Source organism: Chenopodium album, chromosome 23 (genome assembly GCF_948465745.1).
Source record: "Chenopodium album chromosome 23, dcCheAlbu1.1, whole genome shotgun sequence".
Lineage (NCBI taxonomy): Eukaryota > Viridiplantae > Streptophyta > Magnoliopsida > Caryophyllales > Amaranthaceae > Chenopodium > Chenopodium album.
This window is the reverse complement of record NC_137856.1, coordinates 26,871,338-27,015,516: the sequence shown is the minus strand read 5'-3', so window position 1 is coordinate 27,015,516 and position 144,179 is coordinate 26,871,338. Positions and strand designations below refer to the sequence as shown.

Genomic DNA, 144,179 nt, shown 5'->3' with positions numbered 1-144,179 from the left:
TTATTATTATTACTTCGTATTAAATATACATTATTATTAAAATAATTCAATATTAAGTATTAATTTTAAGCAGAGCAGAGCAGGGCAGAGCAGAGCAGAGCAGATTGAAGCAGAGCAGAGCAGATTTCAGCAGAGCAAGGCAGAGCAGAGCAAAGTAGAGCAGATTTCTGCAGAGCAAAGCAGCTCTAAAGAACGGGGCCTAAGTGCCTTCGATATGAACGCAGACGTATCGAACGCAGACCGTCCTCGACTCATTTTTTTGGACGAAAAGTACAATGTTGGTGGTCAATCGTTGTGAAATCGGTCAAGTTTGTTGTTAAAGTGGAGTCGTGGTGGTGGACAGTCAAGGTGAGTGGTGGTATGGGTGGTGGAGCCGATGGTCATGGTGGAGCTAAGGCTTGAGTATGGTTAATGTGGGACAAAGTGAGTAGTTAGTTATGGTTGGATTATTATGTAATTTTCATAATTATAAGGGCCATGAAAGTCTTTTAATACTATAGTTTAAGTAATTTTATTGTGGCAAATAACAACTCACTATGATATTGGATCCAATTGTTCTAAAAATATAGCAATTCCTAAACAAATGGTAAAAGTCTTCTATCTGCGAACGACACAGATCACTGAATAAGATTACAAGACACATCCTGTATCGGAACACCTCGATGATGATTTTAGTCTGGATTTACGAATTTATCAACAACCAACATTGATTTTGGGAATTAGGATAATCTATACCATGATTGATGAACAATGGTGAACAAAATGAACAATGATGAACACTTTTAACTTTTTTGATTTTTAATATAATTATAAATTCATAAATTCATGAATATTATAAAAATAGGTTTTTATAATTTTGTAATTCTCAAAAAAAAAATACATGTATTAAAAAGATTACATGAATAAATACAATTTTAATACATTATAAACATAAAAAATAATTCAAATTGAAAATAATAATACTAAATACAAGCTAATAAGATTTTACCACATTAGCAAATTATGGTGTATTTTTGTTGAAGCTAATAATAGAAATAAAAAAGAAGGAAAATGAGTCAAGAAAGTGAACGACATACTCACAAACTGTTAGTAATACCTCCAACACTCTAATTCTCATGTACATATATATGGTTGAATATATAGCTTGAATATATATGACATTGTAGAATTTTCAGTGAAACAGAGGGAGTATTAATTATTTTTCTATCTTTCTATTTCTAACAATGTGCTTGGTTTGACTTTGGCCCTGGTTGGTGGTAGTGTTTGAAGTAGCGGTTAGCGTTTTGACCAGTCAAAATATTACTAGAAAAACTTTGAGAGTGTTTGACAAGGTAGAGATTTTAATAGCGGTTAGCGATAGATGTAGCGTTTAGGTAGCTTTTCTCAAACGTTAAAAATAGTAGCGTTTAGAAGTAGCGGGTAGCGTTTGACAAATTTTTATTAATTTTAAAATAATGTTTATATGAATTTTGATATATTTTGGTATTGCAACCGCTACTTTTGCCAAACATTCATACTATCAACCGTTACTTTGACAACTAACCTCTACCCACTACTAATCGACCGTTACTCGCTACCTTAACAGCTACCCGCTACCGCTACTTTTACCAAACAGGACTAGCTAATAAGTTGATAAAAATATTTCACATTTCTTAACTTATTATTTAATAAGAAGTGCCCTCCCACATTCTCTTATTAAAATATAAAACCGCGTACGACTTAATCCATATATATGGGAGGGTTATTGATCTAACCAATCGAGACATAGAGTCAACTGCATGTATCCATCTAGTTGGAGCCTAAAATGAGAAAGCTTAGCAATTGTTTAGGGTTGATAGCCAAGATGGTTATGGTTTTGTTAATCATGGTCTTTTCCTTCTCGGCCGCCTTTCCCGTCAGACAAGATGATTTGGCTAATGTTTACGTGCTTGATTACGGAGCAGGGCTTGGTGGACCATTGGCGAGTTTATTCAGAAACATAAGCATAGAGGAGGCTCAACGGTTGCAGAAGGAGACCGACGAGCAGGCTCGACAGCTGAAAAAGAGGGCCGACGAGGAGGCTCAACGGTTTAACGATCTGTTCAAAAGCCTTGGTGTAAAGGTTCCCAAGAACAGGCGACTTTTGTAGTAATCACGGTCTGGGTACATATTGTTTCCCCAATATACTTTACTGTAGCTAAACTTTATTTATTACAACAAATCATAAACTAAAAGGGTAAATTACTAAATTTCATACCTGTAATCTTTATTTTTTTTTTTTTTTCCTTTTTTTGTTCGTGTGTGATTTTTTTTTCCCCTTTTTTTTAACAAGAAAATGTGCAATGTGCAATGTGCAATGTGCAATGTGAATTTTGATTTTTGATTTTTTTTTTTTTACTCTCCTTTCTTTCTTTCTTTGAAGAATTGGAGGTGTATGTGCAATGTTATTTTGAAGAATTGGAGGGGTACGGTAAGTGCAATATGTTTTTTCCATACAATACTCTCATCCTAGGTTTAGGATATATTTTGTATTAGATTAGTACTTGTACAGTCGTACGGTGCAGGATTTAATTAGAATAAAAAAAAAAAAATCAATAACAGATTATAAAATAATGGGTATTTCTAAGCTATGCCCCTAAGGTAGTCGAGTTTTTAAGGTATACCCATGCTTTTTCAAATTTCTAAGTTGTGCCCCTCAACTCACTACCATTAATGAATGGTACCTTCCTTAGGACTTCTACGTCACCTAAAGTTAACTATAAATTTAATAAAAAGATGATAAAAGGTAAGGAAAGGATACGAGAAATAAATCATAACTACAACAACCCTAATAACGAAAACTGAAGCCACGAAATTACACTCTCAATTAACTTTTAAATACTAATAAGGGTACATTTTAGTATTGATAAGAAGCTGAAGGGCACAGCTTAAAAACTTGAAAAAACATGGGTATACCTTAGAAACTCAACTACCTTAGGGGTATAACTTAGAAAAACCCAAAAATAATTAATCACAAAATGAAGGTTTTTGAAAAGAAAAAAAAAATCATTTATATATTTTTTATCAATTGTTGTTCACACTCATATTAATTTGTTTATTTATTGAGAATAATTTTTTCCAAACTTGAATTACAAAGGACAAAAAATAGGAAATAAAAAAGGAAAAATACACTTTAATAATCCCAATTATGGGCGATTTACTTACAATAATCCCAACTACAGTTTATTCTACAATAATCCCAACTATTAAGTCAGTTTTCCTCCAGCAGTCCCAAAAACCGGTTACCTGCTAAAATGGTAAACTTTTTTTTTTGGTTTTTTAATTGCCACATGTCAGAACATGATTGGCTTAATTTTAAAAAAAAAATTAAAAAAAAAAAACAAAAATCAGCTCAGCCTAGCCCGCCACCCCCTCCTCCCTTCAGCCACGACAACCATCTCTTCATTCCCAAATCTGACCACCGAGAGATCAACCATCTCGAACCCCAGCCCCGTAGCTAACATCCGACCACCGCCTGCGATCTCGCGGAGCAATTTCTGGCGAGGTGTCGCGGATTCAAGCTCCAATCAGTTCACGGACAAGGGTTTCGATCGGGGCGATTTGGGGCTGCTGGTGGTTTCACGGGCAAGGGTTTCAGGGGTGCGGTTGGTCGTGACGCGCAAGGGTTTCACAGGTAAGGGGGTGTTGGTGGTGCGATTTAGGTGTTTCGGGGGTGCGGTTTGTGGTGCGATTTAGAGGATTCGGGGGTGTTGGTGTTGCGATTTAGGGGTTTTGGGGGTGTTGGTGGTGCAATTTAGGGGTTTCGGGGTTGTTGGTGCCCTTGGTGGTGCGATTAAGGTGGTCGGCAGGAGGTGGAGGTGGTAATTAGGGCTGGTGGTGGTGCGATTTAGGTGTTTGGCAGGAGACGGAGGTGGTGGTTAGGGCTGGAGGTGGTGTTTGGGCGGCAGGAGGTGGAGGTGGCTGCCAGATTTTTTTTTTTTTTTTGTTTTCTTTTTTTTTTTGGTATTTTTTTTAATTTTTTTTGGAACCACTCACACACTGACACGTGTCAAACAACCTACAATAATAGGTTGTTGACTTTTGTTGACCGGTTTGGGACTGCTGGAGGAAAACTAACCTAATAGTTGGGATTATTGTAGAATAAACGGTAGTTGGGATTATTGTAGGTAAATCACCCATAGTTGGGATTATTTTAGTGTATTTTTCCAATAAAAAAAAAGATGATGTTATGGATAAGAAAATCTTTATGATATCTTTAATATATTGTTAGTTGAATTATATGATTAGGATTTAGGACTCTAATTGTAACCCTTTAAATATTGATCATCAATGGAAATCACTCTAATTAAGGAGTTTTATATTATCTTAACAGATTGTTACTCGTCAAATAAAAAAGTTACATGTCATATCATATCATACCATATCATATCACTAATTTATAATGTCGGTTTTGTAGCTAGACCACAAAACAGCGACATTTGACATTTCAGTTTTTCGCCAATTGTCGCGCCACCTAGAAGATAAATAGGTGTTATTGTGACACATATGATACGAATTAAAGTAAGCGATTTTGGATAGATTTTTAAAAATAAATCTTTGTACAAAGGTTTTTTATTATGATAGAATTCTAACAATATTTCATATATAATATTGTTTTATTTATAACTTTTAATAATTCATATAATAACTAATATATAAAGCTAAACTTTTAACTAATAAGCCACGAGACAACGGCACTTGGCGTTTCAACTTTTCGCCAAGTGTTACGCCGCGTTGGATAGATTTAGGACCTGTTCACATTTACTAAATTGAGCTGAACTGAACTGAACTGAACTGATTGGAGCTGAACTAAACTGAACTGAATTGAGCTGAAATGAATATTTTATGAGAGAGGGAAATTAAGAGCTAAACTAAACTGAACTGAACTGAACTGATTGGAGCTGAACTGAACTGAACTGAACTGAACTGATTGGATCGGAGCTGAACTGAACTGAACTGAACTGAAATTAAGTAAATGTGAACAGCACCTTAGATAGATTTCGTAGGAAAAAAAAAAGTTAGTTAAAAATTCTATTTTCAATCTAATTTGGATAGAATTTTAGGATAAAATTGTTAATTTAGAGTTTTATCTTCGCTAAAATACCAATATTTCATATGTACAAACCAAATTATAATTTTATTCAAAAAAATATTAAATTATAACTATCAATAATTAGTAGTTCAAAACGTACACAGTACACCATCCGTTTACAATATATCTAATTGATACATAATATACTTTACAATCTAATATGATTTTATTACTGTATGTAGACCTATTAATTGGGTCGGATCATGAGTTATTTCTTCCATTTGGTTCACTTCATGTTACGAGTCAAGAAATGTTTAATCGTAACCCAAATTATTGAGTTCGGTTCAACCTTTCAATTTTGATTTTCTTGAAAATATAGGACAATTTTGCAATGGCTACAATAATTTTGTTGCCACTATAACTTTTAAATCATGGCCGTACACTTGTTGATATTAATTCCACGTCATTCATATTGAGTTGAGGCAGTTGACTTGACAAAAAAAAAATAAATAAAAAATAAAAAATTAAAACTGCATTACCCCCTTCCTTTCTAAACTCGGATCCTCATACGGAGTATTACATTATTAAATTACTCCATTGCTTACCATGAATTAATGGTTTTCATAGGTAACCCTATACAGCAGAAATTAAAACAATTAATTCATGGTAATCTGATCTAAATTCCACCATTGATCATTCTTCTATACCTTGCTTCCATTTTTTGTAATCTGATCTAATGCTTATATTAATCAATCTAATGTTGTTTCATCACATAAATTGAATTCTTGATGTTTGTATTATCGGAGTATATGTGTGTAAATTTATTCTCAATCTTCCATCAATGGAGGAATAGTTATACGATCATTAAATAAATTGATAGAGTTTTATTGATTTTTTTTATTAATTGGTAAAAATAGTTTTTTTTTTTATTAAAAAAAGTTATGGTTTAATAAATGACTGGATAGGATTTCCTCTAAAAAAATAAAAGGTCTAGATTAAAAGTAATACAATGGCCACAATTTTAATGTAGCCATTTATTGGTCTTCCTAAAAATATAATTTCTGTGAAAATTAATTTTTTTATCAAAATTATTATACAGAGTAAATCAAACCAAACAGGGTTTAAGTCCATTTTATTTGAAAAATCGGCAGACTACACTGCACGATTACGCATATACATAAGAAGAATAATATACCATACTGTCGCTTGGTGTAGTTTTGAGCCTTATTTCCAATATTGCTAGGGTATACAGTCATATGTACAGTAGTCACTTCTTATTTCTATATTTTTTCAAACGATCGTGCTATTAAGCTGTTTAAACCAGACAACCATCTCCTCTTTTGTACATCTTTTCCAAGTCAATCCATCCATATCCACAACTTAAAAATAATAACGCACGATACACGCTAAATAATTAAACTGAAATGAAATGATTAAAAAAATGATGATTGTGAGTTTTTAATCTAACCATCATCTATTGAACATGTTATATTGTTATGTCCAACTAACAGCCAGCTGCGCATAACAGTACAAGTAGCTAGTATATACCTCGCTGGATCGTATACTAGTATAGTAGTATATACATTTAGGAAAATTTGACAATTACCACCTTCTGTTATGTCCATTTTAGCAATTACCACCTTCTATTTTTTTTTTTGAAAATTACTACCTTCTATTTTCAAAAACATCAAAAGTTACCACCTTCTTGCCCCTCTACTACCACGTGACGTCATTTTGGGCTCGTTCTTTCCCTTTCCTCCCTATTTTCCTCACATTTCTCATTCCTAACTCGATTCTCATCCCCCCTTTCACTTCTTTTCCCCCAAACAATCAAAAACACTTCACTTCACTCCTCCAAATCAAAATTGACGAACAATTATTGGTGGTTTGGGGGAAAAAAGTGAAAGGGGAGATGAGAATCCAAATAGGAATGAGAAATGTGAGGGAAATAGGGAGGAAAGGGAAAGAATGGGCCCAAAATAACGTCATGTGGTAGTTGGGGAACAAGAAGGTGGTAACTTTTGATGTTTTTAAAAATAAAAGGTGGTAATTTTCAAAAAAAAAAAAATAGAAGGTGATAATTGCTAAAATGGACATAACAGAAGGTGGTAATTGTCAAAATTTCCATACATTTATAAGGTAAAATTTTCTGTTATTTATAAAAATAAAAACCATGTGCCTATATATAAGGGCAGGGTTATTGCTCCAATCAATGTACTTGTCGTAGCCATTAGCCAACGATACTTAATTGAAGGCTAATAAAATGAGAAAGGTAAGTAGTCATAATTGTTTGGGGTTGATGATAGTAAAGGCTATGGTTTTGTTAGTCATGCTGCTCTCCTCGTCAACCGCGTTTATTGTGAGAGAAGACGATTTGGCTAATGTATATCAGCTCGATTACGGAGCAGGGCTTGGTGGACCATTGGCAGCTTCCTCTTGGCAGCCACCCGGTCATGCAAAAAAGGCCGTAGATGGGGCAAAACAGGTCGCAGATGCGGCAAAACCTTTGAAGAAGATCGAGGAGGAGGCACAACGTTTGAAGAAGAAGGCCGATGAGGAGGAGGCTATTAAGGTTATGGTGTAAAAGTTCCTAAACACTAACATCTGATAGGACAGATCTGGCTCCATTCCTGGCACATTACATGGTGTTTAATTTATTTCGATTTGATATGCAGTGTGGATTTTTCATTAAGAAAACTAGTGTGTGAACTGCCCTTTTCATTATACTGTAAGGAGGGCTCAAGGGCTCCTATGTTATTTGATATGAAATTTTGTGAAGAATTACCTTATATATTTTAGTTTTTGTGAAAAACGAGTTATTATTGTATACTCTTGGATTACAGTACTCCATATAACATTATATAAGTTGAAATAACAAGAAGTTCATATTAAAATAACATAAATTTTATAAATCTGAAGTACCATGCACACGTTATTCCAAAAGTAGCATAGAAATTGTGGTGAAAAACTGCTTTATTATTAAAAAAAAAAATATAAGTAAGAAACTACCTTATAAATACTAGGTCTTTTAAGAAACAACCAAGCCCTATTTTATCCTTAATTTTATTAAAGTTACCCTTTTTTTTTATTATTAAAGGTACCCTTATATTTGTAAAAATTACCCTTTTACATATTAAAGTTACCCTACTTTCACCGTTAGTTAATCTTTAGGGGTAATTAATTGAAAGTTACCCAAAAGGAAAAAAATACATAAATAAATAAATAAATAATAAAAATTACTCAGATGTTCTGACATTGTCATTGATATAGTGAGGTTTATCATTCTTGTAACCCCAAATCAACCCAGAAAAGTGCAGAAACAAAACCTAATTAGTGTAGTATTATTTCTTACAATTGATATAGAATTAAAGGAAAAAACAATTAAATTGATTTTGAGTTATATATATTGACGTATATTGGGAGGAGAGAGAAAGTGGAAAGAATTATGAAATTTTCATTAAAATTTGAGAAAAAGAAGATAGAAGAGTTGGATTAATTAATATTTAAGAGTTAGTGCAAAGGTAGTGTGAAGTGTCTCAGCTTTTTTGTTAGCTGCCATTATTTGAAGAGAAGATGGATCTTGAAAGAGAAGTAGTAAGTATCTCGCCGTTTAATAATGAGGAGACCCCAGTTACTCTTCATGAGAAACGGGTTTTGTTTCTCTAGTGGCATATTTGCAATTTTTTCCAACTTTTTTGTGTTGTTGTGCTGATGAGTAGACATGCTTAGTTGGCATGAGCAGATGAGTATATGGGATGCCGTTAATGTAATCAAACATTATCAATGTTCCTCATTCTACTGTCCTCGTTCCAACACCTTCGTCCTCCATTAAAGATGTCAACCACATCTCCTTCGTGTCCTTCAGCTCACACCTCCACCATATTATTTGTGTTCCTCCATCTTTATTGTCCTTCTTTGTCTTTCAGGCGGCTTCGCCGCCGTATTAGCGAGAAACCCTAACAAAAATGGGAAAAGAAGGGCATGGTTAACCCCAAATGGCCTGGTAAGGTTTATCTTTCTACTCCATTGAACATGTTCGTGAGCTTCAAAATCTCCATTGAAAGTCTTTGAATTCAATGGATGGAAGTGAGGAAAGGGAAGAAGAAGAGCAAAGAGTGGATGCCAAAAGACCAATTTACAAATATATCAAAATTTTGCCATGAATCCAGATTTAGTTTCAAAATTAAGGGAAATAGACTTAATCCCTCGATCTTCACTTTGGGTACACTTGAATTTGGGAACAAGATGCTGATCTTCACTTGTAAGTTAACGGTGAAAGTTAACTCCGTCATCTTTTCTTTTGCACTACTTGTACAGCCGGACATAAGTAGAAACACCTCACAATATGTGAAACCACTCATACCCCCGGAAATTACTGTATTGCCCCCATGACAAACGAATGTTGTTAATCAATAGAAGAAACATCAGGGAATTACTCTTTAATAATTATATCATATCATATACTTCCTCTGTCCCTTTATTACATGTCTATTTCTCATTTTGCACGAGAATTAAGAAAGTTAAAGATTCCTTAAAACTAAAAATTGGGAGTACAAATATGCATGAGAGAGAGATAGAGAGAAAGAAAAAGTGATTGAGAATTAGAAGAGCGAAAGTATTGGGAATTGATGTAAAGTACAAAAAAGAAAAAGGAAATTGATGACAAATCATCAAAACAAGAATAATATTGGCAAAAAGTACAACCTATAAATAGAAATAGGCACATAATTTTGATCACCCCAAAAAGGAATACAGGCATGTAATAAAGGGACGGAGGGAGTAATCAATATCAATACTATATACTAAATTAATCATCAGTATTATCCCCAAATTACACGTGTCATACTCACATTAAAAATTTTCCCGCCAAAAATTCTTTTTTTCCTTTTTTTTCAAAATTATAAGATAGCTGATAAATAAATAAAAAGAGAATATACAACCTAAAAACAACCTGAAAAATTAAACAATAATAACAACTTAGATAAATAAATAAATAAATTATTTTAATCGTTAATCTATAAAATGAATTATGTATTCCCTTTAATCTATGTATTGTTCGTTTTTTACTTAAAAAAAGGATTTTCACTCAATTTTAAATTCATAACTTGTCAGAAAACTAAAATTAGAGATAAGTACTTTACATTAATGTATTTAATCTATATAAATTTGATAATATAAATAGATACTACGTATAATTTATAAAAAAGAAAAAAAAATTCTTTTCAATATCCGAGCGTTGGATCGGGCAAAAAACTAGTTAACATATAAAGCTAAACTTTTAGCCAGGTCACAAGGCAGCTACACTTGGCGTTTTAATTTTTCACCAAGTGTTAGCTACGTTGGATAAATTTAAAAAGACTTCAATCAATTTATAAGATAAAAAAATTAGTTTAGATTTCTATTTGGATATAATTTAGGATAAAATTGTTAGTTTTCCTAAAAAAAATAATTCAATAAACAGCCCGATATCGCACGGGGCACAAAACTAGTAACTAATATATAAGATAAACCTTTACCCAGGTCACGATGCAACGACACTTAGCGTGCCAACTTTTTGCCAAGTGTCGCGCCACGTTGGATAGATTTAAATAGAGTTCATAAGATAAAAAAATAGTTTAGAATTATATTTCAATAAAATTTTAGGATAAAATTGTTAGTTTAGAGTTTTATTTTCGATAAAATACAATATTTTAGATGTGCAAATTGAATTATAATTTTATTTTAAAAATTTATCAAATTATAATTCTCAAAATTATAAGAAAAATTTATTTTTTTATCATAATATTTTTTTGAGCAGAGGGAGTAGTTTAAGGTATAAAACATCCATTTATAATATATGCTAATCATTTAAAGTAATATACTTCACAATCCAATAGAATTTTATTACTATATAGATCTGCCAATTTGGGTTGGGTCATGGGTCATCTCAGACTGGGTCACTTCAGGTTACCAGTCAATAAATGTTCAACCCTTTCCCAAAGTTTAGGGTTCTCGTCAACCCAACGGGCTTGAACAATTTTATTTACTTAATTTTTTGCTAATTTTTTTTTAATGTATTAAATTAAATCTAATTGGTTTAAAATTGATTTTATCAGAATCTAATTCCAAGCCCACAAGCAAGAGAAAATCTTGTGTGTACAACCCCACAAAAAAGAAAGAAAAGGCATGTTTAGATATCAATTATTATTTTATTAAGGGCATGTTTTAATTTACTGAAAACAACTGTAATGAATTGATGATTGGGGCTGAATTGAACTGAATACAACTGAAATGAAATGTTTATGAGAGAAGGAAATTAGGAACTGAACTGATCTGATTGAAGCTTAACTGAGCTGAACTGAAGTGAAATTAACTTGAACAAAACAGGCCATCAGTGTACATTTATATGCTAAGGGCTTAATCTGATTTACTAAAGTGAACTGAATTGAATTTAGCTGAACTGAATTGTTTATGAGAGAAGCTAAGAAAATTAGGAACTGAATTGAGGTGAACTAGACTAAACTGATTGAAGCTTAACTGAGCTAAACTAAAATGAAATTAAATTGAACAAAATAGGCTCTTAGTGTACATTTATATATTAAGAGTTTGTTCTGATTTACTAAAGTGAACTAAACTGAATTTAGCTGAACTGAATTGTTTATAAGAGAAGAAAATTAGGAACTAAATTGAAGTAAACTAGAACTAAGCTGAAGAAAACAGGTCCTAAATCAATAAACCATAGTTCAGTGCTCGGTCAATATATATCTCAAGTTATTGATAGAATTTTTCCACATGTCAAATCTTAATACTTGCTCCGTTTTCTTTTACTTGCAACATTTCCCTAAAAAGGAAATGTCACATTACTTGCAACACACTATAATAGGGAAGTTACTTTAGGGAAAAACTATACTATAACCCTTATTTATAGCACATGGCCCACTAAATTACACTCCTAACAACCACTCATCCTATTTTAAAGTTTATTATATCATGTAAACCTCGCTTTCTTAATTACTGTGCTAAAGGGTGTGTTGTATCTTAAAGAAAACTGAAGAAGTACATATTATTGATACGAATCATTTTATATACGAAACATATATTTCATTTTAATGTATGATCTTTTGACTTAGCTAGGATAACATGCATTGATTTATACATAAACAATATGAGAAATAATGGTATAGTTTTATTTTAGGAAAAATTGCCCGCAATAATCCGACCTTTTGGCCGTCCGCTGAAAATAATCCCACCAATGGATTATTTTTAAATAATCCCACCTTTATACCCACTTCGCTATAAATGAAATAAAATAATAAAAAAAACGATAATAATAAAATAAAAAAATAAAAAAAACGATAATAATAAAATAAAATAAAATAAAGGAAAAATTGCCCGCAATAATAAAATAAAATAAAGGAAAAATATTATCATTTTTTTAATATTTCGAAACTAATTAGTCAATTACTTGTAATTAATGTTTTGCATCCAATTTGATTTTTCACAATTAGTCAAAATTAATAATTTTGCATCTCATATGTGTCAGAAATGTCCCTACCACGTACGGGACATGTATGGGAGATGTCCCTATCACGTTAGGGACAGATGTCGGATATGTCCCTCCCACGGATAGGACATCTGTAGGAGATGTCCATACCGCCGTGGTTAAGACATCTCCCACAGACGTCTAAAATATTTATCGGCGATAAACTAATACTATTTTCGACAACTATTTAACTAACCTCCGGCGGTGTGGTGGTGGTGATGATGGTGGGGGTATTAGTGGTGGTGGCAGTGTAGTGGTGTGGTGGTCTAAATTTGTAGTTTGAAGGTAAGTAAGGGTAATATGGTCATTAATAATGTCAGCTTGAGTATTTTTATGTTGTCAAATGGCACTTCATTATCTCATCTTTGTCGAGATTGTAACTTAAATTAATATTATTTGGATTTTTATTACTACCTTCATTTCATATTATTTGCAACGATTAGACATTTATTCACTCTACTTAACATCAAATCGTTGCAAATAATATAAAACGGAAGTAGTATTTGTAGCTCTTCTTTCGAAGTGTCATAAACTTATACCAATATTTCCCGCCAAAACGTAAACATACTCAATTTTTTTTTTTTTTTTGACAAGTAAACATACTCAATTTAGTAGCGCTAAACTGAAAATAGTATAGTGCACCCGAGTGCGGGGGGTGCACCATGCACATGGTGCACCCGGAAAGAACATTAGGCTTATTTTAAAGAACATGAGGAAAAAAAAAAGAACATACGAGTGTTTGAAAAAGAACATGCTAGTATTTGAAAAAGAACATGCATAATAGTGTTCAACACAAGAACATGTTTGTGTTTGACAAAGAACATGGCCCTCCGAAAAGAACATTAGACATATTTTAAAGAACATGGAATAAAAAGAACATGTTACTGTTTGAAAAAGAACAAGCCAGTGTTTGAAAAAGAACATGCTAGTATTTGAAAAAGAACATGCATAATAGCGTTCAACAAAAGAACATGTTTGTGTTTGACAAAGAACATGACCTCCGAAAAGAACAATAGGCATATTTTAAAGAACATGGAATTAAAAGAACATGTTAGTGTTTGAAAAAGAACAAGCTAGTGTTTGAAAAATTAACCTTGCTTTGTTATCTTCCAGTTGGCTTCAATTCATTATTATTCTTCTTTCTCCTGTAATTGTTCTTTTTTGAACAACTTGTACTTTAGCTTTAATTATTTCTTTTTTTAAAAAAAAAAAACCCAAATTCAAAAAATTAAACACTTTGTCTTTAAAATTATTGACGAAAAACAATTTGCATGTATAAAATTTATACTTACATTTTACTTGAATCCACCATTTGTTTAAGTTTGAAGGTTGAATTGTTGAAATAAGTTCAATTTTTTTCTTGGGTTTCACTTTGAAGATGAACAATTTTGCTATTTTGAAATTTTTTTGAAAAATAGAAAAAGATAAAAGAGAAAAGTTATGGAGAGAGAAAATGAGTACTTTGGAAATAATTTTTACCCAAATTCATTGAAATTCTTAAATAAAAATGATGGTGTAAAGGAGAGTAAAAATTGGCAGCAAGAAAGAGAGTGATAGGAAGAGAAAGAGGAGTGAGAAATTGCAGGAGAAGAGAGTGATGGATTTGCAGTTGCAAGAAAATAAAAACATGTTCATTTTTTACCCATGTTCTTTTAAATATACTAAATGTTCTTTTGGGTGCACCAACCACAAATTAGCGCTAAACTCGAAATTCAAAGAAAATTAGAAATAAAGCTTCTCTTAAACTTCACCTACTTCAGCTAGACATTTTCACAAACACTTGGTGGGCATCCAATTGATCCAAATCTCCCTCTCTCTCTAAAACCTCAACAATGAAGTTCAAGGCATTCCTGACAGAGAATGGAGTAACCCTTTTAGAGAGAAGATTCATCCCTGCCTTAGAAAAAATGGGAAAAATCTGCCATGTTTATCTCACCAAAGATCACACCTTCTTCCTCCACAATCTCCTCACCAATGATGGTGTTCAATCAATTGCCCAATTCAGAATCGATGCTTTGTTCTCTTGTTACAGCATTACAAGCCAAAACGAGGATCGTATCGCCTTCTCCCTCGATCTCTCTCTCCTCCTCCGCGCCCTCCGATCAGCCGCCGCAATCTCCTCCGCCGTTGATCAACTCCAAATCAAGCTTGTCAAAAAATTACCCCCAAATTCCACCAACCCAATGCCGTTTTTGACATTTGAGACTAAAGGGTATGCTTCTGCTGTGATTCAAGACATTCCGATATCGAAACCCCTTTCGAGGGCTCATGTTTTGGAGCTCCAAACTGCTTTGGATGATGCTCAGGATTTACCAAGAACCCTAGTTGGGGTTAGTGAATTGGATAGTTTGATGAATTTTGTTGAGAGGATGAAGCAATTGGGTGATGTAATGGGGGTTGAGATTGGTAAAAATGGGGAATTGGGTTTGAAGGTTTCAAGCAGTTTGGTGAATTTAGGGGCTGAATTTAAGAGATTGATGATTATTGGAGAGGATAGTGAGGAGATTAATGGTGATGGTGGGATGAATGTGTTGGTTAGTATGAAGCACTTTGTTAAGTGTTTGCAGTGTCATTTGGCTAAACCTGATTGCGCTTTCTATGGAGTTGGGTCTCAGGGTGGTTCTTTGACTGTGGTTTATCAGTTCTTCGTTCCGGGGTCGAGGCAGACCGATAAATCCATTAGCTTCCATTGTAGGCTTCCAGTGCTTGATCCTGGTTCTTGACTGCATATATAAAGCTCTTTCAGGTTTTGGCATTTCTGGTTCATCAGTGAGTCTACTAAATTCGGAATTTGTTTTTAATCCCTAAGACTAGAAATTGTTAGATGTTGCAACTTTAATATGCATAGTGTGGAATACTGGAATGTGTCTGTTAATTCTCTTGTTTATATTCAGAACTATATGTAGGAAAGTAAGAAACTCATCTTATAAAATCGTATGCATTATCATTAACTGCTCTGTTGCTTTTATTTTCCTTCCCTGTGTTTTTTAAGTGGCTTCAAATCAGGTTTCGAAGCTTGATTCTGTATCAATATCAGCTACAAGGGATCAAAGCATGTCCAATTGCCCACTTAACATATTAAAACAGTAAAACAACCTGTGAAGCATAAAAGAATTCAAAAGAATTCAAAAGAATAAAATCATGGACAATTAGTCCTATATACTATAAATTTATGGCTAAATATGGGCAAAAACTGCATTCAGAAAGTTTAAACAGAACCAGTTCTCAATCTTACTATTATTAATGCCGTTCTTTGCATTGCTTCCAATCTATCCACATTTGCATATTGTAAGTCATTATCTGAACCTTTCAGTTACTGATGAGTGGTACAATTGATGCAGAAGGATTTGATCAGTACTTGGAGGCTGTCCCATCATCCGTTTGTCCGAAGTCACTTATGTATCCTATGGTTTTTGGTTCTTCCTTCTAAGGCTGTGGCGGACTTGTAGATCTCTCTCAGTTTCTAATATACTTTTCTATTAGGTTGTGTATCTTTTATAAGAATCAGTATTTATGCAGGTTGTTTTGTAAAGCTTCAAAAAATCGAGCATGGCTCAGATTTTATCTAGTTTATAAAACATATGCCACGGATAATTCGCTGAGTATATATACATAGTGGGAGGGTACTACTAAGTACTAACTAGTACCATAGGGAGTTGTAAAAATTGTTATTCTACTAAAAAAATTGTTTGGTTTTAGGCCTGCAAATCTTTTAGATTACCTTGACACTGTTCATAGTTAATTTGATTAGAATTTATTAGTATTATAATTCTGTTAGTTCTACTTATGGAGTACTGTAGTATCTATGAAAATGAAAGCGGGAAAGTAGAATGCACGTTTAATAAATTAAACAAATATGGAGTGAAAAAAAAATTGATATAATCATATACTTCAGATTCATATCCATTATTTAAAGCTGGCCTGCTAACAGCTAATTCATTAATGTAAAATTTAATAATAATTGGAATTGTTTATATACTAATTAACCCCTTAGCTTTGCCTAAATATATGGTTGATCCAATAATCTCGCCAACTTCATTCATTCATTCATTCAACTCTATTACTACATTCATATATACATATATAGAAGTAATTGCAATAATGAGTAATTATTGTTTGGTGTTCATGATAGCCATGGTTATGGTAGCCACGCCCTTTACCTTGTCGGCAGACTCCGCACATATACGTATACCTTTAGTTGATATTTACAAGCCTACAACTCATGATTTGTTGCCCCTACTAGGCAAAGAGAGAGGGAGCGCCGAAAATGAGGTGGCAGCTCAACGTTTGAAGGAGGCTCATGGTGTAGAAGCTCTCAACAGGCGCTGACTATTGTCATCAGTGCCTGGGAGAAATTGTTGATATAGCTTAGAATTTATTTATTTTGAATGACTACAGAGTATTATTATTGTTATTATTTTGTAATTTTATTATTATTTAACGTTATTGTTGTTGTTATTATTATATTATTACTGAGTATTATTACTATTATGAAAAGAAAGTGTGCAGTAAGAAGTTCCATGGAGAGCAAATCTCCCGGCAAATTAGTCTAAAGCATAGGGATAACGGAATCAACAATGAAAGAAATTTAAGGTCACAAGACTCGTGCACAAATAATCAAGAGCAAATTGTGTAATGTCTAGAACAAATCCTAGCTTTTTATTCTTATGTTTGCTTAACTGAACGCTTGCATTGAAAGAGGCTATTTCATTTCAGTATGATATGCCAATTCAAAATTAATGAGAGTTTGAGGAGCCATTTTAATACATTCTGTGCTAACTGATAAGTAAAAGACTAAACTTAACTATATAAAAATGCATTTTCAGACAGCTTTATAATACAGTAACTAGTGTGTGACCCCGGGCTTTGCCCCGGGTGATACTTTGAATAATTTCATTTTTATATTATAAGCTTTAAAAGACTTGTTAATTAATTTAACATAGGTAAATTAGATTACAATGACAATAATAATTTATTTTGGATTTTTTTGGTTTTTATTCAACATTCTAATACATGTATGTATTTATATATAAATTTTGATTATTAAAGCATGAATTAATTCTAGCTTAGATGGTAATGCATTTGGTTTCCATTCAATGAGGTTTGGGGTTCAAATCTCTTTGTATGCATTTTTAATTAACATCATTGATGATGATGTGGCATGATGCTAAAGGCTGTTGAATGATGACGTGGCACTATACGGGTGTAAGAAAGGAAACACGTGGCACATACACAATTTTATAAACGCCTTTTAATATATAGTATAGATAGGGTTCTCACAGGAAATCATCAACACGCATCAGTGCCATTGATTAACTATGAATGTAGATCATACTTTTCCTTCCGAAATAGCTGAAAATTTCACCTATTAAGTTTTGCAAATGTGGAAAGTTCTAGTTGCTCCAAGCCTCCAAGCAAAAAACATCAGCATTATTTGACCCTTGCAACAGTAGAACTAGTTGGTACTGATCTTTAGTTGATATACTACCTCTCAACCTCTTCAGAGGTTCAGCGCTTGTCTTTTGATGATACTTGCAACAAAAAACTGCAAAGAATGTACATATAATCAGAGAAGGTTAGCTGGCAACAAATGATCAACTTGTGTAAGAAGTCAGATTAGAACACTCATTATCAAAATCACCATTCTTCATTCTGGTTTTCTGAATATGATCAAAGACGATTTGGTGATTTATGATCACTCCACAACAATAGCTACTGACGGATATCAATACCTTCAGAACGACACACATTTGCTTTATCACTCCATTGCAATAGCTACTGACAGAAATCAATGGAATGTGGATACCTTCAGTATGACGACACACCTTTGCTATTTAATGGGATTTTCAGAAAGCAGCTTCATTACCAGCAAACTCTCTCAAGAAATCTGCCACCTCCTCTACTACTCCTAGCTTCCGGAACCAATTGACCATAATTGATAAGCTTCTTTACCAATAATGATGCCGCCTTCTTTTTCTAAATGTACTAAGAACTCCATAGCTGTGTATACCTTATTCTCCTTTTCATAAGCAGAAAGCAAAAGAGCCACTCATTTATCATTAGCAATTGGGTGGGTGATGTAATCGGGGTTGATATTATATTGGTAAAAATGGGGAATTGGGTTTGAAGGTTTCAAGCAGTGTGGTTAAATTAGGGGGAGAGTATAAGAGATTGATATTGATGATTATTAGAGAGGATAGTGAGGAGATTAATGGTGATAGTGGGATGAAGCACTTTGTTTAGTGTTTGCAGTGTCATTTGGCTAAACCTGATTGTGCTTTCTAAGGAGTAGGATCTTAGGGTGGTCCTTTGACTGTTGTTTATCGGTTCTTCATTCCGGAATCGGGTCAGACCGATAAATCCAGTGCTTGATCCTGGTTCTTGAGTGCATAATAAAAACTCTTTCAGGTTTTGACATTTTCTGGTTCATCTGTAAGTATACTGAATTCGGAATCTGTTTTTAGTCCCTAAGACTACAAATTGTTGGATGTTGCAATTTTGATATATATGCATCCTGTGGAATGCGTGTGTGTTTATACTCTTTTTTTTTTTGGTGCAATGTGTGTTTATACTCTTGTTTATGTTTAGACTCGAGTTTACAAAATAAACAAGAAGAGAGTTTAGCTCTCTTTGCTAAATTAACACAAGTATCAAGCCAATTTTTTTTACAAGACGACTTCACCCGACTTCATAAACTAGGCCTATTGGAAAAATCTCTATTATGCTCTCTGTTAGGTGCATGTACGCAATGATATTTTTTTACCTCATTATGCTAATTTTGAGATATCTATCTTATAATAGTGCACCTCAATGCGTATAAGAATTTTAATATACCTTATATCTCAAGGACCAGTAGAACTATTTTGGTACCAGCTTAATGTGAATTAATACACTGTAATAGAGTACTATTAATTACCAAACGGAGTTATAAAAATTGTTATCCTAATAAAAAAAAAATTCGTTTGACTTTAGGCCTGCAAATCTTGTATTATAGAATATAATCAAACTAGTATTACATTTTGAATTTTACTAAGTAGTATTCATGAAATGAAATTGAGAAAGTAGGATGCACGTATATTAAACAAATATGGAGTGAAATAAATTGATATAATCATGTAGATTCAAGTCCATAATTTAAAAAGCTAGCCTGCTAATAATAGCTAAATAATTAATGTAAAATTTTACTTATTGATAATGATAGTTGAAATTGTTTATTTATGAATCAAACTCCCTTAGCTAGGCCTATATATATGGTTGATTCAATAATTACGCTAACTTCATTTATTCAACTCTATTACTATATTCATATATATTGCAAAAATGAGTAGGTTTTGTTTGGTGTTGATGATAGTTATAGTTATGCTAGTTACGCCCTTTACTGTACAGGCGTCGTCCTCTGCCCGTGCAATTACTGCTTCCATTCCTCGTGAAACTCGTGAATCACTGTGGCGAGGAATTAAAGAATTAAATAAGCTACACTATTGGTTGAAGTCCTTGAAGAAGAGGGGGGGTTCTGCAAAGGAGGTGGTGGCTCAACGTTTAAAAGAGGCCAAGGAGGAGGCTAAAAATTTGATGGAGGCCAAAGAGAGGGAGGCTCGTGGTTTAAAAGTTCCTAACAATAGCCGTCGACTATTGTCAACACTGCCTAGGGGAAATTATTGATAGGAAGGTACAAAGAGCTTAGAATCTATGATGTATGGTTCCATTCGAAGATGCTCTATCTCATTTTTGTTATTGTTACTACCGGAGTATTATTACAAGTTTTATTATCACTATTTTGTATTACTACAACTTTTATTATCATTATTTTGTATTACTACAAGTTTTATTATTATTTTGTATTATTATCTATATAATATTATTAAAACTTAAGGGATTAACATGTGGTAACGACATGCCTTTTTTTTTATGTCATCATGAAATTTATGACATAGCGCCACATAGATGATGACATCACATGACAACCCATATTAACATTTAGATGGACTTTTTGTGAAAAAAAAAAAAAAAAAAAAAAAAAAAAAAAAAAAAACTATACCTTATACATATCAGAATTTGTGAAAAACTGCCTTATAAAAAATTTGTTGTAAGAAACTACCTTATAAAAAGTAAATGTTGTAAGTTACTACCATGTGCTTAATTTAACAATTAAAGAAAAGAGGAATTAAAAGTTATAGGGGGGCTTATGGAGAAATTAGGTGAAAAAAGGAGAAAAATTGATTGAAAATGGATCATTAAGCGTCTCTTACTCAATGCAATAATTCGGCAAAAGGTAGTTTTTTACAATATTAATTATTTTATGAGGTAGTTTCTTACAACATCTACTGTAATAGGCAGTGTCTTACATTTTTTTAATAAGGTAGTTTTTCACAAAAAAAAAAAACTAACTACATGTGTTTGTAGCTAGCAATTGCCAAACCATTATTTTCTTATTTAAAATAAGCTACAACATCTAAGCTACAACCTTTACAGTGGTTAGCTATTTATTTTTGTAATAATTATAACAAAAACAAAATAAACATAAAACAAATACATACAAATATTAAACAAATCAATATAAGTGCATTGGGTGGAGCAAAACCTTGTAGCTCCATGGAGCTACAAGGCCGGTTTAGCCTTAGCTACAACCTTTGTAGCTCCACAATGGTGAGCATGTAGCTCCAACTATTTATAAATTGCAAGCAAGTCCTTTTACACTACCATTGTGGATGCTCTAAATACGGGCTTGTTCACTTCAGCTTAATTTCAGTTCACTTCAATTCAGTTCGGTTCAGCTCCAATCAGTTCAATTCAGCTCCTAATTTCATTCTCTTATAAAATATTCATTTCAACTCTATTCAGTTCAGCTCCTAATTTCATTCTCTTATAAAATATTCATTTCAGCTCTATTCAGTTCAGCTCCTAATTTCCTTCTCTTATAAAATATTCATTTCAGCTCTGTTCAGTTTAGTTCAATTCACCTCCAATCAGTTCAGCTCAGTTTAAGGGTCTGTTCTCTTTACGTTGAAATTCAGTTCAGTTCAGTTCAGTTCAGCTCCTAATTTCCTTCTCTTATAAAATATTCATTTCAGTTCAGTTCAGTTCAATTCAATTTAGTTCAGCTCAGTTCAGTTCAGTTCAGCTGAGTTCAATCAATGAGAACAGGTCCTAATTCAATTCAGTTCAGTAAATGTGAACAGTTATATAGTTCTTTACAAAAGTCCTTTTATTTTATTGCTTAAACTTAAGATAATGGTTCCAAGATATTATTTAAACACGAGCTAATTTTTTTTCGTTTTGTGTTTAAACATAACCCAGGGCATCGCCCGGGCTCCTAACTAATTATTGTTATTATATTATTACCAAGTATTTATATTGTTACCGAGTATTATTACTGTTACGTACATTAAGCAAGTGTGCAGTATGTATTCGCATGGAGTGTAAATCTCCCGCCAAATTAGACTAAAGCATAGAAATAACAGAAACCTAAGACTCTAAGAGAACGAATTTTAAGGCCACAAGACTCGTGCATAAATCATCAAGAGCAAATGCATGATGTCTAGAACAAATTCTAGCTTGCTATACTGAACACAAAATTTTAACTTTTTAAACAACTCTTCATTAGTATTTTCTTCTTCAGTAATAACAGACATATCTTCAAATATCGGTTCTGTCCACATATAACAACTTAGCAAGGAGCAGTACGACAGCAGCAATATATTCCTCAGTAAACTACCCCCTTGGTGTGGCCGTGTGGGTAGGTGGGGTGCAAGGATGAATATCTTAACCCTTCATCTGGCATTCAAAGAGGCTATTTGATTTTGGTGTGGCATGCCAGTTAACAATAAATGAGAGTAACACATCTGCAATACTAAAGTAAAAGACTAAAACTTAACCCAAAAAAAAAAAAGCATTTTCAGACAGCTTTATAATACTGTAATAGGGTTCTCACAGAGGACCATCAACATGCATCAGTGCCATTGATTGATAATGAATGCTGAAACTTGCTGATCTTCCAATTCCTATCAATGTAGCTGCAAATTTCACCTTTTAAGTTCAGTTACTCCAAGCAAAAAACTTCTGCATTTGGGCCTTGCAGCAGTAGAACACAGTAATGATCTTCAGTTGCTAACTTGCTATACTACCTCTCAACCTCTACAGAGGTTCAGAGCTAGGCATTTGATGATACTCGTAACAAGAAACTGCAAGGAATGCACATATAATCAGAGAAGGTAAGCTGACAACAAATGATCAACTTGTGTGACAAGTCAGATTAGAACAACCATTATAAAATTACCATTCTGCATTCAGGTTTTCTGAATGTGATCAAAGATGATTTGGTAGGTTTTTCATCACTCCACCACAATAGCGACTGGCAGGAATCAATGAAATGTGGATACCTTCAGAACATCGACACACCTTTGCTACATAATGGGGTTTTTAGAAAGTAGCTTCATTGCCAGCAAAATCTCTCAAGACATCTGCCACCTCCTCTACTACTCCTAGCTTCCGGAACCAGTCAACCAATAATTGAGAAGCTTCTTTACCAACTATGATGCCTTCTTTTTCTAAATGTATCAAGAACTCCATAGCTGTGTTTACCTTGTTCTCCTTTTCATAGGCAGCCAACAAAAGAGCCACACATTTATCATTAGGTTCTATACCAGCCTTTCTCATATTTTCAAAAACAATGCGAGCTTTTTGACTTTGACCAGACTCAACGTAGGCATTTATGAGAAGCCCACACATTTTCACGTCAGGACAAATGCCACCAACTTGGATCGTGTCAAAAACCCTCTGTGCCCCTTCAGCATCACCTTTCATGGAGTAAGTCCTCAACAATGCCTTATAAACTTCCGCACCTGCATAAATCTCTTGCTGTTCCATTTCCTTAATTAATTCTTCTCCTTTATCTGGCATACCAGCTCTGATGTAAGCCATGATCATTGAACCATATGATCTTTTATCTAATGGCTGATGGAGAAGCTTCATTTCTTCAAATGTTTCTTGAGCCAACTTGAAGTGGCCAGCTTTACTGTACATATGTATCATGGTCGTCAATATAACCTGATCACAAGTCAGACCCCTTTTACTCATCATCAAGAGCACATTTTCCGCATCTTGAAGTCGGTCATTCTTGGCATACAGATGAATTAATTTGGTATAATCACGAATGTTGGCTTCAAATGATTCATCCAAAAGTGCAAGTTCAGAAATCTAGGACCAAGTAAACAGATTTCAGTTCTACATGAGCACAAAAGATTATCAGAAAAATGCATACTTAGTCATGGACTCACATTTAGTCAATTGTAGTGCATTCTAGCTGCAAGTGTATTACAGGTACCTCCGGGAAAATGATTCTGATAGATGTTACATATCAATAACCTTTCTTGGACATACTAATTTGCTATGCTAAATAGTAAGAAGTTGGAGAATTAACTTTCTTAAGTGACTAAGTCCAAACTCAAACTCAATTAGAACATCTGTGAAGTGCATTTTCATCTTCCTAACCTTCAATCTCAGTGCAGGGCTACATTTCACACAATTAGAACATTTATAAAATAGTACACCTTTTCATCTTTCTAACTTCAATCTGCCAATGCAGGGCTATATTTAAAGGGTATCCCAAAACTGTTAGGACACCATGAATACTAAATCTGTATGAGTAACCAAATACATGATACGATGGTTTGTCAAAGAATTAGGTAGCCCAAAATTATGAGCTTGTTAAGGAGCTGTAAGTGGCAGCAACTACCATATTGGAAAGCAAAGCAAGCAGTCATCAGTAGTTCAGTACTTCAGTTATACTGGAAAGCCATAGTGCACAATTGCACATGAACAACAGCATTACTCAAAATGCAAATTTCCTTAAAATTATACAAATTCATTCTCATTACACAATTATTACCATCTAAGCAACCAACCCCCCAGCCCGCCCCGGCCCTCATTGCTTGTAGTCTAAAGTCTAATACAAATATTGGACAAAATAAAGCAGTAAATCAAGCAATTTGTATAGAAACTCAGATGAATGTTTCTCCTACCAAGACAAAATTAAGGACTCACATACTTCAAATTGGACCAACCCATCAAAATTAAACATATCCCAGATACCATAAACAAGCAAACAAACTAAAAATTCATTCAAATTCCAAAAAACATATGATGAAAATTATACCTCAATAAACAAAGGATGATCAATAAAGTTTAATTCCTTAAGAATTGCAAGCCAATCAGCTCTTCTGGGCTTCATAATTCTCACCCAAGCACCCAATAAATCAGACAAACTACCCTTTTGAGGTGAAAAACAGATAATCTGCCGCATTAAAGCAGTACATCTTTTCTCCATCTTCTTGGGTAATCTAGAAATTGCACGTTTTTGTGATTCTGTAATTTTATCTTGCTTTATTTCAATCCATCTAAATTTTGGCTGCTCTTTTGGTTCTGGGGTTACTTCTGAATTTTCTGTGATTTGTGAAGTGGAAATTGATGAATTTAATCTGGGTGTGAATTTAAGTGTTGTTAAATTTGTGGGTTTTTCTGGGAATTTGGTGTAATGTAGTAGAAGATTATCTTTGAGAGGAGTGAAAGGGTAGGAGAGCAAGTGAGAAGGAGAACAAGCCATGGGTTTTGGAAGGAATTGAATTTCCGGAGAAAATTGGAGATGAAGTGATAAACAGCAAGTGAAAATTGCCAAGGAAGGGTAAAAATGGGTATTCCCTCCATTTCACTTAAAATAAGAAAACGAGGAATCTTAGTAATTTGGAATTTGATTACAACTTTGTAATTAATGTTTTGTATTTTCTTGTTTCATTTATGGTTATTGGCTATTATTAATCGCCTATTATAAATTTTGATTGGAAAATTTGCCATGTAAGCAATCCACTAGCACATACATTAACCAATCAAAATTATTTGATTCTTTAAACACCCAATTAGATTGATTGTTCATGGATTATGAAAATTATTCACCTTATAATAATGTTAGGAAATATTCAATAAGGGTACATCATTTTGAAACGCCCAAAATAGTACTCCGATATGGGACTGACAAAATGAAAGTTTTTAAAACGCAATGTTAATGTTCATTATTGTCAAAGTGGTACTTTTGTTAATCATAAATACATGGTTTAGTTCTTCAAATAAATAAATAAATACATGGTTTAGCAATAGTATTTTGGTTTGAATTTGCCAAAACTTTTAATACTAGTATTTTGACATCAGGGGAATTTTATATTTTATTGTGTAAGAAAAGGATTCATTTAAGGATTTCGTCAAATGTCCCATGAAATTTGATCCTAAACCTCACAAATACAAGTTAGGGAGCAATGCCACTGCTCCACCACCTCAACATTATTTGATTTAAGTGGATTGGAAGAAAGGTTATGTTAAATTATCATTGATCTAGTGACAACATAATAGTAAGTACGCATTTGTATGGTAATCTAGTGGCAAGTAACAAAATACAAGCAATAAGTTCAATCCTGAAGAAAGTTAGAAAACAAAACCAATGTCACCTTTTTCTCAGGAGAAAACTCACTTCTTTTTCCAATGTACAATTTACATGGTATGCAACATAATTTAAACATGAAAACCTCACTAATTATAGCAAAAGATGTCTAATCTGTTAATCAAAGTTGAGAAGATCCACAAATTATACATCAGACTAATTCCTCATGTGGGATGAATACGAGACGGCATTTATTACATTTTTGGAGATAAAAATACATTAGAAGTGCAAAGAACCATAAGCTTTGCGTCAACCCTACAAGAAATGTCATAAAATACTACATACTTCAACGTTAGAAAATATAATAACAGTTGGATTTCGGAACCACTTAAACCTGTTTTAAGGCATGGCATCAACAGTGATCTGGTTCTCAGTGTAGATAAAAAAAAACCAGTTCATCTGCCATACCATTTGATCATCAAGTCACCGGCATGAAGAATGAGTTGTTCATAGGGCATCAACCAGCCTAATCTTTCCACAAACTGATCAAATTTCATCTTCCTTTCATCTCAAATCTCCGAAAGTTGGGAAATGCATTTTCAACAAATGAGTCCCCATGTTACCCCTTAACCCGTCCTCAACCACAAACGCCCCAGCAGTGAGTGGATAGGCAATCTAGTTTGCCAAAGTTGTAGGCACGTACATTTAGTACCACTGACTACCAGGTCCAGCTTGAGCTGCAGCTACCTTTCTAGCCAAGTACTGGGGCTTAGACTGTAGCCCATTAGACCCTTCCATAGAATCATCTTCTCCTCTGTCATTTTTGCAACCAGGATTTCTTTTTGGATACGAGGAGCTAGGTGCAGGGAATTGAGAGGCAGGTATCGATGGATTTCGCCCCGGTCGTCGATCTGTCACCTCTGCTGTTGCTGCTACCCCACAATTGTTATAACGCATAAGGTTTCCAACAACCTTCCCTGGCCTTGCAGCAGCTCCTGCAGTAGACATGAAAGGTCCAATTAAAAACTTGTACAACCCAGACAAAGGTATTGAATAGTTTTTGTCAAGTATCTAATCTTGTTTAGACACTCCAAGGAGAAACATGACAAGACTATCACTCCTTAAGCACAAGTAATAATTAGAGGGATAGCTATATCCAAGTATACTATGGCAGGTTGGTGTACATTTAAGAAAATTGCATGCTTTGCACTCTGTTTTTTATCATGTACCTGCCTTATATTTTTTTATCATGTAATTGCATAATACATTTGTGGCATAACATTTAATTGAAATTTCAGATCTCCAGCTCAACAGGACTCAAAACAAAAAATTTCAGGCTCTCTTGGATTAGGGTTATGTTGAAGAATACTCCACCGTCACCAACAATTTCCAAGTTCGTTCATGTCAAAATTTCATGTTTCTAAAGCACATGTCACCTAGGCCTAATGACGTATCCTCTGCGAACACTTAGGATAAGATTTAATATGATGTGATCACTATTGAACAAGAATAGAAGATGATTCTTACCCTGTACATTTTGAGGAACTTGTAAAGGAAGCCTGGTCATTGGAATTGCACCGTTCCTGTCCACATGTGCCTTTTCAACTTCCTTAATCCGACATTTGGAGAGATCTTCAGTGACTTCAGTAGAACCATGAACTGAGTTGTCTGAATATAATACACAGGCCCTGCATGATGAAATTTCTTTCGAATGTAAATAAAATGCGTAATATCACTAGAATTGGCATTTGAGCTGTAAAGCCATAAAACAAGAGATAAAAGCTCCATGATAGAGAGTACATACCTTGGCAAAGAAGCATGTTGCCTATCAATTGGAGGACCAGTTGAACCGTTTTTGTAGTGTTCCTCAAGGTAAGCAAACTGCTTTTTGAAGTGATCAACAGCACTACATACCAAAGTAAAAATCCCCTTTAGCAACAAGTCGTTTATTTAGCATTTGGTCAAAAATTGGACAGCCATCACCAACACATAATGAATAAAATGCTACATTTGGCTTCTGGTACAAAAGTAATACACTGGCAAAAAGAACTGCATGAATTCATTACCAGTACACCAACAGAAATGGCAACAATTTTAAACGCTGATCGACCACACAAGGCTAAATATCAATTCAACAATACCTTGGATACATGAAGTTAGTTGGCTCTGATCCATCCAAAAACTCCTTTAACATCTTTGGATGATATTCAAGAATTTCTCTGTAAATGAGCTCCCTTACATCCTCTTTTGTCATTCTGCGTCTCTCAAATTCAAACTCCATTTTTGTAACAGGCTGAGCAGAAGGCTCCCTCTCAACCTTAGCCAAACCTTTAAAATATGGATCTGCAAGGGCCTGAAGACATGCAGCAACACCAGCCTCATTAAAAGAGCACTGAAGATTTAAATCTGCATATATTATCAGCAAGATAAGACTTTCAGGCAACATACAAAGGGCAACCAACCTCTTCAGCAGAAGGACGGTCCTTAGGCTCAAAAGCAAGCATTCGTTCCAACAAACGAAGGGCAAGAGGATCAGCATTTGGAAATTTATGGGTGAAAGGAATAGGCTTTTTCTTGCGCATGCTGCTCAAGTATCGCCTAGCCTTTTCATTACGTATCTGTAAGAGGATCATCAATACAAAGGATTATGATCGAGAGCGAGAAGTTCCATCATGAAGACCAACGATATTATTGTAAATACATTGAAATGATTAATGAGCTTCGAGACAAACCCGGGCAATAGCATCAGGAGAAGGAGTTCCTAACAACTCAGTCATGAGGTCCAGTTGGTGGACCACATTCTTCCCAGGAAACAAGGGTTTCCCAGTAAGAAGCTCAGCGAAAATGCACCCAATGCTCCAGATATCAATAGCAGGTGTGTACTGTGGAAAGGTCAAATATGCAAACGTGAAAACTAGTATGAGATGACACTATGAAAGCAAAGAAAATTTTGCACTTTTCTATAAGAGATAGTTGGACAAGCTTGACAATAGAGACAAATTGAAGGTTTTCTTCTGGGAGCAAAGATAATAACAAACTTTTAGCAACAGCCAACTTCACAATGTAGCAGTGCATAAGTGGATACTGGAATAGTGTGTAGTCTCAGAATAGAAAAGAGGTGATCATATTTAGCACTTAAATTAAAGAGCATAAAGCAGGCCAGTCCGTGTAAATGACAACGTTTTGTAAATCCACATTCCCAAATGAGCAAATCTATAATAGGGTGAATGGGCGATGCAAGTTACTTAAGGTCACACTGACCTTCAGATAAGTAATGAAACAGTAAATTCTGGCTGACTCAAAAAATATTGATTCAATGGGACTCCATAATTTCTGGGTACAGTTACTTTGCAAAACAAGATTATATAAAAGTGTATGCTCTCAAAAATTATCAATTGTGGGCCTTGACTAGACTATCAGTTATCAACAAACAATGCAGAAATTCACGGCTGACTCAAGATTAAATATATAATGGACTCTATAATTAGTAAGTATGGTTAATTTATGAAATAAGATATAAATTTGTACTTCCTAAATTATTATTAGTTAAGGGCCTTCAAGTGTCTACACATGGTTTTCAGTATTTTAAGGCCATACAGCTCAAAAGTGCTTGTTTATTGCTAGACATGTTTATGAGGCTGGGTTCGGGGTAGGTTGGTCTACTCTTAATGGGTCTGGGGCGGGATGGGACATAGGTTAGTGTATAGTGGGGTGGATCGGTCAAGACGACTCGAGCCATCTAACCCGGTCTAGCCCAACCCTTTTTTTTTTCTCCTTTTTTATTTTCTTTGTATTTATATTTACGTTGCTCCTCTCTCTGTCCTCCATCACAATCACACCCACATCTTCATTTCTTCATCCTTGTTTTTTCCCTTCAAAGCGCTGCCTACCTGCCGTTCACCTCCACCTCTTCTCTAACTCTCTTAACGGTGGTGTCTTCTGAAGCATTATCCTTTGGCCTTCATTATGAAATCCGCTTCAGTGATAGCCCTGAGCGCCATTGATGAGAGCTTGTGAGTAAGAGCAAAGATTTCTCTCCAAGGGTTCTGCAGAGGTATGTATAGATGGTGGGTTCTAGTTTGGAGGAGGAGAAGAATTAAAGTGATAAAGAAGGTTTAACAGAGACTTTGGAGTTTTAGTGTTGTTGTATTAATTTTTATGTAACAGGAGCCATTAAGACACTTGATGATGTATAGAGACTTTACAAACTTAAGGGCTTGTGTCAGGCATGTAAGCACGTTTAATTCAAGGCTGGTTTTGTGCTTTTAATGAGCCCCACCCCTTTTAAGTAAGTCTAATTATTTCTATAATGTATTAGAAAATTCTGAAGGACTGATGATTATGTTGCATGTGGAGCCAATTTGTATTACTAGATACTAAATAGTATAGTTCTAAGCAGCAACACAAGAGACTATGTACATTTTTAAAAACCATATTTCATGACTAGTCTGTATATATTCTTAGACAACTGCTGATAAGGTAAAACCTTAGGCAGCAGCTACTTGGTTTCTGTGTGACTAATTCTTGCAAACAACGTGCAAATTAAGCAATGCCTGGAATTGGTGAATGTGCAGCCACCTAGCCCTAATGCCACAAATCTAGAATAAAGTAGTGAATAACTGCAGGGGGTATGTTTCACACTTATTCAAGTGATTATAGGACATAATTTTTAATTGTCTTGCCTTACCTCATTTGTGCATTGTAGGTCAGGTCTGTATTATGATTATATTTTTTTAAAGCAAATGATTAAAGTTTAAAGATTTGTGAGCCATTAATGATAAGTTTTCCAATCCAACTTTATAAGGGATTTAGGGCTATTGGCAAGTAAATGTTGGGGTCTAGGGCACAGTAGACTTTGGGAATTTGAAATATCTGTCTATTTGTATGTGTCTGAGGCCTGTATTTAAGATATATATAGCCATCTATGTACACTTTAAGATATATATAGCCATTAATGAATTGAAACTATATTTTCCTCTCCTTGCACAATTGAGCCATATATGTTCACTTATACATGAATAAATTGAATATACATAATCATTTCCTTGCACAATTGCATCATTTAATGTTCCTTGTTCTCTTCTCAGTGAGTGATGTTGAGTATAAAATCCTTGTTTTGGGCAAGTGAAAACCTATTCTAGTCTCTCAGATTAATTTAAGACCTTATTATTTTGAGTGTTGGGAGAGTGAATCCAAATAATTGAAAGAAACCCAAACTAAGAATCCATGCTACACAAATCGGACAAGTGCTTATTCCTTCTACTGCCAGTCAATATTAACATGCGCATTTCAGCCATCAAGTTGCAAGATATATGGAACATCATATACCTCCGTTAAATGTTATCTGCAACTTTGGAGTAATTTGCGGTTCACGATGCAAAATTTGATAATGGTGATTAATGTATTTTAGGGGTATGTAATTAAGGTGGAGAGAGAATGTTTGGATAATTAATCAAACACCCACTGCCACCACCAAGACCGGCCACCACCCACTGTCACCCACTGCCACCACCAAGACCAGCCAACACCACCCATTGCCACCCACTGCCACCACCAAAGACCAGCCAACACCACCCACTGCCACCACCAAGACCAGTCAACAGTCTAACACCACCGACACCGCCTTCACCAAGACCACCACCGCCACCGCCTTCACCTACCCGCGAAACCAACTCCACTACCAACCCCACGAAACCACCACCACTACCAACCCTCATGAAATTACCACCACTACCAACCCCCACAAAACCACCAACGGAAGACAAAACCCAGAAAATCCGACCCCCACGAAAATCAGAACCCGGAAAAACCCACCCCACGAAAATCAAAACCCAGAACAACCCACCCCCACGAAAATCAAAAACCAGAAATCCCACCCCCAACTTAAATCAAAACCCAGAAAAACCCACCTCCTCGAAAACAAAACCCCGATCCGACGGAAAACCGAGAAAATCCCACAAATTCATCACGAATTGAACTTCTTGAAAGCTGAAGAAAGAGAAAGAAGAACTCAAATCCATGAAACCCACTACAAATTTTTAAAGAAGTTGAAGAGTGACAAAGAAGATCTAAGAAAGATGAAGAGAGATAATGATATTGAGAGAGGAGAGAGAATATATGGGGGAAGATGAAGATGAAGATGTAGATGAATGAAGATGAAGATGAATGTAGATGACTTTGGATTTCTTGAGTTGAAGATGAAGAGTTGATGATGAAGAGTTGATGAATTAGATTGGGTTAGTTGGGGTGAAAATTGGGAGAGAAATTAGTGATTAATTAAATCTGATTATAATTAGTAAATTGTGTTTTAATTTTTTTAATGACGGTAAAATTGACATTTGACTAGTTTTTTTTTACTAAAAGAGGAAAGAAATTTTTTTGTTGCACATAATGCTTAGCGGACAAAAATGGCAAAAGTTGCAGATAACATTTAACAGAGGTAGTATTTCCATCACAGATCACCAAAGGGGAGCAATATTACTAATTGATTCATTCTTTCATCTTACAAAACTTTGTTCATCTCTATCTACGCACTACAGATACATAATAAATCATATAGGAAAGGCTTCAAATATAAATTCTGACAACCACATTAATATGCTTAATTGACCACCTTCATTTTACAAACTATCATAATTCCTGTTGGATGGCTGTGATCACATTTTTACAATGAGTATAGACTACATGCCTCAGATTCACATATTCTACATGCATGCACATGCTTAGAAGATTGGAACAGGCATATAAATGCAATGTTCCAAGTCACAGCCAAAGTTCATAGAACTCAATAAAAACCACCAGAAGAAAAACAAAAGCTTGCTAACAGAATTCCAGCATCATTCAACAAAATTTAGGATCATTTAACAAAATTAAGGATATGCTGCAATAACAATGTCAAAAGGACCAATAATCTATTTCCATGAAATGACAAAAGGGGAGAATGTTGTTACATTTGTACCTTGGAGAAGAATGATCCACACAATTCAGGAGCCCTATACCATCTTGTTGCTACATAATCCTAAAAATGCAAGAAGCAAATATTATCAGAAACTCAGACTTTATAATATCATGGTCAAAACAATTCGTTAACCAGTTAAAAAAGGAATCAGTGAATGGGAGGGTTAAAAAAAAAAAAAAAAAAAAAAAAAAAAAAAAACTAGATTCAAGGAGGTTAACATACTGTCCAAAATATTGCAGTTGGTGTGTCATTAAAGGCCACCCTTGCAAGACCAAAATCACATATTTTGAGCTTGCAGTCAGCATTTGCTAAGATATTCTTTGGTTTCAAGTCTCGATGAAAGACATTTGCTGCATGGAAGTGAGGATTTAATGAGAAGAAGAAGGAAATTATATCAACCAGGGAATTTCTAACTTTCTAGAACTTGATACATTCAACAGAAATAACATAAACAATTGCCAGATAAATACCAGTATGTATATACTTTAAGCCTCGAAGGAGCTGATACAGAAAGAATTGATAATGCTCTGGGGTCAAATCATCATTTGCTTTAATTACTTGATGCAGATCAGATTCCATCAGCTCAAACACAACATATATGTCTTTAAATTCTCTTCTTGATGGAGGCAACAGAATGTGCTTGATTTCCACAATATCTGGATGCCGCAAAAGCCGGAGAAGTTTAATCTCACGTAAGATACGAGTGGCATCCGAGACATGTTCAAATATATCATTTATCTTCTTGATCGCGACTTTCTCTCCTACATGAGTGTCATATGCAGAACAAACAACACCATAACTCCCTTTACCAATCACCTCCTCTATCTTATACCGATTACCCTCACCATATTCCGTAAAGAAGTCCACATCCACAGACGTCTGCACAAAGACATTTAGATTTTGATATTATAACCCAGTTTAATAATTTTACAAGTCACACATCGTCCTTTCTTTATTCTAATGAAAAGTTGAAATTTTTCATTTGCACATGACTATGAATCACTAACACACTGTCTACAAATATGCAAATTTCAAGATCCAAGCACAATTATTCCAAGGTATAATTGCAACCAACTGTTCCATTCTATGCAGACAACATAACAACGACAGCATAATTATGGAATTAATAGGTGATCATGAAGGCATAATCCACAACAAATATCAACTAACAACTATATCAATCCTCATTCCATATGCCAAAAGAAAAACCATTCAATTCCAACCTTAATTCAATGAAGAACTAAGAGGATTCACTAGTTTGCAAATAGCTGGAAAGCAGCAGCTTAAGGCAAAGGTGCACAATATTGGCGATAATAAATTAACATTCATGTGCACCATAAATCCTATAAAATGCAACTCAAAACCTTAAGAAACCTAAAATATAAACTAATTATAGAAACTTAACCGAAACATTACATCAAAATTTCTGTACAAATTACCTTTTTCCTTTGATCTTGTTGCATTTTGGCCAAAAAGCATTAATGGCCCCTTGATCCAAATGAATCAATATAGCAGATCGAATTGGTGGGTTGCTAGAATCAGCTCACAAAAAGGGCGCAAACCCTAGATCAGTAATGCCCTAAAAGAAGCAATATTTACCAAACAATGTAAACTTTTATCAACCTAAAAACAATTAGATTGAACCAATATAAACCCTCAATTTTCTCTCAAAACCCAACTCAAAAATCAAATCTGTAAGCTAAAACAAACCCATTTGAAGTTCTTAAAACTAAAATCAAGAAGGAAAAAACCCTAATTTCTTAGATCCAAATAGCTTCTTAAAAAAAGGCAAAGGATCAAAAGATTGATCTATAGCTAAATATACCCAACACAGAAATCGATTTGGCTAATATTAGCAAGAAATTGAAGAACTTTAACGATTCAAAATCAAATTACTCAATAAAAGATCCTTTTTTTTCTTTTAACGAATCAAGCAGAAGATGGGTAAATAAGATTTAATCTTTTTTTTTATTTCTAAAACAACTGAAGAACAACAGGAAGTTGATTGAGAATAAAAAACAAAGAAATGGGTATTAAAGATTAAATCTTTTCGATTTCTGGGTAACAGAAAAACCGAAGATTTTCTGTGTTTTTTAAGAAAAAAGGAAGTTAAAATGGGGTTTTCGCAGGTGGGTTAGATCTTTTGAGAGGAGAGAGAAAGAAAGAAAGGGTAGATTTGAAGTTCCGTGAACAGTGATGATGAATGCTGCTTCAAACAGAAGGGTAGTGGAAACTGGAAAGAGTTAGCCACAGAAATTAAAAAAAAAAAAAAAAAAAAAAAAAAAAAAAAAAAAAAAAAAAAACAGTGAGGGATTTTTGTTAATTTTAATGCAAAGAAATTAAAATTAAAAAATGAACTTAAAGTTGGATAAATAATTAGTGAGGAGTATTAAATATGCTGCAACTGTAGTCCACATAATTTGACAGAGGATAATGACAGCAGAGACATGAAAGAAAAAGTAGAAAGTTTCTTTAAATATTGTGACTTTGTGAGGGATATAAAAGGGAAGTTTTAAGTTCACAAACTCAAACATGGACAACTAGTACTATTAGAGTATTACTACGGAGTAGTATGTTTCCCTATCAAACATAAAGTGGATTACTAGTAATTTTAGTCTTTGTGCCACCTAGGCACCTTATAAATCAAAACCCAACAAATTCACCTATTTACTGTACAGAGCTGAATTGAACTAAATTAAGCTGAATTGTTTATGAGAAAAGGAAATTAGGAACTAAACTGAATTGAACAAAAATTAAGTTGAAAAAAACAGGCCCTTACTCTATCATTTTTTTTCATCCCATTTTGTATACCAGGTGTTGGTAAAAAGGTGAAAGTTGAAAGTATTAGTCGTTTTTTACCATCGGATTGCATTAACTGATTTGATTAACTTATACTATAAAAGTGTTTGGTAAATAAAATTTTTTTAAATTATTTAAGTTTGTAAAAATGATCAATATTTTATAATGGTAGGGTTGTTTGGGTTAAATGAAGATATAATTAAATTGTCATTACACCTTAAAACACTTAAATGGACTAGGAAAAACTCCTCCAAGTAACTCATTGAAAATGAGCTTACTTTTGGTGGGATGGGCTCTTTGAATCAATTTACCATCAAACACCCAAATCAACTTATAGTGTTAGGGTAGTTTTGGGTTAAATGAGTTTCATTATCCCTTACCATATAGCTTTGTGAGAAAGCGTTATTAAGGGGATTTGAGTGTTTAATTTGTAATCAATCTATACTATATACTAAAGTAATCACCAAAGGGGACACTTGGCATAATTTTGTGAAAAATTTTCCCTCCAAAATGCTCTTTTTTTTTAAAAAAAAAAAAATCTATTAATAAAATTTAAAGGATAGACATTATTAAATTCAAATTTAAAAATAAAAAAAGTGTTACATAAGTTATTTAATTTCAATTAATTCTATTTCAATTGACTATTATTATATCATACTTATAAATCCGTGCATTGCACGGGGACAAAACTAGTTAACTAATACTAAAAGCAAACCTAAAGTGACACTTGTCACGATGTCATTAAAAATTTTCCCGCCTTTTTTATTTTTTTTATTTTTTATTTTGCCAAATTTGAATGACTTCTATTTTATAATCTACTCATAATATTTATTTCCATTTAGACAACACTGTAAACCATAAAAATTCAAACCCGCAATATACAATTAAAGAGGTAGAAAAATATACGGGAACAATTATATCATTGATAATTTGTGGGGTTACAACTCTCGTAGATCTCTTGATTCCTCTCTCCTAAGGGTTAGGGTTTTGAAATTTGTTTATAGTACGGGACCTTGTCGGCTTATATTCCATACTATGGACCTACAATGTTTGGTAGTAGGGAGGAGATGGGATCTTTGTGACTTGTTCCATCTGAGCCTAATTAAACCCTAGATACGACCCTCTTTATATAGAGTGTCGTAGAGTAAAAGATAATAATCTATGAGATTCTGAAGATAAATATCTTATATTTTTTGATATTATCTCCTTATTTACATATACTGACACCTAATAATTAACAAAATTTCGGTGTCAACAAACACATTTAATCCAATAATACTCAATTAATTTTTTTTTATTATTATTTTTTTAACATATATTTATATAATAAGAATCTTTTAGTTACAAATATACTAACATAGATTAAAATCAAGTATTGAAATATATCAATATCCAAGATTAATATAATACTATCAATTTTTTTTCCTCCAACTTAAAATTTATTTTAGTTAAAAATAGAAAAAATTATTTTGGTAGCATACGTTGAAAATTATACATAACATTTATAAGAACAACTAAACAAAATCATTTTATTATATTATACTCCTCCGTTTTTTTTTACTCCGTATAAGTTATAGTTGGATTTGTACAGTTGTCAAGACACAACTTTGACCATCAATATCTTTAACTAGAGACTATTATTTTGTTACAATTATTGTTTTTGGTTAAATTATTGTTGGATTACCACCATTCTTTACAATTTTTGTTGTAAAGTTTAATTATTACCGTGCATGGGACGAGACTTAACCTAGTTGGATCACTAAAGATTAGTAATTGGGTAGCATTTGCGAGGTTAAGTGTGAGTACTTGTGAGAACAAGTGTGTGTTGACACCGGTTCAGTGTTAGGTACAGGGATTATTTAGGATTTTTTTAATGGATTAGGGAGAGTGATTTCATTAAATAATAATAGTCATTCGGCACTTACAATCATCCCTTAAGAGATCTAAATTCTCAATACAAGAATTAAACACCCCTAAACTAATGGCATCGAAGCTGAACTGCTCCTAGATAATTTTACATGTCTTTGCATTGTTCTTGACGAAACTCCATTGATGTATAGTCGCAAAAGTAATAAGACTTGATTGGTGGTCATCAAGGTCTGCCAATTTGCAAGACGAATCTTCCAAATATGCACCCCTATACTAAAAAAAACCCTTAATTCCACAAATTTGCAAGACGAATCTTCCAAATTTGTATCCTTGCACACACTAAAAACAAACAACACTAAACCCTACATGGAAGGACTGACTAAACCCTACATGGAGGGACATACTATAATCACTATAACAGGTGATATTTATTGGCTAAAAATATTAAATCAAAGAAGAATTTAGGGAATACCATCGATAAAAATCAATGGCAGCCCCTAAGTTTTATGGTGGCTAGATTTGAAGAGAGAGAACATAGAAAATTTTAGGTTTTTTTTTTGGGTGATTAGGTACATAGGGATTATTTAGATTGAGTAGATTAACACTCGTTATATATAATTGCTTTTGTTGTTCTAATGAGTTGATAAATAAGAATAATTAGATAGGGAGGATGTATGCTCTAAGTTGAACTAAGGGCGTATTCGGCACTAGCTTTTGAGTAGCTTTTAGGTTGCTTTTAGTGGTTTGACTTATTCAAACCACTATATAGGAAAAATTATGAATGTTTGGGAATGTAGTGGTGGGGGTAGAGTTTAGTAGTTGAAGGCTACACTCACAATTATCAAAAACTTTTGCATGCTCCCGGTTTACAATTATTTTATTGTACATCGAACATTTTTGCAAAAAGTGACCTTTTTTTCTTACAAAAGTGACTCTTTTTTTTAACAAAAGTAACCCTTTTTTTTCATAAAAGTGATCTGTTTTTTTCACAGAAGTAACTATTTTTCACAAAAGTGATCCTTTTTTTTACACAAAAGTGACCCTTTTTTCCACAAAAGTGACCCCATATTTTACTAAAACGAACTAATTTAATGTCCGCTGACGTCCCCGCCATATCCGTTGGTGGCAGGTTGCATCCCTGTCATAACATTTACATTAGCAACACAGTATTTGCAGTACAAAACTAGCTCCAATCATTTGATCACATTTACCAAACATAGATCAATAAGAACACACAACCACAGTTTGTTTAAATAGAAGAATTGTAACAATAAATCAATACATACAGTATGGAAAAAAAAAATCAACTGCTTTGTAAAAAACAGGAGCATTCCATCATTCCTAAAAAAAAAAAGCATAGTAGTATAGGAATTATATTCAATAATTTAATCAAGATCAGATTAGAGTTATAAATTTGCGGTTGATTTGGTGAAATTATCAATCTCCATCTTCCCCAAATCTCACCAAATCAACCAGTTAAGTGAACATTATATCTAATTATTGTAGTATCTCTTCTCACAATTAATATAGAATGAAAGAGAAAAAAGATTGAGGGTATAAAATTAATGTAGTATATCAAAATAAGGGAGGAGAGAGAAAGTGGGAGGAATTATGAAGTTTTGATTATCACCGCAGCATTGAAATTGGAGGAAAAGATAATTGAAGAGTTGGATTAATCTTTAAGATTTAGAGCAAAAGTAGTGTTGAAGTGGAGAAAGATGTCGATATCGTCAAGTATTAGTTCCTTTAGATGCCATGAACCTTAAAAGAGGAAGGAGAAGAAGTCGCCAGCAACCGCCATCAATAATCAATAATCAATAATATATACTAAAAGACACACCAGCAATGACACATGTCATTTCCTGGTGTGTCCTTAGTTTTTTTTTTTCATTTTATTTTGATGAATTTCTATTAAGGAAATAAATATTATACAAAAATAATTCCTAATCTTATACGATATAATTATTTAAATTTAAATTTAAATTATCTGACATATATTACACAAATATTTATAGTAATTAAAATAATCCCCTAATCTTATACGATATATTTACTTAAAACAAAAAAGATTTGACATATTTTAATACAAATAGCTATTAAAAAAATTATTTTTAACATAATAATTTACAATATATTCAACTATTCATTTTTTTCTTGAAAAAACATCTATAATTATGGATTAACATCCATCATTTTACTACAAGAAGGTATATAACAAATCAATGCTTATAGAAAATTAACAACACATACTCCGTATTTCTATTATCTCTCGATAATCTACATTTACAATAGTTATAATTAGTCAATGATCTATAATCTATCAATTTATACATATACTAAAATAGAGGTGCTTAATTAGTTAATTTACAAAATGACACATATCACTATTTCATTATAAATCTCACTTTTTTCCATTCTCTTATTAAAATAATTTGTGTAACATCACATTCTTAATACAAAAGTTAGAATATAATATTAAATAGACATTATAAAACTAATGAGGCTCTATTTTATTTGTTAAATTATTTACCGTATAAATCTTCTTATTAATTAACATATTTTTTCTTACACAAACTAATGGAATTTATTTTTCATTTTAAGTGTTACTCTCTCCGTCCCCTTTTGATAGTCCCTTATGGACGAATTTTAGTCCCAAAATATTCACTCCATTTGCTTTTTCCAACAACCATTAATGTAGATTTTTTACCAAAATTCCCTCCAATTTGCAACAATATTTGTGCAAATTTAAATTTTCCATGTATATTTTGTTTTCCTATGTACTTTTATTACTTTCTCTCTCTAATTTTTTGCATACTCAATGTCAATTTACATTTTCAATGTACTTTTATTATTCTTATTGTGTTTATTAATTCCTATGAATAATGCCCATAAGGGACTGTCAAAAAGGGACGGAGGGAGTATTAATTATTTTACCGTTATCGTATCTTTGATTATAATACATAATCTTTTGAATTCCGTATTTTTTATCAAAATTTGACAACAATGTCTTTATTTAATTTTTTTATTTATAAAAAGTTAATTATAATGATAAATTAATAATAATTATTGAAAAATACCGTGCATGACACGGAAACTAACCTAGTTCAATAAATAATGTAAACCAGATTTTTTGTAAAGTTTGTGCACAATTATAGAATGATACAAAGTGTATAATATAGATATGAGGAAATACTACACTATTTTAATCGTATATATTATGTAAGACTTTTTAGAATCAGGGAAATCATATTAACAAATTCATCTATTATGCATTTATGCCTAAACATTCTCTTATTTCCTTCCCATTTATATTTTTTGCTTATTATTCTTTATCTTGTGATCTTTGACAATTATATTATAACGTTATAAAGTGTTTTTTTTTTTTTTTTTTTTTTTTTTTTTTTTTTTGAGGGGAATGTTATATAGTGATTTAATAATTGTAATAATGAACTTTTATTTTCGCTACTTCCCTTCCTTCTTTTTTTTTTCTTTCTTTTTTTTTTTTTAAAAAATAATTTTCAATGTACATTATAAAGTTTACCCCATGTTAATTAGGTATTACTACACATTCAAATTAGAGAAGATGAATGTTAGTAAGTTTGGATAAGATCATATAAGATTTGAATTTTAGATAAGATAAGAACTTTTAATACTTCATCTGTTTCTTTTTAGTTGACACGTTTCTTTAGTCACTTTTGCCAATGCACTTATTCAATCATTAATATCTTTAATTATCGATAAGCAAAAATTATGAAAAGTTGATATTTTGAAAGTATATAACGTGACGAATCTAACAAGATCCCACGTGACTATATTTTTCATTACGTATAGAGCACAAAATACTGTCAAAAGGAGGTGGATAAATAGTGCTAAAGTCAAAACGTGTCAACTAAAAAGGAACGGAGATAGTATAAGGTAAGATGAAATCATAATTACAGTTTTAAATTCAAATCAAATACGATAGGGAAATAAGATTCAAGACCAACAAGATAAACTAATAAAACCAAAGTTATTTACTCCTAACATATTCCAATATACAAATTTTTGTATGCGGCTGGCCACATAGTATGGCAGGGGTTACTTGTATGGTGTTATTTTAGGTGTTACCTGTATTTTGGGGTTACTTGTATGGGTGTTACTGGTTTTGTCAGGGATTACTTGTAGGCGTTACTTGTATGGGTGTTACTGGTTTTGGTCAGGGGTTACTTGTAGGTGTTACTTGTATTATGGGGTTACTTATATGAGTGTTACCTATTTTGGTCAGTGGTTACTTGTAGGATGTTATTAGTTTGGTACGAGGTTTTGGTCTGGGGTTACTTGTAGGTGTTACTCAACCCATTCAAATAATCCATACAAGTAACCCATAAAAGTAACCTCAAAATACAAGTAACCTAGAATACAAGTAACCCTGCCGCGCCATGTGGCCTGCCGCACTGAAAAAGCTTTGATTCCAATAATACGATAATGGATAAAATATTAAAACTTGATACATTCCTATAACTAAAAAGCGTGACAATGAGATAATAGTCAATTATGTATACCCTCCATCCCCAAATGATAGTCCCTTATGACCTATTTTTAGTCCCAAATTGATAGTCCCAAATTGATAGTCCCATTTGCTTTTTTCAAGTACCATTAATATCAATTTTTTATCAAAATTTCCTCCAATTACAACAACATTTGTGCAAATTTAACTTTCCCAAGTAAATTTTGTTTTTCAATGTACTTTTATTACTTTCTCTCTCTACTATTTTACATACCCAATGTAAATTTATATTTTCAATGTAATTTTACTACTTTTATTTAAGTTTCTTAATTCCCGTGATTTTTGCCCATAAGGGACTATCATTTGGGGACGGAGGGAGTATTTCTTAGACCAATTCAGCATATCCATATGAGCTTCTTCTGCAGGTTTGACAGTAGCAGCGTCTTCAGGGTCGTATCTCATTGTCCACCCATGCACGACTTCAGGATATATCTTATAAACAACCAAGTATTATCAGATTTCTGTACAGCCAGTACAACATTAATAAAATTTCTTATCTCTTATCAAATCACAGATTTTCAAGTAAACACCCTGCAGACCAATTTAATCATATCTTCTCCAAAACAAAAGAAGTTCTAGCAGATTAATTATCGAGGGCCTAACTTACATATAGGTAGTGCCGTAGTGTACTATTTTATGACTTGATGCCTAGAATTTACAGCGTTAAACATTGCAAACTAGTTTTCAAATGGAATCGATTCATGAAACACTAGTCAATTATTGTTCCAACACCACAGCAACATAACGCATCTAAAGATAAACATCAGCCACATAGTATGTTATAGTAAAGCAAGCATTATTATTCTTTTGTAATACAGAATCTTTGAATATTTTGTCTGTCTCTAATCAAAAGTATGTTAGAAAGTGAAACATACACCACTTGAAGAGCAGACATGCTTAACATTGAAGTGTGGCAATCGACGTACCTTAGGGCGTTTAGCATTCATTGCCTCCTCAAATTGCTTCAGGAGCTAGGGTGGAGTTGCTTGGTCAAACTCAGCGCCAAGAACAGCATGACCATAAGTCCATAACATAACGTAACATTCCAAATTAAGAAAATCATTTTTTTTTTTTATATTACTATGTACCTTAAGTTTGGAGCTTCAAATCCTGCAAAGACAAATAAGAATGAAAAGAGTTCTGTTAGCTAGACATCATGATTGCCACAGAAATAACTACAGAGCGGAGTAATTTTATTTTCTAAGGCCATGTATAACAATATGATTTTCACATTAGTCACTTGACAACTACATACTATGACAATGAAAATAGTTTAAAGCTCTTAAAAAATGATCAGTTATAGATGGATTTAAAAGATGAAAATAGCAAGATTAGAATGAGAAGATCAGAGCCAGTGACATATGATTGGAGACCACCAATAACTTCAACATGCCCAATTCCACTGTTTGGGTTCAAACTTGGGGTTTCTTGCAACATTGTGACCTTATCATTTTTTTTTTTTTTTTTTTAAAAAATAATTTTTGTTTGAACTGAGTTTTGAATGAGAGCTGGATGAACTTGGCTCTTTTTGTTTTTTGATAAACGCCAAGGTAACTACGGAGTTTGTAGTTGATATTAATAGCTCTGCTATGTCATAATCTGTAGCAATTACATTCTCAACTACTAAATGACTCCTTCCCACCAAAATTTTTGTCACGTACGGATGAAGTATTCAAGAGGGTTGTGACTAGCAGCAATATGTGCTGGCAAATTTGTTTTTCTAACCACATAATTGAAAAAGAACACCTTCAAATAATAAGTTAACCAAGTATGAGCCATAACAAACACTCTGCTTACAGGTTGCATCCATTTGAGCTGCATTTGTAAGCCTAAGAGGGCTAATTAATGCCACTGTTCGCTTTGACTACTATCACCAACTCTAGATCAAGTTTACTTCCATTGTTGGCACACGACACGCTGCCAGCTCCCACAATGATCCTGCACCACCACACCAATACCTACTCCCGCTTCTCTGAAATCTGCTCCATCCGCGCATTCACTTAGGCATCCAACTTCACTACTTCAGCAAAGGACCAAGTCACATCATCTACGTATTTATCTCTATTGCTAAATTGCTAGTTTTCTTGACCAACGCACTTCTTGGCAGTAATCTTTTATAATCTCTTACAGTTAAAATATGTACTAAAAAACAGGATTACTAAAGGGATATAATAAACAACAGTCATCACATACAAATGATTATTCTTCAATATAATGTCGTAGAACATGATCAAAGAATTTGATACATCCCCATTAATTTTAACATAATAAGATATTTTACTTTATGTATTTCTTAAACCAATTCAGCATATCCTTGCGAGCTTCTTCAGCAGACTTGACAGCAGCAGCATCTTCAGGATCATATCTCACTGTCCACCCATGCGCAACTCCAGGAAATATTTTCACATATCCATCCACCTATTAAGTATAAACAACCAACTTACATAAGATTTCTGTACAACATTTAGTAAATTTCCCTTCCCGAATCACATTATTATATCTCTTCTTCGAAACAAAAGAAGTTTTAGCAAATTATTGAGCATCTAGTTTTCATTTAGATAGAATATATACTTTTTCACTAGGGAGATTGTTAGCTCAATCAAAGAGCATGCATAACATTGAAGTATGATGATCGACATACCTTAGGGCGCTTAGCATTTAAGGCTTCCTCAAACTGCTTCAGGAGCGCAGGTGGAGATACTTGGTCGAGCTCAGCCCCAAGAATAGCAATTGGTACCTTCACACCTGTCATAATTAACATATAAGATTGTAAGTACTAGGCGAATGATTAACTAGTGAACACACTTTCGGAAATAGACATGACCTTGGTTGATTAAAAAAAAAAAAATACATTTATGTGTGTTCGTACGTGTATATAAATGAGCAGGTCAGCCAGGGGGCCTCATTCGAGCAGGATCAAAATGAAGGATGATTGTGGACCTTAAATCTCCATCTTTCAAACTAAGGTACATAATATACTTCCATTGATGGAAAATCTTGACAATAATAAGTAATCCAATTTTAAAGAGTACACTACTATACTAATTTTTAACATACAAAAAGTGTAAGTACCCTAGCCACCCTTACAAAAAAAGGTAGACATTATAAACAAAGGTGCATTGCAATATAAACAAAACAAAACAAACGTTACGAATCTATCTACCTTAAGCATCCATAACTTTACCTTTGATATCATCCACAGTGACCGCTGAAGGATGTAGAAGAACGGTTGCTTGTATATATTCATCACTTTGTGCTAGTAGTGCAGCCACTTTGCCTAAATCGAGCAAATGATTGAAACTTATAATACGAATAAAAGGCAAATGAGTGGTAGTACATGTTAGCATGACTTAACACATCTAGTAGTTACAAAAACATTAGTCAAATATATAGAGAAAAAGAATGAAACCTTACCTCCCCAACAGAAACCAGCTGCTCCTATCTTACATATACCTTTCTGCTTCAAAGACTCAATTACCGGCTTTGCCTCTTCGTATCCTTTGTCCTTCAAGAAATGAATTCATATGCATACATAGATATCAAATCCATAAACAGTTACATACAAACTTAATGTCATTCATTCTAACCCGCGTAGATAACAAACACAAATTAAACTTACTGCGCCATGGTCTTTGATCCAAACTTGTACAGGTCTGTCAGGGTTATCAGGATTGTAGGGATCTCCATGGAAAAAATCAGGGACAACTACGTAATAACCAGCTGCAGCAACTTTGTCTGCGAGTTTCCTGTACGTAGTAGTACAGTACATTGTTGAAATCAGTGTTTAATTGTGCAAATAGCACAAAATAAGAAACAATAGTAAATTACCATCAATTATATCAATATTCTGCAAAGGGGGATAACAAAAACTCTCTTATTGAAATTGTTCAAAAGAATGACACAAGAAGAAATTGTCCATAGTAGATTGACACTAAGAAACACGGGGCTATATACGAATACACCAGTCGTATAGAAGTTTTACCAAGGTCAATTATAAAGAATATTACCAAACAAAATTTGACTCACTTGGTAAACGACATACCTTAGATACTTAGATTTATAGTTCAAATCCTACCAAGTGAGAGGTGGGAGTCCCCTTAAAGCCTTAACTAATCTCCGTATATTAAGTATGTACCCCGTAAAAAGTGGACCAAATAAACTGTAAGGCTTGAGAATGGATAGATTCTCTTTACCTTATAGTAGAATAGTATTGTTTCGATCATTAGCGACACATACTTTTCTCCCAATTCCGTCCTAAACAAAACAAAACTAAACTGAACTAAACTAACTTTAAGTACAGGTATATTGTTAGTTAGTGTGCCACTTTAGGAGTATCTTTTTCCTAAATTTGTCTTTAATTTAGCTAACCTTTTTTAAAATGAAATAACTGAGAATAAGATACGGGGTGTAACACGAAACGAGCACAAAATTCCTAAATTTTAAATAATTAAGTTAAACAAAATTCTTTTCCTAGCAATCTTTGGATTAGCATCTTGTCATAGCAATTGAATCTTAATTATTATTGCACTCTTTAATACCTTAAGATTGGAGCTTCATATCCTGCAAAGACAAATATAAAAGCAAAGAGAATGATCAGTCATTTTGATTACCACACAACATAAACAAAATTTTGACTTTTTACATTAGTCAACTAACAACTTTGACAAAGAAAATAGTTTGAGAAAAGAAATAAAAATTGATCAATTATTCAATAAATTAATGGAATGAAAGGGAGTTTAGAATTTATGGAAAAAAACATACCAAAAATATCAGAGATGAGGAGAATAGCATGGTGATGATGAGATGAACCAGTGACATATGAATTGAGGCCACCAATAACTTCAACATGCCCAACTCCACTGTTTGGGTTCAATTTTGGGGCATTCTTGCAACATTGTGGCCCTGCCATTTTCAAATTTTTTTTTATTTAATAAAATTCTGTTAAGCATAAACTGGAGAGGAGAGAAATTCAGACTTTGAGCACTTCATATATAGAGCATTGCAAGCTGCCAAGCTAACTGTAGAATAGTGACGCGAGGAGTAGTTTTTGTAAGAATTGTAGCGACATTAGTCCAAAGTTGACTTTTACCTTTATCTCCTCTCACACCTCACCACATGTAGATGTGTCAATCCTGATGTTCGGGTTGGATTCGATTAAGTAAGGTCGGATCGGATCTAATTTTAAATTTAAGTATGTTAAACATTGTATCTAAACAAATTATTATCTAAAATTAATATTTTTTCGCACGATTTTGAATCGGATCAGTCACTCAGTCGGTAGGATTTTGACTCCTCTAAGGGTCTGTTCTAATTGACCGAACTGAACTAAACTGAATATTTTATGAGATAAGGAAATTAAGATTAGAACTGAATTGAACTGGAACTTATTGGAGCTATACTAACTAAACAGAACTGAAAATAAGCTGAAGAAAACATGGACTAAATCCATACATGTTCAATTATTGTCCACATGTTAACATGTAGTCATGTATAAGCCAGCAAATGGCTGCTAGCTGATTATATAAGCCACTAATCATTACAATATATTTTATTGGTACATGTGTGAAATAAAGGGAAAATATGTACGAAATATATAGGTTATTGTGTAATATTTATCATCTGTTTAAATAAATAAGTCAGCACGAGCTTTACTGTATAATATGTGCAAGATGTTAAAATTGTTACTCCTAAAATGACACGATATTTCATATTACCCATCCAGATCAACACGATATTAACCATGACATAATGTTTTAAGTAAAGAGGTTGGGATATTGCCAAGAGGTTCTACATGATTATTAAATGAGTTGAGTTATTGTCATGGGCTCATGACATGTTCATTCATTAAACATGATCACAAATTTCACACAACACATCTCAGCTTGTTTGACAACGTACTACAATATTGTACAAATATTAGATATACTGTTTATCTCATTTTAAGAATGACTACCATAGAATCATCCTTTATAATATCTTACCCATTTTATTGGCTTTTGCTCTACATAAATACTTGTTTTTATCACGGTAGGAATATGATCCTTGTCTATTCACATTACTTTGCTCTACATATATTATTTTTTTTTTTATTTACTAATATATGATTGAAAAATAATTGAATTAGTCTTAAGTCTTAACGTATATTTTCACAATTTAAACATTTTATATCTTTTTGCTTCTAGATAATTAACAATATAAATTATCAAAATTATGGTAGAGAAAATTTGAGGAAAAAAAAAAAAACAGATTACTTCTTTATTGGGATGGAAAGATTAATAATTAACAGGAAGTATAAATATTTCATTCATGATAGAGGTTGTTTGTCTCAATGTCTCCTAATTTACTCTCCCTCATAATCTTTTTCCCACCCCTTCAAGTATTGGGATGAGGAACAAGTCTATATTCTATCCTTATTTCAATCCCAAAAAACAATTTACAAATCTCTACCCTTATTGTCCCCTCCCTAAACAAACGCCATGTGAAGTCCTTAAAGGCTTAAAGCCAAGACTTTATGTAGGTTCAAATATTCAAGTAGTAATATACTTCAATATGATGAAATAAATCCTCTAAAATGTATACGAGCTAGCTATTAGATACGAAATATAATTTCTCAAAAAAAAAAAAAAAAAAAAAAAAAAAAAAAAAAAAAAAGATACGAAGTATACAAAATATGTGATAATTAAATATAGTACGTATAAAAGTTTAAGGTTACCCTTTCGATTTTTTTGTCCAAGATCCAACATTGTTATGACACTAATTGAATAAAGTTTCAAAAAAAAAAAAAAAAAAAAAAAAAAAAAAACAAGATTATTTTGTTTCGGATCACAAATGCCATGATGCACAAATCAATACGAGTACAATCCAATGACTAAATACATATAAATCATAAACAAAATCCTCAACAATCAATTATTAAGAGACATACCATGAGCAGCAACAGAGGACCATTGAACAAATATAGTGGGGGTGATGAAAGCCCATACGAAGATTATCAATGCAAATGCACTCTTAGTCTTCCTCATTTAGTTTGTAAGAAGAGAAAAATAAAAGAGAAGAGTATATATGCTTAATGCTTCTACTTAAGAAATTATACCTACCTCAATAATCAAAAGTCAAAGGTTTCTAAGCAATGAGCTAAGTATTATAATAAATGTTGCCCATGTCTACAAGGTTACGTTGATTCTAAAATTAAAAAAGACCAATTTGATTAACCAATTGTCATTTGTGTTGATTAAATGCGTTGTCACTACTATAATATACTTCTTCTGATCAAAACTTTAGTAGTTTACCTCGTTTGATGGTTTATTTTATTGTATTTAACTAATTACTTGTATTTTATAAGCTCTTTTTTTTTTTTTTTTTTTTTTTTTTTTGTTGGAAGACTCTATTTTATAAGTAGTTAGTTGTTGGTATTTTTTTTAGGCTTTGTTTAGTTTTCAGAGGTGTTAAACGTGGGTCTGGGCCACACCCGCAAACCAAGAGAGAGAGTCCACTTCACAAGTCGAAGGAGGTTCCATCCCAAAACCATCTCTTCTGTAATCAATGTGAGACTCTTACATGTGTTACTTGGTGGGATTTACTTCAACAAGAGGTCATAGTTTCAAAGCTTAAGCTTGCAACTTTTACAAGTATGGAGAGCTTGTTTGTACTAACTTAAGTCACTTTATGAAGGAGTGTTCAACTCTATTCACTTGAGTTTTACTTATTTGTACTTAACTTATTTTATACTTCCTCCATTTTCTTTTACTTGCAACACTTCCCTAAAAAGAAATGTCACAATACTTACAACACACTATAAAAGGAAAGTTACTTTAGAGAAAAACTATACTATTTCCCTTATTTAAACTAGATTTGGGTTTAGATAGATGGGTAGAGCTAATCGATACGTTTACATTTTGTAATACATAACTAGAGAGAAGAAAGGTTGTAGTGAAAAAAACCAGAAACACATGAATTAAGGCCAACAACAGGTGCCAAATACTCATATCGCAGGTGAGCATAACTGCTAAGCCAGATGCAACACATTCTCACATAAGATTACTAAATCACAAGCAGAACTTTATATTTATAAAATTCCACAACAGTCACATAAACGTGCAACTGTGCAAGTATTTAACACTCAAACCATAGCTCATTTTATTTCATACATCCCTATTTACTGCACGTGATAGCGTAATACTCAGATCAGGTGATCATAGCTCTCTACGATCTTCACTTTATGTGCTTCTGAAAAAATCCCAACATATCCTGGTGAGCTTCCTCTGCAGCCTTGACTACTGCAGCATCTTCAGGTTTGTATCTGACTGTCCATCCATGGGAAACACCGGGGAAAATCTTGATGAATTTGTCCACCTATATATAACAAGCAAAAAACATTAGACTTCTGCAGAGCATAAAATAAAACATAATATTTCTGGGTAGCAGTTTTGGATCAAGTCCGAAATAAAAGAAATTCTAGTAGATTATCAAGAATTCAATGTATGTGAGCAAGTATGAGCAAGGAGGCCATAAATAAGGAAGAGTAAGCAACAGGTAAATTCACTTTTGCTGAGGAAATCCAATTAGCACCACTAAACTTGCTCAAAACCAATAATCCAACTATTTTCATTAACCCAACACCAATATAAGTCAAGGAGAAAGCTCAACGTAAAGTGTGACAGTCTCCATACCTCAGGCTTGGCGTTCAAGGCCTCCTCAAATTGCTTCACGAGCTCAGGTGGAGACATTTGATCAACCTCAGCACCAAGAACAGCAACAGGTACCTTCACACCTATCACAATTTGACCAAATAAGTATCAACTTCCGTCACTGCAAATTTTCAAGGTTTAATTGACCCAAGATTTACATACAGATGAAAACCAAGATCACAATGAAACTTTTAATTTCCTGTTGTTAAAATAAATAAAAACCAGACTCTTTCAAAGACAAAGAATTAGATAAAACGATTTAGAAACACAAACATCTACTTTTATTAAATTACTTGCCCACTTCTAAAAATGAACATTGGCCATCACAATAGTTTTCCGTATTTCAAGTCTTCAAATTAATATTGACATCCATTCTATACATCTCTTTTTAATTCAAGGTCCTTCAACCTGCTTTTTTGGCTCTTTCCCAAGATTGACTCCACTCTCCCCTTACGGTGTGTTTGGATAGAAGGAAATGGAGAGAAAGGAGGAGAAAGAAATAGGGAGGGGTGGGGTATCTTTCACTTGGATAACGAATAAGGAAGGAAGGGAATTGGAGGGAAGAGAAATGGAGGGATTAATTGAAAGATATTAATCCCTCCAACAATGGAGATATTTGGAAGGAAAACTCCTCTTTCTTCCCTCCCCTTCCTTTCTCTTCCCTCCCCTTCACCTCCCTCTCCTTCTTTTCTTTCCAATTTCTTTATCCAAACACATCGTAGGAGACTATCCGGCCATGTCACTTAAAATATCTTGAAGCTTTGCTAGGGGAAATCAGGCTATGTTGTGAGTGCAACACTGTAGTTCATGGAAGGGTTTCAAGGTATGCTCAAATCAAATGGGAGCAGTCCAAAAGCCATTTCATGGGAGCGCAATAAGCCGATATTAAGGGGAGTGGAGAAAGGAAAACCAATTATAGGATAGTTGCACCATGAAACTGCAAAGAAGGGGGCACACAAGCAGTGGCAGTTGCTAGTGTGGGTACGGAAATGGAATAGATAGAAGTATCATTCACCATTTAAGGTTCATCTTGTTATTTATTTAATTTGTATAAAAGAGACCGCAAGAGAAATATAGTAGGATGATGCCAAGCACACAATCCCAACTTGGACAAATAATGTACACACAAACATACATATACTTATTCAGAATTTCAGAGTATACATCAAGGATGGAGTTTTCAGGCTTCTTGTGAAAAGGTTGAGAAGGGATTCAACCATGCCTCTTTTAAATCTAAAGGCTGCGATATACATTCATCAATGGAGATCTTTTTAACTAAAGGAGCAGGTGTCCAATATAGAACAGGTGTCCACCACCACTTATTTACCAAATTGCTATGTTATGCACGGTTCTATGCCTCACTAGTCACTACCCTTCATTTATACTTCCTCAAGAGTCAAAGACTGTTCCTAATTCTAAAACCAAATGATGTAAGCACTGACACACCACTTCCATCTAACAAACCCTTCCTCATGGTATACCATAAAGGCTTCTTAAACATATACGAAGTAGTACAAAAATCAAAATGGGAACAGAGATGGCAGGTTAACAAAGAACATTAATGGAAATATAGCATCATCATAACATAAACATACTGCATACTAAATTGAACCTTACCTTTGATATCATCCACAGTAACAAATGAAGGGTGTAGGAGCGCTGCTGCTTGTATATAGTCATCAGTTTGTGCTAGTTGCACAACCACTTTGGCTAAATTGAGTCAATGATTAAGATCACAAGGAGAGAAAAAACAAGTGAGTATAACTTCTGGCATGCAGTGTCTACAGAGAATTAGAGCATCAAATTATAAATACTAGTCACCTATGTGTAAAAGGTATTGCTGCATTGCAAAAGAACGAAAAGATGAATTCTTACCTCCCCAACAAAAGCCAACTGCTCCTATCTTAGATATACCTTTCTGCTTCAGAGATTCAATTACTGGCTTAGCCTCTTCATATCCTTTGTCCTAAAAGAAATGAATTGATATGCATACATGTCAGAGCCATACCCACAAACAGTATAAAGATATCTTAATCCCTATGCCCGGTGATTATAGGTCATGTATACTATTTTGGAATGCCTAGAAAACTTGTTTTAAAAAAAATTTAAAAAAAATATAATAAATAAAATGAAAAATTAAAAAAAATTAAAAAAAAATTAAAAATTAAAAATAAAATAAAAAAATTAAAAATAAAATAAAAAAACAACTTACATAGAAAGATTAAAAAGTGACATAATAATCTAAATAATGGAGTATAAGGAAATCCCTAGTACATTCATTTTATAATCTTAATTATAAAGATTGTGTCAATGCAACAATGATTGATTTAATAGGTGCCAAAATGGTCTAACTATTTTAAGGAATTTCTAGTAAAATCGTGTTATATCCTAATTATAGAGGTTGGATTAATGTGGCAATAATTTCCCAATAAATTAAGGGAAAAAACAAGATTAAACAAGAATTCATCTCTAACCATGATATCATGAATGTAACTATAAGAAAGGATCACATGTTAGCAAAAATAAATAAATAATAACTAAAGTTAGGCTTATAAGCTACTGGCTACATCCTGGTAGTTACGAGTTCATTGCTGGCTAATCCATACCGTGGTACCTTCCATTCACTTAAACCAGAATAAAAACACAAAGTCACAAACACAAGCTTACCGCCCCATGGTCCTTTATCCAAGCTTGTATCGGTCTTTCAGTGTTTTCAGGATTGTAAGGATCTCCGTGGAGGAAATCAGGGACAACAGCATAATAACCAGCAGCAGCAACTTTGTCAGCGAGCTTCCTGTAGGATTAAGCCGTTGATGTCAGTGTTCAATGGTGGAAAAAGTACACATTAAGAATCAGCACCAGTTACACCAACATGCTGCAATTGGAGGGCTAATGGGCTATCATAACTTTTCAAACGGAAATATGGCTCTATGAAGTTGCATGTGAGGTAGAAGCAGGCTAAACAAACATGTATTTTCCAATAACAAATCAACACAGAAATCACATAATTTCAGACTGCCCAAAGGCCCCAAACACTATCAATATTAACAAGAGAGAAGATAAGAAACAGCCATAGATTCAAAAGTACCCTTTCCAAACATTATACATGCACAATTTAATCCAAGAAACTTACAGAGTATAAATTTAGGAAGAATAAAATAAACGATTAAGGGCAACATGAATTCAAGGCGTTTTGGAGAATATGTATAATTAATTCATTTAAAGATGCTAAAACACAGCCAAGTGTCTCAAAAACAAAAGTATGATAGAAGCCACATCCAATAATATACAATGCTCCAACTATGCAAGATTCAAATAACCTGCAAAAGATTATTTACCATAGCTTAACACTTTACCGCAGGTGTTGCATACATCCTAGAGAGTATAAGATACATGTTCCAAAACTCCAAGTATGCATTTCATGGGTATTAATCATTTCTAAGGATAATTGTCGAGTTGATACAAAAAAAAAAAAAAAAAAAAAAAAAAAAAAAAAAAAAAAATCCCACACTTTTAAGTACCATTTACACTGAGTGTTTCTTGCCTTCTTGGTTGACAACAAAAACTGAGGGCAATGGAAATTATTGGAAAATGTTATAATGGGTGATTGTTTAATTAATAAGGCAAAATAGAAATAGGCGTGAGATTTTGAATCACCCAAAAAGCATAGGAAATAAACTACCAAACCTTCTTGATCAATCAAATTTAATTTTCCTATGTTGTCAACTGAACATGTTAAAAAATTTCAGTGGGATTTCATAAGGAAAGTAGGTAAACAGCTTCCCATACAACTTCCTATGGAAAATTCTTATGTCAACCAAACAAGCACTTACGAATAACTTTATTAGACTAGACAATAATCATAGAAGATATGGAATATCGATTAATAGAGTATGACAAAATTAATAAGGATTATAACTACATGACAAACACAATAAGCCTAAAAAAAAAAGACATAAACCAAACATGTTGTATTTCCCAAAAGAAGCCATTCTTTTGACTTTGTACTAATCAATCATTCACTAAGATTGAAAAAAGCCATTTTAACGTCATTCCAACACTTTGGAGAAAATTCACAACGGATGATGTTGACTTTGTACTGATCAATCATTCACTAATATAATTTAACAACTTTTCCTCAAAAAAAAAATTAAATAAAAAAATTAAATAAAAAAAATTAACAATTAGAAATTAATAATTGATCAATCTTCCTAAATTTGAAAACATAAATAAAATCATCACCAAACAACTAGAAATTAATAATTCAGCCAAATAATAAAATTTCATTTAATTATACCTCAAATTTGGAGCTTCAAATCCTGCAAAACAAATAAGAAATGATTACTGTTACTACCCATAAAAATTGATAACAAATTCCAATATATATTTCAAAAATCAAACAACTTTAAGATCAAAAAGTACAAAACAACAATCAAATGGAAATGGATATTTAAAAAAAGTTACCATAAACATCAGAGATGAAAAGAACAGCAAGCTTGGAATGAGAAGTGCCAGAAACATATGATTTAAGACCACCAATTTCTTCAACATGCCCAGTTCCACTGCTTGGGTTCAAAGCAGGGGGGTTTTCGCAGCATTGTGGCCCTGACATTTTTCGATTGTTTTTGTTTAGAAAGCAGAAAATAAAAAAGAGAATTTATCTAGGTTTGTAATAATGGTGTTTTAGTTGGGCTGTTTTTTGAGGAAATATATGAAGTAGGATATGAAGTAGGATAATTCAAATATTCGGTCCCTTTCTAGAAAGACCTTGCTTTGATTCTTGTTAAACAAGACAGCCAATGAGCCAAAAGCCCCAAATGTAAAATGTAAATTTTCAACTACGAAATACCCCAATTCCACGTTGTACTACGGAGTATTTAGGGTCTGTTCATATTTATTAAATTGAACTGATTGAAGCTGAATTGAAGTGAATTTAACTAAGCTGAAATGAATATTTTATAAGAGAAGGAAATTAGGAGCCGAACTGAACTAAACTAAACTGCAATGATTGGAGTTGAACTGAACTGATTGGATTTGAATTGAAATGAAATTAAGCTGAAGTGAACAGGCCCTTAGTTATGAAAAATTTGTCAATTATTGTCGCGTATTAATGTCATTTTGAAAAAAACTATTGCGAATTACTAAACTGAATTAATTAGAGCTGAACTGAACTGAAGTGACTGGAGCTGAACTAAACTGAACTGAGCTGAAATAAAACTGAAGTGAATAGACCCTTAGTTATGGAAAATTTGTCAGTTCGCGTATGTCATTTTAAAAAAAAACTATTGCGAATTAAAATTCTTGTGAATTACTACAGTAAAAATAATTATAAAAGTTTGATTTTACTATCAGCCTTCCTTTTAGTCTTTTAGACCACCTTACAAATTGGTGTCACGATCTTCTGCTCTGCAACAAATCCTTTACTTTGCAAAATTGATCAAAATTTCGAGCAAATTAAAGAATAAAAAGGGAGAAATCACTAGAAGAGGAGGACCGAAAAAGAAACAATTCACAATTGGAAGCTAAAATTCGTTGAAAGCTTAATTCAAAGGAAAAAATCACAAATTTTGCTTATTTGATAGCTTAATTCAAGGAAAAATACAAAAGCCTCTTGTTAATCAACCAAAATCATAACTCATTAACCTAAAACCCTAAAATTTAAAAACTCTAAAATTCGAAAACCCTAAAAGACGAATTTAATAGAGGTGAATTATTACATGTTCAACATGAGCAATTGGAGGATCAATGGGTATAATTAGTGTGAATTTGGAGCAAGAAACTTGGAGGGTATTTACCAATAATGAATGAGGAAGATTAGTTAGCTAGGATAACCATGGTTAGGAGGGATATTATTTTTTCTTTTTTTTGGTCTTTTAAATGGTTAATCAAGGGTTAAATGTAGATTAAGGGGAAATATGACGTCATAAATGGTCTAAAGTGGAGGCTGGTAGCAAAGTCAAAATTTCTAAATTTTTTACACTAGTAATTCGCAAGATTTTTAATTCACATTATTATTTTTCAAAATGACATTAATACGTGATAATAATTGACAAATTTTCCTTTAGTTATTTACGTACTTCCTCCGCTTCTGTATTAATTGAGATTAACTAAAGGAAAATTTAAAAATTATATTTTGAAGATATAAGATTAACTCAACATTTATAATATTGAAAAGTTATTTATATACATTAATGGTAAATACGGTAAAAATTAGTGTACGAACATAGTAAAAAGTCAATTTACATTAGTATTTTCAAAATGACATTAATATGCGATAATTATTGACAAATTTTTAATTTCAATATATACATGTTTGTTAATTTAATGAACTAAGGAGTACTTTGATCTTAGTATCTGTAATTAAAAAAAATTACTCGTAAAAATTATATTTTGAAGATATATATATTGAGATTAACTCAACAATTATAATAATGAAATTTATTTATATACATTAATGGTAAATACGGTAAAAAATAGTGTAAGAACATTGTAAAAAGTCAATTTACCCCTCTATTTTATTTTAAGCGCATCACTTAAAGTTATTGCTATGACAAAATCAAAACAAGGTCCATAAAATGCAATAATTTAACTATGAATCTATGTTATAACATACAATTCAAGAGATCACGAGTTTAGATAATAGTGATATTTAACTATACTGTAGCACTAACATTATATAAATTGAGTATAGTACATTTTCTTTTTCACATCTACTTACATTCAAGTCTTATACATAGTAAATAAAGTTGTTTGTAGTTGTTATTGGGTTAAACTAGGTAACTATTAAGGGCTTGTTCTCTTACGTTGAAATTCAGTTCAGTTCAGCTCCTAATTTCCTTCTCTTGTAAAATATTCAGTTCAGTTCAGTTCAGCTGAGTTCAGTCAATGAGAACAGACCCTAAATCAAGCACAGATACGATTCCTTTTAAAATTATCGGATCCAAATCGAATGTCTAGTTTCCTCAAATCAGCTATAAATCAGGTCTAGATCTTAAATTAGGTTGGTTTGATTTTTGAGAGCCCAAATTTTTCACATATACTTGGGTCGTTCAATTTCGGTTGAAATCAGACAATTTCTTTAGCCATAAAATTCAGCCCATTCATTTCGCGGGAATTTCACGAAAGGCGGTTACACTTCCAACGATGATCATATCATTTCCTCATTTCACAACGACGTCGTCAAATTTCAATTGAAACAAAATCAAAACAATCTCGTGAATTAAAAAGTTCAAAAAAAGAAAACTTCCACAAAAATCCACCATTAACGTACTGACAAATTTACCCACTTTCTCTCTCTTCTTCGAATAGGGGGTTTTGTAGGGTTTTTGTTATCTCTTCCAATTTCAATTTTCAAACCCATCTTATCAAAAAGTTTTCAACTTTGGGGCAGAATTGAAATGGGTTCTTTGAATAATGGGGAGGAAAGAGAAAAAGAGGTTGAATTTGGTGAAGAAGAAGATGAACCCATTTTAATGGAACAATCTGAAAGGTTCTGTATGTTTCCTGTTCGTTATAATCAACTTTGGGAGATGTATAAGAAAGCTGTTGCTAGTTTTTGGACTGGTTTGTTTCCACATTTCCTTCAATTCTCTTTTCAATGTTGTTTTTGTTTTTTTTTTTCGGATTTTTATTGGTTTAAATTTGGGTTAATATATGAAAACCTCTGTTTGGAATGCTCGATTGTGTAATTTGAACAAGTAATGCGACAATTTAATTTACTCGGTGGAGTTTTGTTGGATTTTTTGCCAATTGCTGGTCATGTTGGTTGGTTTTGTGTTGATGAAGTATCTAAATTTGAGATATTTTTGTGAAAAAAATTACTGGTATGATTCATGTTAGTTATATTATGTTTTTGTGAAATGGGGGTGATAATGTTCTGCTGTTTGTTAAGAATTTGATCAATACTTCGGGGTTGTTTTGTTTGCTAAGCCTTGAGGGGGTGTTTGGTTCGCAGAGTGGTATAGGTTTGGAATCAGGAAATCAGAAATAGGGTTAAGGTGGTATCGGGTTGGAACTTGATACTTATTACCATGTGTTTGGTTCAATTCTGGAATGGAATATCATCCCCTTAATTCCATGTATTTGATATCTAAGGGAATGGAATGAGCCAAACCCACCTCCCCCCAAGGTTTCTAAACCCCATACCTCATGGGTTTGAGGTATGGGTTTAAAATTCATATTTTTGACAACCAAACATATGGCATGGGTTTTGGTCATTCTAAACCCATACCTCATACCATATTATCTGCGAACCAAACGCACTTGGATGGCATTGGAATGATTTTGTCTTTGTAAAGATGACTAAATATTATAATGTAAATTATGTGGCAAACTTGTAATTTAATCCCTCAATGTAGTTTAGGTAGAATCTGGGGATAATTTTTCTGTTGGATTTTGTAGCCTCAATAATGGGCTTAATTTACTTAAAAAAAAATACTCTCTTTAGCATTTGTCTATGCTTAGAAGAAGCAGAGATCATAATGATGATCTTATACTGAGAAGTCTTAGTTGACTCGGATGAAAACTGATAGATCCTTAGTATTTGAAAAAGAAACCATTTGGTTAATGATGCTGTGAACTCAATTACTGTATAACGTTACATACAATATTGAACTTTGAATGCCCTTCATTATACTAGCCTAGGTCTACAAATGTTTGCACTATACTTTCTTGTGAAGGTACGTGTTTCTTTTAGACTGAATTTTGTACCGTTTTGATGACTTGATTTGACTGTCCAGGATTCTAGTGTGTGTTTGTGTAGGTTATTTCATAAAGTAGCAGAGCTTTTAATGGACTATAGATGATTTTCTATCCACTTATCAAGCCTGTGGTTTCAAATATTTTGTCTACTTTATCTAATTAATTTTCATAATTGATATGCTACATTTGGCTCTCTTAGATTTACATCTATTATGTTCTTATATTGTTAAATTACGATTGCAACTGTTCAAGTTCTTGTAGTGTTGTAGGTATCTTTTTTTTTTTTTTTCCCCCTTATGTTAGGCTTTAATTTTGTTTGTCTGTTGTGTATAGTTCTATTGATAACAATTCTGCTCTTTTTGTGTAAACAGCTGAGGAGGTTGATCTCTCCTCTGACGTGCAGCAATGGGACTCTTTATCGGATTCTGAGAGACATTTTATAACTCATGTACTGGCCTTTTTTGCTGCGTCTGATGGGATTGTTTTGGAGAACCTTGCTGCAAGATTTTTAAATGATGTAAAAATTGCAGAGGTGAATTTCTCTGAATGATTTCGAATAGCCAGACAAGATTTGTTTTCTTGTTGTGATAGTTCCATGATAGAAGACAAAATTTATTATGTGCTTTGTTGAATGTTATGTTATTTTTTAAGTAATGCTCAGCTAAATATTTTGTTACTAGTCTTACTAGATTTTATTTGTTAATTGACACCTGTTTGTTAAAAAAAAAATTTATTCTTGAAGTTTCCTTTTGTGAGATAACTGTATCCAAATTTTTATGCCCTGTTTTATTGGGCATGATGGCACAAATGTTTTCAAGTTTGTTTGTATGATTTAATTTATTTTTGGCCAAATATTTCTTGGTCTTTTTCCTTACGAATCTCTAGCGTAGATTTATATACCAACGCATTTGAACTTTGAAAAGGTCTAGATTTTTGTGATGTTTGTTGATGAATGTTCTTTTCTCTTTGTGATGGAAACATGAATGGAGGCTTTATAATATATATTGTGTATCCTCTTGGTGTTTTGTTTTGTTATCTTTGCTTTAATGATATAGTATGATGCTTGCTTTGTTGAGGTTGACTGACTGTCCATTTTAATTTTTGGTTTTTAACTTATAAAGGCTCGAGCTTTCTATGGATTTCAAATTGCAATGGAGAATATACATTCTGGTAAGATCTAGACTCGTAGTGTTTATTTGCATTCTTCATGAGGAATAAAAGTACGAATTTTTCTTCCTGTTCACAGAGATGTACAGTTTGTTGTTGGAGACATATATTAGGGATTCTAAAGAGAAGAACCACTTGTTCAATGCCATTGAGACGATTCCCTGTATAAAGAAGAAGGCAAATTGGGCTTTAAATTGGATTCAGAGGTAGCATTGCCTTATGGTTTTGTAGGTATTGTAGCAAAAGTTGTATAAGTACCATCTTATAGGTTTTAGTAATGATGAAGAAGTTTATGCAATATCAGCTAGCCATCAGGTAGTTGTGTTCAGATATTTTCTTCTTACTTGATTGTTGGTATAAGTTTTATTCTGTTTGTTTATGATTAGATTTTTTTTTCAACTTGCAAGCAGTCTAATTACAATTTTCACCCTAAACTTTATCTGGATCTTAGACTTGAGGTCAAGATTGAGCTGCTAAGCACTTAAAGTTATTGTATTAAGTTCTGTTCAGGAGAAAGAGCTCTTATAAAAATTTGCATGATTTGTCACTTAAATGATACTTAAGCATCTCTTATATAATCTCATGGCCTTGGAATCGTAAAGTCAAACTGTATTATTTTTCTTGCTTTGTTAAGACTGAACAATTAGTAATCTTATTTGGAATATTATCCACATGTGTTTGTTGTGCAGTACAAATTCTTTTGCAGAAAGAATTGTTGCATTTGCTTGTGTTGAAGGGATCTTCTTTTCAGGAAGGTGTGTTTTTACTTGATTTAATATTTCTCTGTTTATTCATTGTGCAACTCACACTGTGGTTAGTGATATGTTTTTTTTTTTAATTTATTTATTTTAAATTTCAGCTTTTGTGCCATATTTTGGCTTAAAAAGAGAGGCATGATGCCTGGTTTAACTTACTCGAATGAGCTTATATCAAGAGATGAAGGCCTACACTGTGATTTTGCCTGTCTTCTGTACAGGTCTCTATTCTCCGCACTTTAATCTGTTGCTTTTGAGCTTCTTATGGCCTATTTGCTCTCCAGTTCAGTTTCCTTTTTGAAGCTCTTCTTCCTATGTTAATGGTGCAATATCATTTCGAGTTTGATGCAGTGCATTTGACTGATGCTTTACCTCTTTTGCCTTTGTCCTTGCTCAATGTAATGATAATTTTCCAGTTTGCTGCGTAAGAAATTGCAGCCAGAGACAGTTGAAAAGATTGTGCATGAAGCTGTTGAAATTGAGACAGAGTTTGTATGTGATGCACTTCCGTGTGATTTGATTGGCATGAATGCTGTGCTCATGAGGCAGTACATAAAATTTGTTGCTGATCGACTTCTGGTACAGTTGATGTCATTTTAATTAGTTCTTTGGATTTTTTTAATGAAGTATTAAGGAAACTATCATTGATACATACAATGGTGCTAAATTATCATTGATGTTGCTCTCACTCTTTCAGGTGTCATTGGGGAGCCAAAAGAAATACAATGTGGCAAACCCTTTCGATTGGATGGAGTTCATATCACTAACGTAAGTATTATGAGTTTACTTTGATGAATTTTGGAGCTAATGACAAATACTAACCTTATACATAATAATACTGTGAATGATATTTTAATCAAAGCATGTGACTATATCGTCTACATGAGTTCAAGGAGCTGAAACTGCTATGGTAGCTGAACTGTCTGTTTAGCTGTTCTGTGCTAGATACTTGATCTGTTAAAATAGAAGGTTTTTTTGCTTCTGACCCTTATTTGCCCTCCAATTTCTAAGAAATTAATTTCCTACTCAGGTTTTATCTTTATTTTTTGTTGAAAATAAAATAGCAAAAGGTAAAAATATGCTGAATCGTGTATTCTTGTGACATATGATATAAGTCCTATTTTGAATGTCATCCTGTTTCTTGCAGCCTTGCACTATCATTTTCTTCTAATCTTTGACACCTCATGAACACGTAAAATCCAATTGTTTAGTGATATTGGTATATACGGATAATGTAGTTTAGATAAGAGACAATGTTTGTGATATTGATCGAGACATGTTATGTACTTGGAAATTGTGGGGGGCAAATTATGTAATCACAAGTCTTTTTTAAATCAAGATAATGGAATAAAAGTTGCTTATAATATATTCTGAGCACTTGTTTAGTGTTTATATGCCTTAGACTTCGAATCTTGATTTGCCATAACTTATGCAGGGGAAAGGCGAACTTCTTTGAGAGAAGGGTGGGTGAGTATCAGAAGGCATCTGTGATGTCTAACCTTAAGGATGGTAACAAGAACTTTGTGTTCAAGCTGGATGAAGATTTTTAGTGTTGATGCGTTTGATATTGGGAAAGAGTGATCCAAATTTTTTGGGTATATTCTTTTTTGTTTATAGTAGTGGAACATTTGCTGTATGTTGTTAGTCTGGAGTATATTAGAAGACAAGGTATCTGTATTTTCCTTTTATATATACTTTTTAGATGTGTAAACCTTTTGGATATCATAGATATAAATAAATATGCTATCTATCTTTTACAATACTATTGTATAATGAGTTTGGTATGATTGCTAAGCATGCTTGGTTTAGGAGGATTCCCACCTTGGAATCTTGAATTTTTGTTGTATTGTCCTTTTAGGTGGGGGGTGGGGCTTTTCCTTATGCCCCCGCCTCGCCCTCATTTTCCAACTTTCAAAGGTTTAGTTTTAAAGATAAGATTGGGTCGACTTGTGAGAGGTGCAGTGCAAACGAGCTATATTCATGTTGAGAAAAATAAACTAGCTTGATACGTTTAGTCATTTACTACTTGGCAAGTCAACTTTTCTTCATAAAGTTGGGGGGTTTAGGGAAAACATTATCCCTAAGGTAATATCCACTAATAATTTTTGGAGAAACTCCAACTAATTGGACTCTTAGTGTATGATAAACTTTTTATATTTCCACCCCTTCAAATTTAGCTCTATAAGTATAACTAACATTTTCACGTGAATTGACTTATTCTTAAAAGGTATGTATAACCCAAATTGACCCGACCTATGTGGCAAACATCTGGTAGCTAATCCATCTTAATATTATTACTCAAGTAAAATTATGCATGCAACCTAAAGTAGTTGAATTAGCACCAATTAGTAGGTAAGCTTTACTTCTCAATGTTGGTGGGAAAGGTAAAATTTTGCAATCACCCAAAAAAGAACACCAGTACAAAAATGCTCATACATAATAATCATAATCATCTATTAACCCTAATTATATAGCTGACTTTTATGACATTCGTCCTTAGCCCTTAATACATGAGGTAATCAATCACTTAACTTAGACTTTTTATGCTAATACATAGTTCATTGTCAATTAATGATGAAGACCCTAACAGAATCATCCACTAGTGCTCACCTACCAAAAAAGTCATGCAAAACATAAATTGGGAATAAAGTTGCTAAAAAAGTAGGCAGTTTGATGGGGAAGTAAGGGATAAGTTGAACTTTTATTCATACCTAATGAAAACAAAACATCATCACTATCACAATTTCACAAATGGGTGTTGTGATGGGGATCTCAACTCATGTCATTTTCTTCACCTACCCTCTAACCACTTATGTTAGGGTGGGTATCTTCATTGGTTCATCATATAACCCTATGTTGTGGTCTTGTGGATAATATATCGATAAAGTTTTGGAGAGTGGTATATGTTGCGGATATGTTGTGTCTATGTCCTTATTTTTGGATGAGCGTTACATTTGTTAGGTTAATTTGTGTTTGTAGAGAAAGTCTAAATTCTTTGGAATATAATAAACAATTAGATTTCAAATGTCTTACAAAATACTATAGCAACTTAATTGATTAAAATCTTAGGAGATGGTGATCAATTAAAGAAAAAAAAAGGTAGAGTAAAACATCTTCTACGTTTTCATTTTAATTATTCTTACAATTTTGTCATAATACAACATTGTTGCAAAATATAGAAATTTGAAGAATCAATTAGACAATCAAGTATGATTCTACCATAATAATATTGTTCATTCCAATTTGTTTAACTTTATATAATTTGAGTGAGATTTCAAAAAAAAAAAAAAAAAAACTTTATATAATTTGAGTTGATTAATGTAATTCATATTTTTGATTGCGATGTTTGGAGTTTAATGCTTGTCAATATATATCTTAAGAAGTGTTTTTATTACTTTTGTTTTATATATATATATATATATATATATATATATATATATATATATATATATATATATATATACATACTAGGTTAAATCCCGTACAATGCACGGTTATTAAATATTTTTGACAATTTTATTATAAATTTTTTAATATAATGACTTGAGTATTAAAAAATATAGAGTATATTAAAAATAAAAGCATGCAAGAGAAAATATTTAAAAAACATGTAATAGTTATAAACTTATAATGGATAGTTTAATCTTTTAGGAAAAGATTTATATTTTATATAAAACAAATTATGTCATAATTTAGATATAATTTTTATTTTCCTTAAGTAACAATAATTTTTGTAGAAGGTACTTTTGGCGGGAAATTTTTTAATAATACATTGACAAGTGTGTCTTTACATTCGCTTTTAGTAGTATGTAATGATATCTTACAAAATGTTGTTTAACCTTTAATTATATCTTAACAAAGATTGTGAAGATTAATATGGATCTTAAAAAAGAAATAAATAAATAAAAAGGCAGTAGGCAAGTCCACGTGAGAGCATCTTTGAGTCTCATTTCTCAGTCCAAGCGCACTCCATACTCCCTCGCACGTTAAAATGACTTTTTTCTGAATTTGGTTGAATGATTTGACGTTTATACTAGGTGATTTACAACTATACTACTTCCGAGAAGTGATAAGATTTTTTTGTTTGTTAGTTTTAGTTTTGTCATTTTTGTTTAATTAATTTTTACTCCAAATCAAATTATGGGAGTTACACACTAACAAGCTTGATAAGCACTTCCTTTGTGTTTGTTTAAGTGCATATATAATAAACGATTCCTTTGTTTTATTTTAAATGCAAAATTTTTTATTGCACGCTTTTAATGTGTTATTTCAATCAATTTTATATTAGTATTGTGTAAAAAGTATAAACTAAATATCAATAAAGTATAAATAGAGATGAATCTATTAAGGTTTTACATAACTATATAATCCGTTAACTATTTTATCAAAACTGTTATCCAATGTGAAGTATATGAATAATGTAAAAAACAAAGTGTTTTATTTAAATGAAAACAGAGGAAATATAAGAATTTCAACTTTAAATAGACAATGCACCTTTTATAACACTAGTAACCTTTTTTGTCCATACAAATTTATTTGATCTTTAACCTAATTATTAAACCACTCTTTATGAATTCAATTTTGTGGTAAATTTTGTGGTTGATGCTTTGGAATCATCCCAGCTCTTACATTACAAACTTTTAATTTGTTCTTGCGACATGCTAAGCCAACTTAAATCAATTCTATGTGAGAAAATTTTGTATGACCGGACTCACGTGATTTCGTTCTACACAATACTTTATCATTCTATGTTGACCTTTCTTCCATATATCCTTCAAGATTGTCCCTTACCTTATTCATAATTTGCAGAACATTTTGTTTAACAATGTCTTCACTTCTAAGAATATACTTTGTATTTAGGGAAATTTTATATGGTGGCCCTCAAGATCCACTTTTTCTATTTGGTGGAAAAAAAAAAGACTATAGTTTCTAGTGATACCCAATCAAGTTTCACATCTATGTATATTGGTGTTAATATAGTAAACAAGTTAACTTTTTATGTATCCATAACTTTTAAATAGTTGATATAACTCAAATAGTATTTGGATAATTATAACCTTCAAAATATTATTTACTTATATATCTATCCCGTATTCTCGTTAATATTAATTTTCACTTTTTTTTGTTTGAACTTAGAATCATGTGCAAACATTTATACTCTTACTAGGTTAAGTCCCGTGCCATGCACGGTAATTTTTAATACTTAATACTTATCATTAGTTTAACACTATTATTTAATTATAAAAAATTATACCTAATTGCAAAATAGGATGAAAGTTCTGCAATTACAAAATTTAATAAAATTTATCACTATTATTGCATAATATTGTATAAAAAAAAATACTCATAGTATCCATGTTTGAATGTGTACAAATGGAATATACTTATCAAATATGAAGTGAAGTTTGTATAGTTTGTATTAAAGACTTCTCTAAGAAGCTTTGGCCAAAAAAAAAAAAAAAGTCTTTTGGAGGGAAAATTTTTAACCAGGAGATGACATGTGTCATTCCTGGTTTCGTCTTTAGTATAAAGTTATAGATAGATTGATAGATGTTTGAATGTGTACAAATGGAATATACTTATCAAATAGAAAGTGAAATTTTATTGTATAGTCTGTATTAAAAACTTCTGTAAGAAGCTTTGACCAAAAAAATAAAAATAAAAAAATAAAACTTTTGGAGGGAAAATTTTTAACCAGGAGATGACATGTGTCATTCCTGGTTTCGCCTTTAGTATAAAGTCATAGATTAAGAATATCTATTTACATATTTCCTTCATTAATCCTACCAAAATTTATGACATAAAGTCAAACTAAAAGAGCTATCCAAATATGACTAGATATGATGCACGCATTAATCAATCTTTAATGCTACCAAAAATTTGTGATATAAAATCAAACTAAAAGAGCTATCCGAATATGACTAGATATTATGCACGCATTAATCAATCAAATAAAAGACTCTAGACATCATTTGACAAGTCTAACACAGTAACACACATGGAGTAACACTACAAAGTAACAAGAATAATTAGTTAATTACTCATTTATTTCCAACTTTAAAAGTTTCAACTCTAGCTTCATATTATAATAATAATCCCATGTCCTAATGTCCTACACAACCATTGTAATTATCAAATTACCAAAGTGGAAAAGTAACTTTGACTTCCATTCAAATAAACATGTAATTTTTTAAATTTGTTGGTCCAATATTCACCAAAAACATCCAAAAATAATAGGCTAACAAACCACAACAAAAGTTAGCATAACAAACCTCTTCCCTCCCATTTCTGGGATCCCTTATTTTCTCTCTTCTCCTCTTCAATGGCGATTTCAACCCAAAAGAACAGCATTTGGGACACTGTCCTTGAGCTTACCAAAACTGCCCAACAAAAGGGTACTGACCCTTTTTTGTGGGCAATTCAAATTTCCTCAAATTTGAACTCTGTAAATGTTTCTTTGCCTTCTATTGAACTTTCACATACTATGGTGTCCTACATTTTTTGGGACAACAACGTTCCTTCTGCTTGGAAGTTTCTAGAAAAAGCCCTTATGTTGAACATGGTTCCTCCTTTGCTTGTTCTTGCTCTCCTTTCTACTAGGTTTGTTTGTTGTTCCGGGTCATTTTAATTTTATTGTTTTGCATTGTTTATAATATTTGCTGATTGTTATTTGATTGGGTTTTGTTGATTTGATCTGAATTTTGCATTGAGTTTGTCCTTTTAATGTTGTGGGTTATTTTACATTTGTAGTAATTTGTGGGTGTTTTCTTTGCATCTTGATGTTTGTATAATCATCATTGGTAATTTGGATTAAACTTTGGATTTTCGTATTGATTAATGTTACATTGACTCTAAGAGTTAGCAACTCTCACAGTGTGATTAGCCATTATTGAATTAAAATATTGTTTTATAATCCGGATTAAATAGTTTTTAATACTAGGAGATAAACTTGGAATTTTTGGTTAGATAATTGGTTGGTGATTGAAGTTTCTTTATGTTTGATGGTTTTTGCAAATCTATGTGTCATTATCTTAGATCGGTTATTCAATGTTTGAATTTGTCTGAGATTTTCTGCTTTTTGATCTTTTATGGCCAATCTTGACATTTTGTCCTTTTGCTAGTTTCTATTTCATTCATTTTGATAGATAATATTGAGGCATGCACTACAGTGATAATCCCTGGGTTCTGCAAGACTGTACTGCAAGTCTAAGTTTTGGAGCAAACTACTCGAATATTGGATTGTGGTTACTTTTTTGCCTAAAGTTTACTCAAGCTGCTGGTTTTTTTTTTGAGGGGTGTTGCATAAAGTGTATTTATGTTCTCTATGTGTTTGGAAACAAATGAGGATTTGAATCAGATGGCGTGTCTTATAAGGGGATCAGAGTCTTAGAGAACATTGAAAGAACGAGGAAATGATATATTAGGTTGTGAAAATCTATAGCTTTGCAGCGGTCCTGGAATTAACTCGAAAAACTGTATTTTCCTTGGATTCATAGATATCACAATGAAAAACCCCATGGTTTAGTCACTACATCTAGGAAAGTGTTGGCATCATTCTCTCCAACACAAAAACTAACATCATATTGAAGTGTTAGCCCTATTCTGAATTGCACGATTATGGGTTGATCTTGTATGACTATCCCAGCAATAATTTCTTCAGTGGGAAACTTGGTATTAAATTTTTCATCAGAAAACCTTTACTAAAAAAAAAAATGGATATAAAACTGGTTGTGGTATTTGCATGAGCGCTGCTTACTTTGATTCAAAATAAAGTAAATGTACTTTTGCTCATGTTGGTAATTCTATATCAATGATGTTTCTTAGTACTGTTTTTGACAAGCTGTTGACTTAAAGCTCTTCTGTTCTACTTTTACTAAACTGCATGATTAGATGGACTACTTTTCTTATTCACTTTTAGCCTCCCCTCTAAAATTTTCTATCATGTTAACTTCTCTTTTGAAGGCTAATATGTTGCTAAGTTATGGTTAGATTCTTCTAGCTTTTGATATGCATTGCAGTTAGCTGCCCCATATAATGATGATTGTGGCATTTCCGACTTCAATCACTTAACTTTTGTGGTCTTTCCTGTTATTCTGATATCTAACAATTCCCTGATCTTGGAATCTAGATTGTTACCTGATTTTCTCATCCCTTCTTTGTCATTGCATGTTGAGCTTGTTTTATACTCATGCTTTGCTTGAATTTCCTTTCTCCACAGGGTCATTCCTTGTCGACATTCTCGACCTACTGGATATAGGCTTTACATGGAATTTTTGAAGAGATATGCTTTTAAGTTGAAGTCTCAGATCAGTGTGCCTAATTTTGGAAAGTAAGTTCTAAATTTAGATGCTTTAAGGGGCAGGGGTCTGTATCACTCATCACCTTTGTCTTCAACTCATGATCTAGTTTTGTGCTGCTTTCAGTTTTTGTGTTTTATGACAATTTTAAGTGAATTATGCACAAATAATGTTGAGTACATATTGGATGAATTCTGAATGGATTGAAAAAGAAAGTCGATGGTGTTTATAATTGGCTGGGAAAACTGATGCTAACAGTTCAATAGATAAGCTTTTACAGGTTGCTTTGGGGTTGGACTGGGTTGGGTGCGTTTACTATGTGCAGAATTAGCTCTCTTTGCTTGGAATATGTCATTGCTTCTTTGTATATCAAAATGTATCTAAGATTTTTCACGTTCAGAGCTCATGACACTAACATTTCCTAAGAGCTGTCTTTCCTCCCTTAGATTACTGTTGTTTAGATAACATTTCAGCTCTCTGTCCATAGTAAATCATCTACTACAGCTGTCTGTTCAGCTATGCATTTTGCTGGTATTTAATTGTTATTTGCAAAGATCTTATTAGCTTCTGAATCTTGGAGTGGTCATATGTAAAGAAGCTACCTGTATATAAGTATTTCTTGTTCTTTCCAGTCACTTTGGTGTCACAGGTTTTTCTGCTTATGGTGGCACAATATGGGGATTCTATGGGTTAATTAAATTGATTTAGCTTTATTTATTTCTCAAGATGTCAAGTTTACAGACCTATTTGTCTGAGAAGTGTGATTCACTGGGTGGTATAAATAGTTACTGATGCTTACCCGTATATTTGCTGAAATAATCCTTTTTTTTTTTTTTGAATGCTGATGTTTATGCATGCTGGTGTTATTGTTATTGCTGTAACAGTTACCTTTGTTCCTCTTTCTTCTTTTTGTTTTTCTCAGAAAGGGGCTTTACTAGTCTAATATTTATAAGTTTGGATTAGAAACACTAAATGGGGTGGGCTGATTTGGATTCTAGCCCTTTTCCAGTAAATTAAGAGTTTCAACCTTAATGTGAACTTTGTAAAAGTAATGTGTGGTCACTTCTTGTGTGCTGAAAGATCTAAACTGTTAAGGAGAAGAAATTAATGATAGTCCTGATAGGCAAATAGTAGAGCTGCAGACCCTTATCATGGCTATTATTGGATAATTATCTCCTTTAGATTAAGCTGTGCGGCACTTGAATTATGATCTATATAGAACTTAAATTTCTTATTATACTTGTTTCAAGTGACCCACTTTCTTCACTCTTTTTTTATTTAAAATTATTTTTATTTTTTTATTGGTGCTTTCCATGTATTGTTCAACTTTCTCTTTCATTGTGTGGATTATGCTTAATTGTAATGATTATTTATTATTACATATCCTTTTTTGTCTTAAGACCTTAATCTTATTTTCTTTCTTCTTGCAGAGTCATGATGTCAATTGAGCATGTCCTATGTCTTTCTCAGATATTTGGTTCACGAGCAAGTGAACCAAATGTTCTATTGGTTGAATTTGTGTTTACTATCATGTGGCAGCTGCTTGATGCATCACTAGATGATGAGGGGTTACTGGAACTTACCACAGAGAAGAAATCTTTCTGGGCTATTACTACTCAAGAGATGGATATTGATCCTTATGATAATTATGATGAGAAGAAGTTTGAACAACTTGACAAATTGAGAAGAATGAATACTGAGATGGCCTTTGAGATTATTGGACAATTTTTTAAAAATGGAGTTACCTTTAGAATGATTTGCTTGGTTCGCCATAACATGTAAGTCTTAAATATTTTATATTGGTAAAACCCTTAAAGGGAAGCTCCTCTTGTTTTTTCTTCTGGTCAGTTAGACTACAAGCTGAGCTTTTAAGTATTCCCCTTTCTTCCACTCTTTTGTCACCCTACCCTAAAAAACAACAATAAAGTGATTGCACCAACTATGATTACACCTCGCTTTTTACTGGTGCAAGTTTTGTCAAATAAATAGAATATTTTGGTCAGTTGTGTGTGATGAACCGACCTTAGGAGGGGCATTATGGGTATTCAAATATGATTCTGTTAATAGTCATAGGGAGAGTATGCATAAGGAAAGGCAATGTTTATTATTGTTAGAGAGTGGAAGTACTTTGAAGAGCTCCGACCTCTAGAAGGTTGGTTAGAAGAGAAAAAGCCTCTCGAAAGTTTGTACTATTTTTTTTTTTAATAAAAAATTTCAGTGTTCATGCAAATTCCATCTTCCTTTTTATTGCTGCTTCAATTTTCCCATTCATATTGTTTCTTAGTCAAAATCTTCATTTTCATCTCTTAGAATCGTCCGTATTATGCTGGCTTGTTACATTTTGATGGCTGAATTTGCAAGAATTGTTTCATTTTTGTCATCAGTTGCTAGTACATTGTATTGATTACACTCTGATTTATTGGCAGCACTTCTTAGCACCTTTGAATGAACTCTATATTCAATTATTCACTTCCTAGTTCCTATCTCATTAGTTTTAATTAATCTCAATCTATGTTTCATTGGCAGCACGTATTAGTGTCTTTGAAAGAACACCATTTTCACTTCCTAGTTCTGATCAACCAACCAACCACCCCAACCCCCAACCACCCTTTCCCCCGGCCAAAAAATAAATAAGTATAACGCACAAAAATCCCTCAAAACTCCATTCAACATTTAATTATGAACTGTTTACTGTAATAGCATGGAATCTCAGATGTATGTTGGACATAAAAGGCAACTCAGCTTGATGCTAAACCTCCATATGATTTTGTTTGCCTACCTCATGCTTTTGTGCTGGATTGGTTTTGATGTACCAGTTATGTAACCATGGAACCCAGAATTAATTGCTGTTATGAAGCTTACATTTAGTTATGCTAAAGATGCTCAATACCTTTTGTCTTTTCCTGCTTCAGGCCAAAACCATGGGCAGCTTTTACTGAAAGATTAGAGTTGGTTGCAACTAACTCATCAACGTTAAGGAATCCAAAGATTTTAAGTCCCAAAATGCTTTTAGAATTGACTTCTGATGCTCGCAAACTTTCATCATGGAAATACGAAAAGTCGGAAGAGTTTTCTGGTGATTTGGATTTCATATCACTGGCTTCTCCTGTTCATGGTCAAGAAACTTCTCATTCGGGTTTGTGGCTTCCACTTGATATAATTTTGGAGGATGTCATGGATGGATCTCAGGTAACAGCAACAAGTGCGGTTGAGATCATTACTGGTACAGTCGACATTAGAACTGCAAGATATGTTATATGTTGAGTTTGTTACGAAGAGGATGGCAAGTTAATGACACATTTTTCGACAGGTTTGGTGAAGTCCCTTCAAGCGATTAACAATACCTCCTGGTATGATACCTTTCTAGCCTTGTGGATTGGTGCTCTACGTTTCGTTCAAAGGGTAAGACATCTGACCATCTGACTCCAAACCATCTTTCATAAGGATGCTGTTTTGTTATAGAATGTCATGCATTTATAGATTTATTATTTCATCATTAATGTTTTCCACTTATATTCCTAATTTTTAAAAAAGCCCTCCTGTAGGGAGTGGGCTGGTAGAGGTGGTGGGGGGTGTGTGGGGGGGGGGGGGGGGGGGGTGGGTGCTGAAGAGTTCCAGCCACACTCCAGCAATATTAGAGTGGCTGTTGCATTTAAACCTTGAACTGAAACTCTATACTATGCCTTTTTGATCCATTCTGTTATAATCTGAAGCCTAAAAATGATGAATCTTTCATCTCCATTGAAGATGATTATCATCCATCTTTTATATTAAATTTTGTAAGCCATGGTTGAGTGACGTTTCCCTTCAGCCCAAAACTTGTACCGAATGTTGGTAATCGGCTTATGAGTTGAGTTGTTGAGTTTTCTTAATATTTTGATAGCAAACTCTCTAAATAATACTATCACCGTTTCCGAATACTTGCATCATTTATTTTGCACGCTAATCAATTGAGTGGTGAAAGACATTTGATTAAAAGAGAGTCTGCACAACAAAGGTACAAAAGTCGAGTAGTCTCTACTTATATATTGGTTAGTGAATTGATTTCACCAAAATAAACTTTCCATTGAAGGAAATGATGCATGTAATAGTGAAACATTCCAAAAGGGAATATGTTGCGTGTGTAACGCGTTACACAAGAGACAGACTGAATTTGTTTTTGTTATTTTGTGTCTTTTATTTTGGTTGAAATATAAACGGTACATCTCACATTGTTGATCTGTCTTGAATTTTTAAGGAAAGGGATCCAATGGAAGGGCCAGTTCCTCGCCTTGACACCCGGATGTGTGTTTTGTTGTCTATCACTCCTCTAGTGGTTGCTGATCTCATAGACGAAGAGGAAAATCCAATCGATGAATCAGAAAGTGATTTAACCAATAATTGGAGTAGAAGATGTGATCCCTACACCCGTCGCAAAGATTTGGTTTCCTGTTTGCAGATACTTGGCGATTATCAGTCTTTGCTGTCCCCACCTCAATCTGTTGTTCCTTCTGCCAATTTGGCTGCTGCAAAAGCAATGATGATTATTTCAGGCATTGATGTCTCTGGTGGATACTTTGAGTGCATTAATGTGGATGATCTACCAACTAACTGCGGTATGTATTTATCAGGATTGAATTACAAAGTTTCTGAATTTTTCTAATTTAATGAAAAAGAATGATTATGTTCTGTGCTTGACTGCCAAGGTGTTTTTCTACTGTAAGCGGAACTGTCAAGTTCTAGTGTCAGTCTTTCAATTTTCTCTGTCTGCCTCTGTGGTTCTTAGTGGTCTGCCTCATTAGTTTAATGAAATCTCTATATTTTTCTTTGCTTGACCATCATCTATTGTAAGCGAAACTGCCAGAATTTAGTGACAATCTTCCTATTTTGCTGTGTGCCTGTGATTTTTTGTCGCCTGCCTCTTTAGTGTTATAATCTTTTATATTTATCATTACTTTTTGTCGTTGCTTTCATTCAACGTCTTCAAGGCAATAGGAAATTCGCCCATAGTCCCATATTTCCTAATTTAATAGATTGTTGAAATAGAGTATATTATCGACTTTGCTGCTCTTCTCAAGAAAGATTTGAAGGGGGGACTACAAGTTTTGTAATAATTTAATAGCTGTATACTTGGTGTACAGTATTCCACTCATATGGGAAAAGAGAACAATGTTGCAACAAACTAGCGTGGTGTTACTAAATAAAATAGACGGAAGGTTGTTTGAATAGATAGAGCTTAAAGCTTACGTACAATCGTTAATGGCTTTAGGCCATCACTCTCCAATACTCACTACAATAATAATAATCTGCCTAAACTTCTCTACTCTAGACTACTTCTAATTATACTACTACTACTACCTTGCATAAGTTGGCAACAAGGCCTTAATTACTACAAGTACTACTCTTGTCCTCTTTCCACTTTAGCACACTACAAACAAATAGCCTACAGCTGCTTGTCTGCCCTGCTCCCCTGCTGCTTACAGTCCGCTGTTTCTTCTTGCTGTGGCCACGGTTTGTTGTTGTTGTTGTTGTCGGTCTGTTCCTGCTGCCTTCTCTGGCGCTGCTGTGGGTGAGTGTCACGGGTGGTGGTGGGAGTGGGTTCATTGCAAATGTAAGCTCAAGAATTAAATAGCCTACGGAATAAAGTGGAAGGTAATGTGATCATTTTTGCGTTTGGATGGTGGGGGGGGGGGATTCCAACTACCCAACCTGGATGGAGCGATCATGGTTCCTGACTTCCTGTGATCATTATTCATAAGGGAACTGAGGTGGGCGAAATTCTGCTCCCCCACCTCAAGTTCAGTCAAACTTCAAATTGTTTGACCTTGGAGTAAGGGTATTGGACATTATCAACTTTGCTGTTTTTCTCTGAGAAAGATGGAAAGGGGAAAAGGTTAGAGTAATTAATTTTTTCCAGTTTTTTGTTGACTTAAAAGTTTTGTTTATGATTACGCGTCTTTGTTTAGTAAAGCATTCTATTGAATATCTAATTCTAAGTTACGTAATTGGACAAACTTAATTGATAAGGATGTCTGATATTTTTTGTCCATCCTTTACTTAAATAGAATAACCAAGTATTAATGTAGCTCATATTAAAAAGATGGGTGGGAGGCACAAATACTTGCTTCAAATTACACCCAAACAGCAGCAGATACATAATTTATTAGTGTCAGCATCAGAAATAAGCAGAGTAGTTACTTTGTGCATATGCTTTGCTGATGACACTTGTGAAAGTTTGTGTGGTTGTTGCTGATCTTACTGCCTGTTTTTGATCTGTTTATTAATCCTCACTTGCAGCTGGGAATATGCGGCACTTAATAGTTGAAGCTTGCATAGCTAGGAATCTTCTTGATACATCGGCATATTTTTGGCCAGGCTATGTGAATGGTCAAATAAATCAATTTCCTAGTCGTATTCCTTCTCAAGTGCCTGGTTGGTCATCATTTATGCAGGGAGCTTCACTTAGACCTGTGATGATCAATTCTATGGTTGCTGCTCCAGCTTCAAGGTATGCTAAGAATTACCTAAGAAGTCTTCCTCTAGATTATTTCTAAAGCTTCTATGGATTTATCAATTCCTACTTGTTTTCTGTGGAGTTTGTAAATTTTTGATATTGTCGTGGAAGATTGTATGCGCCTTTTAAAATAGTGTGAAGGGTGGGACGTGGGATAGAGATTCAGAATTTCAGAATGGTTCTTAATTGAGTTGAATTCTCTTTGTCGCGACACAAATAATAATGTGCCAACCGACGTTATGTTACATATAGTGACTCTAATTTTATGATAGTGAGCTTTATTAAAGTTTGTGTGACCTGATTAACAATAATACTTTCTCCGTTTTCTTTTAGATGCATCACTTTCTAATTAAGGAATCTTCAATGTAGATGCATCACTTTCCTTTTTACTGAATAAATTCTCTCTATCTCTGTCCTATCACATGGGCCCTATTTATTTTTTCTGTCTACCTCTCTCTACTCCAAAAATTGCCAAGGAGTCCGTGAAAACTTAAGTGTTGCAACTAAAAAGACGGAGGAACTAACCAGCTGATGTTATGTTGAACATAATGAACCTAATTTTAGTATAGTGATTTTTATTATATATATTGACTAGTATATTAAAACTCTCATTATAATATATATTTATATCTTATGGCCTTTAATCCCCTTTATTATAACACAAGACTTATAATTTAACATAATAACCTTTATTTTGACTTAGTGACCTTTATATTAATATAAAGACTTTTAATAACATGTAAGCATAGAGTGACCCTAATATTAGTGGTCCACAATAAATTAATGTGAATTAGGTCTATTTAAGAGATTACAAGAGTATAAATTACAAGTCTCTTTTTCATTATATTTCATACTTGGCCTCTTGCTACATCTATTTTATTGAAGTCAGGTGTAAAAGATATTCTATTTAGTAAATTAACTGAGGGTAAAGCAACTGAATTTAAGCTCATGCACTTGATGGAAGTTTAGCAGAGCTGGAGAAAGTATTTGAGCTTGCAATGAGCGGATCAGAGGATGACAAAATTTACGCAGCCACAATTCTTTGTGGGGCATCCTTACTTCGGGGATGGAATGTGCAGGTAATAAATTAGACATTCCAACTTTAAACTAGTGTCGGCATTTTATGAGTGAACATTGATTTATTGATACATTTGATGTCTTGTCTTGCAGGAGCATAGTGTGTCTTTTATAACTAGGTTACTGTCTCCTCCAGTTCCTGCTGATTTTCTGGGTAATGACAGCCATCTTACAGCATATGCACCAATGCTTTTTGTGCTCTTGGTTGGAATAGCACCAGTTGACTGTGTCCAGATCTTCTCGTTACATGGCTTGGTATGCTGGGCTTTGACTCTCTTTCTGTCTTGTTGAATTTGTATAGCTTCTTAGGACACCTTATCTAATGAGTTCACATTATTTTATTCTTTGGAGTTATTAGTAAATACTACCTTCGTTTCAGAAAGTTCTTTTCGCTTTTCGTTTAGTCTGTTCCTGAAATTTCTTTACACTCTTGTGTTATTCTATTTTTAACAAACCCATTTACTACCTTACCTCCCTTACCCCTCAATATATACACCTTTGTACTATCTGTTACTCTTCCACTTTTTTCTTACACACACCACATTGACCCTCTCTCTCCCATTGCCTTAATTTGTGTGCAAATAGAACTTCTAGAAATGGAGGCACTCCCCCCGTTCTTAATCTTTGATTTACTTTAACAATTTGGAACATGAATAAGTGAGAATTGGTGGAAAGTGGGCCCTTTTTTGACTTTTTGGGAAGGAAAGAGAAAATTGTATAGAGACATTAGTATTTTTGTACTACGTATAATAAAATGTGGACCATGTGGTGGGGTAAGGAGGTGAAAAAGTGAGTATTATTTTTACCATAATAGGAATAAAGTAAAAGTAGGAAGATAAATAAAGAACATATCAAAACGGAAAGTAGGAAGATAAAAAAAGAACGGAGGGAGTAGTTTGGACTGAATGAGCAAATATACTGCTGAGCACTGGAACAAGTTGACAGTTTTTTTAAACAAGAATGATTTTTATTTGCTGGCAGAATTTGCTTTATGTTTTTGCAAATGTAAAGAAGGGACTTTTAACATTGTTGACTGGAATACTTTTTGTTGTGGTAGATATAAAATTCTACAAGTATGAACTAATTTTTTGAAGCAAGTGCTCGCTTTAAACAGTGGTGATTGTTTGGGGCATGACTATTTTGTTTTCAACTATACTTATGAAAAATTCATGAAAAAAATAGGTGGATATAGAGAATTTGTCGGTATTCATTTAGTCTTCCGCTTCTTTGCAGGTGCCTCAACTTGCTGCATCATTAATGACAATCTGTGAAGTTTTTGGATCATGTGTTCCTAATGTTTCATGGACAGTCAATGAGGAAGAAATTTCCGCTCATGCTGTTTTTTCAAATGCCTTTGCTCTCCTTTTGAAGCTCTGGCGGTTCAATCATCCGCCTCTTGACTATGGTGTGGGAGATGTACCTCCAGTTGGGTCTCAACTTACTCCGGAGTACCTCTTATTAGTGCGAAACGCTCTCCTTTCATCTGCAGGATATGTCCTCAAGGATCGTAACAGAAGAAGACTTTCAGCTGTTTTTAGTGCATCATGTCCAAAACCCATATTCGTTGATTCCTTTCCAAAATTGAAAGTCTGGTATCGTCAGCACCAAGCATGCATTGCTGCACCTCTCTCTGGTCTAATTCCTGAAAGTCCTGTGCATCAGATTGTTGAGGTACTTTTAAATATGATTTTCAGAAAGATCAACAGAGGAGTTCAGTCTTCTGCAGCTTCTGGAAGTAGTAATTCTTCTGGGCCTGCTAGTGAAGACAGCTCTTTAAGACCCCAGTTGCCTGCTTGGGATATTCTGGAAGCTGTTCCCTATGTTGTTGATGCAGCCTTAAGTGCCTGTGCTCATGGACAGGTCACTCCTCGTGAGCTAGCTACAGGTGAATCCTGTTTCATTCAACCTCTGTGATACTAGTGAATGTCTTTACAGTTTGACATGTAATATTTCTATGCTGAAAATGTATAAGAAGCGTCTTTTTTCAAGTAATTGTATATACACATTTACTCCAATCCAACTCCTACAATTTTCTTGTGTGTAATTTGTAACACAGGTATTCTACAATGATATTGGATTTTGTGGTTTTGTGTAATGATGACATAAACATGATATTTATTTCTTAATGTAGGTCTTAAAGATCTTGCTGATTTTCTTCCTGCGTCTTTGGCAACAATAGTGAGTTACTTTTCTGCTGAAGTGACTCGGGGAATATGGAAACCGGCTCTTATGAATGGAACAGATTGGCCAAGCCCTGCGGCAAATTTATCTAATGTTGAGGAACAAATCAAGAATATACTTGCTGCAACTGGGGTTGATGTTCCCAGCCTTACTGCAGGTAATATAATTATAGCATTCCCATCCTTGGCAGTTTTAAAAGCTATCCATTGTTAGTATATGCTGATTTGGTATCTAAATTTTGTCCCTTGACATCCAAGATAATATAGGTTGTGAACATTTCTTTAAAAATGGGGTGGGTTTGGTTGGCTTGTGTTCTGTGGCAACTGGAAACAAATTCTGAAATTTAAAAATTGCATGTGAATTTACACCAAAGAATTTAGGAATGCTTCTGTGATTGTAATGTCAGAGTTGTCTCCTATATTTTCCCCACTCAGGTGATTTTAAAGGTATTAATGATGTAATTATAACTTGTTTGCATCCCTGATTCCCTGGACAAAGTTGTTACTTTGCTTTGGTTTAAATTTATCATACATGTATGTTAGTTTAACGCTTAGCAACTTCAATTAATAATCATCTCAATGGTTGGTTAGATTTGCTTGCTCTAGAATGTTTTGCAGCTTTCTCTGTTTTTTGGAGTTATTTCATAGGAGTCACAGTTATTATGTTCCCCATATATTTTCCTCTCATTTATCTATTAATAAATATATGCTTTTTTTACAGCAGTAAATTCTCCAGCTACTCTTCCTCTGCCGTTGGCTGCATTTTTGAGCCTCACTATAACCTATAAACTTGACAAAGTATCGCAGCGTTTCCTCAATCTGGCAGGACCAGCCCTTGAGTCCCTTGCAGCTGACTGCCCATGGCCATGCATGCCTATTGTGGCTTCTTTGTGGACACAAAAGGCAAAACGTTGGAGTGATTTCCTTGTCTTCTCGGCATCACGTACCGTCTTCCTCCATGACAACAATGCTGTGGTTCAGCTTCTCCGGAGTTGCTTTACTACCACACTTGGTCTGAGCACCAACCCTTCTTCAAGCAGAGGTGGGGTTGCTGCCCTTCTTGGCCATGGATTTGGGTCTCATTTCAATGGGGGGATATCTCCTGTTGCTCCAGGAATTCTTTACTTGCGTGTATATCGCTCTGTTAGGGAGATCATGTATTTGGCAGAGGAAATAATATTTCTCTTAATGCAGTCTGTTCGAGAGATAGTAGGTGCTGGGATATCTAAGCAATCAAGAAAGAAACTTAAAAGGACAAAAATGGGACCAATATACGGGCAGGTCTCACTCGATGTGGTAATGACTAAAGTGAAACTGGCAGCTTCTCTTGCTGCTACACTTCTGTGGTTATCTGGGGGACAGTGCTTGGTACAGTGTCTATTAAAAGAAACTCTACCTTCTTGGTTCATATCAGTTCAGAGATCTGCACAAGAAGAATCAGAAGAAATAGTTTCAACATTTAGAGGTCATGCATTGGCGTATTTTGCAGTCCTGTGTGGAGCCTTTGCTTGGGGTGTTGACTCGTCATCACCTGCATCCAAACGACGTCCTAGAATTCTTGGGCAATACTTGGAATTTCTAGCAAGTGCTTTGGATGGTAAGATCTCTTTGGGTTGTGATTCAGTTGTTTGGAAGGCCTATGTTTCGAGGTTCATAAACTTGATGGTAGGGTGCACACCAAATTGGGTGGTGGAAATGGACGTGAATGTATTGATGAGATTGAGCGAAGGACTGATTCACTGGAATGAAGAAGACATTGCTTTTTCATTGCTCACAACTGGTGGGATGAATACCATGGGTGCAGCTGCAAAGCTCATAGTAGAAAGTGAGAGATAATGCACATCTTTCTTTCTTTCTTTTGCTGCACCTGAATTTTTATAGAAGGTGCCTGCTAGTTTCTAGTAGAATTGTACATGAGTTTCATCTTCATGTAGGGTAGTTGTGCAGCCATGACCACATTGTATTATTATTTGAAGGGAGTACATGTTTACTCTTATCGAGATTAAGCAACTAATCTCTGTAACATAGCTGTCGTTTTTTACCTTGTTACGAGTATTAAATAGGGAGAGGTGTATAGTATCGGCTTTTTTTATTTTTTTTATTTTTTATTTTTCCAATGAGCTCGTAGGTGATGATTTTTTCAGGGCTACCATTCAAATTGGTTGGCAAGTCATTATGCACTCCGTATTTCCAAATTTTATGCATGCATTTACATAAATGAACCAGCTCCCAGGTGACTTGATTACTGATAGATCACTGGCTCATCTACTGAAATATCAAGCATATGTAGTGTCATGGTTATGAAATGCTATAATACGTGACTACAAGTTTTGGACATATATAAAATATAGTAGTGCCATGGTGTCATGGTCCGAGTGTTTGCATAGGTGAAACAGATAAAAATCTCATTGTTAGACCTACTTGTGTTGGCCTCAACCTACTTGGTCGTCATAAGCCCTGATTGATCATCGACTTTGCTCGTGGTCAATAAGCAAGAGTGCCCCTCAAAGGAGAAAACTTGTCCCCTGTTTTGATGCTTTGGCTCACAAGCTTATTCTATACCAGCGTCCTTGTTCGATAGATAAAGGATCCGGCTTCAAAATCTTGGATCATAATACAGGGGCAGTTTGTTGTGTTTATACACAAGTGGCAGAAAATTCGTTCAAACTAGCATCATTATCATCAAACAGCAGAAGGCCATTGCTTAATCATTACATTGAGTAGTATCCAATAAAAATATTATATTTAAAAAAAATAAAATAAAATAAATTTGTCATTATCAAGTCATCAAATACAGAGTACCTCAATTCTCACTTGGGTCAAATGGGTCTTAGTAGTACATTTTAAAACTTTTTACTCCAGAACTTGAACGGCGAGACTTTCCCAACTTCCTTAAAAAAAAAATCTCATGCAAAACTAGCACCAGGCTGTCTTATCATCTGTTCATCTTGCATTGATTTCCGAACCCCAATCGAATCATTCCACCTCCCAGCATCAGCATAAAGGTTGGAGAGCAGGACCCTGCTTGCCCCATGAGAGGTATCTAAGTTCCTTAAACTCTTAGCTGCTCTCTCTCCAACCTCCACATTACCATGAGTTCTACAGGCTGCCAACAATGTACCCCATATGACAACATCTGCCTGCATTGGCATGCTCTCTACAATTGCCTCGGCTTCTTGCAATCTGCCTGCTCTACCTAGGAGATCCACCATACAACCATAATGCTTAATATTTGGATCAATCTTATAGACGTTTTTTATGCTCTCAAAATATTTTTCTCCTGCTTCCACCAATCCAGCATGACAACACGCTGTCAGGACTCCAATAAAAGTAATCGCGTTGGGTTGAATACCTGTTTTTTCTAAGTCTTCAAATATTCTTAATGATAAAGTAGCATGCCCATGCATTGCCAATCCACATATTATTGCATTCCATGGAGAGACTGAAGTGATTATGGGTCGTAAAGGATTGAAAACATCCAATGCATTGCTGATGCTCCCACATTTTGCATAAACATCAATAAGCGCTGCAATTAAATTGTCATTGAGAGGGATAGAATTATTTCTGATAAACTCGTGGGCCCACTTGGCTTCTTTCAGTACACCAAGAGATGCAATGGCAGAAAGAACACTCACCATAGTGATCTCGTTTGGCTGGATGCCAGCTGCCACCATTCCTTGGAACAATTCTAAAGCCATACTAGCCTGTCCACCTTGCGAATAACCAGAAATCATGGAGCTCCAGGAGAAGATATCTCTTTCAGGCATCCTGTCAAAGAATTCTCGGGCCTTCTGAATCATTCCATTTCTTACAAACCCTGATATAAGGGCATTCCAGGATGCAAGATGGGATTGACAAGCTTCCTCAAATTGTAAGCAAGCAAGATTAATTTTCCCACAAGCTGAGTAGAAGTGAATAATTGTAGATTGAATAAAATCATAACAGTTGAACCCAGCTTTTACTATTGTGGAATGCAATTGCTGACCTTCACCAATTGCCATTACTCGTCCACATCCTGAAACTAAATCCACAACCATAACATCGTTGGGCCTTAATCCTGCACTTAGCATTGAACGATACAGTGTCAAAGCTTCAACTAGCCTATCTACTTGTATATATGCATCAACAATTGTACCCCATGAAACCAGATCCCTCTCAGGAATCTTATCAAATAAATCCCTGGCTACATCAACAAACTTTGCCTTAGAATATCCATTCAGCATTACATTCCAGGAAACTATATTCTTTTCCGGCATTTCATCAAACAAGCGCCTAGCATCCTCTAAACTAGATTTAACACAATATAAATGCAGCAAATTAGTAGAAACAAGAACAAAGTCTTTGAGTCCAACCTTTGTAGTCAATGCTTGGAGAGCTCTACCATCCCAAATCCTACCAACACGAGTATAAGATGAGATGACACTAGCCATAGTTACCTCATTTGGAGCAACACCTGCAACTCTCATACCCTTAAAAATTGAGATTGCTTGACTCCATCTATCACTTTGAGCCAACCCCATTATCATGGTAGTGTAAGCAACACCCCCTCTGTCAGGCATTACATCAAACAGTTGGAGGGCATCACCCAACATACCAGATTTCACATAAGCACAAAGCATAATATTACATGAAATTGAATCCAATCGTGAACACGAATCGAATAACTTTTTAGCAACACCAATCTGATTACATTTAACATACATACTAATTATACTGTTCTGTATAAAAATATTGGAATCAAGACCTGATTTTACTATTAAGGAATGAATTTGCTGACCTTGAAAAATTGATTGGAGGGAAGAACAAAATTTCAGAGCAGAAACCAATTCAAGTTCATGGTCAATACAGTCTTTGTTTGAATTTCGGTTTCCACTTTGAATGTTGATTGAATTGAAGAAATTTGCGATATGGGGTTTCGATTCTGATAAAAATTGAGGGGATTTCGACGAAATATGAGATACCCATATCAAATTAGAAGAAGAAAGAGAAGAAAATGGTGGTAAAAATTGAAGAAATGATCTGGGTTTTAATGGCACGTACATGAGAAGATGTGATCATAGAAGAGATGTTAATGTTTGTGTTTTGGAGGGAAAACAATCAACTCTTACGCTGTGTCGAAGATTTCCAGAGTCTTAGTTTTTATTTTTTTATATACTAGGAAGCTTACGCATCGCGCGCGATACAGCTAGCCATCGTAGGGGAGTTATAAATTCGAACCTTAAAAGTTTACGTACTTTGAGTTGCGGTTGAATTATACTTGTCTTAGGACGATCAATAAAAGATTTTATCTTAATTTATTTAATTGTAGAAACATGTTTTGTGTTATGATTATTTATTTTGAAAATGATCATATATATTATAACTCGCCAATGTACGCATTACTATATAAAAAGGCAATCAAAGCTATTGCATCATTCTAAAACTACAATAGGGGTGTTATGGAGAGGACAAAACCCTCATTGAACACCCTGGCACAAAGGCTATGTAATATATTTCCCTGCAATAAGATAATCTTTGGACCATATAATGGAGGAGATAACATTTATGAGCTACGAGTATTTAACTGATGATGTATGAGTACGTCTTAACTCTTTCCTATAATCATAAACTATAAGTTTTTCCTAGAATAAAAATCGAACCAATGACATAGTAACTAAAGCAAAATACATCTTCAAACAACCTCTTAATCTAAAGCATAAGACTATAATACCTCATATGTAAGACATTACTGCTACATTCCGTAGAAGACTCATCAAATGAGTTGCTTTGTTTGACTCCCCTATAAACACAACTAAAAGAGATTACATAAAAAGTATTACTATTATGTTTTTTTTTTTTTTTTTTTTTTTTTTTTTTTTTTTTTTTTTTTTTTTTTTTTTTTTTGGTTTATCATTTTAATGGTATCCAAGCAATTACACTTTACACTCCACCACTACGAAGGTACCATTATTGCATTCATCCGTCAACTCCACCAATCTTGAGTTGTCCCCAACTCTAACCAGATACGGGCGTCTCCGAATAGTATGCTTATTCACCTCTTCGTATAACATAAACAAATATATTGCACAAACTTTACATTTCCTTTAGTATAAAAAAACAACCAGTAGGGTCATCATCCTTATAGAATTATCGCGGCGGTGGGTGGTGACCGGGGGTACCGGAATGGAAACTGACATGTTAACAGTATTTTCCAGCAACAAGAAAATGAGTTCGTGAGAAAAGAGGAAATTGAGAAATGAGGAGTTATGGCCTTTTTGTTGGAATGATAAGAAGGAAGATAAACAAAAGAAATAGGGGACAAAAATACGAAAGGTTAAATACTTAAATGCATCAAAATTAATTTTAATTGGTGGGTAAATATGTTAATTAACTTTTTTAAGGGTATAATAGTCTTGACACTATTCATAAGAGTATTTTCCCACTTTTTATAAGGTAGGGATATTTTGTTTATTTATTTATGGGAAATTCTCAATGGCGACTCTCAACTTCTGTGTCACCGAAATGGTGACCTCCCTATTTTTTTTCTTCATAAAATGACCCCAAGTCCCCAACGACCTCCCCCCCCCCCTTTTTTTTTCATAAAATGACCCAAGTGCCCAATTAAGAATTAGTTTTCACTTATAACCTTATTTCACTAAATGGTTGATTTTTTATTAAAAAAAATTGAAAAAAATAAAAATAAAAACAAAACCACCGAGGCACCAACAAACCACCAACACCACCTCCTCCAAACCTGCCAGCTAGTCAGCCATCGTCATTGCTCCCCCTTCACTGCCAACGCCGATGCCGACCCTTCGTCCGACGGCGATGCTATCCCAACCTCAGGACGCTTCCTCTCTCTCTTCTCACTCTTATCCTCCCACCACAAATTCCCTCTCTTTCTTCTCCGCCCAGATCGAACCCAAACCAACGGATGGTTAGGATTTTGACTGAGGTGCAGCGGCTTGGGTAAGGGTTTCGAACCACCACCACCTTTATCGAAACCCTAAATGGATGGTATGGGTTGTGGATTTGAGTTCGTTCTGGGCGGAGTTGAAAGAGAGGGAGGAGCGGCGGTTCAGTGACCCTAGTGTGGGTCGTGGGTCGAAGGAGAGAGAGAGGGAGGGTCTTAAGATTGGTGGGGTGTCGGGTCATTGTGAGGGGCTGGTGGCGGCGACTGGGTGAGGTTGAGGTGAAGGCGTATGTGGTGGCAATGGCTGGGAGCAAGTGATGGTGATGGTGACTGGTGGCTGGTGAAGGTGGATGCTGGGTTGTTTAATTTTTTTATTTGGTTTATTTTTAAAATATATTTAACCATGGTTTAATTTTTTTTTTTTAACCAAATGGCTCATTAATGTCATAACTAGGATAAATTTCTTAATGAGGGTCATTTTGTAATTGGAAACAAAGAGGGTTATCATTTCAGTGTTACAGAAGATGGGGGTTACTGTTGAGAATTTCTCTTTATTTATTTACTTATTTATTTATTTATTTATTTATTATTATTATTATTATTATTATTATTATTTGTGTGTGTGTGTGTTTGAGAGGAAGAGAGAAAAATCTCCAATCCTATTATATAATGTTCTAAATGTTTTTCCTTTTCCCGCCGTATTTAAATAAATGAAACGATTCTTTTTTTTTTGGGGAAAATTGATTCTAATATTCACACATTTGTCCGGTTGCTGTTATTAATCACATGTTTGCATTAATAATCTCACCTTTATAGGAGATACTCTTCTATTGGTCCTTTAACTAGGGGTGGTTATTGGGCAAGACTGCCCATTGATAATAGGGTCGGGCCAAATTTTATAGGGTCTTAACCCCCTTTAATGCTTTAATGGACAGAGTTTCTAAGGGCTTCAAGATATAGGGTCAATAAAGGGCTTTTATTGACAGCCTAGTAATATCAATAAAAAATTAAAGACCAATAAAAGATTAATGTAATACCCCCATATTTTTTTAGGCTTTATTATAATATATTTCTTTATTATTTATACAAATATTTTATTTCGATTTCATGGTATAAATTATTTTTATGAAAATTTAATCGGATTCCATTAAAATTAATAAGTTTTTGTTTAATTCATAATCCTCTTTTAAGCTTAGTAGCCCAATGCCTAAACTTTTATTCAAGCCCAAATCCCACTCTTACTTCAATTAGGAAACTAAGCCCATATTAAAAACCCCCAAAAATCCTCAAGCTCCCCCCCTCATTCACGTTATTTTAATTTGTTAACAACAGTTTGCCTCTTCTCCTCCCTCCTTCCTTCTTTATTCTGTTTTGTTGAATTGTTTGAAGTTATAATCTTTATTAGGTTTTTGTTTTGAATTGTTATTATTATGGTTTAATTTACGTGTATGAATTATAAAGAGTATAAATTTATAAGTTTATCATAAGGGTTTAAACCTTGGATTTTCATGATTTTAAGGCTTAAAACGTGTTAGTCAAGTTTCTTAAGCATATAGTGTTTATATTATGTTAAAATTATATTTTTAGTGATTAAAACTAATTTTCAGATTATAAAAATATGTATTTTTGGGTTTAAACTATCCTAAATCATATTTTTAGAGTTCTATTTATACTACTTGGCTAGTCTAATTAAACTATGTTAATGGGTTGCTAAAGCTAATAAAGTTTCAAATTAAAAGTTTTTAATTAAATTTCAGACTTTGAAATATGAATTGTATTGTCTTAGTATCAAATAATAAGTTTTGATGTTTCTACATATATATTTAAGCTATTATTGCATTATATTACAAGTATAGGTTGTTAATTTTGCAAAGGATGCGTATAAACTAAATTTTCAAATTTGGTTAGTAGCTTAAGTATGCTGTAATTTCATATATAAAGATGTATTTTTAAGGTTTTTATGAAGGAAACTTTAAGAACTATATATAAGCTTTTGATTTCAATTAAAGGGAAAGTTTTAAAGTGTTGTTTAATTGGATTTTAAAGGTTTTAAAGTAAGTTAGTATTGCTGTAAATTTTGTTGCATGTTTGGGTATTGGTTGAAATCTTATTGTTTGGTTTAGAGAGAACTTTATAGAAGGTGATTTCTAGTTGTTTAAGTGGCATACCAATTCGTTTATTCAAGGTACGTACGAGTTACGAAACCTTGCCTTTAGAAGCATGTTTAGGAATGAAACAAGAACTTAGTATCATGTATGGAGAAGACTGGGAATAATTGTTTGGTTATACATTGTGATTTCCGTATGACGTGCACTATTTCACTTTGCAAATATTATTTTTGCATTAAATTTGCAAGATGCACTTAGAGGCAAAGGTATGTGAATATGTGAGATGATTTATTTATTACTCATTCATGATTATTGAAATAGGGTAAGTAAAGGAAGAATTCAAGTCTTATAAGACGAGGTTAAGGTTTTGGGATGCCTTATGCACTCAAGGTGTTTATACATCGAGATAGTTAAAGGAATTAATAATAAATGTTGCTTGTCACTTATAAATCAAGAAATGAAATTGGAAACTTGTTTACTTGATTGAATTGATATTTGATTGATTGTATCGTTTGCATATGAGTCATCACCAAGTCTAAACTTGTAAATCACGTAAAGTGCAAGATGGATGAGCAATATAACTCTGGATTGGTGCACATCTGAAGTAATGACAATCAGGGGTTGGGGTACATGGGGTATTAGCCGTGTACTTTTCTTGAGGCCATCTGATCTACGAGTCTCTTATTTCAAATATTTTTTCAAAACTAGGAGTTAGGTGAGATCTCATACTAACTATGGTCACGGAGTCGCGCCCGTGGTCGTTGGATATTTATTGATGTTTCCGAAAGGAGGCATGGGGTTTTCTTTTATTAATGTTCCAAATGGAGCATGGGTTGGACAACCTTGTCTATTGCGTAATCCAATGAATAAATATAATGATTTACCTATTATTAAATTGATGGAGTCTTAGTAATATAAATAGTTGAGTCATGTTTGAGTCTATAAACTAATGATGCGTGATGATTGATTATTAGTACCATGTTAGGGATTTCTTAATTTATTTCGCAGCTTGTATGTACTCAGCTTTGCTGATTGCGTGCTTTTGTGTGTGTCTTTCTTTGGTCATGGCCTTCGCCTTTCAATGGCCCTGTGACGATTCAATTTTTACACTTGTAATATTGGGGAGCAGATTAAACACAGGTTCTTACACATGCAACATTCGCATCAAGGTTGTGGGGTTTTGAGTGGAGTGTTGGTTACTTTACACAGTTTATTTTGCTACTACCTTTGAATTTATTTTAAACTCGGTTTAATTTTTATACTACTATACTTCTTCTAATTGGATTTTGAATAAGGGCCTTAACGGTTCCATGTTGTAACACTGAATTTGGTTTTATTTGTTGGTTTTGAAACTATTTAATTAACTGATTTAGTTTTTCCGCTTCTAATTTTTTTCCTTAACGTTTGAGCACGTGGCGGTAGCACACTAGTAATTCTGTTGAAATTGTTCAGGGTATTTACAGGTTTTAAGAGAGAATTATTGGGGTGTTATAATTAAAGAGCTAATTTTTTAGAAAGAAGAACCCTAATTTTTTATAAGATTAAAACGACCGATAATTCTTCTCTGTAATATCGTTCACTACTTCTTTCCCCTCTTTTCAATGTTCTGAAGAAAAAACACTAAAATTCTTCTTTTGATTTACAAATTCTTGCATATTAGATTTTAAAGCAGTTCGTAAGAGTAATCTATTCAGCAATTTCGAGATTTTTAGCTTCCCAATTTAGGCGACCTATGTTGTTCTTTGTTTAGGGTGATGATAAAGAGTTTTCTTCTTTGTTTTAATTTCTTAACTATGTTCAATTTGACTAGTTTATTCAACTTTGTTAAGCTAAGCTCATAAATTGTTGACAATTTGGATTTTGTGTGCCAATTTTGGATCATTTAATCAGGTTAATTTCAATTTTTCAAAGTTTAGTGGAACTTTATTTATTTATTTATTTATTTTTGGTTTTACAGTTTACATGAGCAGCTAAATAAAAGTAAAGGCTTGTTAATGACTCACTTCACTTTTACCCTGATCCTAACCTGACCCTAACCCGCTAAATATTTCTCTTGACATACAACTGACCCGCCTCGCTAATGACTCGCACCAACCCTCCCCAACCCTCCCAATAACGACCCCCACTTATAACAGATAACATGTACATTGGTAAACTCTATAAGTAATTGATTAAAAAGTAAAAAACAAAAAAACAAAAACTTAATTTATATTTAAAAAAAAACCTAGCCCACCCCAATAGCCCCACCCCAACACCCACCCCTCCTCCCCACCTACACTAAACCCCCATTTTTTAATGGGTGGTGATGACAATGGGGTTCTGGCTGTACATTGGGTAAACTCTATAAGTAATTGATTAAAAAGTAAAAAACAAAAACTTAATTTATATTTTAAAAAAACCTAGCCCACCCCAATAGTCCCACCCCAACACCCACCCTTCCTCCAAGTGATGACAATGGGGTTCTGGCGAGGTGGGTGGGAAGGAGGGGTTACCGGAAGGGTGGAAAGGTTAGAGAGGTAAGGTTGTCAGGAGGATTGGGGGTAGTGGTGTAGGTGGGAATGGGTTGATTCTTTTTTTTTCCTACACTATAACCCCTCTAGTATTGATTTTTTCAAGTTGTGTCCCATTCTATAGAAATTTGCACATTGGAAGTTGTAATCTTCAACTTAAAATTATGTATCAATAGTGACCTTGCCGTTATCCTACCGTTAACGGACGCCTTTAGTTGAGCCCACTTTAAATAGGTGTCAAGTGAGCCCACTAATGATGACCGTTAACGGTAATGTAACACCCCCGATTTACTAATTAATAATAAACAAGAATTAAAGGAAAATTAACGACCTTTAAAAAAAATTGCGGAAGCATACACCTAAATCAGAGGTATTACCGCCACTCTCGACAACCTGTCAAGTGTTAAGGCTTACAAAATCCCAATAATTACAACCCAATAAACTAGGTGAGCTACTTGTACAACTTTACGAACTCGTTATAACAAACTAATCGAAACACTTGAGCTCCTTTAGCTACGATCACTTGATCAACCTGCTAAAACAATCTTGTCTGCTCACCATTAAGAACAAATTCCAAAATAGATCGTCGCAGGGCCACCATAAGAAAAAGACATGGCCGCAAACACAAGTAGCACAACAACACACACGTCAGCAAAAAGCTGAGTAATCACCATATATCAGAATACAGAGTATAATAGAATAATTAACATTACTAGCTCAATTAAATAATGTAGTTCAAAACTACATAACACATTGTACTCTGAAAATAACCTTGAATAATAATACAAACCCTTTTACTCAATTAACTGATCATACCCAATAAGTGTGCCATGCTCTTTGTTCTATACCTAGCCTTGGACATGGGTAATTCGAATAAAACCAACAAGTATAAAAACTTGAATACTCTCAATAACCAGAAAACACCTTGAACCAGACCACGTACGGGTCAATTCCCACTGTAGGGGACCATAGAAAAATAAATAATAAAGATTGTACCTCATTCTTAACCCATGATTATCATCCTTTTACCAACATGCCAAGGACTAAAGTATATAACGCCGAGCCTCAAACCAAGAACAAAAATAATAATCTCAACCTTTTTGATCTCATACATTGATCAAATAATCATAAACTTGATAATAAATAGTATCTCAATAATGGCACGAGTTCCCAAATTACATGACAATTCGATTCATAAGTATCTCAATTCTTAAGGTAATAATACTAGCATCCAAAAATAATCAAATCTCAACCCAAAGATAATACTCTGCATTAATAATCCTAAAACCTCGATAAAACAATACTCCCTATAGAAACAACATTAGAAACCCTAGAAATAATCAATCATAAACAATAAAAGTAATACGATACTCAAATATAATCAAATCATATAATACCATAATAATTAATCACATATACAAAGTGTAGGAGTTTATAGGTACTACGCAGCGGAAATAAACATGAATCATATTCATACAGTACCTAATCCAAGGATCTAATGCATAACACATAAAGCACAAATAATCGTACCTTTGAAGCGTGATTCCACGTGCGATCGAGCAAGAACAAAGGGAGATAAAGAACCCCAAGCGTGATTCCTCTAATTGGTCCACGGGCACAAGTTAAGACCTCCACTAATGCTAGTTAGTTGCAATTGAACACTTCAATTGACCTTCTATGGAGAAGAGCGAGCAACGAACCACCATGAACCACCACGAACACCACACGCGCCACCTAGGGTGGCCGGCTGTACGGACGAGGGGAGGAGAGAGATAGCCACGAGTTAGAGAGAGGATTAGGGTTTTTGGAATTGGTTGCCTTGATGTCAAAATTCACAGTGTGTGAATTATGACTACCTTCTGCAAACCCTAGGCATGGTTCTTATTTATAGATCTCATCTCTAAATAAGAGCCCATGTCAAAAGCCCAAAACCTAATTCCAATCTAACTATGCTAGCCCAATCCAATTCATGATTAGTTAATTGCTCATGAGGCCCATTAATGGGCCTCTTACTTGCTTAACCCAATACCCTTGTTGTGTGACCAATATAGGATCCATTCTAAAGGGCTTTGGGCTATTTGACTAGCCCAAAGATCATCTCTCATAGTCTAGCAACAGAGGATGACGCCCCAATAGAATGAACTTATTATCTCCATAATAGTGATCCTTGATATATCTAGTAATTGCACTTATCGAAGACACAATTCCTTCAATCTCCCTCTTGTCTGAGACAAGTGTGCAATATTCAAATTCCTTAAGTCATTTTGTGTCGATTTGATAATATGATTGCATCTTATGCTAATCCATATTAATCTACAAATCGTTTCTTGAAATCTGAGTTAGAATTACAAAACAAATGGTTACCATGTAACACATTTGAGCACGGCCATGCATTTTCTGAATTCTCCCTCTTCAAGAGGCCAAAACATGACACATTCCTAATTTAATAGGTAGACTCTATCCAATCTTGTGGCAACCAAAGCTCCCACTCAACTTCTGAAATAACCAGGAAACACCCTTTATAATCTCCAGTTACGGGTAGACGTTTGAATGTACCACAGTTATATCATCCATTGAATGAAATCAATGTTCCACTCATGTCAAAGGAATCCACTAATATATCCGGAAATTCTATACTTGAATTTCAAAGTTGGTCTATAGTTCGATCCTGCATCATTCATGCATATCCATGTGATTAACCGAGCTTCATCACTATGCTCCTATAGCCCATGAAACCGAGCTATCCAATCAATCTTACATGCTAGTCCATTCATTGAAATCATTTATGTCCACTTTAATGATTTCGAACTAGGAACTTAAATAATATGTGGATTTTGTTCACCTGTGGGGTTTCATACACCAGGTCTCTATCGAATAGATAACCTGATGAGCCCATCAATCCATAATTATTTTTGGACATTTTATTTAATTTTGAAACCACAATTAAATAAGATTGAAACTTTGTTTCAATTGATAAACATAATTCTGCAAGCTAATGTATTTACTTTTGTAATATGCTTTCTCAAAACATACACAACTAAAATTACATAACTTGCTTCAATCCAAAAACCTTAGTATGACTCTCATACCTTGGTCATGGAAGGGGTTTAGAAAGTAGAGTTCATGAGACATTCTCATAAACATGAACTTTGCAATTTCTAAATTTTATAATCATTTTCATCTCCATACACTAAGAATTTTCCTTTGCCCTTTCGCAAGGAACTTTGGAATTTCTAATTTGTATTCCAACGTTACATTGGATTTCGATTGAAATCTATCATCACTTGTTCTTTAAAACACGTGAATCAAATGGATAAGTATAGTCCATGACATGCATGATGCGTCCTTTGCAAATTGCATAAGGATCATCACTTAAAGTCTTAATTTCATCAACCTTTCTTAAAGTATTGAATCATTAAGCAATGTGCCATGTTACATGGGATTGAAACTCTTTTCAATATAATGTTGAACCCTATAAGAATCTTATCAATATAAGCTTCTTAACCAAACTCAAACATCCTTCGAGACCTATCTATATAGATCTTGAATCCCAAATGTACTCATCTTCTTCTTCAAGGTTTTCATACAAAATGCAATAGCCATTACTTGATCCTTCATTAATTGCTCTTTGTACTGGGCCAAGAAGACTTCATAGCTCCCACTAAACATCTTGTACATACAAGACCTTTTCTTCATTTTACAAGAACATCAAACGATTTGATTAACTCATAAAATTAAGAACATTAACTCCCTGATGCTAACTTCAATCCATTATGGATCTTTTATGCATCCCTAGGATTATTGGATCTTCAACTTTTGATTGTATCACATACAAATCTTATTTCATGAACAATTTCAAGAAAGTGTTTTGAAATCCATCTACCAATTCTCATAAGGTAGAAATCACTAAAGTATCTTTAATAGATCTTTGCAACATGACTAATGTAAAGGTTTCATCGTAATCATAGTCATACTATGAATTTGTTGAATCCTTTAACAAGTCTTTGCTTTAGTTAGAAAACATTTTTCTTTCTTGTCTGCTTTGCTTATATTGGGTTTCACCCAATTTAGGCAAATTATTCAAGTGTCATACACTTGCTTACAGACTTAGAATCTATTTCAGATTTCCTGGTTTTAAACCACTTGGAGTCATAACTTGTCAAATCATCTTTATTACTTGCATAATCATCATCATGTTCCAAAATAAATATTTTAGAACTCTTAGTCAATATGAAATCATATTTCTTTGGCTAAGATTTTCATATGCTAGTTATCCTTGTGGGTTTGATGCAACAATTGAAACTCATACAACAACTTTGTTTAGTTTTCAATGAGAAACGACAATTGAGGATGTGCACTTGGAATGTACTACCTTCGACACATGGTTATTAATCCCATTACACTTGATGAGACCACGCGTTGTCATTTGTAACATGAGGTGAATCATGCTCATATTGTTGCTGTTATTACTTCTCGAATTTCTTCAAGATTTTCGAAATCACTTTTCTTGAACTCTTTCAAGGCTCTCGAACTTTTCAAGATTCTTATACTCCCACTTGCCTTTTGAGGAGGCATATTTAGCATAGGGTGAACCAATCATGGTTTGAACCACGTTTGTTTGTTGCTTTTCTCAAACTCTTTTGAGATTTACACTACTCCCACTTGACCTTTTGGAACAATTTCCATAAGGGCACCTACTTGAGCAACAAACATTTTGTGCTAAGTATGGTTTGTATAGTAGTACCCCTTGCTGTATATAGGAATCGAGTGTGCTTTAAACGTTTTAATACAACTTTTATTCCTTACTTCTCTGTATGTAGAAAGACTATATAAGAACTTCTCTTATCCATATCACATATGAAGCCTTTGCTACATTCTGATTTGACCTATGTAATTTTAGTTTAGTTTTGTAGCTTATCTTAAAAGTATATCCCTTGAACAATGGTTGGAAGATAGGTAATTTACATCCAGTATCAAAATATATCTCATATAGGTTGATAGCTCCCTTCATAAACACTTCACAAGGTTTTCTTTCGGAGTTTGTTGTAAAACAATTTCACAACTCTTGGATGTTTATCAAGGTCTTGGCTTAAATTCTCATTATTACGATCATATCGCAATACTTTGAATGTGTTGCCAAGTACATGTCTTGACTTAAATTTTCACAATTACAATCATATTGTAATGTAATCATTTTCTTGTCAAGTTGATACTGAACTTCATACTGAACATTTTTGAACTTTTCAAAATCTTCACTCTTGTGTTTCAACTAAGCACAAGTGATCATATCACAAATGAAGTTTCACTGTCCGTCTCTAGCCTTGAACCTTTGGTTTTCTTACATCGATATGTATTCGACCTTGAGTTCTCATCATCATTTCTCTAAATGGTGACTTAGTCAAAATTTCAAATTAGAATGATAATTACATATATCAAAAGATTCATAATCTAATGATATTGAAAGTCCATCCCTTTGGATCTTTCTCATGCAATTTTCATTTTCATTCGAATTAATTGACATATTAGAGACAATTTATATATATAGAAATTGTTTAATTATTTCTATCATATAGAATTTTAAACCTATTCAGCTATTCAAAACACATTATGACTCAATGAAGCATAGAATAACATTTATTCCACGTTTTTTTTGAATCTTCGATGCTTAGTCATTACTTACATTGAATGGTGTTTTGATAATGGCAAGAATGAATAACATTTATTTAATTCTAGCCAATTATTAGTGGTGAAATACTGGTTCTACTTGTAAAGTTGCAACTTTTGCTTCCAAACTTGTAGATTCTACTTGTGAAGTAGCAATATTTGCTTCTAAACTCGTAGATTTATTTCTCCTTCAGCAATAACTTCTTCCTTTAGTTCAATCAGATTGTGCAATGAGTGATCTAAACAAGACATCATATGTCCAAGAAGTAGCAATATGCCAAATCAATTTCTGTAATATAATTCTTAAATTGGAACATTTCCATTCTTTTACCTTCCAACTATATGAGGTAGTTTCTAATCAATTGGAATTGGTCCATTTAATTTGAAACGTTTGCTGTTCATAACAACTTTTAGCATGTAAGTAGTTCTAGGTTTGAGAAGTAGCAACTTGTTTGCATTTCTTGGCCTATAACATCTTAATGCAATCCTCATATATTCCTAAACCTTTCCATTTGAGCCACTTAGAACATTTCTCTTAGGTTCAAAATGATACCTTGCTCAACTACTTTAAGCATTTTTCATGATTTTGCTAAGTCTATTCTATCATTATTTATATTTGAGTTTAATCAAGTATTAAACTCTATATAAAGTAGATGAAGAATACTGTCATTTGATCAACTTTTGATCATAGAGATTTCCAATCATTTTCTCATATTCAATCATATTGAAGATAAGAGATTTTATTGGATTTCTATACTTGTCTTTTGGAGGATTTGTACCTCCCATCTCATTATATCCCTTGAAACATTTTTCAAAATGAAGATGTGTTGGCATTTTACTCAAAATTTTGAATATAACCAACCTTAGACATGTGACATGAATTTCTAAAACTTGCCTTTTAGAACAATCTTAGCAAAATTGGAATATAGGTTTGTGGATTATCTTTTAAACCTTTTTGAGAACGTTTCTCAACTTTATTTTCAATCGAGGAGATTATAATAATAAAATTAGAACGACATGTTACTTACAAGTAAACGCAAAATTCAATTATGTTTATTAAAATTTAAAGTACCATAAGCGAATTAAATTGGTAACTTTATAACACTCTATTCAATTTAAGTGATCCCAACTTGAATTAAGTGATTCCAAGATCCTTTATTCGTGCAATAATTAACCAGAGTGAGGCTCTGCAATCAACCATTACATTTTCAAGGTGAGTAAACTCTTTACTGATTACAACTCTTGTAATTCTTGGTTGAATAATTAACCATCGCATGTTTAATTATTACTCTTAGCTTCAAGGTTCTAAACGCTTTAGGTAACCTTGTTGAATATAACCAATTAAAAGTGTAGATATGCGGTCCTACCCCCACTTCCCCAAGATATATTATGATGCTCTGCTGAGGGCTGACCCATCACAAACGATCAAGGTTTTCGTCGGGTTTTTAATTGGAAAAGCTGCATCAATATTACTGGGATCTAGATTTATTATGTTGTGATTAAATAGTGAACTCTAGCGCATCATCACAAAACATCAATAAAATCTAACATGCATAAAATACTGAATGCATAAATAAGACATAGCATGGCCCCTAATCCTAAGAAAAATAATAAAGTAAATGCTCCCACTTGAATCATTATGGATCGCATCCACCTTTCTCCTTTGGGCCTTTACTTCATGGGCTTCTTGGATTAACTGCAACCTGTATTCTACTCTATTCTATCTACTACTTAAATAAAATAAAATAAAATTACAAAATACTTTATCGGTTCGTAGACCGTACTAAGATTACAAAAATACATCACGATGCGCAGATCGTATTTAGCAATCTACTGGGCCATACTAGTCATTATATAGCAATAAACAATATCATATATTATAAAATTGCCACATAATAAATCACTCATCATGCTTTCCTAAACTACAACATCGAATGTTCACAATTAAGGAAACATGGCATCTAAATATCTCATATTTTAATTAATGTAATTAGATAATATCATATATTATTCATGATCATCAATAAAATATCATATATTCTAAATTAGTCATGAGATAGAATTAAATCTTATTTTAATCCTAAAAGATAAATCATATTTATCCTCAAAGATTATCCTAACAAAGTTAGGAAATTCTATCCTAATTACTAGCCAATCACAATATTTTAAATCAATTATATCCAAAAATAATTATGGGATAATCACATTATTTAAATCAATTATTATCCTTTTGGAATATGCTCAGAATATCCTAACAAATCTTATCCAAAATTAACCACTTTAATTTAGGATAATTACCAATTTAACCACTTAAATATGGATAATATCAAATATAACAACTTTTGAATATTTGATTTTATCCTAAAATAAAAGATTTTATCCAAATAAAACCAATTTTATCTTTTAAAATAAAAGATCATATTTTCAAAATATTTTAACTTATCCAAAATAAAACTGATTTTATCCCAAAATAATTCACAATTATCTTGAAATAAATGTTCAAAAAACTGATTTTTTTTTTTTTTGAAAAATCGCCAGCCACCGTGGTGTGGCCAGCCGAAGCCAGCCACGGTGGCCGTACACCGCAAGGTGTACGCTGCTGTGCAGCGGCGCAGGGCAGCAGCAGCAGCACCGTGCACCTGCGGTGCGGCACTGCTGTTGCTGCTGTTCTGATCCTTGCTGCTGCCCCTCCCCGCCCCTCCCTCCGGACCACCAGCAGCGGCACCACCGTGGCAGCGCCACCCAGCCGCGGTGCTGCTGCTGTTATTTCCTTTTTTATTTTTTATTTTTTTTTATTTTAATTAATTAAAACAAAACAAATTTTGTAAAAATCAATTAAACTTTATGTGGTCCTATTAATCCCAAAATTAAATCATATTCAATTTTGAAATTAGGGTTCTTGATGAAATTAATCCCCAATTTAATTTAACACTTAAATTAAATAATTTGATCATGAAAAATTCATAATTTTAACATGTAATCAAATAGATTAAATTCCTTAGACATATTACCATCGAAATAAATCAAAATCAAAACACAAATTTCACAAATTCGGGTTTATGGTTTCGAAATTTTCGAAAAAATAGGGTTAGGGTTCGAAAAATATTCGAGCATAATAGGGCAAAAATCGGATCACATCATGGCTATTTTGAGCATTATTAAATCACATTTAATATAATAATTGACCCATAATTAAATATTCTCCCTCCTAATTGAATTAAAATTGTGGATTATCAAAGAATTATTGGCAATATGCGTAAATGCAATAGGCTAACTGATACCACTGTAGGAGTTTATAGGTACTACGCAGCGGAAATAAACATGAATCATATTCATACAGTACCTAATCCAAGGATCTAATGCATAACACATAAAGCACAAATAATCGTACCTTTGAAGCGTGATTCCACGTGCGATCGAGCAAGAACAAAGGGAGATAAAGAACTCCAAGCGTGATTCCTCTAATTGGTCCACGGGCACAAGTTAAGACCTCCACTAATGCTAGTTAGTTGCAATTGAACACTTCAATTGACCTTCTATGGAGAAGAGCGAGCAACGAACCACCATGAACCACCACGAACACCACACGCGCCACCTAGGGTGGCCGGCTGTACGGACGAGGGGAGGAGAGAGATAGCCACGAGTTAGAGAGAGGATTAGGGTTTTTGGAATTGGTTGCCTTGATGTCAAAATTCACAGTGTGTGAATTATGACTACCTTCTGCAAACCCTAGGCATGGTTCTTATTTATAGATCTCATCTCTAAATAAGAGCCCATGTCAAAAGCCCAAAACCTAATTCCAATCTAACTATGCTAGCCCAATCCAATTCATGATTAGTTAATTGCTCATGAGGCCCATTAATGGGCCTCTTACTTGCTTAACCCAATACCCTTGTTGTGTGACCAATATAGGATCCATTCTAAAGGGCTTTGGGCTATTTGACTAGCCCAAAGATCATCTCTCATAGTCTAGCAACAGAGGATGACGCCCCAATAGAATGAACTTATTATCTCCATAATAGTGATCCTTGATATATCTAGTAATTGCACTTATCGAAGACACAATTCCTTCACAAAGAGTACAAATAATGATTCATATCACACATAACAATACTAAAATAGAAACATCTCAAAAATATAGTGTGATTACATATAATAAATAATAATTAAACATGAAGTTTGTGTGATTACCTTCGACAAAGTACAACGAAATGACAATATTCAAGGCAAATTATATCAAGTGACATTGCAATTTGTGTAGCTTTCTATTGATCTCACCATAATGATATAAATTATTATCATATGATGATGAGAATAAAAAGAAAAAAAAAAACAAATCTTGGTTAGTTTGGTTTGTTTCACGCAGAAAACACAAATCTTGGTTAGTTTGGTTTGTTTCACACGAGGCCAAAGGATATACACGGCTATTTTCATTTTTTTTTATTATTATAAAATAATAATGTAGGGTTAAAGGATATAAATACTATCAAATAAGATAAGAAAATAATATTTAAAGTATACAACTCTAATTTTATAATTTGTAAAATCATAAAATATACAGGTATTACAATCTACCCTCCTTAAAACAAGTTTCGTCCCCGAAACTTAGAGTAGAAAAATAAGCACTAAATCAAACTTTTCTTAATAAAATATATATAGATAGAGTACTAAAATATTAGGGGTATTACATACTATCCCCCTTAAAAAGGAGTTCGTCCTCGAACTCAAAGTTAGTCACATAAAAAGGAACACATATAACAAGCACGAGCACATAAAGAAACACTCTTAAAACGGCTTAACCTTTGTCAATTTTAATCCTAATTCTTAATTAACAGGTTCATCCCTAAACAAAAACCACGCTGGGATATGAAGATCCCTGCGTAAATCCCATGAGCGGTTAGGCTCTGATACCACTTTGTAACACCCCAATAATTCTCCCTTTTTCAAACCACTTACTTTTTATAAAATAGTGGAGAACAATGGACATGTTACCGCCACGTGTTAAAACGTTAAGGCTTTATCAAAGTATCGCAGCGGAAAGACAAACTTAAGTCTTAAAAATAACATGGTTTAGAAAATCAATAAGTCAAAGCTTACAAATTGGAACCATATAAGGCCCTTATTTAAAACCATACCAATAATCAAAGTCCAAAACATAAATGAAATAGCAAAGCATAAATAAGTTCGACACAAGAATTGAATACTCTCAATCACACCAATCCCTTGACAATGCGTTTGTCAAATCTCTGAACTTCACATCATCAAGCTAACCTGTGCATACTGCTCCCCAATAATACAAGTGTAATAATTAATTGGATCATCACATGGTCATTGAAAGGCGAAGGCCATGACCAAAAGAAAACACACACAAAAGCACGCAATCAGCAAAGCTGAGTACATACAAGCTACAACGTACCAAACCTAGCATGCTCAATTAATTAAAGTAAATAAACATACAACACGAATTCATTAATCAAGACTCCACACTTAGACAATTCAATTGACTCAACATACTTACTAACCAATTCCAAACACTCGACTCTTTATATTTAATTTAATTAATTTAGTTTGGAGTAAGCAATAGACCAGGTTGTCCAATCCAGGTCCCAAATGACCATTTGAAATAAAAGTTTAGCGCGATGCAAGAATGGGCGCGACTCCATTCTCACAAAGCTAGTCTAGGATCCCATCTAACTTTCATTATAAAATAAAATGTATACCAAAAGAGAAGAGGACATGTTGATCAAACAAGCCTCGAAAAGCCACGGGCTACCACCGTGTACCCCAACCCATAATTGTCAATACTCTAGAAGTGCACGCTTTCCAGAGTTTTATTGCTCATCCATGTTTCACTTTACGTGATTACAATTTTAATTAATAGCCGACTCAATCAAGAAGACCATACATAACAATCATACATCAATTCGTTTTTAATCTTATTTAGGACAATGGTGATCACATCACAAATTGACCTTTAATTCCATTAAACTTCCAAATTATCCAAAATTGTTGAACATAGTCAACTCACCTAGCCATTTCTGCTTAATCCACCTTTACTCAACATACTAACAAGTTATGATTGAGTAATAAATAAATAATAATAACCTTGTGGAATAATTAATAAATTCATTCCACTTAAACCATTCAATTCCAATCCTTTAATAAACCAAATGTGGTTAACAAACCAATCCAATAAAATTATGCTTGTATCAACATTCCATACAAACATTTTATCCAATATAATTCAACATGTTTGCATCCATGATTCCATACAAACATAATCAATTCACCAAAACATGTTTCATAAACATAAGCACATGAATTAAATCAATGTGTAACCAAACAATTTTCATCCAAGTGTTCCCTAATCATGAAACTAAGTTCTTTCCTTTTGGTACCTAACATGATACTACTTATAACGAAGTAGACATGTACGTACCTCGTACAAACAATCCTTTGAGCCACTTTTAATCACTTAAAATTCTCCTAGGGAATAATCACTTCCTAGAAAACAACCAACAATTAATATTACCATCCCAAGTAATTTCCAACAATATAATATGATGAAAAACTTATTAAAATAAAAAAACACATATTTATATGCTTAATTAACTTTAAACATAATTAATTTTATTAATCAAACTCAAGGATAAAATTTTAAGCATAAAAAACTTCGTTAAAAATGAAAAACTGCCCAAAAATCATATTTAGAGGCAGAATTTGGCCACGAGAGGGTGGTGCTCACTACCAATGGTAGTGAGTCTTTCTTAAAACATCGTTTCCACATGGAAAACACTACTTTTTTGTCAAAATCGGATGAGTTCAGAACCTGATCGGGATTAAAACGGGATTAATATTAACGAACCGAAATCTAAACATTAAAACACGAATTTACGTGTTCAAAATAATCTGGAAACTAATTAGTAGTATAATCACCAAAATTTCAAAACATCATTACTATAAAAGCCCTAAATCAATTGTTCATAAAAACCCTAAAATCATGATTTTCAATAATTAAAAACCCTAGGTTATTAAATTTACAAAATCTGAAAATTATAACATTTATAAAATCTGAAATTATAAAGTTGAATCATCAAAATATAATTTGATACCAATTAAATTGATTTCAAACAATAAAATCAAAACCCATAATCAATAATTATAATTACACAAATTAATAAAACAAAAGAGAAAGAAAATAAGACTAACCTTTTGTGTGGGGAAATTTTGGGGATGTATGGGGTATTTATAGGAGAGAGAGTGGTGTAGGGTTAGTTTTAAGATTGGGCCTCATAAAATTAATGGGCCAATTAAGAAAGGAAAGTGGGTTTGGTTTGTTTGTTGGACATAAATTATTGAAGAAAGGTTCATAAAAAGTTCTTTGTAATAAAATCGTTTATCAACCCCAAAAATAATTTGAAACTTTTAAAATTAAATCCGAAAAAATACAAATAAATATTATGAATAAAATATAATTTCATTAATAATATATTTAAAAATACGGGGGATTACAGGTAAGATATCGGCAAAGTCAATATTGAAACATAACTGTAAGTTGAAGGTTATAAGGGACACAGTTTGAAAAAGTCAATACCAAAGGGTTATAGTGTAGAATTTCTTTTTTTTTTTTTTTTTTTTTTTTTTTAGAAATTCAACCAAATACAAAGTGACACATAGCATATCTATATCTATACTTAGTATTTAAAAACTATAACCAAGAAACTAAGAAAGACACATGTCCCCATCTATTCTATTACACTAATCTAACTATAGTGCTATATGTCATCTTTCACTATTAATTTTTTATTACACCATTTTTTTTTTAATTTTTTCATTAAACTTATACTTCATCTTTTCATCTTCATCTCTCCCATTTAATTCAACCTTTTCCTATTCTCTCTTTAATTTTAGCCCTTCCACCTTCTAGTTAATCATCTTTTTCGATTAATGTTTCAAAATTTTAATTTCTTTAATCATGTTCCCGTTTACAAATTATACCCTATAATGACTTACTATATTTCATCACTTATCTCTTGATACAATTTTATATGAATAACCCGTGCATTGCATGGGCCAGAAGGGTTAGTTAATCTATCAAATCCGGTTACTTATTCCAAAAAAAAAAAAAAAAAAAAAAATCAAAACCGGTTACCAATATGCAGATAGTCCAAAGATGCAATTATTATTGGCGGACCGACTAGAGGTCTATAGTTGAAATATAAGAATCAATTTCAAATGGCCCCTTTTTTTTGTTCTGATTTTTATATCTCTCTCCGTTCCCTTTCTTTGTTCAATTGACTAACAAAATTCATCAGTTAGTGAGGCCGAGATATTTGTGCTTATCAGGAATCAGAATCGGTGAAATTCAGTTAGGGTTCATTTACGCGAGATATTCAAATGTCGATTCATCCAACTGCAATCTCTGTATCTGGTACATATAAAGCCATTTTTGTTTTGTTAATTTTGTAATTTGAGCAGTATTTTTGTTTCGTTTGATTTGTGCTATTATTTCAAATGTCAGTGAATTTATTAATATTATTTAGCACGTATAATCCATTACAGTAGTTCAGACAATTACTCCATCAGTCTGTAAAAGAATACTTCATTTTTTTATTGTTTGATTTCCCAAAGAATGTTTATAATATATAATTCACTCAACCAAATACAAGTATTGAAAAGTAATTAGATAGTATTTGGTGCATACTTTTAAGTACGGAAGGATAATTTTTAAATGAATTGCAGTTTGATGCAATTGAATATTTGCCATCATTATAGATAATACAAGTTTGGGTACTTGTGTCAAACATGGAGGATTGATTCTTTTGATACGCGTTTGGTTTCAGTATTTAATTGATAACTTCTAACTTATTTGATAATTAAAAATTGTCATTGGGCTGTTGAATTGATAAATAAAATGTTAAACTGATAATTTGTTTCCGTTAATTTTAGAGATGACCGTTAAGCATCCTATATTCCTATGTAGTCGAAAAAGCTAAGGTTCACCCGTTATTTAAAGGTGGTCTTAGAGCTCACATATCCCACCAACTGAAAAAAGAATATTACATTATACTTATTAGCTTCATCCTTTCTCTGCTTTGTCTACTTGAAAACTTTACTGTAATATGGATGTGGCAACTGCACTCACTGTTGCTCAGACACTGTTTGCGACATTACAGTGTGCGGAAGTTCGAAAGCTATGCTCCATCTGTAATTATGAATCTGAGCTTCAGAAGTTGATCGATACAGTCAAAACCATCAACAAGTTCCTCCAGGATGCTGACGCCAAGTGCCAGGAGCTCACAAGTGAAGGCCAATACTGGGTTGAGAACCTCAAGGATGCTGTGTATGATGCTGATGATTTGATGGATGAATTCAATACCATTGCTCACCAGCTGAAAAGAATGCCTGGTGGTAAGGTTCTTAAGAAGGTACGCCGTTTTTTCTCTTCTAATAACCAACTCATATTTGCTGTTAATATGTCAAGAGAGATTAAGAAGCTTAGGGAGAAGTTGGGTAGCTTGGCTAGAAACCATAGTGAATTTGGGTTTAGTGAGCTGTATAAGCCTGTTAAGAGTAGAGAGGAAACCTGTTCTTATGTGTATGAACAGGATATTATTGGGAGGGATGCTGACAAGAAGGCCATTGTGGATTTGTTGTTACAAGATGACTCGGAGATAAATATTTCTTTTGTTACTATTGTGGGGATTGGGGGGTTGGGAAAAACTGCTCTTGCCCAACTTGTATTTAATGATCATAGGATCAAAGAGGCATTTCAAGAAAATATGTATTGGCTTTGTGTGTCTGAAAATTTTAGCATGAAAGATATTCTAGGTAAGATGATTAGTAATAAGGAGCTTGAATTTGAGGATCTGCAGAGAAAAGTTAGAAATCAGATAGAAGGAAAAAGGTACTTGCTTGTTTTAGATGATGTATGGTCCGAGAACGGGAGAAAATGGGATGAGTTGAAAAACTTCTTGATTTTAGGTGGAACTGGAACTAGGATCTTAGTGACTAGCCGCTCGACAAAGGTTGCAGGAGCGATTGGAAACTATCCGATACATGAGTTAGCAGGTCTGTCAGTTGAGGATTCTTGGGCATTGTTCCAGAAAATATCACTTGGACAAAGAGAAGACGAAGCTGTCAACAATCTTGTTCAGATCGGAAAACATATTGTGAAAAAATGTGCCAATGTGCCTCTCTCCATAAGGGTGATAGCCAGTTTGCTGCGTAATCAAGATATAGCTACTTGGCAGTCATTGAAAGGTATTGATTTGGCTAGTGTTTGTGATGGTGAGGGCGGCATAATGCCAACATTGATGTTTAGCTATTATCATCTTGCTACTGAGTTGAAAAGTTGTTTTAGCTTTTGCTCACTCTTCCCTGAAGACTATAAAATAAAAAAAAATAAGTTAATTAGGATCTGGATGGCATTAGGATATCTTGTTCCAAGTGCTAAAACTGAGAGCATGGAAGATGTTGGTGAGAGATATATATCAATTTTATTGCATAGATGTTTTTTCCAAGACATTATAAGGGATAAGTTTGGTAAAGTTAAATCATTTAAAATGCATGATCTCATACATGAACTTGCTAGAAATGTAGCCGCAAAAGAGTTCTCAACAACTTGTACAAGTGATTTAGAAGGCAAAGTTCGTCATCGATTTATTGTTAGTAATGAAGGACTGACCACCTGGTTTAGGTCAAGTAATTGTCCAATTGATAAATTGCGTACCTGTTTGATCAATCCAGTATGTTGGGATCGTGAGGTGGATGCTGTTATTTCAAACTGTAAGCGATTAAGGGTGTTGGACTTCAGCCGTTGTCGCTCTAAAACATTACCAGATTTCCTGGGTAAATTATTACACTTAAGGTATCTTGATCTCTCAGGAAGTATTTTATTGGAAATGCTCCCTAAATCGATCACCAAGCTTCACAATCTTCAAGCTTTAAGATTGTTTAATTGCTGGAAACTAAAGGAATTGCCTGAGAACACAAGCAGACTAGTAAATCTTAGAGTGTTGGATATAAATCGATGTATGAGCTTGAATCATATGCCTGCAGGGATGGGTCAATTAACTAGTCTTCACACACTACCGATGTTTATAGTGTGTGGCGATGATGAAGATGAAAAAGGTAAGCTCATGGACTTACTAGCTCTTATCAATAACCTCAGAGGTTATCTCAACGTTAAACATTATGCTAATAGCCTTAAAACAAAAATATTTGATAGTATGGAAGTCCAACTAGCATCCTTACGGTTAGATTGTAAACTTGAGTCTTATTACAAGGAAGGTCAAGAGACACTGCTGGAAAACATGTTTTTTAATTACCAATTTCACGAAATGAAGGTGAAGAACTATGCGGGTACCAAATTGCCAAGTTGGGCTTCAGGACTTGTGAGTGTTGAGTTGACAAGTTGTGATGAGTTGCAATATCTTCCATCATCACTGAGTCAACTTTGTCATCTCAAATATCTTAAATTTAGATGTTTGAAGAATGTAGAGTACATAGAGAGTGATGCACCATCTGCAGCGGCGAAATTCTTCCCGTCTCTTGAGTATTTAGAGCTATTTCAAATGCCAAAGTTAGAGGGATGGTGGAGGGAAATAAGATGGATGGAGAAAGAGGCTTTTTGCATTCCGTCATTTCCTCAACTTCGTGGTTTGGAAATTGATGAGTGCAAGGGATTGATGTACTTTCCTCCATGTCCTCTGGTAAAAGAACTGTATCTTTACAATGTCGATGAAGCACTGACATTTTGTACGAAAGGGGGTGACGTTCAAAGCAATCCATTCTCTTTGGAGTTGTTGTGCATAGATAATTCATGCATTTTCAATTCCCTAGGTATGGAGTTTGTGGGAAGCAATGTTAGTATCGAATTATATAGCATAGAGAAATTGGGACAAATTAAGGAGGGATTTCAAAGCTGTGCCTCTTCTCTTCATCACCTCTGCCTTAGTAGTTGCAGGGGAATGGAGAATCTGGGAATAGAGCATCTCACCAACCTGAATTCCCTCAAATTAGAAGACAATATAGAAGGGATACCATGGGAATCTCTTGGCTCTCTTTCATCATTGGAAATTATCAATTTCAAAGCCGGAATTCTACCAACAGGGATTCGATACTTGACCTCCCTTCAATCCCTCATTCTTGATAGATGCGACTTCTTGGGGGAATGCATCTACTCCCTTAAATCTCTAAAACTTGTTGAAATTTATTCCTGCTACAAACTAGAATCATTGCCGGAAGAAATGCGAAATGCGTCAACTCACCTCCCTTGCTACACTTATAATAGAAGATTGCCCTGAACTGAAATCACTGCCCGAAGCAATAAGACACCTCACCTCTCTCACTACGATTGATATAATAAAGCCCAGTCCTGAGCTCAAGGATAGATGCCGGAAACCAGATGGGGAAGATTGGTCCAAAATATGCCACATTTCTCAAATATCTTTTTCAGATTAATCAGGTCTGCCATCTGATCATCAACATACTACTCAAAGAGTCAAGGTAACATAGATTAGTACTTCATTCAGGTCTTCTTTTTTAAGAAAGAAAAAATTATAAGTGATTCTCTGACAGGTTAATGCAGATTTCAATTCTATTCTGAGTCTGAAACGGAGCTTCTTTATATGGATGTCATAACATCTGGTCAAACCTGAGTTAATTGCTACACTTCCATCTGCTTATACAATCTTCAACAAGGCAGTTGGATCCTTACCATTACAGTTTTATGAGAGAGGCTTGTAAACCAAACATGAGGTAAAGTCATTCACTGAGTCCTAACATAGAGAACTTTCTGGATATTGTTGTTCAATCTTATGTTAAAATACATGTTGTCGTTCCTAATTAATGTAAATAGCTTACTGTCGATCAGTGTGTAATTTTTAATGCCCTTGTGATCCATACGAGGGGCAGGAATAAACAATTAAACAGTAATCCGAGTTATTTGAATTATGTAGTGCTTTGTTTCCACTTTCCAGTGCCTGGTAATCTGTTGCTTTATAATTCTCAAGAAAGGGAAGAATAAAGGAAGAAAAATAGAGAGGGAATATTGAGCTAAAAACATCTGTCCTTTTTGTTTCAAAATACAAGTATTATGATTCCTTGTAATTTTTCAGAGAAATTTCCTAGCTAGGTAGCACTGAATGTTGCTAAATACGTGGTATAAATCTAACTAGGGGCATAATTTTATTTATTTTAAATTTACCACAAAAAAAAAAAGGGCATTAAATGATTGAGCTTTAACTCTTTAAGAGATTGTTTGATCTTTGAATTTGACGGGATTCCATTGCAGTTTATTATTTATATGCACCACAATAAGTTCCTATTATATGCATGTTTTTTTTAACTCTGTTGACTGTTGTATGATCAGAGACTATAAGTACGTAGTAATGTAGTATATTAATTTTGTGGTCCTTTGCAGGAACATTCTCTTGCAATGGTTTATTGATGCAACAGAGACTTCATATGTTGCAAAAATGACAATTTTGCGGCCAGTTGTACAGTGATTAAAATTTTGCTAGATAAGGCATTTCTCTGATCACTTGCAAGTTGGTCATGTTGCAAATGTGAGACTGTTGAACAACTGCAATTTAGCAATGCATTCTTGACATAGAATGGTTGTGCCCGTTCCCATTGCAAACGGGTTGTGTGGTTGAGCTGTTCGTTGTGCTGTGCACCTGTGCGATGCTACTGCATTCATATGATGAAAAAATGACTGAATGATGTTCACATACCTAAATTTTGGTGGTGATTGGTAAAGGTTTATGTGGTTGTAATGGTATTGTTATGTGTTGAACATGTGGACTTGCTCTTGCATTGAACTTGCCTGCTGATACCATCAGATTAAGTAGAGATTTAAGTTCTTATGATTCTGAGCCTCCTATTTCAGTATTGATCAAGTTAGTATTCTATGTCTAATTGATCTTCTATGTATTTATTCAATACTTTGACAACTAAACACTTTGTTTGTACTATATTAAACCTTAATTAAGAAACTATGCAGTGTTCTAATTGAATCAGGTCTTTGATATAATTGCAACATAATGTTTCTGTAAAGGCTCACAAACATTATGTTGAATCAGGTATTTGATACAGGCTTGTTTGACCCGAACATACCTGATACCCGAAATCGACCCAAACAAACCGGATACCCGAAATGTTCTGAACTAAAATTACTTTATAATTGAACTTAAAATGTCTTGTACAAAAAGAAATTCAAATTGTTCATCTTTAATCATAGATTAGCTAATAATTGAATTTGTAGTGGTTGTTATAACAATAACAAAATATATACTGCTTAAAAATTTATTGATTTGAGCTTGATTCACAAATGAAACAACCCAAATATGACCCGACCAGATTTTGACTTGACCCGAATATTACACGAACATACACGACCCGAAATGGACCCGACCCGGACAGGAACTGATGACTGACCCGAAGTTGACCCAAAACTCAAATCGACCCGACCCGACCTACACCTGAAATGACTCGACCGGAATGATCCATTTCCCAGGTCTAAGAAACTACATCTTGCAAAATAGTGAACTCTTCTTTCTTTCTCTTCCATTCCTCTCTCAAAAATTCGATTCACTGAGAATTTTGTAGGGTTTATTTGATAAGCTATAAAAGAATGGAAGAAAAACTTTAGCTGACATGGGAGGTAGTATAAATGAACTTGTATTTCCCCCATTATTGAGGTGCAAGTGTGCAACCAAACAAGCCTTAATAATAATAATAATAAAATATTGCTGGTAGGGATATATTATTTATTCCCTCCGTTTTAAAATACTTGCTCTATTTCTACATGTGCGGAGTTTTAGGAGGAATTAGAGAATATGATAATACATGGAGGTAGTGGGGTAAGAGAAAGAATAAAAACTTGTAAAAAGCAAAAAGTAGTGAAGAGGATTGGAGGAGAGAAAATATGTGGTGGGTCCAATAGGTGAGAGAAATTAGTTAAATATTGTAAAAAACTTTCCAAATGAGGAAATGAAGCAAGTATTTACAAACGGCCAAAAAAGGAAAGTGGGGCAAGTATTTAAAAACAGAGGGAGTAGTTGATAATAGGAGTGTAGCGATTATTACAAAACGGAAAGAGTAAATAATTCATATTTCATAACATTAGATTCAAGGAAAATTTGAAAAATACCATTAACAATTATACTCCCCCCGTTCTTTCTTTAGAGCTACTTTGCTCTGCTGAAATTTGCTCTGCTCTGCTTCAATCTGCTCTGCCCTGCTCTGCTTCAATCTGCTCTACTCTGTTCTGCTCTGCTGAAATCTGCTTTGCTCTGCTCTGCTCTGCCCAAAAGCTCAAAAGAACAGGGCCTTGACAATTGCACTATTCACATACCATGGCTGACTTAATTTTTTCACCTCTTAAAAATAAATAAATGTTATTATATAGTACATCATTAGATTTGTCATAATGTCTAGTTTCATAATATATATTGTTACAATTTTTACTAATACATGATTAAAGATATTAATGGTCAAAGTAGTGTATTGACAAATGTACCGGTCGAACTAATGCATATAAAAGAAAAAAACAGAGGGAGTACTTACTTTTTACATAACCAACAATATTTATATATTTTGTTTTGTGTCTTTTTTTTCTTTTTTTTTTAAACAAATTTTTTTTTTACCACCAAGTATTCTTAAAAAGCTTTAAAAATTACCACCTTTTTAACCAATGACGTCATAGTGTATCTAACTTTTTAATTTCCCTCCTTTTCCTTTTCACTTCTTTCTATTCACACCTCTATTTTCACCTTTTAATAATATTTTATGAAATCGGTGTTGCATTATTATTTTGCATGAGTAAAAATGGTGAATTAAAACCCTGGTTGCCGCACTAATCGTAATTTTTTTACAAATTAAGTAGAGAAAGGGAAGAAGAGGGAAATCAAAGGTGAGAATCGAAAGAAGAGAAGGGAATGAAAGAGGGAAATTGAAAAGTGGGGCCACTATGATGTTAATATAGAGGAGTTGGGAAAATATGTGGTAATTTTTAAGGTTTTGAACAATTATTGATGGTAAAGTAAAGGTAAAGGTAAAAAAAAAATGTATAGGTCAAAAAAAGTTAAAATAAAATAAAATAAAATAAAATAAAAAAATAATAAAAAACACTGTTGGTGGTTATGTAAAAAATGATTATAATTGTTGGTGGTATTTTTCAAATTTTCTTAGATTCAATAAATGCAATTCTACAGTCTATTTGATTATTCTCAGCTTGGTGTTTTTTTTAGTATCCCAATCATTGCAGGATTGCTATTTAGGATCAACTTTAGTTTATCGCAAAATACCACTACTCTTAATCAACCTTTACAGACAAACTGCTACTCACCCATTCATTAGTTACTGTTAACGGAAAAAATGAGGTAAATTCCAAAAGCAATGCTTGCAAATCGCAATAGATCAATTATGTCTGAACTTTTTGACCCGACCCATAACTTTACAAGTCAAGGTCTTCTGTGCTGCCTTTATTTTACAATAAATTAATTGGACTCTAGTGACCATTACTGTTTTTTTTTTTTTTTTTTTTCGTTACAAATTTTATTCAAAAACTCGTTGGGGTGACCTAATTATTGGGTTGGTCTAGACAAAACATTAATAGCGTGTTGAGCAGAGGTGTTCATTATTCGGATTAAAACTAGAATTCAATTCAATCAACATAAATTATTGAATTTTAAATCAGATAAATAAGATCAATTGAAATTTTTCGTAGATTTGAATTTGTTTTTAATTGGAACCAAAATAACATAGATATGAATGAGTGTAATTATAATTTATAAATACAGATTGTTTTATTGTAGTCTAGAGCTCAAGGCCAGCTTAAATTGTGAGGTTTTTTCCATTCAAAAATAAATAAATAAATTGTACGGATTTTACAGATTTGTATTATTTTATGGGCTTGGAGTTATTTTATTTTTGTAATTGAATTTTTTTTAATAATCGTATTAGATAAATCACGGGCTAATAAGAGGCATCGAAACGACTTTATCAGTATATTAGTAGAAATTGGTAAAAGTTGATATTTTAAAAGTACAAGATTGAATGAATCTAACAAGATTTCACTTTTTTTTAATCTTATACTCCCACGTTTCATAATGTTAGTCCGTATGGAATCAATTATATAAAATAAGAAAAGAATAATATTTAGAATCTAACATTAAAGTGCAAAAACAATTCATAATTAATTTACCTTATTTAATTTTGTTTTAGGAAAGCATAAGTCATAATTGTATAATTCAAGGTAGTGATTTCCTTAGAGTCATCTCATTTATCTACAACCAATTAATTCCAATAAAAAATTAAGTTAAAAATAGAACACATTCAATATGGGTACATCTTTTTAAAACGCTCAAAATAGTATACGGGATTAACATTATAAAACGGAGGGAGTACTTACTAAATGTTGTCTTATTTTTACATGTTATAAATTATTTCGTAGTAAACTACCCCATTTAAAAACTATGTTTCTCCACTTAAAATCATTACTAATTTTATTTTATTACGAAGTATTTCTTTCATCTCAAATCCCTTATGTTTCAGTAAAATTTATCCATCTTTTGTTTCTTATTTTTATTAGTACCTAACTTACATCTTTCTAAATTAAATTTAATTGATATGCCTTATTTATTTATTTATTTATTTATTTTTGACGGGAATTGATATGCCTAAAATTATTGATGCTCAATGTGTACATTTTTTTTAAAGGAAAGTTTTGTAATTTTGTCAAGCTAAGTTTTACGCAGAAATATTATATTACGACTTTGCTACTTGATAAACAAATGTTGTTTTCTTAGCTTATTTATAACAATATATAAACCTACGCAAGCACAAGGAAGTACGGAGTATTGATTTTTCTTTTAAACACAAGTAGAGACTAGAGAGTATCGATGATCATGGATTATCATTAAAGAAAAATACTCGCCATGTTTTCATTGGACCGAGAAATAATACTAGCACCGTTTCTTATTTTTTGCAACTTTAGCTAAAAATGGATGTTAGCTACACATTATTTGCAACTAATATTTTATTTTCTTTTTAGGTTGTCATTTTTTTTTTATCTCGCTCCTTAGTAAACAAAATAGAAAAACTATAGAGAATTTCTTATATGACGGAAAGTTAGAGATAATTTCTTTACGAAGGAAAGTTAAAGTGAAATTTGTAAGTGGTATTAGTGGAAAATGGGTAGAAGTTTCCTCCCCCGGTCTGCGATCACGCTCTAAATAGGATCACCCATGTTAATATATTTAGAGTAGATAGTCATTAGCAAAGCTCACAATTACAACTCTAACCAAAACAAAACTTCTTACCTTGAAACTTCATTCACTATTATTACCTCAACATTTAGCTTCACGATGGACGTGGCCACGGCACTGAGTGTTGCTCAGACACTGTTTGCAACACTGCAGTGTGCGGAAGTGCGGAAGCTATGCTCTGTCTTTAACTATGAATCGGAGCTTGAGAAGTTACTCAAAACTGTTGAAACCATCAACAGTTTCCTCCTCGATGCCGACTCTAAGTGCCAGGAGCTCACACATGAAGGCAAATGCTGGGTTCAGAACTTGAAAGACGCTGTGTACGATGCTGATGATCTGTTTGATGAATATAGAACCATTGCTCAGCAGCTGAATGGTATGCCCGGTGGTAAGCTCTCTAAGAAGGTACGCCGTTTCTTCTCCTCTAAGAACCCGCTCTTATTTGCTTATAAAACGTCTGTTGAGGTAAAAAAGCTTAGGGAGGAGTTGGATAGCTTATCAACAAATCATAGGAATTTTGGGTTTAGTGAGCTGTATAAGCCTGTCAAGAGTAGAGTGGAAACATGTTCTTATGTGTATGAGCAGGATATTATTGGGAGAGAAGCTGACAAGAAGGCCATTGTGGATTTGTTGGTAAAAGATGACTCAGAGAAAAATATATCTTTTGTGACTATTGTGGGGATTGGAGGGTTGGGGAAAACCGCTCTTGCCAAACTTGTGTTTAGTGATCTTAGAATTAAAGAAGCATTTGAAGAAAACATGTACTGGGTTTGTGTATCTGAAAATTTTGACATGAAACAAATTTTAGATAAGATGGTTAGAAAGAAGGATCTTGATTTAGAGGATCTGCAGAGATACGTTCGAAATGAGATAGAAGGTAAAAGGTATTTTCTTGTTTTAGATGATGTGTGGTGTGAGGAAGGTATAAAATGGGATGATTTGAGAGGCTTCTTGAATTTAGGTGGAAAGGGAAGTAGAATCTTGGTGACCAGTCGCAGCCAAAAGGTGGCAACAGCTATTGGAAACTATCCAATGCATAAGTTGCAAGGTCTTTCTGAAAAGGATTCTTGGGAATTGTTTAGAAAAATATCACTTGGAGATAGGGAAGATGAAGCCGTTGCTGGTTTTGATGAAATTGGCATTGATATTGTGAAAAAATGTGCCAATGTGCCTCTCTCCATAAGGGTGGTTGCAAGTTTGTTGCGTGGTCAAAATATAAGTGCTTGGCTGTCGTATAGAAGAATTGATTTGGCTAAAATGCGTGACGATGAGGATGACTTGATGCCAACATTGATGTTTAGCTACTACCATCTTGATCCCGCACTAAAAAGTTGTTTTAGCTTTTGCTCAGTCTTCCCTCAAGATCGTAGAATAGATAAAGAGGAGTTGATTAGTCTATGGTCAGCACATGGGTATCTTCTTCCAAGTTCACCTACAGATAATAGCATGGAAGATGTAGGTGAAAGATATTTTTCAATTTTATTGCATAGGTGTTTTTTCCACGACGTAAAGCAGCATGTCAGAAAGAACTTAAGTGTAGTTGAATCTGTCAAAATGCATGATCTGATGCATGACCTTGCTCGAAAGGTAGCTGGGAAGGAGTCCTCCACACATGAAGTTGAAGGCAAAGCTCGTCATCTATTTACTGATAGTAAAGAATGTCTGGCTAAGTGGTCAAGTTCAAGTAATTATACCAGTAAAACATTGCGTAGTTTGTTCTTGACGGTCAAAGGGATCAATGGTGAGGGGGATTGTTGCTCAATTATTTCAAAATGTAGTTGCTTAAGGGTATTGTCTATACATTATTCATTTTCCTTTAGATTACCAGACACACTAGGTATGTTGTTACACTTGAGGTACCTTGATCTGTCAAATAATTATAATTTAGAGATGCTCCCTAAATCGATCACCAAGCTTCACAATCTACAAACATTAAAGCTGGCTAATTGCGAGAAACTAAAGGAGTTGCCAGAGGACACAAGCAAACTAGTAAATCTTAGGGTGTTGGATATAAAGGGATGTGACAGGTTGACTCATATGCCAGTAGGGATGGGTAAATTAACATGTCTTCACACACTTACGATGTTTATTGTGTGTAGGGATGATGATGACCCGAAGCAAGATAAAAAAGGCAAGCTTATAGACTTGAAACCTCTTATCAATAACCTCAGGGGTGATGTTTGCTTTAGGCATTTAAACTCACGCGATGAATGTATGATTGTAGATCTTGATTCTTTGAAAATAAGGTATAAACTTGATTATTATCAAAAAGGCCAGAAGAAATTGTTGGAGATCTTGTTCTCTAACAGCCAATCTGTGGAGTTGATGATTCAGAGCTATAATGGTACCAAATTGCCAAGTTGGGCGTCAGGCCTTGTGAGTATCCACTTGATATCATGCCATAAATTGCAATATCTGCCATCATCAGTGAGTCAACTTTACCATCTCAAATATCTTAGCCTTGATGATATGGAGAGTATGGAGTACATAGAGAATGATGCACCATCGCCATCTGTGAAATTCTTCCCGTGTCTTGAGAAATTAAAGCTATTTGCGATGCCAAAATTAACGGAATGGTGGAGAGATATAGCATTATGTATGGAGAACAAAACTGCTTCCATTCCATCATTTCCTCGGCTCTGTAAGTTGCATATTAGGGATTGCAAGAGATTGGTATACATTCCTCCATGTCCACATGTGAAAAAACTGTATCTTGAGAAAGTCAATAAAGCATTGACATTTTGTAAGGAAGGAGGCGAAGTTGAAAGCAATCCAATCTATTTGAACGAGTTGAGAATAAAGAATTCATCATACGTTTTCATTTCCCTAATAAGGAAGTTTGTGGGAAGCGCTGTTAGTACCAAATTAAGTGATATAGAAAATTTGGGTACAATTAGGGAGGCATTTCAAAGTTGTGCCTCTTTTCTTCAAGACCTTGAACTTATAAATTGTAGGGGAATAGAGAATCTGGGAATAGAGCATCTCACCAACCTGAATTCCCTCGAGTTAGCACACAATATAGAAGGGATACCATGGAGATATCTTCACTCTCTTTCTTCCCTCAGTCTTGGTAGCTGCGATAGCTTGGAGGAGGTAGGGGAATGCGCCACCTCCCTTAAATCTCTGCGAAGTCTTTCTATTTGTTTCTGCAAAAAATTGAAATCATTGCCGGAAGAAATGTGCCACCTCACTTCCCTCACTTCACTTTGTATATTTTGTTGCCCTAAACTGAAATCACTGCCAGAAGCAATAAAACACCTCACCTCCCTCAATACGCTTACAATAATAGATCCCAGCCCTGAACTCAAGGAGAGATGCCACAAATCAGACGGGGAAGATTGGCTCAAAATATGCCATATCCCTAATATAAATGTGTACAATATCTATGATTGAATTCAAGGTATCATTTTATTTATTTATTTATTTATTTAACAATCTCTTTATCCACGACTTGTACTTGATGGTCCATACTCTATGCATAGGTACACTTTATATAATACTTCGTATTCTAATTGCCAAAATTGGAGTTTGTGTTTATGAAGTAATTCATGGCTGCCATAAATTCAAATCATTTCCAGAAAGTTCACTATATTAATTAGTACACTTGCTTTATATTCTATAAGATTACATCTCTATATGCTTTCTGATACATCAATTAACCTCGTTAATAATTTGCAGAAAAAAACTATGTTGGAAATGGTTATTTATTAATTGGCAGTAAAGAGATAAATTCTAGTGAAAAACTCTTGCTTTCTCACATATAAGCTGCTTTATCAATTTTCTTACTGCGACTGAGATTATACTGTAGGCATGTCCTTTTCTTGAAGCTCTAAAAAGGAGGTGTGCTTAAATGATCACAAATTTTAATAGTTGAAGCAAAAACCATGGAGATATGTTGGTATGTAATCCTTGTAACCCTCAAGAAAGGGGAGATATTGACTTGAAAAATCTATCCTCTCTTTTTTATCAATAGATAATTCCTTTCTTGTGATATTTCAGAGAGACTCCCTAGCTATTTGGTATTAAATGTCACTCAAATTTGAATCAGACAAGGGACGGTTTATACACTTGTTGACTGGGTAATGGACATTTCTACTCGAGTCTGAACAACGCTTCTTTACGGATGTCATACATAGACTTCTATAACACCTGTATCTGCTCTGTATAGTCTTAAACACGGCATCAACTAAGCAGACACAGTTTTGGGAGTAGGACTAGTGGCTCCAACATGGAGTAGGTCAGTCCTTCAGCTCTAATATACTGAACATTTTGGATATACATTTTGTTCGATCTGGTGCCATATTAGTAGTTTGGTACCATGCTTTGTTTGTTATAATATCTCTCAGACATAATATCTCACGAGTGCTTTGTTTGTTATACCATTTATGAGCAGGAATAGAAATGAACAGAATGCTGGGTTTTTAGTTTAACTATTGTCTTCCTCGAATAATATCTCATGGACGTCTTCATACTTGATTGATTGGCTAGCTGGTGGTATTGGTTGCAATTCATGCTCCAAAAGAGAAGATGTCGAAAGGTTATTAAATACATAGTTCATCGTCATTCATATTTAACTGTTTTAAGATTTGGTTTGCCTTGGAAATTAATCATGAGAACTGAGAAGAATACATGGCCATATGAAACTTGCATCACCATTAAACCGAATGTTTTAGATTTTCTGTCTGTAGGCAATGGTTAGGGCCGCATTAAAAAGTTGAAGTCACAGAAATTTTGACCAGCAAAGAGATAAAATATTCTAGTGAGAAACTCTTGCTTTTTCACACAAAACTGCTTCATCAAATTTGTCACTGCAAGTCTGCAACTGATGATTACATTGTATGCATGTCCTTTTCTTGTAGCTCCCTAAACGAAGATGTGCTTAGGTGATCATACATTTTGTTACTAATAAAAATCCTTGGGGATAGCGGTATGTAATTTTTTAACCCTAAAAATATCTTTCCTTTTTTTTTTTTTGTTTTTTTTTTTTTTTTTTGTGGATAACTCCTTTCTTGTGATATTTTTGAGAGACTCCCTAGCTAATTGGTGTTGAATGTTGCTTAATATTGAATCAGACAAGGGGCGGTATGTAGACTTGACTGGTTGTCTAGTTTGGTATCGGTCAAGTATATCTATTGGAATAGCGAGAAGATGGAACAGTCTGCAGGTATTCCCGTTGCAAAACTTATCGACAATAATCAATAGCTTTATATTTCAAGCCTGAAAGGATTATATTTCAAACTATAACACTGATTAAAACACGGAGGGAGTATATTAAGTTTCAACTCTGGATTGCTGATTAAATTACCTTTTGTCAGTATTATATTCAATTATTCATTCATTATGTTTTTCAAAAACTTGAGTCCTTTAATTTTTTTGTGTGATTAATCAAATAAGTAGTTGTACTATAGAGTAATATCTATTTGTATGAGTATCAAAATAATTTTTATTTTATTTTATTTTATTTTTTTTATTTTGGCAATTTATTTTAAAAAAAATAATAAATGAGAGTGAGGGATAGTTTAAGGGGTTAGAATTTCAGTGATCCTAGGATCGATTCGCTCATCAATCGCCCTTATGGGTTTCTTTTTCCTTCATTTAGTTTTTATCCCATCATATTTTTCTAATAAGGTTTTAACGAGGCATGTTTTCCTTCATTAAATTTTTATCCCATCATATTTTCTGTAATAAGATTTTAACTAGGCATGATTTTTTATAATGGACATCCAAAGGAAAGTGTTATGAAATATTATTATACCTTTTATTCCTATTAAAAAGCGTTCCTAATACAAGATATGTGCCACGTAACACCGTTCACATGTATTAGAAGTATGCCACATCAATGTAATATTGCCACATCAATGTAATATTGCCACATCATCCATTGTACTATAAACATGTTTCAATTGCAATAACAATGTTTATCACAAGGTTTGAACACAAGACCAATAACAAATGAATTAACATTCTTACCAACTTTGCTATCTTTTCATTATTCTTAATATCTATACTTAGTATTTAAAAACTATAACCAAGAAACTAAGAAAGACACATGTCCTCATCCATTCTATTACACTTCTCTAACCATAGTGCCACATGTCATCTTACACTATTAATTTTTTATGGCACCATTTTTTTTAATTCTTTCATTAAACTTATACTTAATCTTTCATACACATTTCATCTCTTCATCTTCATCTCTCCCCTTTAATTCAACCTTTTCCTATTCTCTCTTTAATTTTAGCCCTTTCACCTTTTATTTAAGCCTCTTTTTCAATTAAAGTTCCATAATTTTAATTTCTTTAATCATGTTTCCGATTACATATTATACCCTATAATGAGAAATTGATATTTCTTCACTTATCTCTCAAAACAATTTTATATGAATAACCCGTGCATTGCACGGGCCAGAAGGCTAGTTCAATTTTAGTACACTAAATACTTTAATTTGTACAAGACATCAATTTGAGAGCGTTTATTTAATTTCATTAGTTATTACCAAAACAACACCCTACATACTTCCTCTCTTACCTTCATACTTTTTCGCTGCTTATTGTTACCTAAAAAATTAGCTTGAAGATGGACGTGGCAACGGGACTGAGTGCTGCTCAGACACTATTAGCAACACTGGATTGTACGGAAGTGCAAAAGCTATGCTCCATCTTTGACTATGAATCTGAACTTGAGAAGCTATGCATTACTGTCAAAACCATCAATAATTTCCTCCTAAATGCCGACTCTAAGTGCCAGGAGCTCACCCATGAAGGCCGATGCTTGGTTGAGAACCTGAAAAATGCTATGTACGATGCTGATGATATGTTTGATAAATATAGAACCATTTCTCAGCAGCTGAATGGTATGCTCGGTGGTAAGCTCTTTAAGCAGGTACGCCGTTTCTTTTCACCTACTAAAAACCCGCTCATAATTGCTTATAAAACGTCTACTGAGGTTAAAAAGCTTAAGGAGGAGTTGGAGAAAATAGCAAAAGATCATAGAGATTTTGGGTTAGTGAGTTGTATAAGCCTGTCAAGGGTAGAGTTGAAACATGTTCTTATATTTATGAACATGTATTATTGGGAGAGATGATGATAAGGAGGCCATTGTGGATTTGTTGTTAAAAGATGACTCAGAGAAAACTATTTCTTTTGTGACTATTGTGGGGATTGGAGGGTTGGGGAAAACCGCTCTTCCAAACTTGTGTTTAGTGATCTTAGGATTAAAGAAGCATTTAAAGGAAATATGTATTGGGACTGTGTCTCTTTAAATTTTGACACGAAAGATATCCAGGTAAGATGATTAGTGATAGGGAGCTTGGATTCAAGGATGTGCAAAGAAAAGTTCGAAATCAAATAGAAGGGAAAAAGGTTTTTTCTTGTTTTGGATGATGTGTGGTATGAGGGAGGTATAAAATGGGATGAGTAGAGAGACTTCTTGAATTTAGGTGGAAAGGGAAGTAGAATCTTGGTGACCAGTCGCAGCCAAAAGGTGGCAACAGCTATTGGAAACTATCCAATCCACAATTGCAAGGTCTTTCTGAAAAGGATTCTTGGGAATTGTTTAGGAATATATCACTTGATAAGGAAGACGAAGCGGTTGCTGGTTTTGTTGAAATCGGCAGAGATATTGTGAAAAAATGTGCCAATGTGCCTCTCTCCATTAGGGTGGTTGCTAGTTTGTTGCGTGGTCAAGATATAAATGCTTGGCAGTCGTATAGAAGAATTAATCTAGCTAAAATGCGTGACGATGACGATGACTACTTGATGCCAACTTTGATGTTTAGCTACTACCATCTTGATCCCGCACTAAAAAGTTGTTTTAGTTTTTGCTTACTCTTCCCTCAGGATTATACAATACATTAAAAGGAGTTGGTATCTTACCTATTGATTAGAAATGTATATTTACAGAGTAGTTAGAGGCAATTCGCTAATATTGAACCTTTTCTATCATCTTTCTGTGATTAGTCTATGGTCAGCACATGGTTATCTTGTTTCGAGTGGTACAGATAATAGCATGGAAGATGTAGGTGAAAGACATTTTTCAATTTTATTGCAAAGGTGTTTTTTCCAAGATGTAAAGCAGGCAAGTTACATTGGTTTGTCATTTAAATCTCTTTCAGTCAAAATGCATGATCTAATGCATGAACTTGCTCGAAAGGTAGATGGAAAGGAGTCCTTGACACATGAAGTTGGGAAAGCTCGTCATCTGTTTATTAATAGTGAAGAATGTGTGGCTAACTTGTCAAGTTCAAGTAATTATACCTGTAAAACACTACGTACTTTATTTATCACGTTCAAAGAGTTCAGTGATGAGGGGAATTGTTGCTAAATTATTTCAAAATGTAATCATTTAAGGGTATTGTCTGTTCAATGTTCTTTTTCCTTAAGAACTTTGCCAGACACGCTAAGTAGGTTGTTATACTTGAGGTACCTTGATCTCTCAAATAATTATAATTTGGAGATGCTCCCTAAATCGATCACCAAGCTTCAAAATCTACAAACATTAAAGTTGGCTAATTGCAGGAAACTAAAGGAGTTGCCAGAGGACACAAACAGACTAGTAAATAATGTTAGGGTGTTGGATATACAATACTGTAACAGCTTAAATCATATGCCAGCAGGGATGGGTAAATTAACAATTCTTCACACACTAATTAACTTGGTTTCTAGTGTGTGACGATGATGACCCGAAGCAAGATAAAAAAAGGTAGGCTACCAGATTTGGAAGCTGTTATCAATAACCTCAGAGGTTATCTCAAAATTAGGCCTAAGAACCCACACAGGCTTTTTGATGAACGTGTGACAGTGGAACTGGATTCTTTGAATATAAGGAGGATGCCCCACTTTCTCACGGTGAGAAACAAATTTGTTTCTCATAGGGGCATTTTTGTGAATAAATCAACAACTTTTTCAACTTTATTCAACTATGGAGCCCACAATATTGAAAAAGTTGTTAATTTATTCACGAAAATGCCCCCATGAGAAACAAATTTCGTTTCTCACCATGAGAAACAGGGAATTTCCCGAATATAAGATATGATTTTAACTGTTATCAAAAAAGTTGTCAGAAGAAATTGATGGAGATCATATTCTCTAACACCAAATCTAGGAAGTTATTTATTAAGAAGTATAATGGTACAAAATTGCCAAGTTGGGCATCAGGGCTTGTGAGTATCAGGTTGTCAGATTGTAAGGAGTTGCTACATCTACCATCATCACTGAGTCAACTTTGCCATCCCAAATATCTTACCCTTGAGAATATGCAGAGTATGGAGTATATAAAGAGTGATACACCATCCCCATCAGCTTTATTCTTCCCGTGTCTTGAGAAGTTAACGCTATCTGGTATACCAAAATTAAACGGATGGTGGAGAGGTATAACAAGGATGGAGACGGAAACTGTTTTCATTCCATCATTTCCTCGGCTATGTTACATGTATATTGTAGATTGCAAGAGATTGACATACATTCCTCAATGTCCACATGGAAAAGAAATGTATCTTGAAGAAGTCAATGAAGCACTGACATCTTGTAAGAAAGGAGGCGGGGGTGAAAGCAATCCAATCTATTTGAACAAGCTGAGAGTAGATGATTCATGCGTTTTCAATTCTCTAATTAAGGAGTTTATGGGAGGTGTTGTTTCAGTCTGTATCAGATTGAGTGATATAGAAAATTTGGGTCTATTAGGGAGGGCTTTCAAAGCTGCGCCTCTTCTATACAGGAACTCTATCTTGAAAATTGTAGGGGAATAGAGAACCTGGGAATAGAGCGTTTCACCAACCTGAATTCCCTCACATTAGAACACAGTATAGAAGGGATACCATGGAATTCTCTTCACTCACTTTCTTCCCTCTGTCTTCATAGTTGCGACAACTTGGAGGAGCTAGGGGAATGTGACACCTCCCTTAAATCTCTGCAACTTCTTTCTTTCGGGGGCACCTCAGTTGCTCGTCTTGAGAAACAAGAAGAGTTTCTCTAGTGGCAATTGTGTAATAAAAACGCTTTGGGAATTGTAAAGAATTGGTATTTTAATCTAATAATTGCTGACTGTAAGTTCCACTGAACTTGGTGAAGTGGACCATTGTAGACGGCGTTAAATGGTGAAATAACGACGTTGTTCAACATTTGTCAAGATTATCGTTAAAATTGAAGTAACTCAAAATCTAAGATGTGCTTGATTCCAGATCTGAAGGTGGGCTTCCATTGCAACACCATTGGAGCTTCATCTTTCACCTCCACCGAAAACACCATCGCCATCACCTCCACCGACAACACCATCACTTTCCTCTTTCGTCACACCGACAACAACCATCGACACAACCTTCTTCCTCTATCATCTAAATCGTCTCCACCGACGACAACCACCATTTTGGCGGCGAACATAGGCGGCGAAATCAAATAAAAAACCCTATAAGAAAGGGTAAAATTTATGGCATGGTCAACCCAAAGGGTAAGGGTGACCGTCCTCCATTGAAGCTTCGCTGCCAAAGCTCGAATTCCTCCATTCAAACTCGAATGCCTCCATGAATGGCGGCTTCGCCGCCAGAATTTAACGAAAAACCCTTAAGAAAATATTGAAATTAAGGGTATGTTTAACCCCTAAAGGATAGGTGTTTCACACTTGTGGAGCTTTCCCTCCTCCAGTCCTCCATTGAAGCTACTACGTACACCGCAACCGCCGTATCTGGGTTGTCTTAGTTTTGAGTTAAAAATGGATCTCTATTCCAAGTTAAAACTGTTAACTTTCCGTCAAAATCTAGGCATAACAGCAATTGCCAATGAAAATATGAAGTCATATGAAAAAGTCACTTATACCCCCACATTCCTGCATAAACAGACCAATTTATCCACTTGAGAAACGCTCCTTGTTTCTCAAGAAGAGAAACTGGGAATCACCCTTTCTTTTATTGGCTGCAAAGAACTGAAATCATTGCCGGAAGTAATACGCCATTTGACCTCCCTCACTACACTTGAAATAAAAGTTTGCCCAGTGAAATCACTGCCAGAAGCAATAAAAGACCTGACCTCACTCACACTACTAGAAAACAGTCAAATAACGACGGAAAATTTCCGTCGGAAACACCTTAATTTCCGTCGCAAAACTGTTTTCCGACGGAATTCCGTCGGAACTGGTTGTCGGAATACACGTTGTCGCAAAAAGGCCCTTTTCCGACGAAATTTCCGTCAGAAACATGTTTTCCGACGGAAATTCCGACGGAATTCTATCCGCCGGAAGTGAATTTTAGGTTCGGGAAAGTCCGTCGGAAAATTTCGACGGATATGATTCCGCCGGAAAATTCCGACGGAAATTCCGTCGGAAAATTCAATTAAAAAAACAAAAAAAAAAATGCACCCCACCCAGAACCACCAGCCCCCACCCCAGAACCACAAGCCCCACCCCAAAACCACCATCCCCACCCCAAAACTACCAGCCCGTTCTTATCCCACCACCACCAACACTACCACTCCAATAATGAACCCCAAAAAATGAAAATAAATCCCGAAAACACCGAAAAACGAAAATTAAACCCAACGAAATGAAAATCAACCCCAACGAAATGAAATCCACCCCCAAAAAATCGAAAATTAACACCACAAAACGAAAATTAGCCCAAAAATCTTAAATTAACAACGAAATCGAAAAAATCTACACAATTATCTGATAAAATTCATAAATTAACATAACAATTACAAAAATATACAATTATCCACTAAAATTAATAAATTAACATAACAATTACAAAGAAATTAACTAGATCTACAATCTAACCTAAATTAAAACTAGATCTACAAAACAAAAACCTTGAAAGTTGTTGGCTGTTGTTGTTGTTGCGTCGTGGTTGTTATTGTTGCGTTGTTGTTGTTGCTGCGTCGTTGTTGTTGCTGTTGCGTTGTTGCTGCCGACGTTGGTGGTGGTTGACGTTGCGTCAATGCTGGTGGTGGCTGGAGAGAGAAGAAGAGTATGACGGTGAGAGAAAAACTAAAGAGAAGATGGAGGATTGGAGATGAGTAGAGGGAGAAGAGACGGAGAGGAGGGAAAGGAGGAAAGAGAAGAGGAGAGGAGAGGAAAAGAGAGGAGAGAGAAAGAGAATGTGAAGGGGAAAGTGAAAAGAGGCGGAATAAGAAGAAGGGGATTAGGGTTAGTAAAAAATAAAGAATTTCTTTTTTTTTTAAATTAAAATTCCGACGGATTTTGTCGTCGAAAATTTCCGACGGAGTATTTTTCCGTCGGAATTTACCTTTTTCGACGGAAAATTCCGTCGGAACGTTTAAATATTCCGACGGATTTATTTTCCGTCGGAAATTTCTGGCGGATTTCCGACGGAATGTTTTAATTCGTCGGAAATATCCGACGGAAAATAAATCCGTCGGAAATATCAGTTTTTCCGACGGATTTAAAGGTCCGTCGGAATCGATCCGTCGCTATTTGAGCTGATTCTTGTAGTGTCAAAACACTTACAATATTTTGGCCAAGCCCTGAGGTCAAGTAACTTTTATGCCTTTGCAGAAACATTATATGTTGCAGTGGTTTCTTGATTCAATGGTATTCCATTTGTAATATGAAATGAAGCCTTAAAACGGGAGGAAAAATGACACTTATTTGCTGCAGGTTGCTAATGTGATTATAATTATTCCAAAGAAAATGAGTTAGAGATGTGCGATGCAGGTAAATAAAGAGGAAATTCAGGTAATAAAACGTAAATCTAGGGGCTCTGTAGGTATTTCAACCTATTTAATGGAGGACATAATTGTAACTTCCTGCTCATGACATGTACAAGTAGCCACATATCAGCTGACTACCCAGCAGACCTCACTAACAGCCTTAAACCATGATGTAACGCCATCTTTTGGCCGTAACTTAACTGCACATTAACATCTCAACCTCCAAATATCTTTGTCTCTCTCCTTGGACATTCTCAATAATCACGGTGATTGATAACGGGGCAAATTGATTTGGGTAATATGAGGCGTGCGATGAGTGACGACAGCGATGGTGAATTCAAAGTGCAACCACAGCGGCCAGAACTCTCCGATCTCGACCGCACAGAACCCCCTATCTAGATTACCGCTCCGTTTCAGTGAATAACGCCATTGATGGTTGCTCAAGCTTTTTTTTTTTTAAAGAAAGCTCAAGCTTTTCCTGTTTAGTTTCAATGGAGATTGGAGAAAGAGAGTTGAGTTTATCGGGGGATGGAATTTGGGGATTTGATTTTGGAGCTTTGGACATTGATGCTCCAACGATTTAGAGTCGCCGACGGTTGGGGAATATTGGGCGTCGGCGGGGAAGGTTTGCCCCAAATTTTTTTTTTTTTTTTTTTTGGGGTCATTTTGTGAAATTAAATAAAAAAGAAGGTTACCATTTTAATGATACACTTTTTTAGGGTTATCATTGAAAATTTCCCAAATTAATATTAACGTGTTTTACAATATATTTGTGAACCTAGTAGGCGTAAAGTATTGAAATATAAATTGAATATGTTTGTCAAAAAAAAAAAATTGAATATGGAAAATAAATATAATATTGAAACAAAGATAATTAAATAAATTAAAAGTGAAGACAATCAAACAAAATAAATTGAAATTATCTTTAAAAAAAAAGGTTGATTTTAAAACACTTTCAAACAAAATCAAACAAAATAAATTGAAATTATCTTTAAAAAAAAAGGTTGATTTTAAAACACTTTCAGACAAAAGCGTATTAAATTTATATAAAATCAAACACATTCAACAATCTAATAAAATCAAATGAAAGTTAAATGATATGGATTCAATAATGTATATTTAATTAAATAAGTTGAAAGTGAAGCACATTATTTAAAGCTAATTGAACATAATGAAAGTCATACACAATTAACCAAAGAGAAAAGCATCAAATGTAAGTGTTAAAAAAAAAACCCCTAAGTGAATCAATTGAAAGTGAAGTGCATTTGACAATCAAATTAAATCAAATGCATAAACAAATGGTAATTGAATTTAAATAAAGTCAAAAGCATTAAACGAAAAAAATGAATCAAATGAAAAACCAGAAAGGTAAAGTCATCACATTCAAACAAAACAAATTGAATAAAATGAAAGTCAAATGCATTCAACAAATCAAATTTACTTAAATGAAAGTTAAATTCACTCAACAAGATTAATTGAATTATTAGAAACTTAAACACATTCAAATAAAAATAATTGAATCAAATTAAAGCCAAACTCAGTTGAACAAACAAATTAAATCAAATGTAAGTTAAATACATTCAAACAAGGCTTACTGAACAAATGACAATCAAATAAATTAAAATAAAAGATTGTCAGACAGCTAGTTGAATCAAAAGAAAGTTAAATGCATTCAACAAAAACTAATAACTGCAAGATTTGGAAGAAAGTTAAATGCATTCAACAACGCTAATTGAATCAAATTAAAGTCAACCAACCCTAAAATAAAATTTAAAGTCAATCATATTCAAATAGAGTTAATTATATCAAAAGAAAGTGAAATGCATTAAACAAATTAAATGAAATATAATTACATGAAAGTATAATTCATTCAACAAAGCTAATTGAATCAATAGAAAGTCAAATATATTGAAACAAAGATAATTGAATAAAATTAAAGTCAAAAAATGTAGAAATAACAATTTAAAACAAGTGAAAGTCAATTACATTCAAATAAAATTTATTAAATCAAATGAAAGTCAAATGAATTCTACAAAAGGTACTTGAATCAAATGTAAGTCAAACACATACAAACAAAGTTAAATGATCGAATCAAATGGATGTCAAATGAATTCAACAAAGCTAATTGAATCAAATGAAAGTGAAATAGATTAAAGAAAACTAAAAAAATCAAATAAAAATGAAAGTCAAACACTTTCAAACAAAGGTAATTAAATCAAATAAAAGTCAAACGCTTTCAAACAAAGGTAACTAAATACAATGAAAGTAAATGAATTCAACAAAAGTATTATATCATATGAAAGTTAAAAATACTACTCCGTATATATTAGTTTTGTTTCGATTTTACGTGTTTTATAGTTCAAAAAAAGTTTATATATTATTTGTCAATTACATACAATCTAACCCTTACATCCAACAATTCAAAGTTTATCCAAGATGAGGTCGAGTTTGGGGAGGATCAAATTGACTCGTAAATATATCGATTCGAGCTGAAATGGATCCAGTTTTGTCCGAGTCGATATTTAGTAGCTTGCTAAATGATTTGGTCTTAGTAGATCGAACCCACTATATACTATAACATTTGTTCCTTCTCTTTAATATTGTAACTAAATGAAATATAGATGTGATGATATGAGTACTTAAATACCAGTATTATAAAATTAATAATTATGATTGAGTAAAAAAATGATTGTATAACATAATAATATTTATATTAGATACTCTCCTTTTTTTTTTAAATAAACATAACACTTTCTATTTTCATTTATTTCATAATAATTGACCTTTTTATTTAGTAATGACGGATAACTTTTTTATTATTTCTCTCTCCAACTAACCCTATTTACACTACTTTTTGTATTAATTATTATTTCACTCTCCTACTAACAATCAAATATATCCCTACTAACTATACTTATATCAAAAAAAAATTTTAAAAAAAAATTCTCTTTTTGGTTCCCACCTTATAATATACCATAAGCATCCGTAAAAAAAATACTTTATATTTCCTCTCTATATCTCCACACCTCCTAAAGATGCCAAGGTATTTGTAATTTCAAATTAATGCAATTATAAACAAATGGATTAATTTAATACCCTTTCTGCTTAGTAATAATCTCAACATTTTCTCTTTAGGAAATTTTTGATTTGGACCCACAATAATTTTTTAGTTATGGCTCCAACCATCCCCAATCTATGTTAAGAATTGAACTCGGGTCCAATAGAAAATAAATAAGAAGTCATACCATTTTTGCTATATATTTGATACTTTTGCTTATTGTAGGCCACGAGTTTTTTTTTTTTTTTTTTTTTTTTTGTATACAACTTATTTTCTTCAACTAAATCTATAATAAAAGTATTTAAGATTATTAGAATACATGAAAACTATGATACAAAGTAAAAAATATCTAACGTATAGACTAGGGGCATCGCCTTAGCTAAACACTAGTTACAATATTATACGGAGTAATGATTACTCGTATACAAATTTTTTTTTAATTATGTTATGAAATAATTCTTTGACCCAATGACACCCTTCATATGTATTAACACTTAATTATTTCAACCGTTAATGTTAAGTTTAATATGAAACGAACGGAGTAAATAACAAGCATAATTTTAATAACTTGGATTTTCATACAAAGTGCACATGAGCACATCATGGATATTTAGTTATTTACCCATAAATGTCCAAAGAGTACTCATAAATGATGACCGACTTACTTATCAAGGGTCTTTAAAGCACCAACTACCTTACATTTAATAAATTTTAAAGCACCAACTTCACCTTCAAGAGTCAAGATACATACCAGTACATTTTAACGAAGTTAAATTTGCGTCGTTTGCCGTTATCCTACCTGTGGCATACTGCATCTGACTCATTGGCCACTTGTACATTTGATGAGTTGGCAATAAAAGATTGACATTGTAAATCAATCAAAGAGATTAACTGGGCAAGCCCCGTAAATAAATGTTTCTTTCTTACATGTAGGCTTCTCTTTTTAAAAAAATTGATTACAGCAACTGAAGACACTTCATACTAAATAAATTTCTAAATTTTTGCAGTGCCTCAAGAGGTTGTGCAAGTCCAAAGAACATGAACTTTCACTTGAATTTGGTTTTCATTTGTTTACATTGACTCTGGTTTTCTGGCCACTTCTGCTACATTCATCTCCGCATTACGGGGCATAATTCTTGCAAATGCTGGTTTGTGGATGTATCTACCATACTTATATTGGAAGCCCTGAAGTATTGGATTTTAATCAGTTTTGCTTATGCTCTTGCCACATGATAACTGGACAAGTTGAAATTTAACATCAATGAAAACATGCATGCAGGTTAAGAAGCTCTCAATGTTTATTTTTTCTGTCTAATATTTACACAACAGTTTTAACTTGTATACATGTGAAATTTGGCTAATTATTTACATGTGTTTGAACAATGGACAGTCCAGCTGCACGCACACAGAAATCCATGACGACTCAGCAGAAGGATAGCAATTTCCCTGCCCTTGACATTCTACAATGGAATGGAATTGACGGTTACTGCTCTGTATATGACCTAGGAGATCATGTTGCAAACTTGCGACCATATTGCTAACAAGTTTAGACTCAGCATAGCAACTGTGGTTCTAGCAGCGTGTTTTTGACATTCAATGCTTATGTTATTGGCTGGCTTGCTCGTGTTGATCGACATGGTGACCTGTTGTTACATTATGCAATTGTACCTGATGAAGAAATGATTCACTGATACATTGATACCTGTTTTCATTTCAAGTGGATCACGGTTTAGCTGTTGCTGCGCAATGGTACCATATCAGTTCCTATCAGATGATGCAGAGTTACCTTAGCTCAACTTTCTGTAATTTCTATGCAAATATAAGTGCTTGTAGTCTAGTTGTTTGCTCTCACCTAAGTACATAATGTGGGGGCAGTTGACAACCCTTCCTAGAAGGTGGGTTTTCTGTCCTTCTGATGCTTTTAACTGGTGAGAAAATTAATACAGCAATGTTGCTTTCTGTCATGCCTGATTTTTAATTTTTAGTGCCCAATAGAATATATATGTCTCGAATTTGTAGGCTTATGTTCGGAAGAAACGGTTTGCAATGGCTATGAGATATTAATATCTAAGCAGCACTGTGAAGTTACAGAAACTAATTTATGGAGTATTTTCACTAGTTAGGCAATATAATGCCACTTGACGCTTTTATAGTTTATACATCTATGAGCTGCTTTATCAAATTAGTGACTGCCACTAAAGATATCTTGCAGCCCTTAAAAAGATTTCCTTAAATGATTTCAGATTGTCATAGAGGAAATATTCTTGATCTTGTTTAAGTATATATGTAAACCAAGTTACTAGAATTACAAGTTTCAAAATAACAAGTTAAATTCACTTGCATTTTGTAGTCATTTACTTCTACTGTTTGTCAACTTTGGGTTGAATGGAAGTTGTTGCCACCTGTGCTACTATGGTTCTACTTTTACAGTTCTACGTACTACGGCTATGCCGTGCAAATTACTTTGCAACTTCAATCAATAATCATCTCAATGATTGGTTAGAATTGCTTGCTCTAGAATGTTTTGCAGCTTTCTCTGTTTTTTGGAGTTATTTCATATGAGTCACTATTATATGATTCCCATTTATTTTCCTCACATTAATCTATTAATAATTATATGCTTTTGTTACAGCAGTAAATTCTCCAGCCACTCTTCCTTTGCCGTTAGCTGCATTTTTGAGCCTCACTATAAACTTGACAAAGTATGGCAGCGTTTCGTCAATCTGGCTGGACCAGCCCTTGAGTCCCTTGCAACTGACTGCCTATGGCAATGCATGCCTATTGTGGCTTCTTTGTGGACACAAAAGGAAAAACGTTGGAGTGATTTCCTTGTCTTCTCGGCATCACGTACCGTCTTCCTCCATGACAACAATGTTGTGGTTCAGCTTCTCGGAGTTGCTTTACTACTACACTTGGTCTCAGCACCAACCCTTCTTCAAGCAGAGGTGCGTGGGGTTGCTGACCTTCTTGGCCATGGATTTGGGGGATATCTCCTGTTGCTCTAGAAATTCTATACTTGCGTGTATATCGCTCTGTTAGAGATATCTCTTACTGCAGTCTGTTCGAGAGATAGTAGGTGCTGGGATATCTAAGCAATCAAGAAAGAAACTTAAAAGGACAAAAATGGGACCAATAATATACAGGCAGGTCTCACTCGATGTGATAATGACTAAAGTGAAACTGGCAGCTTGTCTTGCTGCTACACTTCTGTGGTTATCAGGGGGACAGTGCTTGGTTCAGTGTCTATTAAAAGAAACTCATCTACCTTCTTGGTTCATATCAGTTCAGAGATCTGCACTAGAAGAAGAATCAGAAGAAATAGTTTCAACGTTTAGAGGTCATGCATTGGCGTATTTTATAGTCCTGTGTGGAGCCTTTGCTTGGGGTGTTGACTCATCACCACCTGCATCCAAACAACGCCCTAGAACTCTTGGGCAATACGTGGAAGTTCTAGCAAGTGCTTTGGATGGTAAGATCTCTTTGGGTTGTGATTCAGTTGTATGGAAAGCTTATGTTTGGAGGTTCATAAACTTACTGGTAGGGTGCACACCAAATTGGGTGGTGGAAATGGACGTGAATGTATTGATGAGATTGAGTGGATGACTGATTCACTGGAATGAAGAGGACATTGCTTATTTGCTTTTGCATTGCTCACGACTGATGGGATGAACACCATGGGTGCAGCTGCAAAGCTCATAGTAGAAAGTGAGAGATAACGCTCATCTTTCTTTCTTTTTGCTGCACCTGAAATTTTATAAAAGGTGTCTGCTAGTTTCTAGTAGAATTGTACATGAGTTTCATCTTCATGTAGGGTAGTTGTGCAGCCATGACCACATTGAATTTTATTTTAGTTGTGCAGCCATGACCACATTGTGGTTTCTAATAGTACATGTTTACTCATATTGAGATTATGCAACTAATCTTTGTACCATAGCTATCTTTTATTATCTTGCTACGAGTATTAAATAGGGAGGTGTATAGTATTGGCCTTTTTTTTTTTTTTTTTTTTTTTTTTTAAATGAACTCGTAGGTGATGATTTCTTCAGGGCTTACATTCAAATTTTTTGTTTGGTATCAAATTGGTTGGCAAGTCAATTTTATGCGCTCTGTATTTCCAAATTTTATTCATGTATTTAAATAAATGAAGCAGATCCCAAGTGACTTAATTACTGAGATCACTATGGCTCATCTATAATATATCAAGCCTATGTTAGTCTTTAGAGACGAAATAACCCCTTAAAACCTGAAGAGAACATTTTTCGACACTCATGTCGTGGTGGCTCATCACTAACGGAATCCTAATGGTGACCGTTAAGTGATGGCAAAAGTCAAATTAGTGCTTTTTAGTGGTAGTAAAAGTCAAATTTTTAAAAAAACTTAAAATGGACTAGTTTGCCAAAAATGAAAATGTAACTCTTAAATAAAGGGCCACATTTGGCAATTTATTGGTTATGCTCAATTATTTTGAAACGATATTAATAGTAGCTAGCACACATAATTCACTAATCTTTTTAGGGTTAAATAATCAAAATCAGTTATTTTAAAATACAAGTAGTAGTGAGCTCACGGCTTACACAATCCATTAATCTACTTCTTAATTGGTGCATACTTTAAGTATGGAGGGATAATTTTTAATGGATTACAGCATGATATAATTGAATATTGCCATAGGCTGCACATCGATCAGTATAGATAAATCATACATATTTGGATACTTGCGTTACATTGGACATGATAATGTATTCTTTTGATATGCGTTTGCTTTCGGTCTCAAACAACCAACTTGCTTTCTACTAATTTTTTAAGGTAACTTGTATATTAAATTAATCATTGGGCGAATGAAGTTTAAGAATTGTTAATCAGATACAGTGTAATTTCTTTACGTCTATTTTAGAGAGGACCATTAGGAATCCTATGTAGATGAAAAAGCTGAGGTTCACCCATCATTTAAAGACGGTCGTAGAACTCACATACATATTCCACCAACCAAAAACTATAGAATACTCATTAGCTTCATCCTTTTTCTGCTGTGTTCTCTTGAAAACTTATCTGTACAATGGACGTTGCTACTGCACTTACTGTTGCTCAGACGCTGTTTGCGACATTACAGTGTGCAGAAGTGCGACAGCTATGTTCCATTTGTAATTATGAATCTGAGCTTCAAAAGTTGCTTGATACTGTCAAAACCATTAATAATTTCCTCCTGGATGCTGACTCCAAGTGCCAGGAGCTCACAAATGAAGGCAAATACTGGGTCCAGAACCTCAAGGATGCTGTCTATGACGCTGATGATCTAATGGATGAATTCAACACAATTGCTCACCAGTTGAAGAGAATGCCTGGTGGTAAGGTTCTTAAGAAGGTACGCCGTTTCTTCTCCTCTAATAACCAACTGATGTTTGCTGTTAATATGTCAAGAGAGATAAAGAAGCTTAGGGAGAAGTTGAATAGCTTGGCTAAAAACCATAGTGATTTTGGGTTTAGTGAGTTGTATAAGCCTGTTAAGAGTAGAGAGGAAACCTGTTCTTATGTGTACGAACAGAGTATTATTGGGAGAGATGCTGACAAGGAGGCCATTGTGAAATTGTTGTTAAAGAATGATTCAGAGAAAAATATATCTTTTGTGACTATTGTGGGGATTGGAGGGTTAGGGAAAACCGCTCTTGCACAACTTGTGTTTAATGATCTTCGGATTAGAGAGGCATTTAAGAAAATGTATTGGGTTTGTGTGTCTGAAAGTTTTAGCATGAAAGATATTCTAGGTAAGATGCATAAGGGGGAGGAGCGTAATTTAGAGGATCTATGTGTGGAAGGTCGAAAACAGATAGAAGGGAAAAGGTACTTGCTGGTTTTGGATGATGTATGGTGTGAGAACTATGGAAAATGGGATGAGTTGATTAACTTCTTGATTTTAGGTGGGAGAGGAAGTAGGATCTTGGTAACTAGCCGCTCCAAAAAGGTGGCACGATCTATTGGAAACTATCCAATACATGAGTTACAAGGTCTCTCAAAAAAGGATTCTTGGGAATTGTTCAAGAAAATATCACTTGGGCAGACAGAAGACGAAGCTGTCACTGGCCTAGTTGAAATTGGCAAAGCAATTGTGAGAAAATGTGCCGATGTGCCTCTCTCCATAAGGGTGGTTGCTAGTTTGTTGCGTGGTCAAGATATAACAGTTTGGCAGTCATATAAAAGAATTGATTTGTCTGAAATGTGTGATGGTGAGGAAGGAATAATGCCAACATTGATATTTAGCTATTATCATCTTGCTCCGGAGTTAAAATGTTGTTTTAGCTTTTGCTCACTCTTCCCTGAGGATCACGTCATTGAAAAAGAGGTGTTAATTAGTCTCTGGATGGCACAAGGATATCTAGTTCCACGTGCTAAACACGAGAGCATGGTAGATGTCGGTGAAAAATATATATCTATTTTATTGCATAGATGTTTTTTCCAAGATATTAGAAGGGATGGTTTTGGTGAAGTGAATTCATTTAAAATGCACGATCTCATACATGACCTTGCTAGAAAAGTAGCAGGAAAAGAATATTTGACATTAACAGCTTGTACAAATGATTTTGAAAGGAAAGTTCTTCATCTGTCTATTGATAGTGATAAAGGACTGGCTAAGTGGTTAGATTCAAACAATAATAAATGTAAAACACTGCGAACCTGTTTCAAGAATTGTTATATTCAGAGTAGGAATTTGGATGCAATCATTTCAAAGTGTAGTCGTGTAAGGGTATTGGCTTTACAGGGTTGTTTGACAACTAAAAACTTACAAGATATAGTTGGCAAATTATTACACTTGAGGTACCTGGATCTGTCACATAATTCGAAATTGGAGATGCTCCCTAAGACGATCACCAAGCTACACAATTTACAAACTCTAAAATTGAGTTATTGTAATAATCTGAAGGAGTTGCCGGAGGACACAAGCGAACTAGTAAATCTTAGGGTGTTGAATATAGATAGATGTTATAGGTTGACTCATATGCCAGCTGGTATGGGTAAATTAACGTGTCTTCAATCACTACCGTTGTTTATAATGCATGTGGATGATGAACTGAAGCAAGAAAAAAAAGGCAAACCCATAGACTTGAAAGCTTTGATCAATAACCTCAGAGGTGATCTCTATGTTAGACATTATCCAAGACCAAACAATGCTTGTACAGTTGTCCGATTAAAGTCTTTGAAGTTAAGGTGTGAACTTGAGTCTTGTCACAATTCTCACAAAGATAGTCAAGAGATATTGCTGGAGATCCTGTTCTTTAATCACCAATTTCACGAGTTAAACATGGAGAAATATGGTGGTACCAAATTGCCAAGTTTGGCGTCAGGGCTTGTGAGTATCCACTTGACACGATGTGATGAGTTGCAGTATCTGTCATCATCACTGAGTCAACTTTGTCATCTCAAACGTCTTTCCCTTGAGAATATGGAGAGTATAGAGTACATAGAGAGTGATGTACCATCTCCATCAGCGAAATTCTTCCCATCTCTTGAGAAGTTAGTTCTATTTGAATTGCCAAAATTAAAGGGATGGTGGAGAGATATAACACGGTTGGAGAAAGAAGCTGCTTACCATTTGTCATTTCCCCCGCTCCATGACTTGACTATTAGTAGTTGCAAGAGATTGACATACTTTCCTTCATGTCCACATGTGGCACATCTGTGTATTTACAATGTCAATGAAGCATTGACATTTTGTGTGAAAGAAGGTGGTGCTCAAAGCAATCCATTCTCTTACGAGAAGTTGATGATAAATAATTCATGCGTATTCAATTCCCTATTTAGAGAGTTTGTGGGAACCGTTGTTTGTATCGAATTGAATGATATAGAAAATTTGGGAACAATTAGGGAGGGACTTCAATTCTGCGCCTCTTCTCTTCGAGAACTTAAAATTATCAATGGTTGTTGGGGAGTGGAGAATCTGGGAATAGAGCATCTCACCAACCTAAAATCCCTCTCATTATCAGTCAATATAGAAAAGATTCCATGGAAATCTCTTTACTCTCTTTCTTCCTTGGAAATAACTAATTCAAAAGCAGTAAAACTGCCAACAGATATTCAGTACTTAACATCCCTTCAATCCCTCTTTCTTTTTAACTGCCGCTACTTGGAAGACCTTGGGGAATGCATCAACTCTCTTACATCTCTGCAGCATCTTCAACTTCAATACTGCGACCAACTCAAATCATTGCCGAAAGAAATGTGCTACCTCACCTCCTGCACTACACTTGAAATAAAGGATTGCCATCAACTGGAATCACTACCAGAAGCAATGCGACACTTGACCTCCCTCGGTACACTTGAAATAAAAGATTGCCCTGAACTGAAATCACTGCCAGAAGCAATGCGACATCTCACCTCCCTCTCTACACTTAAAATAATTAACCCCAATCCTGAGCTGAAGGATAGATGCCGGAAACCAAACGGAGAAGACTGGCCCAAAATACGCCACATTCATCGTATAAATATTTCAAGTTATTGAAGGTAAGATAGCATATTACTTCCTTTTTATTTGTTAATTTATTTAACAGCCTTTTTCGCTTCACGCTCTTAAATAACTGTAATTGTTATGCAAATATTCCCACAGTTGTATGGAAGGCCTATGTTTCAAGGTTCATAAACTTGATGGTAGGGTGCACACCAAATTGGGTGGTGGAAATGGACGTGAATGTATTGATGAGATTGAGCGAAGGACTGATTCACTGGAAAGAAGAGGACATTGCTTTTGCGTTACTCACGATTGGTGGGAGGAATACCATGGGTGCAGCTGCAAAGCTCATAGTAGAAAGTGAGAGATAACGCTCATCTTTCTTTTTTTCTTTTTGCTGCACCTGAAATTTTATAAAAGGTGCCTGCTAGTTTCTAGTAGAATTGTACATGACTACATGAGTGTCATCTTCATTTAGGGTAGTTGTGCAGCTATGACCAAATTGTATTTTTATTTGAAGTTTACTCATATCGAGATTATGCAACTAATCTTTGTACCATAGCTGTCGATTTTTTTACCTTAGCTTACTACGAGTATTAATTAAGGGGGCTGCCCAGTTCATCTATTTGATTGACAAACTTTGTCAATCAAATTGTCCACATCAGCGGATTAGGTGACTGCAAATATGAGTCAGAAAAATGAATTTACACGTGGGACGGTTCATGTAAACGGCTGTTGCTATCTTCTGTTAGAGCATGAGTTAGTGAGGTAACCATGGTTGAGGGTAGATATTTTTGGAGTTTTTTAAAGTAGGTAGTTGGTCATTAACTTCAGTCAAATTCCATTGTTTGACTGATATTTCTCTCCTTCAATACATCATTCTGTTGCAAATATGTAAAAAAATCATGCAGCTCTCAAAACGGAGTGTCTGATCCATACAAATCCATCGCCAATTCGGATCTGTTCAAGCATTCAGGTTGTAATCAAAATATCTAATGTATTAGGGAATGCTCCGTTTGTGTGAAAGGTTAGTGTGGGATATTTATTTTCTCCGTAATGAGTTTGCAAATCATTATGTAGAGTCATTTGCATACATACTCTTATGATCATGATTCACCGAATTATCATAGGCACTATGTAGAAAGTGTTTTCATAAAATGGTTGCTTGTTGGAATTGGAAGTTTTTGATGTTACTTTTGTTCAAAATATTTTGTTTTTTCTTTAAATGAATACATGCATTAATAGTTGTGTTGTAGATGGTGTGAGATTCTTTCCATTTCCAGTCTAGCTCCCAAGTATTTCCATTTTTAAGCGTTAACACATGTTACACTAACAACTCATAGATAGATTCCCTTCGAAAATGGTTGTGACTGGTTGATAAGACCTTTTGGACAATGAAACTAATGTGTTGTGTCACGATCTGTATTTCAAGCAGGTTATTGTTATTGTCTTAGAATCAGATTTTCATATAATATGGGTGACAGTGTGGGTGATGGAATAATGAGTGAAAATGTGGGTGATGATGTATGCGACAGTGTAGAATCTGAATGTGAAATCATTGAAGGTCATGACATTGGGAGTGAAGTTGGGTGTGGGGAGCAGAATGGAGAAATGTTTTTATCTCCAAATACCACGAATGGCACAGGAGGGACTGTTGTTGGTAGTAATAATGTTAGTGTAGTCAACCATGTTGAACCTCCAAAAATTGGAATGATTTTTAAGAGTTGGCAAGATGTCGAGGCTTATTACAAATCATATGCTGAGCAACAGGGTTTTGGAGTTACTAGGGCTCAAGGTGTGTATTCAAAGGGGGAGGTGAGAGATCGTACTGCAACGACATGGAGGTGTGAATGTTGGGGTAGACCAGACATGAGAGCGATGAGGGAAGCAAAGAAGAGGGCAAAGGCAATGGATGTATCAGGTTCAGGAGGCGTTGTTGGTGGTGTTGTGTGTGCGGATGAGTTGAGCCAACGTAAGCGCAAGTCTAAAAAGTGTGAGTGTCAGGCAAAGGTCTATGCTAGTATTAATCGTGGTGGGGAATGAGAGATCAAGAAAGTTGAGTTGGAGCATACGCACAATGCTACCCCACGTAAGGCTAGTTTAGTGAAAGAGTATAGAATGAAGGGATTAACAAGTAGGGCTAGGAAGAGGTTGTTAGACTTTTTTGAAGAAGGTGTGCCTGTTTCGCAAATTCATGGGGAAGATTGAGGTGTACAAGACTTGGCTCATGAGGTGTACAAGGGATTAACAAGGTGTGCCTGTTTCGCAAATTCGCAAATCCTCTGTTTTACCGTGAAAGACTTGGCTCATGAGGTGTACAAGGCTAGAAGATTGAAAATGTTAGGAGGTGATTCAAGAACTTTGATGACATATTTTAGGAAAATTCAAGAAGGGAACAGGAATTTCTTTCATTCTATACGTATAGACCCAGAGGGTAGTTTGAAAGATGTTATTTGGGTTGATGGGCGATGTCGGGCAGCATACGAAGAATTTGGTGATGTTGTATGTTTTGATGCTACGTACTTGACGAATGCGTACGAGTTACCATTTGTCAATTTTGTGGGTGTAAACCATCATGGTCAAACCATATTGTTGGGTTGTGCATTGGTTTCTCACGAGGACTGTGATACCTTCAGATGGATATTCCAGCAGTGGTTGATATGCATGAATAACAAAGCCCCAGCGGCAATTCTTACTGATCAAGCAGCGGCCATGAGGAAACCCTTAGAGGAGGTGATGCCCGCGACGCGTCATCGATGGTGCATATGGCACATTATGAGAAAAATTCCTGAAAAATTAGGCAAATGCAAAGGGTTAGTAATACTTTTGTTAGTGCCTATGGTATATTATACAGTATGAATCTATTATTTACAACTAATATAAATCACTACATGTCACTACATGCAGGTACAAACAATTCAAACCTTTGTTGAAAGCAATTGTGTATGAACGATTGACTGTTGATGAGTTTGAGAATGGTTGGTCAAAGTTAATTAGAGACTACAACCTAGAAAACAATGATTGGTTGTCAAGCCTTTATACTGAAAGGCATATGTGGGTTCCGGTGTATTTGAGAGACTATTTCTGGGCGGGTATGAAGACAACGCAACGGGTGGAAAGTATCAACAGTTTTTTTGATGGTTTTGTGAATCGTACCACTAAGCTCTTTGAATTTCCCATTAAATATGCCAAAGCCATGGAGAAGCGTGTGCGTGATGAGACAGCGGCAGATGCAAACTGTGCTAAGTATGTGAGGAGGCTAGTGACTGGTTTTAAGGTTGAGAAATTTTTTCAGAGTCTGTACATAGACACCAAGTTCCAGGAGGTGCAGACTGAATGTACTAGAATGATGTATTGCTACTGCAGAGAAAGCAAATTGTTGGCTGGAAATATAATAGAGTATGATGTAGAAGACCGTGTGTGGATTGTTCCAGAAGGTAAGAGTGAGGAAGTAATAACCGATCGTAGAAGGTATTTCACAGCAACATTCAACAAAGACACGTTGGAGGTTGAATGTCAATGTCGAAAATTCATTACACATGGTATAATGTGCAAACACATGATGCAAATACTTGATAAGAATCATATTGTTGACATTCCTGAAAGATATGTTCTAAGGAGATGGCGAAAGGATATACTCAGGAAACACACACGGGTTGCGGTGTCATATCACGACCCAGACAAATATGCGGCTACACAAAGGTACAATAAGCTGATGTCTGAGTTTGAAGAGTTATGCGACCAAGCCGCTATGGTGAATGAAGATGTAGTTTCCTTGGTTAGCAATGCACTCATGAACATTAGGAATGAAGTTCTACAGTGCAGGAATAAAAAGGCAGCAGAGAGTTTGAACTTATCTTTTCCCGATGAGGCTACTGAACCGAATTGTGAACCACATACAAGCAGGAATACTGTGTGGAATGCTAATGGGCCTCTTCATCAACATACTCTACAGTCAATTGAAATTGATTCCGACAATGACTGCCCAGACGTGCCACCGTGTGGTAGTACTCTAGTGAAGGATCCAATTGTTACTAGAAAACCTCGGGGAAGACCTGCTGGATCTCGAAATAAGACATTGGCAGAGATGGGTTTCAAGAAAGCTTGTAAGAAAAAGCAGACAACCACTGAGGATTCCACTAAAAAAGCTGTGCCGGCCAACGCAAAATCAAAGGTCAAAGGTAAAACTGCAGCACAAAAGAAACCAAGAGAGCCTACCAAAGGCATCGGTGCTGCAAACAACAGCAAAGTAGTATGCCGGAGAGGCAGTGGTACAGTCACACGATCCTCACCAAGGAAATCTTCGGCAACTTCAAACAAGGTGCCTCTAACACATGCGTTTTTTTTTCCCATTGTAGACTTCAACATTGTGTACTAAATACCTGCTGTCTGCTGATCATATTCTTGTTGATGTAGGCACATAAGGTTAAAATGCTAGAAGATTTGGTCCCAATAATGTCATTGTCAATTATGGTACGTTTGTATAATCATATCTCGTAACAATACTTTTTTTAATGGCTATTTTAATTAACTGCGTATCCGTTCTTAGGGAAAACGGAAAGCTGCATCTGATACACGAATCAATTGTCCCAACAAGATTTTGTGCCGAGTGAGAAAGAAGAGGGCCTGAATAGTTTAAACTCCGTCCGCATGCTTTCCTATGCCGGGATACAAGACATACTTTGGATAAGCATTGTGTTAACTAAGTGGTGTTTGTGTTTATGTTATTTTTGTTGTCAACCGAACTTTTTAAGTTAGATTCATAGTATGTTTTTAAGACATGTGATGCATGTCTACAATTTATTTGGATTATTTTGTCCTAGTTTTAAGTTCCTAACTCTTAGGTTATCTTCACTAGGTACTTGAGTTCAGTCATAATTGACGAACATATAACCGAATATGGGTCTTGGTTAAATTTCATATTTCCTTTGAATTTCGGAAACTCATTTGGTGTATATGTTCAGTCATACGACACCTTCTTGAGTATGGTTTCTTTTTGTGCATCAGAACCTTATACCAAACCTCCCCACTCTCACCTCCTCCCACCCCCCGT

At 34.1% G+C, this 144,179-nt stretch overlaps 13 protein-coding genes across 14 annotated transcripts; 8 read left to right on the top strand and 5 right to left on the bottom strand.

Annotated features, from left to right (window-relative positions):
- Nucleotides 1-14,387: 14,387 nt before the first annotated feature.
- LOC145609414 (uncharacterized) lies at nucleotides 14,388-16,234 on the top strand. Its single transcript, XM_081664906.1, has 2 exons — nucleotides 14,388-15,341; nucleotides 15,914-16,234. The coding sequence occupies exon 1, from the start codon at nucleotides 14,405-14,407 to the stop codon at nucleotides 15,293-15,295; it is 891 nt and encodes a 296-aa protein (XP_081521032.1). The 5' UTR covers nucleotides 14,388-14,404; the 3' UTR covers nucleotides 15,296-15,341; nucleotides 15,914-16,234.
- Nucleotides 16,235-22,070: 5,836 nt separating this feature from the next.
- On the bottom strand, nucleotides 22,071-25,173 carry LOC145608949 (uncharacterized). The gene is made up of 3 exons (XM_081664528.1): nucleotides 24,727-25,173; nucleotides 22,849-23,768; nucleotides 22,071-22,753 (listed from the first exon to the last, which is right to left on the bottom strand). The coding sequence occupies exons 1-2, from the start codon at nucleotides 25,171-25,173 to the stop codon at nucleotides 22,992-22,994; spliced, it is 1,224 nt and encodes a 407-aa protein (XP_081520654.1). The 3' UTR covers nucleotides 22,071-22,753; nucleotides 22,849-22,991.
- A 978-nt stretch (nucleotides 25,174-26,151) lies between these two features.
- LOC145609560 (mitogen-activated protein kinase 15-like) lies at nucleotides 26,152-35,221 on the bottom strand. Its single transcript, XM_081665015.1, has 10 exons — nucleotides 34,396-35,221; nucleotides 33,427-33,835; nucleotides 33,179-33,306; nucleotides 32,957-33,016; nucleotides 28,731-28,880; nucleotides 28,461-28,616; nucleotides 28,140-28,351; nucleotides 27,803-27,904; nucleotides 27,526-27,686; nucleotides 26,152-26,993 (listed from the first exon to the last, which is right to left on the bottom strand). Exons 1-10 carry the CDS (start codon nucleotides 34,417-34,419, stop codon nucleotides 26,704-26,706), a joined length of 1,692 nt encoding a protein of 563 aa, XP_081521141.1. The 5' UTR covers nucleotides 34,420-35,221; the 3' UTR covers nucleotides 26,152-26,703.
- A 9,141-nt stretch (nucleotides 35,222-44,362) lies between these two features.
- LOC145608344 (endo-1,3;1,4-beta-D-glucanase-like) lies at nucleotides 44,363-47,150 on the bottom strand. The gene is made up of 7 exons (XM_081663956.1): nucleotides 46,932-47,150; nucleotides 46,709-46,730; nucleotides 45,790-45,916; nucleotides 45,585-45,675; nucleotides 45,355-45,447; nucleotides 44,812-44,915; nucleotides 44,363-44,588 (listed from the first exon to the last, which is right to left on the bottom strand). Exons 1-7 carry the CDS (start codon nucleotides 47,077-47,079, stop codon nucleotides 44,448-44,450), a joined length of 726 nt encoding a protein of 241 aa, XP_081520082.1. The 5' UTR covers nucleotides 47,080-47,150; the 3' UTR covers nucleotides 44,363-44,447.
- A 3,057-nt stretch (nucleotides 47,151-50,207) lies between these two features.
- LOC145606667 (endo-1,3;1,4-beta-D-glucanase-like) lies at nucleotides 50,208-55,557 on the bottom strand. Its single transcript, XM_081662478.1, has 7 exons — nucleotides 55,322-55,557; nucleotides 55,155-55,176; nucleotides 53,525-53,651; nucleotides 52,733-52,823; nucleotides 52,475-52,567; nucleotides 50,840-50,940; nucleotides 50,208-50,522 (listed from the first exon to the last, which is right to left on the bottom strand). The coding sequence occupies exons 1-7, from the start codon at nucleotides 55,467-55,469 to the stop codon at nucleotides 50,382-50,384; spliced, it is 723 nt and encodes a 240-aa protein (XP_081518604.1). The 5' UTR covers nucleotides 55,470-55,557; the 3' UTR covers nucleotides 50,208-50,381.
- Nucleotides 55,558-58,032: 2,475 nt separating this feature from the next.
- On the top strand, nucleotides 58,033-63,226 carry LOC145608209 (ribonucleoside-diphosphate reductase small chain A-like). Its single transcript, XM_081663823.1, has 9 exons — nucleotides 58,033-58,420; nucleotides 59,929-60,089; nucleotides 60,679-60,727; nucleotides 60,804-60,930; nucleotides 61,414-61,479; nucleotides 61,584-61,700; nucleotides 61,896-62,058; nucleotides 62,177-62,247; nucleotides 62,915-63,226. Exons 1-9 carry the CDS (start codon nucleotides 58,255-58,257, stop codon nucleotides 63,027-63,029), a joined length of 1,035 nt encoding a protein of 344 aa, XP_081519949.1. The 5' UTR covers nucleotides 58,033-58,254; the 3' UTR covers nucleotides 63,030-63,226.
- A 4,452-nt stretch (nucleotides 63,227-67,678) lies between these two features.
- Nucleotides 67,679-81,771, top strand: LOC145607714 (mediator of RNA polymerase II transcription subunit 33A-like). Of its 2 annotated transcripts, none has more exons than XM_081663308.1 (12): nucleotides 67,679-68,079; nucleotides 69,698-69,808; nucleotides 71,207-71,554; nucleotides 72,689-72,999; nucleotides 73,087-73,178; nucleotides 74,014-74,371; nucleotides 76,053-76,263; nucleotides 77,234-77,348; nucleotides 77,440-77,601; nucleotides 78,580-79,231; nucleotides 79,478-79,684; nucleotides 80,251-81,771. In XM_081663308.1, the coding sequence occupies exons 1-12, from the start codon at nucleotides 67,802-67,804 to the stop codon at nucleotides 81,360-81,362; spliced, it is 3,957 nt and encodes a 1,318-aa protein (XP_081519434.1). In that variant the 5' UTR covers nucleotides 67,679-67,801; the 3' UTR covers nucleotides 81,363-81,771. The 2 variants fall into 2 exon arrangements, with proteins under 2 accessions (XP_081519434.1, XP_081519433.1); XM_081663307.1 differs by having other exon boundaries at nucleotides 80,248-81,771.
- Nucleotides 81,772-82,235: 464 nt separating this feature from the next.
- On the bottom strand, nucleotides 82,236-84,568 carry LOC145609148 (pentatricopeptide repeat-containing protein At5g19020, mitochondrial-like). The gene has a single exon (XM_081664701.1). It carries the CDS (start codon nucleotides 84,566-84,568, stop codon nucleotides 82,433-82,435), a length of 2,136 nt encoding a protein of 711 aa, XP_081520827.1. The 3' UTR covers nucleotides 82,236-82,432.
- A 21,254-nt stretch (nucleotides 84,569-105,822) lies between these two features.
- LOC145607240 (putative disease resistance protein RGA3) lies at nucleotides 105,823-109,008 on the top strand. Its single transcript, XM_081662961.1, has one exon. The coding sequence runs from the start codon at nucleotides 105,823-105,825 to the stop codon at nucleotides 109,006-109,008; it is 3,186 nt and encodes a 1,061-aa protein (XP_081519087.1).
- Nucleotides 109,009-115,074: 6,066 nt separating this feature from the next.
- Nucleotides 115,075-118,368, top strand: LOC145607239 (disease resistance protein RGA2-like). The gene has a single exon (XM_081662960.1). The coding sequence runs from the start codon at nucleotides 115,075-115,077 to the stop codon at nucleotides 118,366-118,368; it is 3,294 nt and encodes a 1,097-aa protein (XP_081519086.1).
- Nucleotides 118,369-121,551: 3,183 nt separating this feature from the next.
- Nucleotides 121,552-124,720, top strand: LOC145607238 (uncharacterized). The gene is made up of 4 exons (XM_081662959.1): nucleotides 121,552-121,976; nucleotides 122,534-122,746; nucleotides 122,877-123,126; nucleotides 124,037-124,720. Exons 1-4 carry the CDS (start codon nucleotides 121,552-121,554, stop codon nucleotides 124,718-124,720), a joined length of 1,572 nt encoding a protein of 523 aa, XP_081519085.1.
- Nucleotides 124,721-132,071: 7,351 nt separating this feature from the next.
- LOC145607237 (mediator of RNA polymerase II transcription subunit 33B-like) lies at nucleotides 132,072-139,497 on the top strand. The gene is made up of 5 exons (XM_081662958.1): nucleotides 132,072-132,182; nucleotides 132,565-132,617; nucleotides 133,322-133,634; nucleotides 133,729-134,210; nucleotides 139,311-139,497. Exons 1-5 carry the CDS (start codon nucleotides 132,072-132,074, stop codon nucleotides 139,495-139,497), a joined length of 1,146 nt encoding a protein of 381 aa, XP_081519084.1.
- A 1,966-nt stretch (nucleotides 139,498-141,463) lies between these two features.
- Nucleotides 141,464-143,756, top strand: LOC145607235 (protein FAR-RED IMPAIRED RESPONSE 1-like). Its single transcript, XM_081662956.1, has 4 exons — nucleotides 141,464-141,939; nucleotides 142,034-143,447; nucleotides 143,543-143,599; nucleotides 143,676-143,756. Exons 1-4 carry the CDS (start codon nucleotides 141,464-141,466, stop codon nucleotides 143,754-143,756), a joined length of 2,028 nt encoding a protein of 675 aa, XP_081519082.1.
- Nucleotides 143,757-144,179: the final 423 nt, after the last annotated feature.

Bases quoted from the DNA above. Each gene is read 5' to 3' on its own strand.
- LOC145609414 (XM_081664906.1), top strand. From the start codon at position 14,405: ATGAAGTTCAAGGCATTCCTGACAGAGAATGGAGTAACCCTTTTAGAG.
- LOC145608949 (XM_081664528.1), bottom strand. From the start codon at position 25,173: ATGGCTTGTTCTCCTTCTCACTTGCTCTCCTACCCTTTCACTCCTCTC. The intron at 23,769-24,726 runs GTATAATTTTCA...ACTTGGTCCTAG, and splicing joins ATCATCCTTTGTTTATTGAG to ATTTCTGAACTTGCACTTTT.
- LOC145609560 (XM_081665015.1), bottom strand. From the start codon at position 34,419: ATGCAACAAGATCAAAGGAAAAAG. The intron at 28,617-28,730 runs GTTTGTCTCGAA...ATCCTCTTACAG, and splicing joins CTCCTGATGCTATTGCCCGG to ATACGTAATGAAAAGGCTAG. The intron at 28,352-28,460 runs GTTGGTTGCCCT...GCATGTCTTCAG, and splicing joins ACCGTCCTTCTGCTGAAGAG to GCCCTTGCAGATCCATATTT.
- LOC145608344 (XM_081663956.1), bottom strand. From the start codon at position 47,079: ATGGCAGGGCCACAATGTTGCAAGAATGCCCCAAAATTGAACCCAAAC. The intron at 45,917-46,708 runs GTATTAAAGAGT...TACTACGTACAG, and splicing joins TATGAAGCTCCAATCTTAAG to GAAACTCGCAGACAAAGTTG. The intron at 44,589-44,811 runs GTATGTCGATCA...TATACTTAATAG, and splicing joins TAAATGCTAAGCGCCCTAAG to GTGGATGGATATGTGAAAAT.
- LOC145606667 (XM_081662478.1), bottom strand. From the start codon at position 55,469: ATGTCAGGGCCACAATGCTGCGAAAACCCCCCTGCTTTGAACCCAAGC. The intron at 50,941-52,474 runs GTAAGGTTCAAT...AAATTGTGATAG, and splicing joins TACTGTGGATGATATCAAAG to GTGTGAAGGTACCTGTTGCT. The intron at 50,523-50,839 runs GTATGGAGACTG...TGTTATATATAG, and splicing joins CCTTGAACGCCAAGCCTGAG to GTGGACAAATTCATCAAGAT.
- LOC145608209 (XM_081663823.1), top strand. From the start codon at position 58,255: ATGGGTTCTTTGAATAATGGGGAGGAAAGAGAAAAAGAGGTTGAATTT. The intron at 61,480-61,583 runs GTGTGTTTTTAC...TTTAAATTTCAG, and splicing joins GGGATCTTCTTTTCAGGAAG to CTTTTGTGCCATATTTTGGC. The intron at 62,059-62,176 runs GTACAGTTGATG...TCACTCTTTCAG, and splicing joins TTGTTGCTGATCGACTTCTG to GTGTCATTGGGGAGCCAAAA.
- LOC145607714 (XM_081663307.1), top strand. From the start codon at position 67,802: ATGGCGATTTCAACCCAAAAGAACAGCATTTGGGACACTGTCCTTGAG. The intron at 68,080-69,697 runs GTTTGTTTGTTG...CTTTCTCCACAG, and splicing joins CTTGCTCTCCTTTCTACTAG to GGTCATTCCTTGTCGACATT. The intron at 77,602-78,579 runs GTATGCTGGGCT...GCTTCTTTGCAG, and splicing joins TCTTCTCGTTACATGGCTTG to GTGCCTCAACTTGCTGCATC.
- LOC145609148 (XM_081664701.1), bottom strand. From the start codon at position 84,568: ATGTACGTGCCATTAAAACCCAGATCATTTCTTCAATTTTTACCACCA.
- LOC145607240 (XM_081662961.1), top strand. From the start codon at position 105,823: ATGGATGTGGCAACTGCACTCACTGTTGCTCAGACACTGTTTGCGACA.
- LOC145607239 (XM_081662960.1), top strand. From the start codon at position 115,075: ATGGACGTGGCCACGGCACTGAGTGTTGCTCAGACACTGTTTGCAACA.
- LOC145607238 (XM_081662959.1), top strand. From the start codon at position 121,552: ATGGACGTGGCAACGGGACTGAGTGCTGCTCAGACACTATTAGCAACA. The intron at 121,977-122,533 runs GTTAGTGAGTTG...GGAATTGTTTAG, and splicing joins AAAGATCATAGAGATTTTGG to GAATATATCACTTGATAAGG. The intron at 122,747-122,876 runs GTTTAGCTACTA...GTATATTTACAG, and splicing joins TACTTGATGCCAACTTTGAT to AGTAGTTAGAGGCAATTCGC.
- LOC145607237 (XM_081662958.1), top strand. From the start codon at position 132,072: ATGGACAGTCCAGCTGCACGCACACAGAAATCCATGACGACTCAGCAG. The intron at 132,183-132,564 runs GTATATGACCTA...ATGTGGGGGCAG, and splicing joins GAATTGACGGTTACTGCTCT to TTGACAACCCTTCCTAGAAG. The intron at 134,211-139,310 runs GTTCATAAACTT...CTATGTTTCAAG, and splicing joins TGGAAAGCTTATGTTTGGAG to GTTCATAAACTTGATGGTAG.
- LOC145607235 (XM_081662956.1), top strand. From the start codon at position 141,464: ATGTTAGGAGGTGATTCAAGAACTTTGATGACATATTTTAGGAAAATT. The intron at 141,940-142,033 runs GTTAGTAATACT...CACTACATGCAG, and splicing joins AAATTAGGCAAATGCAAAGG to GTACAAACAATTCAAACCTT. The intron at 143,600-143,675 runs GTACGTTTGTAT...ATCCGTTCTTAG, and splicing joins TAATGTCATTGTCAATTATG to GGAAAACGGAAAGCTGCATC.